At 37.9% G+C, this 138,741-nt stretch overlaps 1 protein-coding gene across 2 annotated transcripts; it reads left to right on the top strand.

Moving 5' to 3' along the window:
* Nucleotides 1-19,218: 19,218 nt before the first annotated feature.
* LOC134792971 (cell adhesion molecule DSCAM-like) lies at nucleotides 19,219-116,385 on the top strand. 2 transcript variants are annotated; one of them, XM_063764462.1, is made up of 9 exons: nucleotides 19,219-19,339; nucleotides 95,881-95,960; nucleotides 100,873-101,299; nucleotides 101,847-101,955; nucleotides 102,482-102,564; nucleotides 103,140-103,276; nucleotides 106,981-107,161; nucleotides 108,396-108,547; nucleotides 116,255-116,385. In XM_063764462.1, exons 2-9 carry the CDS (start codon nucleotides 95,900-95,902, stop codon nucleotides 116,350-116,352), a joined length of 1,248 nt encoding a protein of 415 aa, XP_063620532.1. In that variant the 5' UTR covers nucleotides 19,219-19,339; nucleotides 95,881-95,899; the 3' UTR covers nucleotides 116,353-116,385. The 2 variants fall into 2 exon arrangements, with proteins under 2 accessions (XP_063620532.1, XP_063620531.1); XM_063764461.1 differs by having other exon boundaries at nucleotides 101,844-101,955.
* Nucleotides 116,386-138,741: the final 22,356 nt, after the last annotated feature.

Here is a 138,741-nt window from a genome sequence, read left to right as displayed (position 1 = left end):
TTCAAAAGAAGATCAAAACCGTAACGAATTGGTAAATCAGAATCGGGCTCATGGCGCTTAGTATTGAGAAGTGATCTGAAAATTATACTAAAAAGTTGCTAATCGTTTTTGACAGTTTTAATTTGAGTCTTATGAAAGTAACCACTGAGTTGAATTTTCAAGGAATTTGTGCTGCAGATATTACTTTTTAATCGTCAGTAATAATAAAAAACCGGCCAAGTGCGACTCGGACTCGCACACAAAGGGTTCCGTACCATTACGCAAAAAACGGTAGGGTTGGAGCCATAGTCGTTCGGCCGCCGTCACCCCTGTTTCTCTTCAGCGCTGACGAGTGTCACCCACCTGCGGCGGACCCTCGACCAGCCAGGGCAGTACCGGATCTCGGGTGCAAATTTAGACGGGCCTTGACCACCCACGACCTTATTCAAAATTTAGGTTTTTCCAAAAAATAGTTTATTTTGTTAACGAGTTGGTAGTAGTTTTTATTTTCCCTACCAACATATGGACGTAGGTACTCTCCTCATAACGTTACATTGGCGCCCAACGTGGGGCCCCACTTAAATATTTATTATATTCTGTTTTTAGTATTTGTTGTTATTGCGGCAACAGAAATACATCATCTGTGAAAATTTCAACTGCTAGGCATAGGCTAGGGTTCATGAGATACAGCCTGGTGACAGACAGACAGACGGATGGACAGACAGACGGACAGACGGACGGACAGCGGAGTCTTAGTAATAGGGTCCCGTTTTTACCCTTTGGGTACGGAACCCTAAAAATATGAATTGGATTGAACTAATTGCTTTGTTTTTCAGAAAAACTTTTCGCCAAACATCTGTTATGTTTTGCGTTCCAACAAGTTGGCTAATTTCGTTTCCGTTTTCGAGTTTAGTTGCTAAACATCACAACAGCAGGATTTTTTGACTACTATAATTATAAACTTTATATTTCTAATTGTCTAACAACTCATGAGTTGAAAAAAAAACCTGTGTAAGGTGCAGCGGGGCCATTTCGACTGCGGGCTAATTTCAACTAATTGAAATATCTTCCATGTTTTATATTATTAACTAAAGTCACACACCACTTTTTCGCTATCTGGACATTTATGGCACTTTAGTTAATAATGTAAAACATGGAAGATATTTCGATTAGTTGAAATTATCCCGCAGTCGAAATCGCTGCACCTTACGTCCGTAGGACGTTAATTCTAACATCCTATAATGGGAATGGTCGCTCACTCTAGGTTTTCAGTACCGCTTGCAGCACATTTATCGTATCTAATAATGGGAAAAACATGTTGTTGTGCTGTTATTGACGTTAAGTTTAGGTCATTAGCAGTACCCCTAGTGTCAACGTTTGCGCTAAGGGTCATTTTGTATAGGCTTTTGAATTTCCAAAACATCCCGCTTAGCGCGCTATTCAAAAACCCATACAAAATGAGATTTCACTCAAACGCGTATGTCTGTCACGCTATCGAATGAATATTACGCTAGGAGTTCAGGTGTATTTTCTTTAAGTACCTATGAGTTTCCAACTGATGTTTTTGTTACGGAGGCTCTTCAAAAAAAGGAAGTTATGTGACACGATTTGAGTTCCAAGAGTACCGGTAGTACCGCGTATCATTAGATGGGCTTGCTTGCGTCGGACCTAGAATAATTTGGAATCATATCACAATTACTTAATCAAAATTTTTGCAACTTGACATTTCGGACTACAAAAAAAGCGACACCGATTCAAAATTCCTAGTTAGTATAATCTAATACCAACCTTACTAAATCATACCCTTCGTAAATTATGATTCTAAAATACCATTTCTAATATTATGACTTATAATGTTAGAAATGGTATTCTAGACTCAAGGAACACGCTCCATCGATATTTCTCTAACGGACTTTGAATACAAACAGCTGAAACTCCTTTATATTCAACGCAAATATTGCTTTATTGCTCCATCATTTATAAAGTTTAGCATTTTATGAACATTTTATATTCACAGCGCATAATTAAATTTCATCAAGACGTAATCATTATATCTCTTAGCGCCACTTACACCATCCCATTAACCCGGGGTTAACTAGTTAAACCTGGAGTTACCATGGTTACCAGTACAATTTCACACTGGGTTAGGTTTAACCGCTTAACCCCGGGTTAGTGGAATGGTGCAAGTGGCGCTTAAGGTACTCCTACACAGTATAATATATAAAATATTGTAACAAATAACTACAACATATTGTATAACTAGCATAACATTTTCAAACATCAAACATCAAACATCAACATTTATTCAGCAAATAGGCCACAAGGGCACTTTTACACGTCATCATTGAATTTACATACAAGCAAAAATAATAACATCAACAATTTTATAAAATAAAACTAACAATTCAATCTAACGTATTACAATTACTAAGAGATGTGTATGGTCTCTTAATGTCGAATTACATAAAAAATACAGATACAAAACACAAAAAAAAATCTATAATATTTAGAGGTGTAAATGCCTCTGGGTGTCAGAACTATAAGATTATATAGTTTATCAAGTTATCCTTAGAGATGTATAGGATCTCCAAGAGTCAATATCCTGTATAATTAATACATTCATTAAGAGAAAAGAAACATACGAGAGCAGAATGAGGCGTCTCACTGTAATTAATTAATAAAAATAAAGTTACTAAGTATAATAGCTTGTGTAGCTTAAACAGACCAGTCTCCACAAACAGCACCCGTTCACGAGTATGACGCGTATCTCAGTTTTAATATAAGGATCCATTTTTATTTTGTTTTTAGTTTTAACCCCCACGAAAAAAGAGGGATGTTATATGTTTGACGCCAATGTCTGTGGCATCGTAGCTCTCCAACGGATGGACCGATTTCAATGTAGTTTATTTTACGTGAAATGTTTTAAAAGTATCACCTCTTTACCAAAATGAGGTCTTTAAGGACTTTAGATTACGAATGCAATAATTAAAAAAACATTTTAATGAATCAGTAATCAGGCATAAATCCACCTAGTAGTCCAACAGTAAGCACAATTAGGCTTGTGTTGTGGGCTTGTGGGTACTAGACGAAAGTATATCCCTTCGAGTGGCATTGTCCTCCTCGAGGTCTCTACGGTAAGTGGCGGTGGCCGCGAGACGGACAGACATAACAAGCCGGTTGAGCGGCGCAGCCATTTTGGAAAAATATACGTCAAGTGGCGGGGCCTCAACGGGTGATCATCGCGAATTTGGCGCGTGTTAGAAATATGACAGTTTCCCAAAAAAAATCTATGAATGATATATACAAACTATATATCACTGAATTCAGCATAAAATGGGTTATTTGATTGTATACCAATGAATTCTATTCTATTTATGTGAAGTATGCTAGACTTGTTCTAATCTCATATTACCAATTTTTTTCTACTTTCATGTAAAAATACGTATAGTTACGAAATAAAACAATTGATTGTAGAAAAAGCAGTCTTTATGACAAAACAATACATTTAACACGATTCACACAGTTTATTCCACTTTTTATCAGTGCGTATTCCGTTTGAATGTTCGCGGCTCGACGACGGTCGGCGCGTAATGGGCTAGGTGGGGCAGGAACATCACGTCATTTCTAACAAACTTTGTTTTACGCGGGAATTCGACCGTTAGGGAATACCATCCTTGTTTATTGACGAATGCATCTTGCAAGAGTGAGCAAGCAAGGCATAGTTTTAACGGTTTTATTTTAGGCGCGAAATGCAGCGTCGCACAGAGGCCGCGAGACGGTCTCTGCCAATTACGGGCTTGTTATGACCGAACCTTCTCGCGGCCTCTGCCACGCCGAGCCATATTTAAAAAAATGGCCGCGCCATTTGTCCTACCGTTCAACCGGAGGTGCTGCCACCCGAAGGGTTATACAGGGTGTCCCTAGCCATTGGACAAAGCCGAAATGTACATATGCAATAGGGTATTTAGAACTAGTATACAAAGTATCATAACAATCGGTGTAGCGGTTACGAATAAATTAACAAATTACGATTTTTTTACTTTGGAGCAACCTGTATGTGTTAGTAGCTCCTGAGGTAATAAATAGTATGAAACCTTCTTCGACCGTTTTGATTATCATTTTTATTTATGACATTAATAAGATTCTGACTTTTGACACATGTCATCATTGCCGCACATTTTCAAACAAATTGTCAAAAGCACTTCCAATGATTAATACAGTATGTTTCTTTTTGTCGTCGATTATTGGAAATAACTTTTGTATGATAATTTATTTTTTTATCTTTTGTTCTAATTAAAAAAATATTACCGTTAGAGCATTTCTTAGAAGTAACCCTACGTGGGATTTCAGGGTTTGTCCAATGGCTAAGGCCACCCTGTATAATAGATAGTTGTATATAAATACTTCATTACATAGAAAACATCCATATCTTAGGAATATTCGTGATGAACACACAACAAGCAATATAAATTTTCAATAGTATTAAAAAGGCAAGATTAAATTTAATAATATCTAATGATCTGATTAGAGTAATTAGCGTATTCAATTCTCTTTGCAGCTTAGATTTTATATTATATTTGAATCGTAGGAGACTAATCTAATCTCAACTAATCTTATAAATGTATGTTAATGATTTCATGAAAATTTACTATTCCGCGAAATCATAAGGATGTGGTGTTAGTTTAATCTAAATTATTTATTGTAATCGGATTGTGTAAATCGACGAATCCAATAATTTTATCCAATAATTTGATTTGAATTTAAGTAGTTATATACGTAACTTATACACTGAAATAGATATCATTATCAAAAAAAGTGATATCAACATATTCAATAAAAATGTATTGATTTATTAACAGTGATAGTTTATAATAGCTTAATGATATTAATGAAGTATGTGAAGCTATACTGTCTATTATGTAACATACGAGCACAAAATGCGGTGTATTAATGAACATCTCTAGTAGTAGCACGTAGCATGCCTATGCCTAGCATGAGTCGCCGGGTCCATATTGGCTCATATACAATTTATTATTCGAATATTTCTAATAATACCGCTTTGTAGTCATAATCATCATTTCTCCGAAAATTGTTTCTCATATATTTTTTAATAGTTTTTTGTACTACTACCTACATTATTCATAACGATACATAGGTATTCCGTGTTTTTTTACTCATAATGTTGTCACTGAGAATGTATCTGTGCCCATAATGTTATTTGTAAGAATTTCTCGAATACTAAGGCGGGAGCATTTGCTCTCGCTACGCTCGCTCACTGTGAGGGTCACAGGATTTCGGTTCTGTGAGGTTCGCAGTTCTAACCTAACCTAACCCACCTTTCTGGCAGCATTTCGGTTCTGTGAGGGTCGCAGTTCTAACCTAACCTAACCCACCATTATGGCAGCATTTCGGTTCTGTGAGGGTCGCAGTTCTAACCTAACCTAACCATCCTGTCTGGCAGCATTTCAGTCCTGTGAGGGTCACAGTTCTAACCTAACCTAGCCCACCTTTCTGGCAGCATTTCGGTTCTGTGAGGGTCGCAGTTCTAACCTATCCTAACCCACCTTTCTGGCAGCATCTCGGTTCTGTGAGGGTCGCAATTCTAACCTAACCTAACCCACCTTTCTGGCAGGATTTTAACCTGATTTGACCTACTTTTCTGTTTATTTTTGTCTTTTTTTCTTATTTAGAATTTACTATTGCAGGTGCATGCTGCTATAAATAAAATCAAATATGTCAAAATCGATATGTCGAGTAATAATATATGCATAAATTTTAGTAATAGAGATATTTATGTAGAATGACATTATGAATATAATAAATTCGAAGTTCCAATGAGTATTGTTTAAAATGAAAATGTATTACTATAATGATCATTAGGATGTAAAATTGTATGAGATACATTTTCGGAGTTTCAATAATCGAATTTGCAATTTTATATGAACTTTGGCGCACCCTGAGTCGCCACGACACTTTTCTAATTTATCAATAAGAAAGACGATGTCCGAATAAAGTCACTATATGAAAAAAAAAGACGAGTCTATCACGCGCAATACTCACTGTTGCACAATATAATATATTATATTATAAGTTCCTTTGACAATAAATCGTGTCTATAATACTTACACAATTCTTGTAAGTACTGTAATTGTTCGTATTCTTAGAGTAATCTTTCATCTATATTAAGACACAAAATTTATAAAAGTACTGTCATATTTGCTAGGGGGATTTGACAATGTAGCTTAAAGGGAAATCTTGAAAATCCCGCAATATTTACATGTAAGTGTCCATAAAACGTACGTGGGTAATGGCTGGGACCGTAAAAAAACCGTAGTGTGCTGCGTCCATTACTGCGGCTATGTATCTCCGTTGTTGTCATTTTGTTGCAAAAACGCATATTTTACTTTCTTACTTAAACATACATGTATAATTTACACTTCACACGAATTCACACTTTATGGCCCGCAAGATAAGACTCAATTTGGAATGCCTAAACTGGGTGAGATACGAGTTTGCGACGGCAATGTCGTTTACGCTCTCGACATAGGGAGTATGCATACTGAATGTTAATGTGACATTTTTGTCGAATAAAATAAAAGAAAGTTGTAATGGTTTTGGTTTGTGATATGTTTGTGATTAAAAGGGTGTTAAAGCATATGAAGGTACTGAAATATATGATGATATGGTGGAAATATTCGCGTGATCGGGTAAGTCTCGGTAGCTTAGTTGGCAGAGCGATGGGCTAGTGATTCAAAGTCAGAAGTTCGAGTCTTGCCTTAGACAGTGAATTTTACCACTTTTCCTTTCCTTCCTTTTTTTCTGGTGTTAAAGCGGTAGCATTTTTTTAGTGGAGGTTCTAATTTCTGGGAGACCGCGCTCGGAAAACATATAAAAACTCAAAAATGCACGTTTTCCCGGAGACAAGACCTAGCTAAATCGATTTATCGCCCCCGAAAACTCCCATATAGCAAATTTCATCGAAATCGTTAGAGCCGTTTCCGACATCCCCGAAATATATATATAAATAATCAAGAATTGCTCGTATAAAGGTATTATAGATAGAGTAAGACCAAGAAAAGTCTGCAGCGACTTTGATAGCACACGCAATGCAAGTGAAATATGTGTCATAATTTCATAGAAGTTTGACGTTTAAAATGACACTTGCACTGCGTGGGCTATCAAAATCACTGCAGACTTTTCTCGGTCTGACTGTAGATAGATTATACATAAGGACTAGGGCGACAAATCAAGCTTCAATGTGACTGCAGCTTTACCAGCTTTTTGCTAAATGGGAGTCTTGAAGTAGGTAGTGTTTTACCGGTTGCGGTGACCGAGTAAACTAGACTGTATCGCCGACGTAAGGAATGGGACAAGTGCTGTTTCCGTGCTGCGGAAGATCGCTGCACGCATGCGAGTACGTTATTTATGTGACTTGTCCGACCCTTGTCCTAGGTGACCTAATTGCTATTTTAAATACAAATCTCCACACATGGCCCAGATTGAGAAAATTTAGTGACAATTTTTTGAAAAATCTGCCTGATGTCTTTTAAAATTACGTTACATTAGAGCAATTCTCATAAAGTTTGTACATTTCGATCATGCGTGCATGAAGCTGAACAACTTCCACCACATTTCCCAAAATGTCCCAGAATGATTTTAAGAAACATTCCTTTTTTTTTGTTACCAGATTTCCTTACACATTTGGTACCAATTTTTATAAAAATCTAAGATGTGATCGAAATGTACAAACTTTTTTAGAATTGCTCATTAATGACATGGCCACCTATCAATCAGTAACAATACAGGGTGATCAAATGTACGTTAATAAAGAATTATTAGGAACATGCATCTTACTTACACGTTTTTAACAAAAAGTCAAGAAAAACCTAAACACCAATCGTTTGACTAAAACGAAACAAACACAAAAGTTTATTCAAATTATGAACAATAGGGTATTTGACTGTATTTAAAATAAATTATTTTACACCATGCATGAAATAAAGCACCAGAAGATTAATAGAGAAACGTAGACAGCTTATATTTAGGCAAAATTTCTATTTAAAAATTCGTATAAAACTATAAAGAGTAGGTTTTTGATTGTGACGTCACATGCTAGTGTTTCATATAAATTCCATAGTCGCAAAACCGTTTTGACAGTTCGAAAAAAGAAACTGATTTGACTAGTAGTCAAATACCCTATACTGCACTATATAGTCCGACAAGAAATTGTACAACATTATAGAGGGCGCCACTTCCTAACTGTCACTTTTTTAGTTCAATAATATTTAATTTCTACTATTTTATGTCGCACTATAAAAATGTTGTGTGTTTTTAGGCTAACATGTATAATTGTTACGGTAGCTATTTCACTTTCTGTGACTGTTCCGAGTCAACCTACACCTGTATAATAGATTGAAATATATAGACTGTCATTATCACCGTGTCACATAGACAGCACGATCAACACATCCGCACAGATATAACAAATAGGTACCGCGGCAAGTGTTGAGTTCCGTAAATCGCTGTCGCAGTGGCATTGTCACGTATCAGTGAACGCGCGGAATACCTAGTATAGGAATCATATATCTGATGGCCTACCGCGAACCGCGAACCATGTTCGACGTGTTGCCTCTCTGTCGCACTTGTAAATTCGTACGTAAGTGTGACAGGGGGGCAACACGTCGAACCAGCGGTAAGCCCTCTGAGTCAACTTGTGTGCAGACAACCGCATGTTGTCTGTGGTGACTCTGATTGATTAGAGTCCGCTTGTGTGTTTTTGACACGACTAAGTCAACTACTGCCACTAAAGAGTTATGAAGGGAATTTATTTACATAATAGCAAAGACATATGTAACTCCGTATAAGATGAATAAAGTCTAAGAAAAAAACGTGCCTCGGAAATCAAGAAAAAGTCATTCTCGGATAGATGGCGCACATACCTTTGGCCTATGGTCGGCTAGATGGCGTTGACGACACCATTTCATATTTAACAATTTTAACACATAGGTATCAGTGAATGAACATGGGTCAAAATGATATAAAAATAATAAAATAATTTATCCATATATGTAAATATTTTCGATAGTTTTACGTTTTCATTTTGAGTTTTAGTCGTGTGTCGATAGATGGCAGTACATTTATTGTGACTACAAAATGTACTATGACAGGACCCCTCTATACTATCTATTCTCTTTGATAATAGATATATACAAAAGTATTACAGTAACTGTACAAATACTAAACTAAATTAGTAACTAGCTTAAATCTAAGGGGTCATCCATTAATTACGTCACACGAATTTCTAGGTTTTTTGACCCCTCCCCCCCCCTTGTCACATTTGGTCACATTTGGCAAACCCCTCCCCCCTAGTATGACGTCACATTTTTTCTACGAAATCGCCAAATCGAATTAAGTAAGTACCTAAGTATTATTAATATTTTATCAAAATATTCTTGAGGATATAAATATTAGTAATTTTATAACCGAAAACTGCTTAGGAAAGAAAATTAAAAGAATAAAAACGATTATCGTTTTAAAAACGTGTTATTTAAATGTACAGCGAATAAAATAATTAAAAAAAAAAAATTCGGTTACTGATGAAGTTAAAGTGACGTCACAAAGTTTGTGTCTCCCCCCTCCCCCATGTCACAATATGTCACATTTTCTTGACCCCCTGCCTCCCTCTAAACGTGTGACGTAATTAATGGATGACCCCTAAAGGGGTGTACAGATTGCCAGTTCGCCGGACGATATCAGCCTGTCAGTTAAATGCAAAAGATGGCAGTTCCGAACAACTGACAGGCTGAAATCGTCCGGCGGACTGGTAATCAGTAATATGAATGATGAACAGTAGCATGAACATGAATCAGTGGGCCCCTTAACCTTTTGGACGCCAATGACCGATATACCGGCAACGCCAAAAACTGATTAATTGGTCACAGACCACAGAGCAACGTAGACCTACGTGCATATGCATAAAATTCAACTTCAGTTTTGACACTTCGGTGACGTGGCGTCCGCGTGACAGCTTTTGTGTTTGACACGGCGTCGAAAAGGTTAAAATAGGCCCTTGAGGCTTTGTAACAAGGATGCTGGTTCTGACGGCATTAGTTAGGTCAAATGGTCTTTTTTGGCATCCAAGAACATTTTCTTAGTAAATAAGTTACTAAGAAAATATTCTTTATTACACCAATTTTTACATACATGTAAAACTACAAAGAAATTTTAAAGGAAAAATAGAACCAGGTAACAACAGGCGGTCTTATCGCAAAAAAGCGATCTCTTCGCAACCTTTGGGTAGCAGGAAGTGTAAATAATAACTATTCTGGGGCCTATTGCATAATAAAATACAAGCTAATCCTATTAGTGATTTTGTATGTATAATCATTAATCACTAAATAATAGTATTAGCTTGTATTTTATTATGCAATAGGTCCCTGGTATCTAAAGGGTTTATAGTATACTTAATACGTCACTTTGCATCGGATTGCATCCCGTTTCCCACTGGGCTTGCCACATAAAATACATACAATACGAGTATAAAAATGCAAATTTTCCAATCTACCCCGCTGGGGATAGGTGGCTAATTTTATATTTTTTCAATCTGTGCTCGCTTTGAACCGGGGCCGCACAGAACAAGCAACAGATAGATAGGCAATCTTGCATACGAATTCATTTGATGTAAAGGAGTTTCAGATATTTGAAATAGTGTTTGCATGTATTCGCACAAAAGTGCAGTAGGACGCACAGTCGCACAATAAACCAAGTTAGATTCGGATTAGATTGGATATTTTTAACTTTGAACATCATCCAAGTTTTCAGCAAGTGTAGTTTCTGCGACATAATAAAACCGGCCAAGTGGGAGTCGGACTCGCGCACAAAGGGTTCAGTACCATTACGCAAAAAACGGCAAAAAAATCACGTTTGTTGTATGGGAGCTCAACTTAAATATTAATTTTATTCTGTTTTTAGTATTTGTTGTTATACTCATACCTAGCGGTAACAGAAATACATCATCTGTGAAAATTTCAACTGTCTAGCTATCACGGTTCTTGAGATAGAGCCTGGTGACAGACAGACAGATGGACAGACGGACCCTCGGACAGCGGAGTCTTAGTAATAGGGTCCCGTTTTCACCCTTTGGGTACGGAACCCTAAAATCTACATTGATAGATTTAAAACTGCCATAGAATTACCATTACTCATTATTTACTGAAAATGTTCCTGTAACTAGTTAGATTACTATATATTCATATTCACCTACTGTAAAAAATCTCGCATAAAAATATATTATGGCTTAAAAACTAGAATTTTAAAGTCGCCCCTGCATTTGAAAGTCACTCCGTTCTACCGTATCCTTTCGAAACAGTCCATTAACACATTCAATACCACTAAGTGCTACGGGTTACGCTCGTAGCGCGTAGCCACGGTTTCGTCGTATGTAGCGCGTAGTCGCTACGAACAGTGTACCCGACAGTCGGGTTCTTGGTGTTGAATGTGTTAATATACTTAATGTTGGACTAGCAATCTTGTCATGCTCAATACCTAGGCAAGGATGACTTTAGGAGGGTATTGAATGGCAGTATTAATTAGTGTTCGATGCCGAGTAGGATTCCTAGATAATTAGCCTTGATGGCAAATAGGTCAATTTGGTGAGAGGTGATTGTATATTGTCTAGAATCTAGATAAAGTACATGCTAATAGTAGTTATAGTACATTATGATCAGAGATGGGCTTTATTCGAATAATTTTCTATCGGAATAATCATTCGCATAAACAATAATTCACGATTATTTTATTCATGAATGATTTATTCGCGGGTGATTTATTCGCGAATAATTTATCCGCGAATAAGTCATACGACCTCTTTTCAAATGACGAATGAATTTATTCGTTATTTCATTCAAATAAATCCACGAAAAATATTTAAGGTTATTATTATAAATAGGATTTTTTTTTGTTGTGGGAAGTACCACATTAGTCACGTTACAATCTATAAATTGTATATACAGATGTCAATCACAATGGAAAAATTAACTATGATCAACTCTGGTCAACTTGGGATTTGAACCCACATCTTTGGACCGGCAATCCAAAGAGCCGCCGCCTACCGTTAAGAAAAAAATAAAACCGGGCAAGTGCGAGTCGGACTCGCGCACGAAGGGTTCCGTACCATAATGCAAAAAAAATCGGAAAAAAAGCAAAAAAAAACGGTCACCCATCCAAGTACTGACCACGCCCGACGTTGCTTAACTTTGGTCAAAAATCACGTTTGTTGTATGGGAGCCCCATTTAAATCTTTATTTTATTCTGTTTTTAGTATTTGTTGTTATAGCGGCAACAGAAATACATCATCTGTGAAAATTTCAACTGTCTAGCTATCACGGTTCGTGAGATACAGCCTGGTGACAGACAGACGGCCGGACCGTTTTACCCTTTGGGTACGGAACCCTAAAAACTAAGAATAAAAGTTTTATGCTAAACTTAAATATGCACAGTGCGCATCAATATCAATATTTTGAATTGCTACTTTTTTAATTAATATAATATTTATTTAAACCAATCACGGGTAAAGAAACATAAAATATTAAATTAGCTTAAAAATAATTGTTCGCGAGCCTAACGCCATCTAGCGGGCATCCCAAGAAGAGGCGGAGTTTCCAAGCACGGCCGCGCGGGGGCGCGGCGACAGCCTCTACCACTTTACCATCTTACACGGCAAGGCACACAAGCCGCTCTCGCGATTTTTGCCAATTTTTATATAAAGTCGCCATACTATCAAAGTTGTATAATATTCATTTAATTTAATATACAATAAAACAATTTTGTAAAATCAAAAATAAGAAGAACTCATTGAAGAGCCCCGTCTGCTGCTCCTGAGACCTCCTGAATCGCTAACCTCCCAAACATTGGTCCTTCGAGCCGGATGCTATCAACCAGCGCCAGGATCAGCAAGAAACGGTCAGGCCATCCATTCTTCACCTTCTTCCCTTCAATCGGCATTGTGCTAATACCGTGTCTATTTTGTAACCTTCCAGTGTCGAGCACGTGTCGCGTGGTGCACACGGCCGCCATTACGTGCCAACAACGAGTTTCGGGAATAAACTGTAAGTGCTTTACATTCTCTCACACAAACCATGGCTACTCCTAAAACAGCAGTGACTCCAATTTCTTTAACTGTCGATTTAAACGATCCGCGTGTCTTGACGCAAAGACGAGGCACACTCAAGGGTAAACTCACGTTATTCGCTAAATATGTCGCTACGCTTAATAAGGCTAATTTAACGAATATTCAAAAAGTCGAGTTACAATTACGCATAAATAATGCCGCGAGTTATTATCGAGATTTCGATGTCGTTCAAACTAGGATCGAGGAGTTAGCAGAGTCGAGTGACCTCCCTAAACATTTAGAATACCGCGAAGAGTTCGAGGGGCAATATTATCAGACAGTGGCCGCAGCGTCCGAATTAGCTGACGTCGGCAACAGCCCCGCTGTTGCTAACGGCAGCGCCGCTGCCCCTGCCAGCACAGATTCCGTGGGCTATAAGGTTAAATTACCTACAATATCACTCCCCACCTTCGACGGTTCGTACGAGCATTGGTTAGGGTTTAGGGACACGTATACTTCTCTGATACACGATTCTAAGGACCTGGGTGCCATACAAAAGTTTCATTACCTACGCGCAGCCTTAACCGGCACCGCTTTGCAAGTAATCAAGTCCTTGGAATTTTCAGCAGAGAACTATACAACCGCGTGGGAGCTTCTCGAAAACCGTTTCAATAATCATAGGTTACTAACACACAATTATGTAAAGTCACTTTTCAACACGCAATCAATAAACAAAGAATCGGCTACACAGATTAGAAAGCTGATTGACTCCGTGTTACGTTCCCTTCGTGCCCTGAAGACCCTAGGAGAACCTACGGACTCCTGGGACACGTTAGTCATCTATTTAATAGTCACAAAATTAGACGCGGCTACGGAGCGCGAGTGGGAGGAACACAAGGGCTCAGTCAACTCTAATCGGCAGGATTCTACCTCTCGCATTAAGCTAGCTGATCTGATTACTTTTTTACAAAATCGTGCAGATATGTTGGAATCTATTGCGGCAAATCATTCCAAAAATACGCACTTAAATTCTCATGAAAACAAAAAGCCATCAAATCAGTCGCAATCACACAATGTACACGCAACGCATAGTTATGCTTCTAGCTCCACGGTTTCACAGTCACACACAAACAAATCCAGTTCCAAACGCACGTCGCCTCGCAATTGTCAAATGTGCAGCGCTAATCATCCGCTTTATTCGTGTAATAGTTTCCTAGATTTAACTGTACCCGACAGAGTTAAATTGATTGAGGATAAGAAACTATGTCACAATTGTCTTCGCGTTGGTCACACAGTTGACAACTGCTTTTTTGGCCCGTGTAGGATCTGCCAGAAGAAACATAATAGCTTGATTCATAGCCTGAGCAGTGACAGTGACGGTGCATCAGCTTCGGCTGGCAGTGTAAACAACAAGCCACCGGCGAGCGCCGTCCCCGCCACCTCGGCTCATCACACTATTACACTTAATTCGCACACACTCTCAGCGCCGTTAACACCGGTATTATTATCTACTGTAATAGCAGATGTTGCCGATAGCAACAATAAATTACATAGGGCTAGAGTTTTTCTCGATAATGGCTCAGAACACAGTTATGTCACACAATCTTTCGTAGACAAATTAAATACGCCTTTGATACAGTCCACTTACAATATTTCAGGGTTAGGTAAATTAGTCACGCAAACCACACACTCGTGTCAGCTTAACCTACAGGCTATTACAGGTGACTATCATGCACGCATCAATTGCATGGTAGTCGCTGTCTTAACGGAACCGCTGCCGTCAGCAGTGATAAGCGCGCATTCCATTCGCATTCCAGACAATATTCAACTCTCGGACCCTACTTATTTCAAATCATCAGATATTGATATATTGATAGGCGGTGATTATTTCTGGGGCTTGTTAAATAAGGATCGATTTCCTCTCGCAGAAGGGCCTTATTTACAAGATACTAAATTTGGTTGGATGGTCGTGGGTCCGATCAATAATAAACGCATTAAAACAAATAAGACTACTTGTCATTTCACGCAAACTTTAGACACACAATTAAGACAGTTTTGGGAGCTCGAGGAGGTGCCTAAGATAGGAGACGGACTGACTGACGACGAACGCGCCTGTGAACAGCTGTTCGCTTCAACTACGCAACGCGATAAAGATGGTCGTTTTTTAGTGCGTTTACCCCTTAAGGAATCAGCTGATGCGCTCGGCGATACCTTCGAGGTAGCTAGGAGTAGGTTCTTATCATTAGAACGCAAACTCGAGCGGCTCCCGGACTACAAAAATATGTACTGCGATTTTATGCGTGAGTACATTGAGCTAGGGCACATGTCACTTATACACACATACACAAAGCCTTACTGCTTCCTTGTACACCACGCTGTATTAAAAGATAGTCTCACTACACGCTTAAGAGTCGTTTTCAATGGATCAATGCCCACTAGTTCAGGGAAATCTTTGAACGATTTGCAATTAGTCGGGCCGACCATACAAAACGATATTTTTTCCATATTGTTACGTTTCCGCGAGCACAGATACGTCGCCTGCGCAGACGTGGCAAAAATGTACAGGCAAGTCCTTATTCAACCCGACCAACGGAACCTTCAACTAATTTTGTGGCGAGAGAACCCTTCGCAGCCGCTAAATATTTACCAACTTAATACGGTAACTTTTGGTACTTCGTCTGGGGCCTTTTTAGCCATCCGCTGTCTCAATCAGCTGGCAAAGGAATGTGCTGACGAAGAGGTCTCTCGCACCATATTAGAAGACTGCTACGTAGATGACCTAATTACAGGAAATAATGATAAACACGCTTTAATTGACATCTGTGAAAAGGTCACCGACGTACTTCAGTCAGGTTGTTTCCCGCTCCGAAAATGGGTGTTTAACTTTGACGTTTCGCAATTTTCCTCGTCCAAAATTACGTCACGCGAATTGTGTTTAGGCGATAACTGTCAAAGTAAAACACTCGGCTTAGGATGGATTAACAACACTGACGAATTTCATTACACGGCAAAAATACAACAGGATAATAACGAACCGATAACAAAGCGCAAAATATTATCGGTAATTTCACAAATGTATGACCCTCTCGGGTTACTTTCGCCGGCCATAATTATTGCCAAAATTTTACTCCAAAAACTATGGCTGTGCCGCTTAGATTGGGACTCGGAAGTACCTGAGGAGGTCGCATCTGCCTGGCGTAGATACATACTCACACATACACAACACATACATAGCCTCCGCATACCTCGTTATGTAATGGATGCGTCTGCGCATTGCACACAGTTGCACTTTTTTTGTGATGCTAGTCAATCGGCCTATGGAGCCTGTGCATATGTGCGTTCGCTTTCGGGACATAATAATGAGGTCATAACAGTGCATCTGTTGTGTTCTAAGAGTAAAGTCGCTCCTTTGAAGTCCGTCAGTATCGCGAAACTTGAGTTGCTAGGCGCGCTGTTAGCTGCTAGGTTGTACTCAAAAGTAATTAAATCGCTCAAAGTGAAGTTCGATTCTGTGTATTTTTGGTGTGATAGCACAATCGTTCTAGGGTGGGTCCGAATGTCACCCCACACCCTTAAAACCTTTGTTCAAAACAGAGTGTCGGAGATAAACGAGTTAACCGGGAGCGCGCAGTGGTTACATGTAAGTAGAAAAAATAACGCAGCTGATTTAGTTAGCCGCGGCCTTGAACTTGACGCGCTTATCAATAATTCGTTCTGGTTCAATGGACCGCCCTTTTTGCATGAACCAGAATCTGACTGGTTACCTAGTACTTTATCGCGCACTTCCGAAATTATACCGGCCGATTTACCTGAAATAAAAACAAATACAATTAGTATGACAAGCCAAATTAACACCGATGTATTCGAATTCGACAGGTTTTCGTCTTTTAACCGCTTACGGCGCGCGGGTGCTTATGTTTTACGATTTATAAATAACACACGCATTAAAATCAAAATAAATCGTAAAACTGGCCCGCTGACTGTTGACGAATTAAATGCATCGATGCAACATCTGGCGCGTCTTTCGCAAATGAAATCTTTTCCTGTTGAGTATGATAAGATGATAAATAACTTACCTGTTAAACACACGCGCGGGATTAATAAATTAAATGTCTTTTTAGACACAGATAAACTGATAAGGGTCGGCGGTCGTATTAGTAATGCGACTAGTTTTTCATACGACAAAAAACATCCGATTTTGCTTTGTTCGAAACATCGTTTCACACAGCTTTTGTTTCAGAGTGAACACATACGATTACTGCATGCGCCTCCTAGTCTCCTGCTTGCTACTATCAAAGGCTGCTGGTGGCCTCTCGGAGGCACTAATTTAGCAAAGCGAGTGGTACGCACCTGTGTAACCTGCATTCGCATGAAGGCGAAGACGTTCGCGCCTATTATGGGTAACTTACCTTCGCTACGTTTGGAACCCGGGTTCGCCTTTATGAGCTGCGGGGTAGACTACGCAGGGCCAGTATACGTACTTAACCGTAGGGGAAGGGGAGCTAAGCCTCAAAAGGCATACATCTGTCTGATAGTTTGCTTCACGACGCGCGCGGTTTATCTTGATTTGGTCACAAGTCTTAGTACCGAAGGATACCTACTCGCACTTAAACGCTTTATTTCGCGCCGTGGTAAACCTAACGTCATATATTCCGATAATGGCCGTTGCTTTGTAGGGGCGATGAAAGAACTTTCGTCATTCCTACAAGACAATGCGAGTAGTATCATTGAGTGTGCCGCTAATGATAACATTAATTTGCATTTTAACCCCCCTTACGCTCCACATATGTCAGGTTTGTGTGAGAGAGCTGTACAGTCTTGCAAATATCACCTGAAGCGCGTTATTGGCAACGCGAATTTAACTTATGAAGAATTTAGCACGGTTTTGGCACAGTCCGAAGCCCTACTGAATTCCAGACCCATGCATCCTCTTTCCACAGACCCAAACGACCTTTCCGCATTAACTCCAGCTCATTTCCTTATTGGCCGACCGCTGACAGCGCCGCCCTGCAGGGACTTGACGGCAGAGACGGGCCGGCTCCCACGCTACGAGATGCTGGAGAAAATGAGACAACACTTTTGGCAGCGGTGGTCGAAACAATATATTTCTGAGCTGCAGACCAGAACGAAGTGGCAGACGCATGGCCAGGATATCGTTCAGAACTCCTTAGTTCTGGTCAAGGAAGATAACCTACCACCCCTCAAATGGCGTTTGGGACGGGTGGTAGCTCTGTTCACAGGACACGACGGAGTCTCTCGCGTCGCTGACGTGAAAACAGCGAGCGGGATCATACGCAGGGCTTTCACCAAGCTTTGCCCTCTCTTGATGACGCCAGAGAGTGAAGCTGCGCCAGCCCCATCCACATCACCACAACCACATTGAAAGCGGGTGCTTTCAAGGCCGGGGGCATGTTCGCGAGCCTAACGCCATCTAGCGGGCATCCCAAGAAGAGGCGGAGTTTCCAAGCACGGCCGCGCGGGGGCGCGGCGACAGCCTCTACCACTTTACCATCTTACACGGCAAGGCACACAAGCCGCTCTCGCGATTTTTGCCAATTTTTATATAAAGTCGCCATACTATCAAAGTTGTATAATATTCATTTAATTTAATATACAATAAAACAATTTTGTAAAATCAAAAATAAGAAGAACTCATTGAAGAGCCCCGTCTGCTGCTCCTGAGACCTCCTGAATCGCTAACCTCCCAAACAATAATAATGAAGACTATCTATAATTAAACTTAAAATAAAGGGCCTATAAATAAAGAACGTCCTCCATTTGCTACATTAGTTACTTACTGTAGATTGCGGCCTAAACATTCCATCTAAAATAAAAATATGAAAATAAAATCGCCGCTATACTTACTCAACCTCGTATCTACAACACTCATTTGATGACAAAAACACCCGTATTCCGAATGAAAGAAAAGCGACATTTCCATCAAATGATTGTTGCAGATATGAGGTTGAGTAAGTATAGCGACGAAATACTATCACTCTTTTGTTACTCGACTTTATTCATGATACGGCGCCAACTTGAGAAAAACCCAAGTATAATGAATGAACCGTCATATTAAACACGTACTAATGACCGTTACGTAGCGAGCCGACCGGCCAGTCGACTACGAACCGCGTAGCGGGCTACATGTCTCGTAGCGCATAGCGACCGCGTAGCAGTCTACGAAGTTCACGACTACTGTCATTTTGTGTTCGAAACTGTGTGTAGTGGAAAAGTGTGTGATTATTTTATGTGGTAAGTACCTAGATTTTGTAATTAAGTAAAAAAATAATTTGTTGTAAAATTTTAATTCGTATGTATTTTATGTAAGTAGGTAGCCACTTTTATAAAAAAAACTATTTTTATTAATAATTATCTACTTTAAAATATTATAAAAAGGACTAAAATTTGTAATTATTTTTGAGACTGCGGACAAAATTTTACATATATACATAAATGTAGGTTTAAAATAAGATAAATTTAAGGTATAGAGTTACTTCTCCAGTGATTGATAATGACAATTTTAATATATTGAAATATGAACATGCATTGAAATATGAATTAATTACACATCATTCTATATGTAGTTAATCTACATATGTCCATTAAATTAGTAAAAATTGCTTGTAATATGCAATCAAAGCCAACAAAAATCTCACTGGTTTAAAACTTAGAATACTAGTTAAATACGTATACTTAATTAATTATTAATTATCATTTACGATTTTAAATACTTAAATTTATTAAAAAATATTGAAAATAATAAATTTACTTAGTAATAGTATATAAAAATACATACTAGGTACGTACTTAAAAAATAAAACAACTAAAATTAAATGTAGCTAAAAATAAAATTTCCGTCTATACCATGGCCCCTCGGCAAGGTGCCCATCACGCAGGCAGCGTTCCCGCGCTGTATCGCGCTAGCAATCCTGACGAATGTATTATTCTCTTTATTTATTTGTCTTTTTAGGTTAGGTATTTATAAATGTGTTATTATTTTAATATTAACTCACATCGCAAGTACCTTTACCTATCACATAGCTACATCTTCTTTATTAGTAACAAGAGGTCGATTTTTTAATTTCGAGCGCTCGATTTCGTCACTGGAAAATCTGTGAAAAACAGCGAATTGATATTTATGAAATATGAGCAATAGGAATTGGGAATCTAGTGGTATCGACCCCTCGATTTCAATTATAATTATTAAAATTTAAACGCCAGTAGTAGAAATATATTGAAGAGATGAGCTACACGAAATCGAGCGCTCGAAATTCAAAAATACATCCCACGCCGTATCTAGTATACCTACAATCACGAATGTATTATATTTTTCATGCGGTTTTCACTTACCAATAGAGTGATTTTTGAGAAAGGTTTAAGTGTATTTGTTAACCCTTTACCAGGCTAAGGGATATATATATCCCACATACGGCACTTCAAACATGTGTTCTATTTTCGATGAGTAAGACTGACATTCGATTGTCATTTTTGAAATGTCAGCCTGGTAAGTTTACCCGGGCGAATCCGGGGCGGGTTGCTAGTTTACCACTAAACGCGAGTAGCAAAACTTACTCTTACTGACCTTACCAACACCAGGCGTGGCTCACTCCGCGATTTCGTCGCTTTGCTACAGGTAGCTAAAAGTAGGTACATCCGTTCCACACCAATTTTGGGGAAAACCATAAACCGCGCGTGGCGCTGTCGCCACCTAGCGGCTATATCTGTGCTGATAGTAACAGACGCGTTTTGTTAGAGAATAAGTCTTCTGTACTATTATTTATTCTGTGCCAACACATACCTGGAAACAATGTATCCAGGAAAGCCTAAAACAGACTGGACTCATTTATTTTTCTTCCTACTCCTAGCACCCATTTTGCAAAGCAATAAATCCAGGAAGATTTGTAACGGAATCCCACCTGAAAAAGCTCTCGAATTACTCCATTTCACGGAAAATCGTGAGATTCACCTTATAATTATGTATGAGATTCATTTAAATTTAAATTTTACGGATTGACACAATTCCTTTTTTTATTGAACGACAGGAGACTAAAAACAACGTAATATTGAACTTTATTTGGAATAATGAGGTCGCTTACAGTTCTTAATGTAGCTTAATTTCCGTTATGTAGGTATTTATATTACGGAAACCATATCATAGGTATGTAATGTCCCTTACATTGGGTACATACCTCTAATATGGTTTTACAAAAAAAATTGTTATTCGACTTATATATTATACTTATACATATTAATTTTACCCTATCATTTAAGGGGCCCACTGATTAACAGTCCACCGGACGGTATCGGCCTGTCAGTTACAACAAAATTTTGACAGTTCCGAACAACTGATAGGCCGATACCGTCCGGCGGACTGTTAATCAGTGGGCCCCTTTAGAAACCATGAAACAAACTTAACTTGTTAGACTGAATCGATTTGAGAAGCTATATATTTACAGGCTTTATTCGAATTTTAGTTATTCAATTTGTTTCAGATATGAGACTGCTCTGTTAGTGTCAAAAGTAACGTTTCTGGGTGAAGAAATGTCACTTTTGACACTGACAAATCAGTATCATAGAGTCTGTGCGGAAAGAGAAGAGTCGTAGAATGTATTGAGTCCCATACATTTCATGACTCTTCTCTTTCCGCACATTCTATCAGAAACAGATCGAATAATTAAAATCCGAATACGCCTGTCAATCATACAAATTTAATTTTGAAAATTGGAAACTAATGGATCAGCAATGGAAACGGCGATTATTAACCTTTTCGACGCCGTGTCAAACACAAAAGCTGTCACGCGGACGCCACGTCACCGAAGTATCAAAACTGAAATTGAACTTTATGCATATGCACGTAGGTCTAGGTTGCTCTGTGGTCTGCGACCGATTAATCAGTCTTTGGCGTTGAACCTGCGATGCGGATATATCGGTCATTGGCGTCCAAAAGGTTAAACAATTATTGGATTTCTGCATGAGCTAGGTAATCTAACTATCCTGTATAACTAAACTGTTTGCCTGAGACGATTCTGATTTCAATAATCAACAAATCACCGTGCATTGGAACTCGATTCAAGACCATGGGCAACTTTGTATGGAGTTTGGTCCAAAAACCAACAGAAATGAGAGTTAGGTCATTAGCAAACATCGGATTCTAGATGTTTGGTCATTAGATTGAAAACGTCACAAATTGTTAAAGGACTATGCGTCAAAATGGTTCAAAAACCAACAGCGTTGAGAATTAAGTCATTAGATAATTATAGTGCGACATGAAATAGTAGAAATTAAATGAGGGTGCCTCTTTCTACGTAACTGTCAAATTTTTTTACGTAAGATGCTTAAACATGGCAACATTTCAGTATGGAATTTTTTTGGTTCCATTTTATTTAATTTCTACTATTTCATGTCGCACTATACCTAGGTATTTCTATGTACTTCATTTCGTTATATGGGTGTCGCAGTCGGATCATATAATCCGCCGTATTACATTACGGCTAGCCGTTTTCAAAAACAGGGGCGTTTTGAAATGCGGCGGTTTAACGATTAGCCGGATTGAATGCGGCTGAATGAGAATCCGCCGGATAGTATTCGGCGCCATACGTTCTTCAACACGGCTAGCCGTAATGTAATACAGCGAGTCATTAGCCGCCGCTTTGACAGTTTTTAGTTCCCATTTTTATCACTCGTGGCGCTGCCTGACAAACGCTGGGGTGTCCATCAAATCTAGAGTTCGTCGGACTGTTTCTTTTCAAAAAACATTTCCTTCGCAGCTTAACTAGACGGAGCCCCGCCTCGCGGGGCTCCTATTTCTGAGCGATTTGCCCTTCGGGCATCTGAAGCTACCTAACGAACCTAACCTACCTACCTATTGATTTAGTGAGACGTCCGTGAAAACATTACAGTTTGGGGAAAAAAGCGTAGGTAGGTAAGTAGGTTAGGTTCGTTAGGTAACTTCAGATGCCCGAAGGGCAAACCGCCCAGAAATAGGAGCCCCGCTTGCGGGGCTCCGTCTATTTAAGTTGTAAAGGAAATGTTTTGGAAAAGAAACACATGTAGTGCGGTGGGACCATGGTAAAAATAAATTACATTGCAAACATTGTCAAACTCCGGTTACGTAGGCGACCGAAAGAACTGGTCACTCTACAATCTAAAATAGTAGTACGATGCGGATAAACGTTGGCCGCCTTATTGAAGAACGTATCACAATGACAATCCGGCTAATCGTCGAACCGCCGCATTTCAAAACGCCCCTGTTTTTGAAAACGGCTAGCCGTAATGTAATACGGCGGATTATACGATCTGACTACGACATGGGCACCAAGCGGCATTCAATTGCAGAACTGAGATATTAGCATGTTAGTCAAAATGTCGCTACTCTTATTACCTAGGCAATAGAGTTCCAAGTAAGTAAATAAATGGCTGCACGGTAGATTATCGCGCACCGGTGGACTCTATTGCCTCGCTAAAATACCGATATCTCAGTTCTGCAATGGAATTCCGCTTAGTGCCGATAGAACGAAATGAAGTTCATAAAAATACCTATCTAATAACCTAATTCTCAACTCTGTTGGTTTTTGAACCATTTTGACGCATAGTCCTTTAACAATTTGTGACGTTTTCAATCAAAAGGTACCACATTGTCGGTTGTCAATATGGTTGATTTCAAATCGAAGCTTTATGGAAATAGCGCCTTATTGACCGTCAATAAGTGCCCTTTTGATTGAGAATGGCACATTTGTTACAGTTTTAATTGACCGAAGCGAAGCGAAGGTCTACGTTTTGACTTGGGCATTTTGCTTTCGTATGTCCGGATGTTCTCCTCTACAGGTCGCAATTCTTAACCGATTCTCGTGAAATTTTGTGACCGAATTTTATGACTAAATAAAATTTTTTTGTCAATCCGGTTTTTGGAAATTTTTAAAAATGGCGGAGTCGTGATACCTGGCGCCTAAACAAATAGTCGTATCGATATCATAAGACTTTTTTCTTTTTGAAACATGTTTACAGAGTTAATAGCAAAAAATGCAGCAAAAAATTATCGCTGGTTTAGGCGGTATTTAGATATTTAATTTTAACTAATTTTAATTTGAGAAAGAGTAGCTAAATTTCGTCAACCCATCTAAGAACTACCTGGCTCAGTTTGTAAACGTTCGCTTTTTCTGTTTGCACAGAGGGTCTGGGTTCGATCCCCAGTAATTGTATGCTGGGATATTATAACTTTTTGTATTTTTTTACACATAAATTTCGTATTGTTTTTCTTTAATTTACTATACACCGTGTTTTTATTGAATTCCGTTAACTTCGGGGTATAGTTAAGTACGTTTATAAGAACTAAATGGCATAGTTAATTTTCAAAAAAAATTTTTTTTTTTGTTTTCTTTTTTGTTTTTTTTTTTTGTTTAAAAAGTAATTAAATGTAGCATATAGCGTTGTTGTAACACGGGCATTACATTTAACTCAACCAAACAATTGAAATCTGTGACATATCAATGTCATTTCGTACATCAATCGACCGAGATTGTACTTAAGTTTAGTAGCAAATGTATGAACTCATTCTAAACACTAATCAATATGTAAGCCGGCCCTAAGGCAAGTGTACACGCTTGTAGAGGCCTTATAGTAAAAAAATAAATTATGGATTATCTCCGAAATGGACTTAATTAGAACATCGGCGTCTTTGAGAAAGTTACTTGATTTAAGCTCAGGAATGCACCCTTGAAATTAACGGAAATCAAAAAAAACACGGTGTATTTAAAGCTCTTAGCACCATGTTATTTCAAGCTCTGCTCGCGAGGTCTACAGCTCACAGAGCCACTAGTGTTATTTTGATACAACCTTGAAAATAGCTCTCGCTGATTATTGCCTGAAAATGAAGTGAAACTCGTGCGTGAGGTTGGTACCTTGGTCCAAGTTGCATTGCGTCTCACTCTCTCACTAAGCAAAATGTGAAATGCAAATACACATTGGACAAAGGAACAAGTGGAATACCAATTCCACTTTTGCACGCATCTGAGGGTGGTCCCTGAGATGCGTCAGATGCGTACTTGATCAGCCAGACGATCGTTAAAGTCATATCCAAACCAGTTTAACACATTAACGAGTTATTAAAATTGAATCGGACTTTAAGATAATTTATTTACCCGGGGCGATTCTGATTTCAGGAATCAACAAATGAATCTGAGCAGACGTCAATGGTTCCATTTGCAGGCTTGAATGCATTTCATGAAACAGAAAATGGAAATGCATTTATATATGTTTATGAAGTTTCAGCTCAATAGAATAATGGAAAGTGGGTCTAATTTAACTTGCAAGATTTGACCCGAACAAACGTACTTTATAAAAGTTTCTTCTAAAATAATTATGGCACAAAATTTTGATAGGGGTTTTTAATCTTTAGCTTTAGTTATTTTAATTGTAGTTAGTTTTAGTTTTATATTCATGTTATAACACTTATTATTATAATAAATATTTTTGGCGTAAGTATTATAGGTCCGCGTCATTATGGGGAATTGAAGTGTGGTATATGTCGAGGTTGAAGTGGGACGAGTGTCACTCAAATGGCAAAACACAGAAGGGGAATGGCCTGCTTTTGACAGCGCTGAAATTCACGTGTCAACGCCATCAGCGTTAACACTATGAGAATACACGACGTGTGTACCTGTGTCCCTTTGTTTGACATAAAAATTTAAGTCATAATGTATTGTTTGTCATATTATCATTAGTCATAATTCTGAAACCGTTAACTTTTCAGGATTTTCGTAAGGTTGTCCTATAGGTAGGTTAAGTTTGTTTTATGGCATTCCTGAAAAGTTACGCGTTTATGAGAAAAACAAATTATGACTAACGAAAATGCGGACAAACAACATTATGACTTAAAACTTTTTGGGAAACAATAGAGACCTACCTGCTTGTAAATACAGAGCGTATAAAAAAACTCTCTCATTAGTTTTTGAACAATCAATAGGTCCTTTACTGGTGTGGTGAACATAAATTATATAGAGCCTTTAAATTTAATTACATTAAACCTTCACATAAAATACGAAATTCTTGTCTTATTTTAAGCTTGCTCCCAAAGGCAATATTTCCTCATTATTATACTGTTTCAGTCCATGTGTATCTAATAAGCCATTTTCTCTGTATTTTATTGTCTCAAAAATTTGCTATAAAATTTTCATTACCTACTTATTTCATAATGGTGGTGTGTTTCTGCTTTAACTGAAACGAGTTCTACATTTTATTACACCGATTTAATTTAAAGATACAAATTTTATACGCGTATTAAAATGAGAATAGTACTAATAGAGAATTCATAGACTTTTTATCACATTTGAACGGTTGTAGGCATTCCCCGTTTATGTGAATCGTAAAAGAAACTGAATGGTCCTTTTTTAGGCCGCGTTGTGAAATAACTTGATAGTACTCCTGTTATATAAAAATGTTATGATTTTTCTTCAATATAATTAAATGACAAATGTCATGCAAGTGAGTAATTAAATATATCAATGAAACAAAGACAACACTTCCTTGTAGGTACGTAGAACGAAAAATACGGTATTTTCCTACTATCTAAACACATTTCTTTATTAGCCTTTTGTTTTAGTTTCCCTCTACCGGGTAAAGGCCTGAGTCTCGTTTTCTCCACTCGACACTAGAATGGGTCTAAATGGTCCTTTTGCCTCTTGTTCGGTCTGCCTGCACCATCTATGGTATTCCGTAGGTCCCACTCAGTAACCATTTTGGCCCACCTTTCCGGATCCATGTAGGAAAGATGTCCAGCCTAGTCCCACAAGCCCAGGGGTCTTGAAACCTACATCTACCTACAGTTCTGGAGGGTAGTTCTATGATTCTAATTCGATCAGTTTTGCAAACACCTAGTGTAGTGCGCTCCGTCGCTTGCTGGCAAACCTTGCCGCGTAGCCAACATGCCAATTGCTTACGCTCCCTAGCGATCGGAAGGCAACTGTCACTGTCGTACTAATATAGAAGAATGATAAAGAGACACAAAGCGTTTCGTTGTCGTAGCGATAGGTAGCGATTGACACGTTGGCTAGGCCGGCTTGAGCATCGACTTTATAGAATCTCAGTTAATGACCAAGTTTTAGCACCGTAGATTAAGATAGGCAAAGTGCACATCTCGAGGATTATGCTGCCGTGGGTTCAGTCAGTACAGGTTTTGAAAAATCTTTGTGCTTTTTTAGATCATATTATGATTGCCAAAATATGAATAGATACACTATTAACCTCATGAATTAAAAAACTGATTAAACAACTTTTGTTCGATGGAAAAAAATTATAAACTAAGTCTAAAATGTCTACATATTGTATATCTTGCCCATCTATAGTTCGATTTTTTAACTTAGAAAGAAGGTAAGCGATCTTGACATGTCTTTTAATTGGAAAACGCAAACCAGTAACTATTACTTATGAAAGCAAAAGAATATAAATAAATGATCGTATTAGATTCATAGTTGTTACATATTTGCCGTGACTTATTTTTAAAACGTGTTTTTCAATAAAAAGACACATCAAGATTGTTTACCTTATTTCTAATGCTAAATAAATGAACTACCACTACCCTACGTTTAGCTTGATAGGTCATCAACTGAGTTTTTCCTCTAAGTATTCATTGTCACTCAAAATATCTTCAAATTCATCTCAAACTCCAAATGCTCGCCGTGCTGAAATCTTGCAGCAACACGAAAGGACACAATGAAAAAGTTTTACAAAAAATGTGTCGTATTTTCAAACAATTCACATGCGTCTTCTATTCACTAGCCCTGGACAGAGACAAGTTAGTGATAAAGAATGGTACATCATGCAACGCAATTTTAGCGCACACTTAGATACGTAACTATTAGGGATACTCGAAATTTGGAATGCGCTTGGAGTTATGATTTCAGTTAATATAGTTACACTTACTATATAGCATTACAGTATTGAGCAGAGATTTAGACGCAACTTGCAGTGCAAAAATATAAACATTAGGTTTAAGATTATTTATTCTCATTAAGAATTTGACAATTCGCTTATATGAGAACTTAAAACTATACAAATACATTTATTTTGCATGAAATTAGCGGAAGAACTAATAACATGGAGGGTATTTAAATATATAGTAAAATAAAATCAAGGTAAAAAAACAAGGTGATTAGTGGTGCATTGTACGGTTAACATTCCGTCTAATTACTTGAGATGTACACAAAACGATTTGTAGTAGACAGTAAGATAAGGCCCAGTTTAACTTGTTTTCGAGATTCGTAATAACCATGCGTCAGCGGGGATCATCCCTGTACTGGTCGGTATAATGCATAAGTAGACCGTAGGTGTCACGAATATGTGTCAACAACCTCGCTAATCGTTTCCAATTACAGTCTACGCACGAGCTTTAAATAATTGTAAGAGGGCTTCACCTCTATGCGCCCGCGCAATGTGCACAACAATTTTTCCACTTATTCAGCCCAAAAATATTATCCGTATGATCTGTGCAGTCTGTACAGTAAATGTACTCCCAAATTGGCTGTTAAAATGTTACGAGTATATAACATCGTGTGATAGAGACAACATGATATTATTGATAGCGTTTTATTAACCTTCTGAGTCCCTGAGACCTTTATAAAGGATGAAATCCAAATGGAATTTTGAATTAAAATGGAAAATAAGAAGGTTCCAAATTCAAAACTGCAATAATGACAAGGGGGACTCAGGAGGATAAGTATGTTATCCCTGTCACATAGTGGTATATAACAGTCAATGTAGTGTGGAATTCGTATGATTGGCAGTCTATTTTATACTGGTCTTTGCTTTAGTATTGTGTTTTATCTGTGCAGACGTTCGTCGCTCGCCTTAACGGCATACTTAGTGGAAACTATCCAGAACAGCTTTAGGGAACATGGCTCCAACTCGAAACAACTCCACGTCTTCCGGCAATTATTTCAATTACACGTACATTCGGCAGCAGAAGTTTCTAAGCGGAAGAGGTGTTCAAAATGATCTCGATGCGACTTTATTGTTAAGAGAATAAGCGCGTGTCAGGGTAATTTTGAACACCTCGCCCGCTTAGCGACTTCTGCTGCTGACTGGACATTTAGCAACGTAATATAGGCAGAGACAAGTCAAACTAGAGAATTCAATCTCATTTTGATTTCGGAATTAAAAAGTAGTGGTTTTTTATTTAATCGTATGGGATAAATAATCACAAAAAAATCAGAGATATTATATTAATCCAGATACTTTGTCGAATTTTGTAACCTGGCTCTTTTGCGTCAAATCCGGTAGTTCTGATTTTTTGCAGACTTGTTTATGATGTTGGCCCAATGAATAATCCAAGTTTGTGACTTCGAGCGCCGAACGCAACTTTGTCAAAAATCGAATTACCGCAATTTTTTTTTAATTTGGGCCATTATAACCCTAAAGTACTAGTTTTTGATAGTAACTTCCTAGGGCGTACGCAAAATGTACAATTTTACTGTATTATATCAGGTATTTCACAAGTTTATATCCAAGGTACTCAGCCATTGAGCTGCGTCAGAAGTAAGTGAGAACAGGTCATCGTGGCTTCCAGGCTCTCAGGGGGCACTCCTGTACTTAGTGTAAGACAGTTTGCGATTCGGCGCCACTGTCGCATCTGGGCGGCAAGATAGCTTTGGGGCTGTCCATAAATTACGTCATCGATTTTTGACGATTTTGGATTTAATCCCCCCTATAATCATCCAAAAATCATGCTTCAAATGACCCCATTTCCTCCTACTTCATGCTACCGTCATCCGATGTCCAGACCCCCCCCCCCCCCCTCTAATTTGAAATGACGTAATTTATGAATAGCCCCTTAGTGGATGACTGGATGACCGCTCCTCTTTACAAACGTAGCCTACATTTTCTTCTCTAGATATCTAAAGTTTTTAAAGAACAAAGAGAGCCTTGACGAGCTGGTGTGGTGAAGATATATTTTCTACTATGTTGATATCCAGAGAGCAATACGTTTGTATGGAGAACGGAGAAGTGTTCACATGATACCGTTCAGGGTTCCCCTATCTTTGGCATATTTTTTTTTGTAATAATTCTATTGTGCATAATAACTTTAGGCATAATATACTGTTAGCATAAACTCGGTACTGGATTGTTGCGCATACATACTCTACGCATAATTTTTATTGATCGAAGTATCTTTTGGCATAAATTTAATGTCCGAATCGAGACCTGGTATCTGTTTCATTTCGCATAATTTTATTTGTAATAATTTATTTTTGCATAATTCGCCATTAAGCATAAAGTAATACAAGCATAAAATCTTATGGCATAGAAATGTTTTGCATACTTGCAAAAATCATATATTTATGTTGTAGGCCGAATATTTTTTGGCGGAAATTAATTCGCCGAATTTTTCCCAATTCGCAACTATTATTTTCTCATAATTTCATTTCTGGCAACAATTTGTTTTCGTGAACCTAACCTAACCCACTTTTCAGGCAACAGTTTGTTTTCGTGGGGTCGCAGTTCTAGCCTAACCTAACCCACTTTTGTGGCAACAGTTCGTTTTCGTGGGGTCGCAGTTCTAACCTAACCTCACCCACTTTTCTGGCAACAGTTTGTTTTCGTGGGGTCGCAGTTCTAACCTAACCCACTTTTCAGGCAACAGTTTGTTTTCGTGAGGTCGCAGTTCTAACCTAACCTAACCCACTTTTCAGGCAACAGTCCGTTTTCGTGAGGTTCCAGTTCTAACCTAACCTAACCCACTTTTCAGGCAACAGTTTGTTTTTGTGGGGTCACAGTTCTACCCTAACCTAACCCACTTTTCTGGCAACAGTTCGCTTTCTTGGGGGTCGCAGTTCTAACCTAACCTAACCCACTTTTCAGACAACAGTTCGTTTTCTTGCTGGACGCAGTTCTAACCTAACCCACTTTTCTGGCAACAGTTTGTTTTCGTTTGTTTTGTGAGCTAAAAATCTGTATACATCGAAAATGCCAATAATATGTTCCCACCCAAAGTTTCAAAAATACAATAATAATGTTTTTTTTTTACGAATTATAAACGTAGGCAGAGCTTTTAGTTAAGTACGGCTCTGCGTTAATGAGTCAGTCAGCCTCATATTTAAGTGTTTAATGCATTGTTAAATATAAATTAGACTTGGATTTTATACAATCTGACGCTTTCTTTAATTTTAACATTCGTCGAAAAACATTCTGCCAAATGTAGCTTATGACAGATGCGTTTTAGGTCATACAAGTTATACCAAATAGAAAGAATCTAAATACGTTTTCTTCGATGTAAATATTCGCCTAAATCCTATTATGGTAAACAGATTATGCAAATCACATTTCGGACATTTAAACAAACGCAAAATAAAATTATTCGTATCAAAATTCGGCCATGATAGTAGTAGTCTATTTAAGATTCGGACTTTCGGGCTATTGCATATTATACAAACTGAAGCTTTCTGCAAATATAACATTCGTCGAAAAACATTTCTGCCAAATAGGTTATGCCAGATGCGTTTCGGGTCACAAAAATTATGCCAAATAGACGGAACCCACCGTTCAGTGATGCATCCTTACGTACCTAAGTATTTATGAAAAATCCACGACGCGGCGCGCTAATTCTTTCTTCCGTGGAAAAATCCATTTCAAATAAGTCTGGCAACCAGACTATAAAATGCAGTTTGTCAGTAAATAAGAACAAAATAAAACTATACTCATCTCTTTCTTTTGGCTGCTAGTACTAGCGTTAAACAAAACTAGTATGATTCTTTCTGTCTATATTTGAAATGGGACAGTTCCTGGCCAAACAATATACATGTATAACCCACGCAAAAAGTTTAATATCAGAACTGGTAAGGTTTAGAAACGTCAGAAAGGTTATCTGACATTAAGATAGTATTTACTTTACTGTAAATCGCAAAGAGCCCTTTCGTATTTGCCTTTGAAACCGCTATTTGAACAATCCTCGTAGTTTTCAATACCGAGATTTGTTTTAGCTTCGCGTATGTTGATGTTATCCGCCACAGTTGGTTTATAAACGGGTGCACAATTCTAAATGGAGATTTGTTCTGCGTAGATAAAAGTGTGTACAGCAGGCGTATTGTGGATGGTTTTATCCACGTGATAAAACAATTGTCACTTTTTAACACCGCTGGATGGAAAGTGACAGGCACCGTTTTATCACGCTGTCACGTAGATAAAGACGACCATCATATCCGTGAATGAACAAAGTTTGTAAATCAAAAGTTTTTGATAGCATGTTACAGACTTAAGGTGGGTTAATAATAATAACTGTGTACTGGTGTACCCCTTACATTTCATTAAAGTGTCTCCCAAAGGTCCGGAACACCATTGTTCCGTGATGAGAAAGACATACATATAATAATAATAACTTATTATTAACAACGATGGGACTTAATCCCGTAAAACTTAATTTTAAGTCCCGATGTTGTGAATAATAATGAGTAAAAATCGTGAAAGTTTAAATCAGTGTTTTAGGTAGGTTGTTGCGTTTGTATGAAGAAGCGGGTCATCCACTAACTTAATCAGAAACAGTCATCGTGAAAATTACACTATTTATTCGTCAAAACCCGTTTACCTCCCTCGCATGTCTGAGTTTATTTTGAATACTACATTAAGTGCAATTTAATTCAGTAAACCCAACATTTTCATTTCACCACACAGTCCAGTTACTCGGAAATAAGTAGGTAACTAGGTCGGTAAGTAGCTCAAATGTCCCGAAAGTCGCAATCTCCCGGTCATTAAGGCAAGAACTTGAAAACTAATGGCACATAGTTTATTCAAAGTAATTGTGTTTTAATTATGATAGTGGGTACGTTTCCATTTATTACTATAGCACGGGTTTTCGGGGGCAGGGCCGTAAATATTACTGCCAGTGATCAATTAAAATACTAGTACCACAATAAGGTACTAAATGGTTATCAATACCGATAGTTAGAAAACAATCTCCAAATCAAAATAACAAATGTGACTCACTCTTGAAAACGTTATCCATGAAAAAGAAAACGTTATTATTTAAAAGCGTTAGTCATTTTCATATCATTATCTATTTTCACCTAATCTAATTAAGTAAAAAAAAATTACACTTCATTGTAAAAATAATTAATTTTATTGTAAATATAATTATAATATTTAAAAATTACATATTAAAGGTTAAAACTACCTAATTGCTTCATAAGTAAAAGACGTGTCAAAATAACACTTGGATATCCAAGCAGCATACAAAATAATATAATATATCGTGCAGAATCAGCCGGTAAAGGAATGGCCCGGATACCAGTCTAATATGTCATTTCTATTTCACTCGCTTTGCTTAAGCCCCGCAGCACACGCCACGACTTACACTTAGCGCTACTTGCACCATCCCGTGAACCCGGGGTTAACCCGTTAAACCGTTAACCCAGCGTCAAATTGTACTGGTAACCATGGTAACTCCAGGTTTAACCTGTTAACCCCGGGTTAGTGGGATGGTGCAAGTGGCGCTTAGTCGAGGAACTTTCTAGCAGAATGTCAGGAAGCTCAATCCATATATGTAATAACATCTTATTATGTCAAATTAGAGTCAAATCAAATTTTCTTAAATAGCTCAGAGTTTTGCTTGTGAATCATATATTAGGTCGATAAAAAGTGGTCAATAATTTTCATTTCCTTTATTTTAGTATCGCACGGTCTTAATTAAGTGTTACTTTACTTATTTAAAAAAAACATTAAAAAACAAGAGTTGCATTAACAACAAAATATTCAATCCTATTTTCTAACACTTTTGATTCAAATTTCACTTTTCAATAATTAAAATGCCGCAGACAGCTCTGTTTTAAAACTTTAAATATTACTGAGGTAGTTGTTTGAATTTGGCTTCAAAGCTTATCATTGTCAAACCAAAACTTTGCTTCATTCCTAATCTAATTTGAGAAATCAAAACACTAGTTGACTGTAAAGTGTAAGAGATTTTCTTACTAGCGATTCTCTATTGAAATGCTTCTAAATGGATAGGGGCCATTTACTTTTTTAACGTGGAAAATTGTATGTTATTTATACTCGATTAAATCACGTGTTCTTAGAAAAAAAAGTGTTCCTAGCTTTATTATTTCCATTCAGTTACCATGGACTTTGTACAACGGTAACAAAAAGGAAGAAACGAAAAAAATGTAAGGTTTTTTCTCGTATTAGGATCGAAAGACCTCGTGATTCTTAGTAAAAATAACAAAAAATATGAAATTTGAAAAAAAAGACACAAATTTAAATAATATTGCCCACGTTTGTAATAGTGACGTAGGTATAGTGCGACATAAAATTGTAGAAATTAAAACATTAAAGTGAAGGAAGCGAAAGAGGTATGTCAGGATCATAGCAAGTGGAAATCCGTGGTCTCCGCCTACCCCTCCGGGAAATAGGCGTGATTATATGTATGTATGTAAAACATTTCCATCCTAAATTGTTGCCACGTTTAAGAATTTTACGTCAAAAATATGACAGTCACGTAGGAAGTGGCGCCCTCAATATTTTTTTACAATTTCTTGTCGGACTGTATGCTGCGAGCCTAACGTATCCGCCGTTGTCACGCGTCCAAATAAGCCATTTGTTTCCCGTATCTCGCGCGCGAATGACGGATGGTCCTAGAATAAACCTAAGGGCGTAATAAGACCTTTTTTTAAGGCGTCGGTTCGTGAGCTCGTGTAACCTTGTATAAGCATGTAATGTATTCCCATGGGCATATAAAAATACGCAACAGGGATAGCACGGAAAAGGATTTCGTGAACGTAAAAACATTTTAAAACCAGCAAATATTTGCTTTTTCCTCGTTTCGAATCCTATTTTCTTAGTTAAGTATGTTCTCATGTTTTGAGCTGAAAAAGTTATGTAGATTATATGTTATTTGGATTTATAAAAGGAAAAAACATTAAGAACCATTTTTTTTAAATCTTGTTAAGCACTTATTTGGATTATCTCAGTATAAGTGACATTATGTCTATTAAGTATAAGGTCAAAATATAAACGTGATATTTTTGTGCTTGTTTGTCTTAACTGCTGTTAACCACCTGCACCTGCTGGTGGCTGTATAATGATTAATGGGCGGACGACGGATGCAATATACGTCAAAATCATGTCAAACGGTATATTACGTAATTAAAATTGGTTTAAATAAGACAACATGAATTTGACGTATATTGCATCCGTCGTCCGCCCATTAATAATGATTCCAATTATACTCTGTATCTTTAGGTATTTAAATAAAAGTAAACAGGGTAGTTATAAAATTTATTGGTTAACCAACCAAATAGAAAACCACCAGGATCTGTCACTGAACGACCTGACTTTAACCTACATTATTTGATCATGTAATGTTTTTATCTACCCTCAACTGGCTTAAGGAGTCATTTGAGGGTATATTTTGTTTACTATTATTTAAATTTAAAAAAGATACAGACTATAGGTATCCTAATCGATATATACTCGTATGTTATGGACCAAGTGATTATCAAATGAGGGTGCTGGTGCACAAATGTGCTAAGATATTTTTTTTTCCTTCAATTGTCAAAAACATTGCATGCATTCATATGGTGCAGTGTCCTCTTACTACAGACGGGCCGTGGGTCCAACACATCCAATGAATTAGGGGGCATTCCACAAAAAGGCCTACTTTATCAAGGACGTGACGCGTATGGCAGCTACCGTCATTACCTGCAGAAATTTGTATTATATACCGTTAAATTTAAAGCTAAGTTATCAAAATATATACAGTAGCTAAGTTATGAAAATACAAACAGTGGTACTAGGTACTAAACAGAATTAATAACTAGCTAAAATCTAAAATAGGCCCCTGAGGCATTGTACCAAGTGGTAACCGATTATGTGGTTTGCTCGAACGCAGCCCTACGGTAGGTGTCAATGGTGACACTAGGACTGGCGCGACCCGGGCTGTCAGAAGAGGTTCGCCCGCCTTTACTGCGTCGGAGTGTGATTTACTTGAAGCTACGCCTGTTTTCCGAGTTTTATGTATTAAATCCTTTATTTAATGATGTATGGTGTTTTCTCTCTTAACACAAGGATGCTGGCGGCATTTCCTCGCTGTATCGCAATGCTGATACGTTGTGTGAGGTAGCCGCCAGCTCTTCGGTCACCAGTTACGTCAACCGTTATCAAACGTAATCATGCCAAATATCGACTACCAGCATCACGTACTTCACACTTTTCTGGAACGCCTCTAGATATATTGATGTGTTTGTTGACTTTCGACATCACCAAAATAAAGGATGGAAATAGAGGTAAGAGGATTTTACGACTGTTTAAACTGTAATTTATACGGCTTTTTGAGGAAGAGATCGATTTCGAAAAGAAAAATTTAAAACTCTAGGGGCTTACTTATTTAAGTCTTATAACTAAAGGATCAAATTAAACTACATTAAAAGTATTAAAACATATCAAACTCTCCATTCTACCATTCTCCATTATTTACCATTATCTTTTGTTAGGCTCTTCTCTCTCGTTAATTAGAATACTGCAAAGCCTTCTATAGATTCATGTTGTAATCCTATTAACACGATATGACCGGATCTTATTATTCGACAAACAGTCCAATAAAATACAGCGGCGTCTCAAAGTAATTATGACTAATTGTTTCGGAACAAAAGGAAAAATAAATTGAATCGGAACCCAAGCGGCCGACGGAAAGATTTACATTTTTATTCAACATTACGAAGAATCTTTAATGGGAGTCTCCGAGGAATTTCCGAAAAACAACTTTATGCTAGATGTAATTGTTTGAGAAAAATATACGAAGTGTGCGCCAATTCGATATCGGCATTTCAAATCCTGTCTTATCAATGATTTTTTTCTGATCGCTTAGAGTAGCGGTCGGCAACCTTTTTTTGCGTAGTTTTAGTAGCGTAGTTAACGATGAGTAAGTTGACTCGGGCCGCACTTTGTTAATATTTATGACTTTATCAGACATTGTCGTTTCTCAATATTACATAGCCAGAGAGGCTCGCAGGCCGCAAGTGACAGTTTCACGAGCCGCATGCGGCCCGCGGGCCGCAGGTTGCCGACCGCCGTCTTAGAGGGTTGTTACAGTAAATGTGAGGTGAAATTTTAAGATGATTTTTAAACCTGGACCAGATCTTGGATAGCGGGATAATGTAGTTAAAGATCAGATCAGATAAGAAAAAAAGAGATTTTGAGAATTTTAAGAGAAACAGGGTTGTTTAAATGTTATACAATGTAATTTGATGTTTTTTTTTGTTTAACCCGTGGAGCGCCCTAAACAGACACGTGTGCTGGTAACTAATATAGGAGTTCCATACTACGGTAATTCTGGGGCGCTCCAGGGGTTAAAGAAACTCTTATTTAATTAAATATCCTCCTCCTCTTTCCTTCCCGGCCGATTTCGGCCACAGCGACTGCATTATAATTGTGCCTATGAACTGAGCTGGTCCGCTCGCTCGTGCGCTCTCATGTGACTGATTCGGATTTTGAAATAGACATCTTTTAGACATCACCAAGATACGATAACGATATATTTAAGATCTAACCCGTCAAATTTGACATTTGCGCGATTCTGGAGATATTGTTGAACGATTTCCACAGGATATGACTTAGAGATCCAATTCACATCTAATAGATATCTCTCTATCTAACGTAAAAGTGACATTGGTTGCCCGAATTGCGCTGCAAAAGAGAACTAGTTGATATCTAAACTGTAACGTATCTAGAATTGATCTAGTACGTGTCGTCTCTTGTGAATATCTTGAAGTTCGAATACGGCAGTTCGTCTGCAGTGCTCGTCCACACCGAGGGCATGTCAGGGCTCCGTCAACGCAGTGATAGGTGAAGGCTGTAGGTGGTCGGGGCTTTAGATGCTCTAATTAAATATAGGTATGACATAAAACCTGAATATACACCGTGTTTTTTTTTATTTCCGTTAATTTCAGGGGTGCATTCCTGAGCTTAAATCAAGTAACTTTCTCAGAGACACCGATATTCTAATAAACTCCATTTCGGACATAATCAATAATTTATTTTTTTCCTATAAGGCCTCTACAAGCGTGTACACTACCCTTAGGGCCGGTTTACATATTCATTAGTGTTTAGAATGAGTTCATACATTTGCTACTAAACTTAAGTACAATCTCGGTCGATCGATGTTCGAAATGAGATTGATACGTCACAGATTTCAATTGTTTAGTTGAGTTAAATGTAATGCCCGTGTTACAACAACGCTATTGCTACATTTAATTACTTTTTAAACTTAATTATTTTTATTAACAAAAGCAAAAAAAAATTTTTTTTTTGAAAATTAACTATGTTATTTAGTTCTCTTAAACGTACTTAACCATACCCCGAAGTTAACGGAATTCAATAAAAACACGGTGATACATACATATACATCCAGGATAACTATTATTTGATAAGTAAATAATAGATTTGTTTCTGATTTGATTTTTTATCTGTGTTATTTCATATCATCATGTAAATAGCCCAATCTCTCTTGTGTGTGTTTTCAAATGTCATTGCTTAAATTAATTACTGTTGTACCTAACAATAATTATATTCCAAGACACAACCACCCAAAAATATTTATCCCCTGGATACAGCTTTTCATATTTTCCAGTCCGCTAACCTTATGTTTGGTACTTGGTACATTCAAGCGGCCATTAGCGGCCGTTATGAAGCTCAAAAGTGGTCACGTTTTTTCATTTGTAGACTACCTGCCTAATCTTGAAGTACTTATTCATATGACGTGATGGCTTAACTTTTATTTTCTTTAAGCGTAAATGTCATTCTAGACCTGTACCCGTACCATACCTGTACGTAGAGATGGGTAGTGAGTAAATACTCACGGGTAAATACCGAGTAAATACTCAGTATTTACTCAATATACCCGTATTTACTCGTTTTTACCCAAATTGGTGGGTATAAACTATTTAGAGTGCTGAAAGGGGCATATTAATTTCAAATATAGGTGTATTTTTTAAGCCGCTACTGGATTAAGTACTCAAAATTGTAAGAAATGTATTTTTAAGAGGGGCACTCCATACATGTAACTAATTGTCACAAAAAAAAATTTCAGAAACCACCAACGTATTGCACATCACTAAATGGGTCTTTAAAAATAACGGCAATGTTTCTAAGAACATATTTGGATTAATTGAATATTTTTGGAAAAAAACCGTTTCGAAAGGCCAAAATAATGTTTATCTCTCTATAACTTTAGAACCAACGTTCAGAAAAAATATGAAAACATATCGGGAGATTAGCCGTATAATAGAGTACAAAAAACAATATTTTGAACACCATCGGTCGAGCCATTTTTGAGTTTTCTTTAAAAAACCCTTAATAAAAGGTCGTAAGTGCCGCGTAAACACGCACTTTTGCGCGACATGCAGTTATCTAGAACATCGATAGAATTTAAGTACCATATTTTTAAAGTAAATACCTTCTTATTTAAAACAAAATTGTTAACTATGCATTATCACAATTGGCCTCTCACTAATAATTACATTTTTTTCCTAAATTAAGCGTCCTATATGCTTTTTATTATATAGATATTGTTAATACACGTTAGCACTCCTCAATAAAAGACAATTTTGTTCTTAAATCTCACTTTTTGAATATTTTATAAGCAATCGTTTTTACCCACCTAAATGAGTAAATACGGGTATTTATCGGGTGCTTTGAGTAAATACCGAGTAAATACTCAGTATTTACTCACCCCTACCCATCTCTACCTGTACGTCAACACTGACATTATACACCAACTTCGTAATTTACTTTCTATACATCTCGCTCGTACTGACATATTAGTGTGAAAGGAAGTTACGTTCACGCTAGCGTTTATGTCAGTGCCAAACTGTACGGTTACCATCAGTTTGTCACTGACATAAACGCCGTCGAGAACGTAATTTACTTTCTATACATCCCGTTTGCACTAATATGCGAGTGCGAGCGAGATGTATAGAAAGTAAATTACGTTCTCGACGGCGTTTATGTCAGTGACAAACTGATGGTAACCGTACTGGTGGTAGCCACACTGTAGTTCTAGTTTATAAGTCAATGAAGGGGAAAGTTCCAGAAATCCCAAATTGAAAATTCGACAAGTTTAATAACGAGCGTACTGCTTGTTTGCGCAAGAACTTTGCATTTATTACGATCTAGACTTCGCCGACGAAGTTTTCCATTCGTTAAAGGTCGTAAACACCCTCTTTAGTACTATGTAATTGGATAAACATTGTTACCTTACGACTCTTACGAGTACATAAGGGGTTTGCCACTTTAAAAGTCACTCAAACCTAGCCTGCAATAATAATTATGTTACACAACGAAGGCCGTAAAAATATCTGACACCAACAAGCCTATTCGGATTTCGAGATAATCACAAGATCTTGAGACGATTTAGAGATCAATTAGATCTACATTAGATATCGACTAGATGTGACTTGGATATCTAAGTCATAACTTGTCGAAATCGTTCAATAGGACCTCCAGAATCGCGGAAACGTCAAATTTGACATATCTATCTTACAAATATCTTTAAATTATCCGTATCGTAACTTGTTGAAGTCTAGTAGAAATCTAATTCATTTTCCGAATCGAGCCGGATCTTATTTGTAAAGCCACAAGAGTGTGTCACATATTTTTGCGGCCTTCGAAGAGGAACATACTATTGCAGGTGACTGTACTAGTTTCCGTTGCCATAAATTATAATAAAAAGAAGTTACAGTAGAAATTGTACAGTCACCTGCAATAATATGTTACACAACGAAGGCAGCAAAGATATCTGACACGATCTTATTTGTAGAGCCATAAGAGCGTGTCACATATTTTTGCGGCCTTCGAAGTGTAACATATTATTGCAGGTGACTGTACATACAAAATTTCTAGCCGCTCAAATTTTTTTTATAACAAATTTTAACAACTAAAACTACTACCTAACATAGATATAACTATGTTTGTAAATGTTTATGCCAAGTTTCATGTAATTTAAGCACGTCGTTTTAAGGCCTGTCCAGACGGGGACAATTTTTCGCCAATCTGATTAAATTGTCCGATCAAATCAGGCCGTGCGGACACAGACGCCAATTTGGCCACTTTCACCAATATATTTAATTGCACAAACGGGTCTACCGCGATATAATTTCATTGTTTTTACCTTTAATTCCGACGTTTCAGCTGAGTTGCACCAGCTGTGGTCACGGAAAGACGTTTGTGCAATTAAATATGTGTACAAAACGCGAGAGTTTAAAGCACTTTCACCAATTTTAAATTTATGGTGATACTTGAGAGCTTTAAATTAAAAAAATGTCCCCAAACGCAAGTACTAGCGCCACAAATTGGTATTCTTGCGTCCGCACCCCATTTTATGGGTAATATCTAGAGATGTCACGAATATTCGGCGATTATTCGGTATTCGGCCTATTCGGCCACTTTGCCGAATATTCGGTATTCGGCCGAATGTTGCCTACTATTCGGCCGAATACCGAATTTCTGTTGCACCTCCCTAAAAACAAAAATTTCACAAAAAAATAACCAAAAACTAGGTATATTTAATATTTAAAATGTATTCTTGGAAAGTAATTAAATACGAAGGCACATTTTTGAGCATTAGTTGATTGGAAAATATTTTATTTTTATCATGGTTCTGATTTGATTGACTCTAACTACATTCATTAATTCTGTTCAACATAAAAATATATGTTTACAAACGTTGTGCTTTGTTGGCGAACCGTTTTCGTAATAATTGTGACTCTAAATGTTCGCATGTCATGCCGAATATTCGATCGCCGAATATTCGGTATTCGGCCGAGAGGGGGGCAGAATATTCGGTATTCGGTATTCGGCCAAATTCACTATTCGGGGCATCTCTAGAATATCGGTCATAATCGGCGGTCGAATTCGGCGAGCCAAATTGGAGTTTGAATCCGCACGGTCTGATTTGATCGGACAATTTAATCAGATTGCCGAGAAATTGTCCCCGTCTGGACAGGCCTTTAAAATGAAAGCGTAACTTAGATTGTATAGGAGCGGCGTTTTGGTGGAGGGTTCGTGAGACTCTTAAGTTTCAATTAGGTACCTACATGACAGTTAATGTTGACCTCAGCTGCTTTTCACTCGACTGCCGAAAGAAGGTTACGGTTTTCAAACTCTGAGGGCCTACCACGAACCACGTTCAATGTGTCGCCTCTCTGTCGCACTTGTAAATCCGTACGTAAGTGTGACAGGGAGGCAACACGACGAACGTTGTTCGCGCACGGCCTACAGCAAAAAGTCACAAGTCACATAGCCTATACTAGTGGCTCTGTGAGATGAAGACCTCACGAGTATTAAAAAAATAAAAAATACTTCGTTGAATCATTATCACAGCGAACTCACAATAGTGCCATAGACCTTATTGGCGCTTAACTCTTAAATTTTCCAAAAAAAAGCGGCTAAGTGCGAGTCGGACTCGTCCAGGAAGGGTTCCGTAGCAGGAAGTAACATAATAAAGAAACTCACATACAAACATGAACCCTGAAAACAAGACACTCTTTTTGTTTGGGCAGTCGTGTAATAAAATTGCGGTTTACGATTTATGACAGACAGACAGACAGACATGACGAATCCATAAGGGTTCCGTTTTTTGCCATTTGGCTACGGAACTCTAAATACGAAACGACAGAAAAAATAATTCACGAGAACATCCAGACATACGAAACGACATTTTTGCCCAACCTCATAGGATACCTCTTCTCTAAAGGGCCCCACTGATTAACAGTCCGCCGGACGGTATCGGCCTGTCAGTTGTTCGGAAATGTCAAAATTTTGTTCTAACTAACAGGCCGATACCGTCCGGCGGACTGTTAATCAGTGGGCCCCTTAACGGTCGGTCAATTACAATTGCATCATTTAAAATACAAATTGTACAACAAAATACTTTAATCTGCCTAATACATTGGCAACAGTTGAATCCGCCATCCATCAGTATGCTGTGTTTTACCCAATGCGGCTACTAGAATGGCCTGATTCCAATTTTTTATTCCCGCATCGTAAGCCTGCAGCGTACAAAATACGGCACAATTTTGCCAAACCACGTACATATTTTTACACTTTAGTTATAACGGTTTTTCACGTTAGTAACAGAGTTTCCGAATTTTCGCAGTGGCAATCGACATGATTTAACTCCATTAAGTTTTAAATGAAATATTAAGTAGGTACCTATGCTTGTATCGAATCATGTTTTTTTTTATTTCTATTAATAAAATGTGGTGTTATATCGTTATGTGGTGTTAAGGCGTTGAATGGAGTTCAATTTAAACGCAAGTTGAGAGATTGGCTGCTGTATAAATGTTAAATTGTTTATACGACAACGGTTTCACTCACTTGAATTTTTAGTCGCTATTGGCGACATGTTTCGGGCCCGTCGGGGGTCCTTCCTCAGGCTCGAGTGCTCGCCACATGTCAAACATGTCGCCAATAGTTTAATATCGATTGGTGTATAAATGTTATTATGATTTAAATGAGTATTTTTTGTAATTTAGACCAATTTTATTTAAGTTTTTCTTAGACATGGAATTTAGTTACATGTACGAGGGGCGTTCAAAATATTTTCGGTATTGATATCTTACAACCTCTTCTAAAATTTCTTTTGTTACTGGCCGCTAAGGTTTATTCATTGACATTAAAAAAAAGTATAATTCGAACCGAGATGTTCTTTTGTTTTTCTGCAATTGCTGAACAAACATGAACATCATGTGCGAATTGACAATGTTAACTAAATCAGAACATCAATGCGTCATAAGATTCTCGACAAAACAGGGTAAAAATAAAAAAACCATAAAAGAGGAAATGGATTGTGTTTACCGTGAGTCTGCTCCTTCTTTATCTACCATTCAAAAGTGGTCAAGCGAATTTAAGGGTGGAAGGGAGAGTATTGAAGATGACCCTAGACCTGGTCGGCCTGTAGTAGCTACTTCACAAGAAAATATTGATAAAGTGGAAAAACTTATATTGGAAGATGGTCGAGTGAAGGTAAAATCTATAGCTCAAGTAACCAATCTTTCTATTGGTATCGTACATGATATTATCCATGACCATCTTAATATGTCAAAAGTAAGTGCAAGATGGGTTCCGCGAATGCTGACTCGGCTTCAAAAAGACATGCGTGTAGCGTGTAGTTCCGATGTTATTGACCTGTGCGGTGAAAATCCTGATGAGGTGCTGCAAAGAATAGTTACTGGAGATTAAACCTGGGTTCATCATTATGACCCAGAGAGTAAACAAGAGTCCATGCAGTGGCACATTAAGGGTTCAGCTCATCCCAAGATGTTCAAGGTCGTCCCTTCAGCTGGCAAGGTCATGGCCACGATATTTTGGGATTCTGAAGGAATATTACTAATCGATTATAAAGAAAAAGGTGTAAATATCACAGGACAGTACTACGCTAACATTCAACGTCAATTAAAGGATGCTATCAAAGAAAAGAGGCGAGCAAAGATAACCAAAGGTGTTCTGCTTCTGCGTGACAACGCCCCCGTCCATACTGCTCATATTGCCAAGGCAGCTATTGTTGAATGTGGGTTTGAAACTGTTACTCACCCACCGTATAGTCCGGTCTTAGCCCCCAGCGTCTTCTTTTTGTTCCCCAATCTTAAAAAGGATCTGCGTGGAATTTTTTTTTTCTGATGATGAAGCATTGAAGGCGGCAGTGGAGGAGCATTTTTACACCAAAGACAAAAAAAAAATTTTATCGGGGATTTAAAAAAAATTGATCGATCTTTTAAGTGGATGAACATAGGGAGGGAGTATATTGAAAAATAAAAATATCAAACTTTTCGTACTTGTTTGTTTTCATTTTCATACCGAGAATATTTTGAACACCCCTCGTATGTATAAGATTTATTGTACGCTCGAAATGGGCAAAATTGTTGATACCTTTATAATTTATAACATGTTATACTAAAAAAAAAAAAAAAAAAAAACGCCTAGCAACGGAAAAACACGCTCTTTGCTGAATTTAATTTTAAATAAGTCTCCTAGCCCCCTTTTCATCAGTTTTTTTTTATCTCAACCAATCTACATGGGTTTATAGTCGACATACCGCTTGCGAATTTTCTTTGTGGAGACCGCAGCCCGAGTAAATGGGCCCTAAGCTCTGGCGGCCGGCTTGACAGACGTTACGTCAATCTAAGAAGATATGAAACCATAACAGAAAAATGTTTACAAGGAATATGTATTCCAAAAAACATTATATGTGGCCATGATAATGCTACAACTACAATAAATTTCACATAAAAGTGTAAAATAAGTGCATGTGTGCAAGTGACTAAAGTTCCTGTCCGCAGAATTCGACTTATACTTAGTGATTGTTTATGCATGTTTTTATATTAATTTTAGTTTCTATTATACTCATAAGTTTTTATTTTCTTTGTGATAAGTTTTCTATGTCGCTACAACCAAGTGCAAATAATGTCGTCCCCACCACGTCATCCCTGGAATCCACTGAAACACAATGCCCACTCTGTCCTGAAGTCCGCTTTTTCAAAGGGCAACGTGGTCTCAATATTCACATCGGTCGTGTCCACGGTAACCCAACTCCCAGAAACACGCCGCCCGTTAATTCTAGTGTAGTCTCTGACCCTACAAGCTCACCTCTTAATAATTATCCGCCAATTTCAGAAACTTTAAGCAAACTCAAACAATCAATTCCAGTCATTAAAAGAATCCCACAAGGCGCCCGAATTTCAGTTGCCCAGAAACTTGCAGATGATTTGAGAGCCACGGTGAATCGGAATTCGAAGGAAAGCTGGGAAAATCTACTTACCTTCCCCTACAGAGTTCTCTACGCCAAACAAGCTGCGCAAAGAGGTGTTTCCCTAACGTCTCGGATCAAGCAAAACTGTTCCAATCCCCATGATGTCTCCGAGTTGTCAAGATCCGCCTTTAAGCACAATTATTCACTTGCGCGAAACGTAGAAAATAAAATAGGGGAAGGTAACATTAAAGGAGCTGCTCACCTTCTATTCTCTAGCGACGCTATAGCCCCTGATACATCTGATACCTTGAATGCCCTACTAAGTAAGCACCCTAATCCGGATGACAATCTCTTGCTACCAGATCCTCCCGGCCCAACAGATCCGTGCCTTCAGGTAACATCCGATGAGGTTTTTAGGTCTATTTGCGCCTTCCCAAACGGTTCAGCTGGAGGTCTAGACGGTCTAACTCCACAGCACCTTAAAGACCTGCTTGGCCACTCCTGCGGTGAAGCAGGTGTAAGACGGCGAGCTTCAAGAAGGAAAAGACTCAGGAACTTTAACGACTTTATTCACTGTAATCACCAACAATTACGAAAACTAATTATTATGTTATCAGATCATAATCTTCCAGTGACAATTTTTGTAACCAACCAAACGTAGCGTCTATCTCTGCCAACGTATGCTCTCTCTCCCTCTAACTTCCCGCCGGCCGGCGTTAGCGGACGGTGCCTAAAACTATGGCGCCACTGTCAGTACGCGTTGGCAGAGATTAGATTCTTTAAAACAATTTAGATACTAATTTAAATATTATGGACATTATTACATTACCAAATTAATCATAAATTGATATATAAATAAAACGGTAATTCTAACAATTCGGCCATCCGCAACATGTACGCGTCCCGTGTACAAAAGATAAGTAGAAATCATTACTAACGGCCCTAACGGGCCACTACAATCTATATAAAAATAGTTAAGTACTTTTACTTGGTTAAAATCACTTCTATTCCGAAATACATTTTTTTTTTTTATATATAATTAATTTATTATATAAACTTAGATATGCGGTACAAGTCACGTCTACCTTGAAACCGTCACCAACTTAATTAACCACGAAATTAGTGGTACAAGTCGCTACTACCTTGAAACCACGTCAATCGTGGCGCAGTTCAAGTCGCTTCTACCTTGAGCCTGCCTCTATTGAAACTATATAAAACTTATAAATGCAGTGCAAGTCGCTTCTACCTTGAAACCGCAATAAACAATCAACCATGAAATTAGTGGTACAAGTCGCTACTACCTTGAAACCACTGAATTACCTTACAACTAATGACAGTTCAAGTCGCTTCTACCTTGAGTCTGTCGTACTCTTTATTAGCAGCCTAGGAGGATATAACCATTGGCAGCATATTTATTCATCTCATCATATTAAAGAAAACTACTGGAAAGTTACTCACGACACAGTCTCTCCTTCATCACTACTACTAGGGGAGGAATCAAGATTTGCTCTGTCAAAACTGAGCCACGCCTTCATTTTATCCACAGACACTACAGCACAATATTTTCGGTTCGACTTCTTTGTTAAGGGCGTATCTTCTACCTGATACCGATCGTTATCTAGGACCGCGGTGACACGATATGGACCTTGATACTTAGGTACAAGTTTTCGACTTTGACCAGTCGACGGAACTTCCCGTTTAATACTTACTAGATCGCTAATTTTGAACTTTAACGGTGTACTAGCTTTTTTGTCATATGCTTGTTTTTGTTTTTCCTGATATTCTGTAATATGCTTGTTAATATTTTCCCTTATCTCGTCAACCGTACTGCTACAAACTAAATGTTCATTATCTAAATAGGTCTTGATTCTACCTTCTGAACTACCTGTCAAAGATGTACCAAATAAAGCTTGTGCGGGAGTTGTACCTATTCCTTTGTTCAATGTGTTATTTAGACCCCATTGTACGTCAGGCACACTGAAATCCCATTTACGCTCGTCCTGACCTAGGCATTTAGCTGTGAGTGCATCAAGTAACGTACGATTGTATCTCTCAACCTGTCCGTTTGCTCTTGGTGTAGCCACAGCATTGAGAATATGTTTGGTCCCCAACTCATCAATGAACGCCTGAAACTTGCTACTAGTGAAACACGACCCGCGATCTGAAATTATCCGCTTTGGTACTCCAAAGATACTAAAATAATCGCGTAACCGATCTATGACAATTGACGTTTTTGTACTTTTAACAGGCCTTAAAACAATGAATTTTGTGTACGCGTCAATTATGACTAAAATATGTGTGTTCCCCTTTGAGCTCTTCACGAAGGGGCCGACATGATCAAGATGGATGGTTCCAAACGGAGTATCTATTTTTGGAATTGGGTGCAATAATGGTTTTTTTCTCCCAGAAGCCTTGGAATAAGCACACTCTAGACAAGAGTCAACATATTTTCGGACAAACTTTTTCATTTTACCAAACCAATAGGCTTCTTTTACTTTAGCATAAGTTTTATCAAATGCAAAATGGCCAATATCATCGTGACACTGTTTTAGGATCTGCCATCTAACTCCCTTTGGTACTACCCATCTCTCACCCTCATTTGTTTTCCTGTATAACTTTTTATTGCGAACCACATAATTTTCTATCACCTCTACTACTTCCGCTGATTTTGGGTCTGTTAACATGCTAATCTTACTTTGAATTTCCGAATCAGAGCTTTGTACTGTGCTTAACCAGTCAGGCTCTGTTACAACCGTATTTATTAGCCTTACTGGAACGCCGCTAGGTGGTGGATTTCTGCTGAGGGCATCAACATACGTCATTGACTTTCCCGGTCGGTATTCAATAGTGTAATCAAACTCCTGCATGGAGATCCACCACCTAGCGACCCTCGGTATTAAATCGCGTTTAAGGAAGGTCGCCCTAAGAGAGTTGCAGTCTGTGAATATTCTAAATGTGATCCCAATAAGATATACTCGAAACCTCTGTAACGACGCTACAACCGCTAACGTTTCGAGTTCATATGACGTCATGTGTTGTTCTTCGGGAGTAGTTTGGCGGCTAAAGTAAGCCACAGGTTTGAGAATTCCATCGTTATTTCTCTGCATCAATATGCCTGCAATTCCGATCTTACATGCGTCAGTATGAACTTCAGTAACCGCCTTCGGATCATACAGCGATAGGGTGGGTTTTCTGACTAGTTCGTTTTTCAGAGTTGTGAATGCGTGCATCTGGGATTCACCCCAAACCCACGGTGTATCTTTCTTAAGCAAAACAGTAAGTGGTTTTGCAATAACTGCAAAGTTTCTCACAAAACGTCGAAAGAAACTACATAAGCCTATAAACTGTCTAACTCCGTGTTGATCTCGAGGCTGAGGAAAATCCTGCACCGCCTGTACTTTACGGGCGCCTGGTTTTATACCCTCTGAGCTTAATTCAAATCCAAGATAGTCTACATTCCTACTAAAAAAACAACATTTAGATAGTTTGAGTGTCAGTCCCGCTTTTTCTAACAATTGTAAAACCGATTCTAATTTAGTGATACCTTCGTCGATAGTTTTGGAGGGTATTATAATATCATCCATATAAGCGGATGCTATTTTACTAGTCCTATCTGACGAGTCATTATCTCTGTCAACACGATTGTTAACTGTACCTAATACTGAGTGAACCATACGCATGAATGTCGATGGCGCGTTGACGAGGCCGAAAGGCATTCTTTTAAATTCAAACTGGCCATCAGGCGTCACGAAACTTGTTTTCGGCCTGTCGCCTTCTTTTACTCCAATCTGATAATACCCAGATGCTAGGTCAAGAGTAGTATAAAAGTTGAACCCTGATAACTCATCCAACTGATCATCGATCCTAGGTAGTGGAAAATTTTCTTTTATAGTTTTTCTGTTGAGGGCCCTATAATCCACACAAAGCCTAATATCACCGGTCTTCTTCTTAACGAGGACTATAGGGCTCGCATAGGGGGATGTTGACGGTTGAACTATGTCACAGTCAATAAGTTCTTGTACCATTTCTCTTACCTTTTCTCTTTCAATAAAAGGTAACCTATACGGACGATATACCACCGGTTCATCATCTTTTAACTGAATTGACATTTCAATTAAATCTGTCTTACCTAATTCTTGTAAATTAAATGCAAAAGTCTTACGATATCTATTAAGTAAGTCTAGTAACTTTATCGTAGTTTCATTGTCAAGCGTGTTAGACCCTAAATCTTCTGCTACGATAGTTTGCGTTGGTTGAACTACATTGACGCGCATAACCTTATTAAGAATATCGCCGGGTTGAGCCTCTTCTGCGCGCTTACATCTGGCTAACAATGATCCTTTATCGAGGGTAAATGGTCTGGGTGATATGCCTTTAACTAATGCTACCCCATTACCTTCAGTCACTGTGAACAGTCCCTGTACTATATAATGCTCACGCCCTGATTGGTAGCGCGTACTACCATCGATGTAAACTTCTCCCGTATACTTGGGTTCTGTTATGAAATCAACAGCCGTCAACCCATCGATTGTGGTGTCGGATGCGCAAATTAATTTAACCCTATAATCTAAAGCATCTAAACTATGTTCTGAACTACTTATTTGCAAACATGTACTATCTTTGTACACTACGATATGAGGTAGTTCGGTAAAAGTTTGCCCAACAAGTAAAGGTTTTTCTAAAAAATTATCTGGGACAATCAAACATTCTACGTATGCCTTTGCTGCATCTACTTCTATTTCTAGTGTGCATTTACCTAACGGTCTAACAATGCCATCACCGAACCCTTTCAAGGGATCTAACGTGGTATCATCTTCCCATAATAAGGATAATTCTCGCGCAAACGTTGCCATGATCATTGTTTCTGCGCTACCAAAATCAACAAAACACTCGCAAACAATTTTATTAACTAAAGCTCGCTTAAAGTACTTAGCCGATTTTGTGTCAGATACTTCTAATACACGCATAACTGGTTTTGAAGTTTTGGTAGCGTTTTCGGCGTCCTTATTATTGGTTCGACAATTTTCAGACAAATGACCAAAACGCATGCACTTACCGCATTTTATAACGGGTTTAGGACACTGAGATTTATAATGTCCGTCTTGTAGACAGTTAAAGCACTTTATAGGCCTATCATTACTAGCCGTGTTCTTATTGCCTAATTCTAATTTAGTAACTTTTGCTTTTCGGTCACCGTACGTACTATTCTTGGCGCTCTTCAAAAAAGGCAATAGTTGATCCGGATTATCGAAACGAGCTGCTTCAGCCCCCAAGCGGACACTACGGTCGTCTATCCCAAACACTAAACAATCAACGGCCCTCTTGCCAGTAATCCCGCAACGGTTTAATAACATTATCTTATCATAGAAATATTCTTCTAAGGAATCGTTAAACCTAGCACGTTTGGCAAGCATTGTCGTAAGTAACTGTCCATAATTATCATCACTAGGGAATGCTAGTTTCAACTTTTCCTGCCACTCTTGCCAGGAAAACATAACTGTCGAGAGGCCAGCGTACCATTTTTGAGCCAGACCCTTAAGTTTTGGTAACGCAAAGTGAACTGTTTGACGATCGTCCCAGTTATATATAACTGCGCACTCGTTCACTTTGTGTATCCACATCGCGATTGTTTGTTCCTTACCGGCTGGATCAAATTCAGGTACTGTATTTTGATTTGACAATTTTTCATTAGATCCTTTTCCACCAATGGTACGCAAAGCCTCTACCAGTTGTAAAATGGTAACATTATTACTGGGAACAGGCAGAGTACTCGGAGACTCGCGTACAGGTCCGCTCTCCCGTCGGCCCCCTTGTAGCGAGGATGACACCGCCGCAGCCCTGCTGTGAGCCGTTTGTCTCTCGATACGCTGCCGCTGGCCGCGCGAGCGAGACCTGCTTGGACGACCGCGTCCCCGGTGACTGCTACGGCTGCGTGTCCGACGCCTGTCGCAGCCATCGCTGCGGGACCGGCGTCTGCTGGCACGCTCCCGTGTCCGCTGACTGCTCCGGCTGCGCTGCCGCCGCGTGCCGCCACGTCGACTGCGCGAACGGTAGTTACTGGCTCGGTCGCGTGTCCGACGGTAGCTTCGACTACGCGAGTGACGACCTCCTCGTCTTTCTGCATGCCTGGTCCTGCTGCGTGACTGGTGCTCACCAGAAGGTGGCGTCGTCAGTACACGCGACCTTCTCTGCTCAGGCCCCATTTCCTGAAATATACATTTCTAGCACAAATCTCTGTCTTTGAACCAACATAAAAACGACGGTAGCATGAAGCAACAAGCATTATAAGAGATACACCACAAAACCGAACATACACGGCACAGAGTTACAGTTTTATTTAGTACTATGTATGTAGTCATATGTAAAATACAAGAAACCCATACCCAGAAACATGATTTCGTAGTACAAAACAATTCCATAGTGTAAATAATATAGTTAATGTATTAATATTAGCAAGAAATATCATATATATCAGATTTAATTGAATAAATAACCTTTTGTAAAAAAATAAAACGTGAATAAACTACCCCTGTTTAACAACCTCGCTTTTTATTTCGTAATCAAACACAAAACTTCAATTGTTGTATTGTAAAACAAAATAAGAATAATAAAGCAAAAAGTGCGCAGAGAGAGAAACAAAAACGGCTCATTTTTACACCTAATATACTATCAAATACCATAATAAATACACCATGTATAGTATACAATGTATATGGTATACAAAAGAAAAACAATGGTATAGTATAACTATAAAATATCGTATTGATTTGTATTTTCTTTTATTTATCTTATTAAAAGTACTTATAAACAAGTCCGCCATTTTTACTATCATATATTGTGCAATAAAGATTACAACATAAATAGATAAATACACAATAAGCACCAAACTCGTAAAAACGTACACTGTTTTGTTAGCCTATTGATGCATTTAACACCGCTGAACACAATTTATTAAACCAAGCTAAGTATTATCATAGAATCACACCAATACTTACGTTTTATTAATTGTTCAAACCACTGGTTCGACTCAAGGAGTTTATACAACTTACAACTCCTTTATATCCCTTACTTCTGAAATTGTAAGACGGCGAGCTTCAAGAAGGAAAAGACTCAGGAACTTTAACGACTTTATTCACTGTAATCACCAACAATTACGAAAACGAATTATTATGTTATCAGATCATAATCTTCCAGTGACAATTTTTGTAACCAACCAAACGTAGCGTCTATCTCTGCCAACGTATGCTCTCTCTCCCTCTAACTTCCCGCCGGCCGGCGTTAGCGGACGGTGCCTAAAACTATGGCGCCACTGTCAGTACGCGTTGGCAGAGATTAGATTCTTTAAAACAATTTAGATACTAATTTAAATATTATGGACATTATTACATTACCAAATTAATCATAAATTGATATATAAATAAAACGGTAATTCTAACACAGGTGATACCCTTCCTAAAGATTTAACCGTTTTAGTGAACTTCATGCTACAGGGTAAGGTTAACACGGAAGTTACCAACATCTTGTACGGAGCCAACTTATGTGCGTTGATTAAAAAGGACGGCGGGATCAGGCCTATTGCAGTTGGCACCACCTATCGCCGTTTAGCAGCCAAATCATGCTGCAAGGCGGTTTCAGATAAATTGAGTGCTTACTTTCAACCGGTTCAATTAGGCTTCGGTTCCAGGTGCGGGTGCGAGGCAGCGGTACACGCACTACGTTCTTTTGTTACCAAGAAAGAAGGCGAGGTTGTATTGAAAGTTGACGTACGAAACGCATTCAACTCTGTCGACCGAGGCGCTTTACTTACCCAAGTCAAAGAAAAGACCCCTGAGTTGTATAATTTTGTGTGGCAATGCTACGGCACAAACTCTAAATTACTTTTTAAAAATAACCTTTTATATTCATCAGTGGGCTGTCAGCAAGGCGACCCTTTGGGCCCTGCACTTTTCAGCCTTGCCATACACCCTATCCTGGAAAGCCTAAATTCTAAATTTAATGCTTGGTACCTCGACGATGGTACCCTGGGAGGCACCGTCGACGAGGTATTTGAAGATATGCGAATTCTCATAGAAAAGTTTTCTGAAATTGGCCTGTGTTTAAATTTTTCAAAGTGCGAAGTATTTTTTTCCGACCGATGCATGCATAAAGATGCAGCGCTTTCAAAATTCAACACCTTAGCTCCTGGCATCAAAGTTTTGGATGAAAGTTCACTTTACCTCCTAGGTTCACCGATCCTGGACGAAGCCTTCCCGAATTACATTAATAATCAGCTTCAAAATTTTAAAAACTATTCGGACCGTTTGCTCACAATTAACCCTCATATGGCCTACACAATAATTAAATTTTGTTTGTTTGTCCCCAAATTTACCTATGTCCTGCGTTGTAGTCATTTTTGGAAATATCCCAACCTTTTGGAAATACTAGACCAAGAAATAAAATTTACAGTATCGTCCATTTTTAACATTACTTTTGACAACTCTCAGTGGTCCCAAGCCTCCCTGCCCATTAGGCACGGTGGTATTGGGATACGACAAACTTCTGCTGTTGCTCTTCCGGCTTTTCTTTCTTCAGCGCATAACATTGTAAAACTGTTCCGAAAAATCCTTAAAACTGACCCCCTAATAAATTTGGACGTCCCTTTCCTGCCGGAGGCCATCGACAGCTGGAAAGCGGCCTGCCCTAACACGGACTTGCCCATTACTCGCCATTCGCAACACCAATGGGACGAGCCGCTCTGTCTGCTGGTACGGGATAATCTGTACGAAACGTCTACCAGCACCACAGAGCGCGCTCGTCTCCTTGCTGCGACGAGATGGGAATCCGGCGCATGGTTGCAGGCCCTGCCATCAAAGAACCTAGGCACACTTCTCTCTACGAACACCTTTAGGATTTCTTTGTGTTTGCGCTTGGGGGTGGCTTGTGTGGCTCCTCATCTGTGCCAGTGCGGTGCAAACGTCACGCGTTTTGGTTTCCACGGCCTATCCTGTGCGAGGAGTGTCGGCCGTCTCTCACGACACGCGAGCCTAAATGACATCCTCCGCCGAGCTCTTGTCACTGCTAGGGTGCCGGCGGTTCTGGAACCGTCTGGTTTGGCCCGCGATGATGGGAAAAGACCGGACGGCATGACCCTCGTTCCCTGGAAGATTGGACGGCCTTTAGTTTGGGATGCCACATGCGTGGACACCCTTGCGCCGTCCCATCTTTCAGGAACATCAAACAGAGCCGGTGCGGCCGCCAACGCGGCTGAACACCTCAAGCGGCGCAAATATGCAGCCATTGATTCTGGCTGCATGTTTGAGCCGTTTGGGGTGGAAACCCTTGGGCCGTGGGGACCTGGCGCCCACGGCATATTCTCCGAGCTGGCGAAGCGCCTCGTGGAGGCGACGGGTGACAAGAGGGCTGGCTCCTACCTTGCGCAACGCATTGGTATTGCCGTCCAGCGCGGCAATGCCGCCAGCCTTCTTGGCACCCTGCCCACAGGCACAGAGCTGGAGCCAGTTTTTTATTTATAATTTTAGTTTATGTTTGTAGTTAGTTGTAGCTTTATGTAGTTTTTAATTTTATTTTATATTGATTGATTTATTAAATTTAATTGTTATACTTTTTATACTTACAATTTTGACAATAAAATATTATCTTATCTTATCTTATCTTATAGGGGCCGTGCGCATTGGAGGTTCTGGGTCTGGGTTGGTTACAATACCTAATCGTGTTAGTTTAAATCAACCTTTTTGTTATTTTTTATTGGTATTATATTTTTGTTATTTTTAAGCCGACCACTGACTAACAGTCCGCCGGACGATATCGGCCGGTCAGTTGTTCGGAACTGTCAAATTTTTGTTCTAACTGACAGGCCGATATCTTCCGGCGGCCTGTTAGTCAGTGGTCGGCTTTATTGATACTAACCGACAGTGATGTGGGATTTTCAGAAGTACCATCTATTAAATAAATAGTATTAGTTAAGTGACATCGGTGGAGGCTTCAACGATGGACTTAAAAAAACGTACTTATTGGCATCGTAAAGTAGACATATCGTATGTAGTTACGGTTCCTAAAACCCTTAATAACCTAATAACCTCGTCTACAGGAAACTATATACGTGCCGAAAGTTCGTGCCCTGTAATTTGGCAGAAAATTTGTATTTCTAACACATTTCGTCCTCCGCTTTGTTATTATCCATAGGGTATAATTTTATTCTCGTGGTAATTAAAATTAGTGTTGCGTCTTAATATACATCATAAGTACGAGTATAACAACAAATTACTTATTACTTACCTAATTTTTTGAGTCAGTTCCTAATACTGAAATTTCCATTTGGAAGTAGGGGAGACCGAGGTGAGTTTTGACAGAGGAGAGTTGTGACATAGTCGATCTTTTGGAATCTATTAACTAATAAAAACTAGGTCGCAATAGCGCGCGTTTGTTAGTTCAAGTTACGAGCTAACAAACGCACACTGTTGCGACCTCGCTAACAGTTATTAGATTCCAAAAAATCGACAATATCACAACTCTCCTGTGTCAAAACTGACCTCGGTCTCCCCTACATATTAATAGTAGCGAATGAAACAACACTCCAAAATTATCTGTTAAGGTGACAGTCCATTTCCAACGACAGCTGCACTACTGTTGCGACGTTACTGTCATTCATTTTACTATGGAAATTTACAATAACATCAACGTGTCGGAGCAGTAGTGCAGCTGCGGTCAGAAATGGAATGTTACCTTTAGAGAACGGTAGATACTTTTGACGTGTGGTTTGATCCATTACTTTTGATGCTGACTGTAACCTCTCTCTTATCGCAAAAGACATGACATCACTACCACCAGTTTAACACTGACACGACGCAATACCTGGGTCAAACAGATCACTGTGTTATGTCTTTCCTGTAGACATACACAAGAGTTAAGGGCTATAAAGGTTAATTTTCTTATTTAACCCTTATCCACGTGAAAAGGTCCTCCTTTTATTTAGAGAACTATGATAAAATCATTGCTTACATGCCCACAAGCTGTTAACTATTGCCCACAGGAGAGAAAAATGTGCTGTTTCGCGATAACACACTAGTTTTCTCTCCTGTGGGCAATAGTTAACAGCTTGTGGGCATGTAAGCAATGATTTTATCATAGTTCTCTAAATAAAAGGAGGACCTTTTCACGTGGATAAGGGTTAAATAAGAAAATTAACCTTTATAGCCCTTAACTCTTGTGTATGTCTACAGGAAAGACATAACACACTGATCTGTTTGACCCACCTAAAGTCATGACAATGCACGATTGCGCTTGATTTATTGAATTATAATGTGAATATTCAATAGTCAAAATGAATATTTTACTTTTAAATTGATTTTGCTCTCGACAATTATTTTTGTTCTCATGTTAATTTATGAACGTTTAAATATCGGTGTTATGAACTTTCAGAAATTTAAATGGAAACATAAAGGCTCAGTGACCTGAAACTTTTGTGTAGTTGGTGGCTCGAAATAAGTGGAAATGCCTTTTTGCAATAAATCCGCGGCTTTTGGGATTCACATTCAATATTAAAACAGCGAATGCAAATAAAATAAAAAACAAAAAATGCGACCATTTTAAAAAGAGCTCGTGGCATTTAAAATTGCCGAAATACACACTTGCTTTTCGGGGAAATTCATCCTTAATACATATTATAAATACCAAATTAACTCTGTCTGTCAGTGTTACCTCTTCAAGTTTAGGAAAGCATGCAACATCCTATAAGTACTGCATCGGTAGGTACTTACCATCAGGTGAAATTTTGTCGATTACCTTTTTCTAATTAAACAAAACGAATCGAGATGAAATTGGCTATAGAGTAAGTTGAAGCCCAAGGAAGGAATTTAAACTGTCGTGAGACATACAGACCGACCGCTTAAATGAGTCCTCGCCTGCGCGGTACCCCCGTAGGACGACTAACAGGCCTATTCGGATTTCGAGATAATCACAAGATCTTGAGACGATTTAGAGATCAACTAGATCTACATTAGATATCATCTAGATGTGACTTGGATATCTAAGTCATAACTTGTCGAAATCGTTCAAGAGGACCTCCGGAATCGCGGAAACGTCAAATTTGACATATCTATCTTACAAATATCTTTATATTATCCGTATCGTAACTTGTTGAAGTCTAGTAGAAATCTAATTCATTTTCCGAATCGAGCCGTATGGGCGACGGGGAAGGTGCGGGCGCCGTACGCCTGCCGCCTGCACCTTCCCCGCCACCCTTAGTCGTCCTACCCCGTCGCCCCCGTACCGGCCGTACCGCGCAGGCGAGGACTCATTTAAACTGTCGTGAGACATCTAATATTACTAATTCTACGGTTTAAACTCACGTTGTCGTGAACGCACGCACTGTTAGTGTTTGAGAAAGGAGACCTAGGCTCTCCAAAACATGCCGCGCGAGTCACTAAAAACACGTCAGTTTAAACCGTAAAATTAGTTTAAGGACACAGGATAGTTTTTATCAAAAGCTAGTTCTTCATTGAACACTTTGCATACTCCTCAATCGTTCCTAACTACAGACTTAATGATGAATAAAGGTGACATTCGGATGGCAACTGCAGCTGCGTTACTGTAGCGGCATTATTACTACGGCCTTGATGCATGCTCTGTCTCTGTCAATTTCCTTAATAAAATGAGTGAAGTAATTGGACTTCCGGTTCGAGCGCCATCTTGATAGTCACGCCTTGTGATTAATTCCTTTGTTGTTTTCTCATTAATATTGTTGTTCTACTCGTCGAATGTAATTCTTGAATTAAGATTTCGTATACGAAACTGCAATTGGGTACTTTTAATGTATGGGCTCCCAACTCGGCTATAATATTAATTTCGATACGTTTTAGTCAACTATAATGAAATTGACCAATCACAGCTCGCCGCGATCATGAACCATGGCTCAAATTAGTTATTTGTTTTAGGTGGTATAGTAGAAACATTGCTTCATAAGCCAGAAACGCGCATGTGACACGCGAAACGCGCGAGTGATGTTGGTTTTGCAATATTCAACATTTTCAATAACCAGAAAACATTTCTTCTTAATATTTTTTTATGCTGTCTAACTAAAACAACGGCCATTTTCATTCAATCTTTACTTTGTTTCCTAAATTGACCTTTCCTAAATTAGATGAGCCTAGGAATATCTAAAATCAACATTTACCTTTCCAGGAGGGTTTAAAATTTTCCAAGACTAGAATTTATTTATGGGTTCTTCCAAATTTAAAATTAATTAAGATTTGTACAATTTTTCGATCATTCTATCTTCAATATGCTCATTTTTTTCTTTTTATTTCATTGACAAATCAAAAAGCTTGTTTGTATGAAGCCTGTTTCTATAAACAAGCGCCTAAGGCGTGTAAACCTAAAATAATTAATAGGAATATTCACACGCTCTTGATAAGCTCGGTAGCTCAGTTGATTTGGCGACAGGTGTCACGTATGCCGCGAGATTTTTTTTCAAATAGGTTCCTCCCCGCACGCTTCTCATTTTTCCTATAATATAAAAATAAATATACTGCGCTAGGACAATTATCAAGACAGACAATTAGACAATTGGAATCATTTTTATTTAATACTATACGTAGTGCAGTAAAACAATATAATTCGCTGAACACGTATAATTTATAAACTTTTTATCCACTTTTTACAAAAAAATGAGTTAGCGGTCACACGGTGTATAAATTTTAAAAATTATAAAATTCACCAAAAACACTATTTTGATTGTTTAAACTTATTTAAAAACACAGAATTTATTGTCCGTCTTCCGCATAAGGGGTAAACAAGAAATAAAAAAAAGGAACCGGCCGAAAATTTAGCTGAAAGAAAATAATGTATTAATGTGGCGAATAGAATGGACGATGATGGTTGAAACGTTGGGTGATTGATACCTAAATTTTAAACCGATTATTTATACCGCCCGTCAAATGAGGCAATTTGAATTTTGAGGATTTGTATTATGCGGATAACAGATATTCAACAAAAGATAAAGGCAAAACAAAAATACGGCACAAAACACACAACAAATAATTAGCAGGCTATAAAAAAATTGGGATTGTAAAAACTATCGCTAAATTTTAAGATATTGCGGTCTTGAATTTCAGTTAGGAAAGGGGATAAAGGGTAAAGGGGACAAACGTGGAAGCACACGCAAGGGTGCCGGCAGCTGGATCCAAATCCACCTGCATGTAGCATGGATGGCGCACAAGTTGGTGTCCTCAAACAGGCCTGACGAGGCGAACCTCACTCGCCTCCTGGAGAGCGCTGATGGCCGGCAGTAGACGGGACGGTAACGATGGGGCCACCTCACTTCATCAGTGCCCGGCGCCGATCCACGCACGGCTTTAGTGGCCAACTGTCTACGAGGAGCGTCTCCTCCCTGACGCCGATTCACGCACGGCTTGGGTGGCCAACTGTCTACGAGGAGCGTCTCCTCCCTGACGCCGATTCACGCACGGCTTGGGTGGCCAACTGTCTACGAGGAGCGTCTCCTCCCTGACGCCGATTCACGCACGGCTTGGGTGGCCAACTGTCTACGAGGAGCGTCTCCTCCCTGACGCCGATTCACGCACGGCTTGGGTGGCCAACTGTCTACGAGGAGCGTCTCCTCCCTGACGCCGATTCACGCACGGCTTGGGTGGCCAACTGTCTACGAGGAGCGTCTCCTCCCTGACGCCGATCCACGCACGGCTTGGGTGGCCAACTGTCTACGAGGAGCGTCTCCTCCCTGACGCCGATCCACGCACGGCTTGGGTGGCCAACTGTCTACGAGGAGCGTCTCCTCCCTGACACCGATTCACGCACGGCTTGGGTGGCCAACTGTTTACGAGGAGCGTCTCCTCCCTGACGCCGATTCACGCACGGCTTTAGTGGCCAACTGTCTACGAGGAGCGTCTCCTCCCTGACGCCGATCCACGCACGGCTTGGGTGGCCAACTGTCTACGAGGAGCGTCTCCTCCCTGACGCCGATTCACGCACGGCTTGGGTGGCCAACTGTTTACGAGGAGCGTCTCCTCCCTGACGCCGATTCACGCACGGCTTTAGTGGCCAACTGTCTACGAGGAGCGTCTCCTCCCTGACGCCGATTCACGCACGGCTTGGGTGGCCAACTGTCTACGAGGAGCGTCTCCTCCCTGACGCCGATTCACGCACGGCTTGGGTGGCCAACTGTCTACGAGGAGCGTCTCCTCCCTGACGCCGATTCACGCACGGCTTGGGTGGCCAACTGTTTACGAGGAGCCTTTCCGCCCGTGGATATACGCGCACTTTAAAAAATTCTGGTTAGATATCAAACTGGTTATATATCAAAGCTGGTTAAAAACAACCCGGGAGCACAAACCACTTTTCCACACAAAATTCACAAGCGATCTGCCAATAAACAAATTCAACCTTTTCTTTCTCGAACATTCCATCAAAATTTAAATTCAAAATAATTGCAAATATGCATTTTATTTTTTTACAAACGGCCAGTAGCGTTTCACTACAGTAGGTATTATTTTATAACTAATCAATGTGTCAAAAACTTATTTAAATCAGTTTTTGTGTCCACGGCACGGACAACAAGTTCGCCGTATTTTAATTAATAATGTTACAATCGCTATAAAAAAATCTGTTAATTACTATAAAATAATAAATAATTGTCAAGTGTACCTAAAATATATTATATTTTATACGGAATCCTAGTTGTTAGAATAATCTTAATAGGTACAAAGTTTGCTAGATTTTACACTCCATTTGTTTTCAATTGAGCGAAAATTTAGCTTTTGCTCTTGTTCAAATTTCGTTTTATTACATTTTTTCGCATCGATAGTCGGTGTTCATTTGAATAAAAAATATTTATTGTTATTAATATTATATTATCTTGAAATGGAGCATGATACGGACTGATATTTAGATACTTTGTTGAATAAACACAAACTCCCAATTTGGGACAAAACAGTATGTAAATTTCCGTTGTGTTACGAAAGTTCTTTATATTTATTATCACTAATTGATAATATTCCTACATTACTGAGATATATATCTCAGCGATCTTAAAAATATAGGGTAAAATTAATTCAAATATCTAAATAAAAAAAATTGTTCGTCATTACAGTGGAGTAAGTACAGTGGAACCTCGATAGCACCAATCTCAAGGGAAACTCCAAAAACTACGTGTTAATGAGGTTTCGTCTTATGGAGGGCATCGACTTAAGGAGGTTTTTGTTGGTCTTAAAGAGGTTTCTTAAACATACTCCACCGACAAGAGCCATGCTCTTAAATTTTGATGATGATGAAAGAGGTTTCGAGTTACAGAGGTAAAGCGCATGAAAAATTCGTGTTAGAGTGGTAATTATAGAAACGCATAAAATACAGTCTTATTATCTTTTTCGAGTTACAGAGGTTTGTTAGTAAATAACTTCGAGTTATAGTGGTGGTAAAACTAAAGGGACTATTTTTTCGTGTTGTAGAGGTAAAATTAATTTTTTCGAGTTAATGAGGTAAAAAATGTACTCAATAGTCGTGAAGGGAATCGTTGGTTACTTCGTCTTAATGAGGTTAAATAATTCGAGTTATGGAGGTTTTGGGTTCTGAAGAGAAGGGAATAGCATTTTATTTCGTGTTAACGAGGATTTCGTCTTATCGAGGTTAGAGTTAGCGAGATTCCACTGTATTAAGAAATATTATACCGTAAAATGGGGTGAGTAGGGTCGAAACTGAAATTCAAACCTCGATAACATTTTATTTTTACATATGAAAACTGAATGGTGTATATAATAAGTGTTCCGGACGTTTGTATTTTAGTTTTTATTTTATTTTGGGTAGTTCCATTTCATAACTTTGACGATAAAGAGGAAAACCCACCTCACCCCGTAGTGCCTCGTATTTGGGGTGAGAGGGGTTTTCACACAAAGGTGATTTTGGAAGATTGTTGGATCGATTTTTTCTTTATTATGCGTATTACTATAGCTCCATTTTAAATTGGAGTACATTGTTTTTGTAGCAGTAGCCTTAAAATCCCTTCTCACCCTCTCTCAAACCTTCTCTCCCCATTCATAACCCACCTCTCCCCGCGAAACCTACTCACCCCGTTTTACGGTATGTTCTATTGTTTGACTTGATTATATATCGAGCACGAAGAAAGGTATTCTCCCACGTGGTAGTAATGCGGTAATAACGTTATATTGCTTAGTGATGTTCCTTTCTGCAGCGCTTAAATACTTCCGGGAAGGAACTGGGAACATTTTTGGGAAGAATCCTTTGCAATTTTCCAAGGTTTATTCGCAGTAATATGGTTACAATGGTCTTAAAATACAAAGTAGTTTTACATATAACACGTTTTCTGGCATGTGACTGTTAAAATCAAGAACTTAAAATTCTTGCTAAAACTAAATCTATCATGCAACTAACTATTTATGAAAAAAATGTCTTTTTTGTAATGCAAATATGGCTGAACTGGCTCAGTAACGTAGCGTACACTGTTTGGCAATGGCAAAAATATTTCAGGTATTAGCAAATTATTAATTACATATTCTATAAACTTTTTCTTGACTTCATTATTTTATGTAGCCGTAATATAAAGTACCCTTTTAGAAATGGTAAATTTCATTCCCCTTACAAAATCGTAAAATATTTCCATAATTTTCGCAATTTTGGAACTTTCCAATGACATGTCAGTAAGTATTTAACTCTTAGCTAATTATACGGTTTAAATCACGTACGCGACATGTTTCGAAGAACCTAGGTCGCCATTTTCAAACACTAACAGTGCATAAAAATACGCGAGTTACACCATATAATTAGCCTGGTGTTGGTATGACTCACGACAGTTTAAATTTTAATGGTGCTCACACATTGGCTGTTTTAAAATGTTATGTAACATCGTGTGACAGGGACAACATAAGAAAACACTATTAGTACAATCACGTTGTCCCTGCACAAGATGTTATACCGGGTGCTGCCTGTACTATGAGCAAAAATTAAACTGTAGGCTGTACTCCTCATACTGACCAACATTTGTTCAGCTACTTTTAAAAATAACTTGTGGTTTGATTTTAAATACACTTTAAAGTTTATTCTAAGACGCAATGTATTGCGAATTTTGTTATGTTTAAGGCATGACAAGCAACGTCAATCACAATGATATGGCGTGGCGATGGCGTCCATTGAAGATAATATTTATTTTGTATGAAAAATAGCGAGTCTAAATACTTCATAATTTTTAAAAGTTGTTGAACAAAAGTGTCCCCGTTTGAGGAGTACAATCTATGTTTTAATTATTTGCTCGTGTTACAGGCCACACCCGGTATAACATTTTATAACAGCCAATGTGCGAGCACCATAAACTGCCTATCGAGGACCTCCCTAAATATAAACTACACTAGGCACGTAAGATCTCCGCTGTCGCAAATCTCCATGCTATAAACTTATATTTCCTACGTAAACAAAATATTACTCGTAAATGTCCTTCAGCGCCGGTTTATATTCACTGTTTCTTTATATTCCCCACGTATCCAAACGAAGGATAAGGCTGCAAAAGCATCCATTCGCTTGTTTTCATATCTTTATGAGATACTAGAATAAGAGAATACCTATTCATTGATTTATGGTTGTGTTTTTTTTTTAAATATTATAGGACATTTTTTACACAAATTGACTAAGCCCCACGGTAAGCTCAAGAAAGCTTGTGTTGTGGGTACTCAGACAACGATATATATAACATATAAATACTTAAATACATAGAAAACAACCATGACTCAGGAAGAAATATCTGTATCATCATACAAATAAATGCCCTTACCAAGATTCGAACCCGGGACCATCGGCTTCATAGGCAGGGTCACTACCCACTAGGCCAGACCAGTCGTCATAATAATATAGCCTACATTGCTATATCTCCTACATTTCTGTATTACTCAAGGCTACTTCATAATATATAGTATATATGAATGGAGTTTAAAAAAAATCATCACTTGTACTTAACACAAATTGAAGACATCGTTACCGTTTTAAGAAATTTAAAATAATTTATTTATTACATAATACTTTACATTCATCTTATTGCAATAAAAAGCAGGTAATTTAAATTAGGAAGTTTAAAATGTTTTAAGGTAGATGTCGCTACGAGTGCCTCCCGATAGTGTACAATAGTAGTTTATGTGACTGTTACATAATTATGTCTGTTGGGATATTACCAATAGATTAATGATTATAAAAACAACCCACTCTCGTATTTTAATGCTGTTTTTATAATAATTAATCTATTATAACACTTTAAACTCTCGCGTTTTGTACACATATTTAATTACACAAACGGGTCTACCGCGATATAATTTCATTGTTTTTACCTTTAATTCTTTCGTCAGTCTTTCCGTGACCACAGCTGGTGCAACTCAGCTGAAACGTCGGAATTAAAGGTAAAAACAATGAAATTATATCGCGGTAGACCCGTTTGTGTAATTAAATTAATCTATTGGTAATATCCCAACAGATTTAATATAAAATTGCCACTAGAAACAGAGGGTATACCGCGAACCACGTTCGACGTGTTGCCTCCCTATCACACTTACGTACTAATTTATAAGTGCGACACAGACGTCTGCGTCAGGCGTGTGGTAACGTCTCCAAATTCATCCCGTATATTCTGTATTTTTTTATCAATCAACTGGAAATAGCCTTGTCAATGAATACTTGAGTGAAAAGTTTTGGCTGCGGCCGGAGTTTTACTCTGAAATAACAACGTTTGTTCGTGACAGACAGACAGCCTGAAGTATAAACTAGTGGCGGCCTATTGACGTTTATAGACGTCCAATATCAATTTGAATATAAATTTCATGAAAATATCTCTCCCGACGAATAAAGGATGACTCTCGCTAGTACGATCCGTGTCCGGGCCGTAGCCTCAGACACTACGTTTTCTATGACGCGTGGTAGGTGATCACGTGATGCTTTCTATAAAAAAACGAAGTGTCGGACGCCCCGGCCCTGACCCGGACCAGTCTAGCGTGAGTCATCCTTTACGTTTCCTATGACAGTTATTTCAAGTCTTTTTCTTATTCGTGTCACTCATTTAAAATTTCCTTGGAGCGTTATTACATTCAAGCATAAAGTATGACTCACGTTAAACCGGACCGTGTCCGAGCCGGAGCTTCAGGCGCATCGTTATCTATGGAAAGCATCACGTGATCGCCTGTCATGTCGTAGAAAAGTAAGCGCCGGAAGCTCCGGCCCGGACACGGCCCTGTCTAACGTGAGTCATCCTTAACATAGAAAAACATATACCTAATAAGGTAACTACAATATTAAAAGTACTTCCCGAGTTTCCTTCATAGTTTTATTGTCATGGAATGTCGATCCAAAAATGACAATGGCTCGTATTTTGCCTATTGTTAAAAATCAGCGCAACCAACGCCTAAACCGGAACCGAAAAGGTAAATGTATTCTTCCACCTCAATATAATTATGAGAAATAGAAAAAGAATTCGTGGTACAGTCATTATCGATGAAATTTGACGCGTACCCCCCCGGCCTTAGTAATAAGAAAGGGGGGAAAAGGTCCACGTCTGGGTAATTCTCAACGAGTATGATAGAGGAAATGTTTCTTTACTTTTAACTAGCGACCCGCCCGAGCTTCGCACGGGTTAACAAATTATACACCTGAACCTTACTCAAGAATCATTATATTGATAGGTGAAAACCGCATGAAAATCCGTTCAGTAGTTTTTGAGTTTATCGCGAACAAACACACAAACAGACAGACGCGGCTGGGGACTTTGTTTTATAGGGTAGTGATACTGCGATAGTGGCTAACAAGCGTGCCTCCTGTTTTGTGGTAAGGGGTCATCCATTAATTACATCACACGTTTTTGGGTTCAAAAAATTTTACATGTTGTGACAGGGGGTCTTTGTGACGTCACTTTAAATTTTTAATTCGCTGTACAATAAAATAACAAATTTCGAGAACGATATTTTTATTCGTTTGATTTTCTTTCCTAATCATTTTTGGGTTAATAAATTACTAATATTTCTAGTACAACCTACATAATTCTATTTGCCGATTTCGTTAAAAAAAATGTGACGTCACACCAGGGGGGAGGGGTTTGCCTTAAGAGACTATAACGAATATATGACGTATTATTTTTAGAGCTCAGTCAGTACAAAGCTTATGGCATCACTTCGGTTTTGCAAATCGGTTACAGGCGTTTTTCTTACACCTAAAATTTGGAACAATTATAGCATCTATCACCACTAATACTAGGAAAAAGTCAAATACACTTATTTCTTATTTTTATTATTCTCTTTATTTATTTTTCGTCTTACGTTAGGGTTTTTATAATATGAATATAAAAGTAAAATATAAAAACACTTACAAAACGATAAAAAATACATATAAACACATTATAAAAAACCTAACCTAGGGTGCCGCCAGCAGCGGGGCAAGGCCCAAGCTACCGGTGGTCAGGGCTGCAGAGAGAGGAACCGGCGGACTATCCGCGCCGTGTCCAAGATCACCGCCTTCTGCATCTGACCCTTGATCCAACCACCTAGCGAGAGTCTCTCAAGATGTTGGTCGAGACTCTTCGCTATTAGACCGTTCACTGAAACGACTATCGGGACAATGATCGTCGAATCAACATCCCACATGGCGGTTATCTCGTGAGCCAAGTCTAGGTACTTACTGGACTTGTCCTTCTCGGCCTTCACGAGATTCTCATCATGGGGGATGGTGATGTCAACGAGCACGGCCCGACGTTGCGATCGATCTATTATCACAATGTCAGGCTTATTGGCTACAATAGTCCTGTCTGTGATGATAGATCGATCCCAATAGAGCGTGGCACGACCATTCTCGAGAACAGGCGCAGGTAAGTACTTGTAGTACGGTACTTCGCGGTCCACAAGGCCATATAGAAGAGCAAGTTGCTGGTGAATAATTCTGGCTACGAGATTATGTCTGTGCAAGTACTCGCCGTTTTTATTATTATTATTATTATTTGTATCTCCGTTACAAACTCTCGGGTTTTTAAGCCCGGTCATTTATAAGGCGTGCGTGGGGATATAGATCCAACACGTAGAGGCCGTTTGGAGAGCTTTGATGTCATGTAGAACGCCTGCTGGAACCCATTCACGGGTACATAAATAAATACCCGTAAACCGGTTTCAGCAGGCATTGGGAGCTATTATAGAAAAATGGAAAGAGTCCTGGTCTATGGTTTAAATTTGGGTGGAAAATAAATCTGGGCTATTGCTAAGAGTTCCGGACACCTGCCATAACATTGTGTTATACAGTGTTATCGAGGCAGGTGGTGACTCGCCACTCGTTAGATGGGCACCTGATGCGCCATCGTGAAGACGGCCAGGTGCAACACCGGCATGAGCGGCTCAGGGGTGTCGAGAGGTGGTGCTGCGCTTTCTCCGAAGTTACTCGCGGCGTTATGCCCTTTAACACTTCCACCCCTGGAGCATATAGCTCTAGCGACTCCTCTCTGGACGGCCAATGAAGGCAAGCCAGAGCTGAGAGTCCTGCGGGTCCCCTTGGGGTCCACTCCGACCGACGAAGACACGCCGGAGACGGAGACCCTGACCGACTCTCGGGAGCACTCGGGTCCGTGGGGTCGTTACTCCCCAACAGCTCGCCACAAGCTGCCCTGCGGGCTTATTATTATTATTATTATTTATTTATTCCTTAAATTAACATTTACAGTCAAGCTACACATGTTAAAAGGAGTGACATTATATAAACACTGAGAGTAAGATTTTACTTAAGTGCTAACTATACATTAATTGAGCTCGGCGTCGCTATTGACTCCAGGTATCGGCTACTAACTGACAAAAAACTAGGTTCCGTGCATTGGAATATGTCAGGTTCGCTGTCGCTGTCCAATATATCGTTCAGGAGAGACAATGCGTGGTGCAGCGGTGAGTGGGATAATGCCCGGGTCCGCGCCGCCGGGACTGCAAACAGCGCGCGGCGACGAGGGCGCAGCTGAATACTGCTGTGGACAGGTACTCGAAACGGTACAAGTGCTAGCAACTGAGGGTTATGTATTTGGCCACGGATTAGGAGATAAAAATATCTTACGAGTGCCACATTTCTTCTGGCCTCGAGGGTGGTGTAGTTAACCATTCCGAGAATATATAGACTAGGGTACATGTATGGATAGTAACCATAAGTTTTATTATATAGATGACGAATGAACGATTTCTGGACCCTCTCCAACATAAGTGTGTAGTGTTGTTCATGGGGACTCCAAATTATCGCATTCGTCTCAAGTCGGCTTCGTACATACGCGTTGTACAGTATTCTAAGTGCATTCTGTGTACTGAAAGATTTTGATTGGCGGATTACGAAACCTAGGCATTTTCTTGCAACCTTACAGGCGCTGACAATGTGGTCATTGAATGTGAGCTGTTGATCGAATATTGTGCCAAGATCACGAACTGATGCAACTTGCTGCAGAGAATTATTTCCGATCCTGTAATAACATTTTTGAGGATGTCGAGCACGGGTGTATGACATGACCGAACATTTCCCTACGTTTAGAGACAATTTGTTTTGGACACTCCAAGCACAGACACTGTCAATGTCTTGCTGCAACTTTAGACAATCGTCGTGGTCTCCAACCGGTTTGACTAATTTTAGGTCATCAGCAAACATTAAGCAAGTGGAATGCCTAATATTTGCTGGCAGGTCATTAACTAAGACCAGAAAAAGGAGAGGACCCAGGTTACTACCTTTCTGCTGAGACAGTGAGTTTTTTTTTTCACTTTTCTAAGCATTGTGATATCGTGGTGGTATCGTTTGCAGACGAATCTGCTATTATATTAATTCAATAATTTTATTGGAACCTTAATTACAGTAGGTAACGAGGTACCTACTTACTTATATTTTGTGAAGGTATTTACATTCTCTTTATTTATTTTTCGTCTTAAGTTAGGTTTGTTATAATATGAATATAAAAGTAAAATATAAAAACACTTACAAAACAATAAAAAATACATATAAACACATTATAAAAAACCTAACCTATTTACATTATTTTTACATTGTATTAATACCTTCGAGCAACACCGGCTTCCGACACATCGGAAGGGAGGGGCCCAAGCGATATCTCACCGTACAAATCTTTCTGCCATTTTTCGCGGGGGGAAAGGTGCACACAGTCGCACTTCTCACACACTTACATACAAAATCCAATATGTAATGACGACACAAATACATAGAAAATGACACACGTCAAAGACAAATCTCGTTTTATTACCCGCGCTAGATTAGATTGACGCGCTAATCTTGTACCTCGGCAGAGGGGAAATAGTGCGAATGCCGCCTCCCTTCCGTGTTGCTCGAAGATTAATACCTACTGAAATTCTTGTTTTTAAAGTTCATTGTTTTCTTATTTCTATATCGAGATTTTTTTTAGTGTATCAGCGACTTAAATAGGTAGGTACCTACTTAAAATTTATTGAACAAAAACTAAACCGCTTTTTTTATTTAATTGTAATAAGAGAAAAGACATATTTTAGCACAAACTAAATAGATATAAAATAAATATCCTTGTACGTTGTTTATGAGAATCGCCCAGCTACATAATGAGGCAAAAAGAGCGAACACAATGGCAAAAAACATTGGACACATGTAGAAAGTTACAGAAGTGCGTGTTACGTTTCTTCCTTTGTTTATTTCTACTCGTATTACATGTGTAGTCGTGTGTATCTTTTTACACGTGTATATCTGAGTGACATACCTTAATTTATAACACACGTTCATGAATTAGGCATGTTATGTTCACAGAGTTCATAATAGACATTCTGATGTAGGAACGCTATATTATAACAAAACTTTCGGCCCGATACGAACATTGCTTATAAGAAGTCACAGCGGTACGATACCGATTAGTCATTGTCTGACGTTTCTCCAACCATAAACTGTCACTTTTGACACTGACAGATCGATGTGGTATGGTACGAAATGAAGTAGGCCGCGCGTGAGATGCGAACCAATCACCAAGACTATCATCAATGTCGAAGTAAAAATCGGTTCAAAACCATAACAACAAATGTTAAATTGGAGTTGACCTCAGGGAAAGCTTTTTCTTAAGTATATGAACAGATATGACCAGCTAGCGAAAAACATCTTTTTCGCTCACTGACAGTCGAAATAATAATTTTGAACATGGAATATATTTCGAATAGTTGCAAGTTCCCGCAGGCGAAATTGCCCGTCTGCACCTTAATTACGGCTACGATATTCAAGTAAGGAGGACCAAAGCTAGATTCAAAACAGCCAGTTTCCTATATACATGGAATCTTTGAAAAGAGCCTCTAGATACTAGCGGTGTGCTTGCACTATATTCCGTAGCTACAAAAGCTTTGAAACTCGTTAGTAGGTACAATACAAGCCAGGATTATTGTCTCAGGCAAACAATGCATACTGTATAGACTGTCTTTGCGCGCGTGACCAGTTACAAGCCGTATTTCGATTCGGAAAAGCAAATATTTGGTGTAAATCCACATTTCAGATGGACAACTTGCAGTAGGTAGCTTGTTTGTAAGAGTTCCTGCTTGCACTGCTTATCTGCGCCGCTTGTAGCCCTTTGTTTCCATTTCTTAAGACGAGACTGGTTCTAAGGGATTTTGGAAAAATCGTAACATTAATAAGCGAAGTAACCTCACTACGTTTTTGAGTAAACTGAATAGATCACATAGGGGACAAAAGACAAAGAAGCCTAAAGAAGAATTGAATAGCCTTTTGTTTTTCTACACTGATAGTGATAGTCTATAGCGATAACACGCGCAGCTTCAAAAGCGGACCGGACATCATAGGTTGAAAGCCCCGCTTGTAATTGGCTATCGGCCTGATTCTAATTTTACGAAATATCAAAAATTAAATCTCGATACGATATGAATCGGGTCTGTCAGTGTCAAAAGTGACGTTTCTTAAAACAAAAATTAGAATCCGGCCGTATGAAAATTAGATTTATACGAAATCTCATTGGAGATTTAACGAGTTTTCGGAGAAAGAAAGATGAAAGCTTTTTTCGGTATGGAAGGCGTACTGTTTACCGCTCTAGTTCCGAAATCACTAGTAGGAAACGTTCGCCTAATAAGGTTGGTACCTAGTCAGCATCAATACAAAGCAGATGAAAAAACCTTAGAGGAAAAAACGCATAGCTATATTATAGCTATTAAAATTAATTTTTATTTGTAGAACCAAAAATTAATTTAAAGTAAGTAAATAGAGAAGTTCAGAGTTCAGCACTTAATGTTTGAGCAATATTCGTGTGGAAAAACTTGAACAACTAACTGTACAATGTACATTTTGCAATTTAAATTTGTATTTTGGTTTTATTTTGCAAATTGATTTCATTTCATGAACTAAGTTTCCCAAATGAACTAGTGAAACGGATCAAATCCCTAATGAACTGACTCAACATTTTAATAAAAACGTTTCTTTTCGCAAAAAGTGCACTGCAACCGCGAAAAGTGCGAAGTTGTGTCGTTTATTGCCTTTTCTATTATTGCGTTATCTGACATAAATATATGACTATTATGGCTGTGATTAATGATTACTCTGAATTATACAAGCGTCAATGCGTATTGACAGCTTGTTGGCGTACGTACACGTTGCTTCGTCTGGTACGTAAATATGTGATCCTTAGGCTCGATTCGCCAGTTATTCGAATCCCTTGTGCCTTTCAACACCGCGTAGGCCTAGACATGTTTGCGTGGGATGCTGAGATGTTACGTACTTGTCTGTGATGTCTCCCTTAAATATTCGATTGGGTCAATGACACTAATAAGGTGCAGTAGGTTCAGAGAACTGAGTTTTTAAACAGTCGTAGCGCTTTTTTGGATCAAAATACGGCTGCCATAAATTTAATTAGCAATCTTTAGGCCTTTCCCGAGGGACTTAATCAATACGAATCCTGAGCTTATAATTTTTGCTCGATAGAAAATAATCACGAACATAGGTATAAAGCGCACTTTAAAAATATGTAACAAATTTTGCACAAAAGCTAAAAATATGGAAATTGCTTCTAAAAATCGGCAATATTATGTTTGAGGACACTTATCTATTACTTTTTTTTTAAAACGTACAAAAAAGTTTTCTTTTGTGAATACGTGGGTCCCTAATGGGGGCATTTTTATTTTGATGTAATTTTTTTCTTACTTTTCCATAAGCACGATTTCACCGTATATCCTAAAACATCTTGCATTGAGCTATGAAAACGTCTTGCTATTTTCGTGACTCAACAGAAAATTACTTACTTACAATTTCTTTGTTCCTTATTGGGATTTCGTATTTCTTCCACTCAGAATGAGGAGCTCTTTAAACCAGCCAAATAATATCGAGTCTAATACCGAGCTAATACCTGTTAGTTTGATAATATTTGAAATATATTGATAAATGTATCTGCTAATAGTACCTAATTATGCAGTTTGGTTTGTTAGTTGAATAATAATTAAATGTATGTATTTAGTATTATTTACTTATCATTTTAAATAATTTATTGAATCAGGGGAGTTTATTTTCTCGGCATTTAAATGGCTACTAAAGTCTGCGGGATCACAATTTTCTTTTATATTCGAGGCTGAAGCTATTTGCGAGGGTTTCACAAATAAATGTAATACAAATAGAAACCCATTAACTGTGGTCCATGAAAATATTTGCATTCTTTATTGTTTCGCAGTCATATCGATAAAATATACATTATACACATATCTCATGAGGTTCATGAGCGTCTCTTTTATTTTTTGCCATTTTTATATATTGTGACATTTTTTGCCACTTTTGTGTTATTTCTTGTTTGTTGTGTGTTGGTCAGGATCGCGAGCCCTTTTCATCCTTATAGGAGAAAAAAGTGTCCTAAAATTTCTATACATTTTTAAAACTTTCCTTTTAGTTACCGCCATACAAAGTATATGGGGAAATGGTAAATGGTAAATGGCAAAATGGCATTTTCCCCTCTAGAATCGGATCCGATGTCTGTTGATCACATATCACATATGTAAATTTCTCCTCCTAAAGCGAGTGCTCTATTACCAGTGGGAATTACAATCTATATTACCCAAAAAAGGTTGCATTTTTCTATAAAAAAACATGGTCTCATGTGCTTTTTTGCTTTTAAACATCTGATGCGTGGTACAAGTACTTATCCGTGACGTATCGATGTTAGTTTTGTGCAAAATGGCTTTTTCCTTGTATTTCAGAGTAAATACTAATAAACTTGTCGGTGAAATGAGGGTTTGGTCCTTTTCCTTTTATGGAAACACATGAGTTTTATCTTTATTTACTCAGTTTTTGTTTTTTCTGGCCTTGACCCTTTTCGCTCTCTTTTAAATTTTCTTTCGCATTAGTAAAGAAAATGTTACAAATTAACCGATATCTGCTATTTGCTCTGCACATATCGGTTTTCGGTATACATATTTAATTTTCATAATATAATCAAAACATCATATCTTCGATGATATTAAACGTACACGCCCGTGTTTAATTTTATCAGAATGATTGAATCATGTTATTGATTTATCGTGCGTCTCGCTCGCGCTAATATATGTACGGACAAGTACGAGTGAAATGCACGATACCCGAATGACATCAGTTAGATTTCATTCTGATATCAGTATTAGTTAGAATTGGCATGTAAGTGTGTATATGTTTAAAATATAACGTTCAATATAAACCATTCGTTTAATAATTACCGACGTACGTATATACATATACATTCGTCTTTCATAAAATTTAATTACAGACCTGAGGAACTTAACATCAAGGTAATTGCTTGAGAAAACTTCAAATGGAATGGAATCGTATATAATTTACGTCAAGTAAAGTTTGTCATACCTATATACGAAGAAACTCAGGGAAAATTAAACAATTTAATATTAAAACATAGAAGCAAATTATGATTAACTAATAAGTACTTTAAATAATCAAGTGCAACTCCAAATTATTTGAAATAGAAGTAGAAGCGTCTTTCCTTCTTACTTTAGTTGTTATAGTTTTCTTTTAATGATATCTCTTATTTATTAAGTATGTATTTTTTTTCTCTGTTTTGTTTTTTAATGTGTACATAATTACTTTGTTTTGCTGTCCTAATTATTTTCTCTTTATCTTATTTCTTTCATCTTATTGTCCTTTGTATGTGTGCTTTATGGAATTAATTCCTTTCTTCTTCTTCTTTCTTCTTCTTCTATTTTATTTTATGTTAGAAGTTAGTATCTTAATCCATACCTACGTTATTTTCTTCTTTTTATTTAAATAGTTATTGTTTTATTTAGTTGTCGATAGCAGCTACCCCATGTCCTTCCCCGGGCTTCAAACTATCTCCATACCAAAATTCAACTCTTACTTTCACATTAATTATACTATATACCTAGTAAGGATAACGTTGTGTGTTTCAGTTAGTTTTAATAAAATTATTACGGTTGGAAAATATTTTTCATTTCAATTTTGTTCAATTATTAACGACGGTTATTTTTATTGAATTATTCGCATTGTTGAAATAAAACTCAATACAGAGTTATTGGCAATTGATTAAAATTGAAATATTAAATTGATATACGAATTTTATTTCTCAGAATATGCAATCAATTTATATTACCGATTTTGACGACTGTAATAAAAATATTTAATTATAATTGTATTACAGTGGGAAACACATTGAAAAAAACCTGATTTAAACTTTCACGATTATTAAACATTATCAAACTGCACAACGGGACTTAATCGCATATTTAAGTTTTAAGATTTACCTCCGCCGTTTCGAGGACGGCGTTGTCCCCGTGGTCTCGGAGAAGACTGGCTCAAGTTGACATCAACATCTAAAACTAACTTAAACTAAAACTGACTTAAATACGCGATTAAGTCCCGTTGTGCAGTTTGATAACATTGAAAAATGTTTTTCACTAAACATAGTTCTTACGTTACAGAAGAAAAAAAACCGGGCAAGTGCGAGTCGGACTCGCGCACGAAGGGTTCCGTACCATAATGCTAAAAACGGCAAAAAAAACGGTCACCCATCCAAGTACTGTCCCCGCCCGACGTAGCTTAACTTCGGTCAAAAATCACGTTTGTTGTATGGGAGCCGCACTTAAATCTTTATTTTATTCTGTTTTTAGTATTTGTTGTTATAGCGGCAACAGAAACACATCATCTGTGAAAATTTCAACTGTCTAGCTATCACGGTTCGTGAGATACAGTCTGGTGACAGACGGACGGACGGACGGACGGACGAACGGACGGACAGCGGAGTCTTAGTAATAGGGTCCCGTTTTACCCTTTGGGTACGGAACCCTATAAACTACATTGGCTGCCAATTACTAAAAACTGTTTTCATCTAGTTTAGGGTGGTATTCCATCTGTCCAATATCTTTGTCCAATGTCATTGCGTCTCACTCTCTCATTAAGCAAAATGTGAGACATAATACACACTGGACAGGTGAAATACCACCCTTAGATATAATTCTGAGCCGTGTCCTTAAAAATTTCACGCGCACCAGTAATTGCGATCGAGACGCCTAACTGCCGTATTCGAACTTCAAGATATTCACAAGAGACGACACGTTCTAGATCCATTTTGCAGCGCAATTCGGGCAACCAATGTCACTTTTACATTAGATAGCGTAAGATATCTATTAGATGTGAATTGGATCTCGAAGTCATATCCTGAGGAAATCGTTCAAGAGTATCTCCAGAATCGCGCAAATGTCATATTTGACAGGTTAGATCTTAAACATATCATTATCGTATCTTGGTGATGTCTAAAAGATATCTAATAGATGTCTATTACAAAATCCGAATTGGGCCCCGGGACGCCTAATGAGACGACTTCTAATTTTGACATTTGCGGAAGCAATGGAGTCGGCAAAAATGTCGTGCTGTAATACTGCCGCAGTAATGAAACTAATACAACGTTTTACAGTACAATATCACAGATTAATAAATAGTTACTACGTAACAGATACTTCATTCCCAAACAAAAGCGAAAATACCTACGCTATAATAGCCTACAAAACCTTAATAATAATACCTGCTGCTCAGGACAAGAAGAAATGTACCATAAGTACGCGCACAAAGAGTCGAGACTGTGTTGCCCGCCGTGCGAGTCACGTGCTAACGCGTCATCGTAAGAATGCGCTAGGGTTGTAGGCATCTACCTATGATGATTATTGTAATAAAACGAATGTTGCGGATCAACCATATTTTTTATTAGTCAATCAAATATGTTTTAGTTTTATATAATGATTTATATTTTTTTCCCTTCTCGGAATTCTCTGTTATTAAATTTTATAGTTGTAAATATCCTAAATTGCGTAAATAATTTTAATATATACTCAGGAGCAAAGCAACGGAAAATCAACGGTTTTTAAAGTTGTAATACGGTGCTACTAGGCCGATTAATTATTACGTCGTCAAAATTATTTAAAAATACTTTTTCTAACCCTTCAATATAATTCTTAAACGTTTCAGGTGGGACCTTTAGCCCGCCATAAAAAGATGAATCTTTATTATAGGCTTTTTCCTTTGTTTTTTGACTTTTACACCCATTTACTGCACAATAATTACGTGGTTTCGGCATTTCGAAGCGTAAGCGCGGGAAACGTGCGGTGCGAGCGTTCAGGCGGGCGTTCGGCGGCCCTCTGTCGATTGTATCGTCGACGATACGCCGAGCGGTAGGCATATAGCGCGTGGCCTTGAGCGTGTGACGGAGGCCTGACAATATGGCTCTTTAAACTTTTGACATACGCACGAAAAGTGCTATTTTAATTAAAATACCACCGAAGGGAGTGTTTTAAATCGACACCAGTTGCGAATTACCTTTTCGCACGTGTATCGTACAACGTTTTACAGTACATATGGCCCTTTAAACTTTTACGCACTAGTGCGGGAAAATAGGACCATATGTACTGTAATAGTACATTTCGATGCTAGTGCGGAAGGTATGTCATTACTTGACATACCTTCCGCACTAGCATCGAAATGTACATTAATGACATTTCCGCACGTGTATCGAACGACATTTTTTAATACAGTTGCGAAAAAATAAGTAAAATATTGTTAATCGTACACTAAACCAAAGTGGTAACAGTGACAGCTCGCTTAGACGTCGTCTTTAAGTATATTATATCTATGGGCGTTTGGCAGCTATTCCGTTCCATTCAGACAACTTATTAAGAACGGAATTTTCAATATTCAATATTAAAAAATAAACGTGTTATAATGATGAAGAGGTAAGTATTAAAATATGAAATATGTATATTTTTCACATTCTTACATTAACAGTAGGTTTTTCTGCTGATTACGACGTTTAAAGGAAACTAATATTAACACTCATCAATAAGTAGTCGTGAATTGGAACAAGTATAAATTTAAAAAAATTGGAAAAGTAAAAAGCACTAGTTCGAGATAACCAACTTTCCGCACGCTAAACAGCTACGTAAAGTAGCACTTTTTGAGCAACTGTATTAAAAAATATTTTTTTTCAGTAATGCTGGTGTAGCCTAATTCCAAACGGTAGGTACCTTTGAAAGACATTGGCACTTCACGACAAATAGCAAGTTCTACCAGTTCTCGTATGTTCCCTATAGGTAATTGTCGGTTAATAACATCCATTCTCCTTTTGAAGTTGAACCGACTCTGTTGAACATACGAATACATACTCCATCAACAACACCTGCTTTACTTTGATCCACTCTCCTCAGAAACAATGGGGTGTAAATTAATTATACGAACAATGCCTCGTATGAACGGCATTCGAAATGTCGAGAGGCAGGCAAATATTTGATTCGTTTGGCAAAACGGATCATGGCTTGTTCCTTTCAAAAGATGTAAATTGATTCTCGACGGCACTTAGGCTATTTTTAGACGCGCTTATGTGTTTCATTTCTAGGAAGCTTGGCGTTTGATTTATTGAAAGCTAAGGGCTTATTGACACCCGACCCGGCTTCGCACGGGTTTACAAATTATACACTTAAACCTTCCTCAAGAATCACTCTATTGATAGGTGGAAACCGCATGAAAATCTGTTCAATTTATTGTAAATAACAACAGACAGACGCGGCGAGGGACTCTGTTTTATAAGGTGTAGTTATTGGTAGGTACTTACTTAGATATTAGCTTAGTTCTTTATAAGCATTACGCTTCATGTCATGATCATCATTATTTTAATTTAAGTAATAATCATTCCATGGCTAAAGCGACACATGCATAAATTAAATTTGATTTAAAATCTCCGAACATTCTGTAATTACCATAATGGTGTTTTCGTAACCGGAATGGCACGGTTTCGCGTTTAAAATTTGGCTATTAAGCCAACAATATCGTTTTTAAACTGATATTAAAATAAACACAAAACATACACATAGAACGGGAACTGGCCCGACGTCCATTAAAAAAGAACTTTAAATGTTATGCTTTCTCCACTATTTCGTGCTTTTAACCTAACTAAATAACAAGGTTTGTTAACGGGAGTTTAAAAAAAATATACTTATTGAGGTCAACGATTCATTTTAACAGCGAAGTACCCTCGTTAGATTGGCTGAGGTGAAAAAATAATTCAATTGGTTTAGAGGAGGAAACTCCAGCGTGGAACCAAGAAATCGATGTTTTCCAGCCACCTCTCGTTTTCCTCTCAACGCACGTTATATTATTCTAATCCGACCGTTGTTACGTTAACCTAATAAACTGATTACAGTGATTACATTCGAGCCCTACCGACGCTGTAATTGTGTTTGCCGACGAGTTATGAAATGTAGATCGCTATCCCGGCTTCAAACTTACATTTTGACATCAATATGATATGTAAATCTTGATTTTGTTATCCCGTGCGTCTCGCTGACGTCAATACATGTACGGACAAGTACGAACAAAATGCACGCACGAATGATAAAAAATGGCATCATTTAGTTATCAAAATGTAAGTTCGAATTGTCGAGTGAGATTTAACCTCGTAGGCTCGTATATGAGGGGTTAAAAAATATTAATCTCTATCCATGCAAAAAACGTTCTTTTTTAGACGTCTCCTGTACCTATATAAAATACTTACTATCTATATAGTTTTAAATCAACTTGCTTTAAAGCCAGTAGATACCTAGGTTTTTGTGGTTTGTTTCTCAATTCAAAACACAGACATAAAAACTTCGCAAACCATTTCCTTTCCGCTATCGAGTTGCGAGTCAGTAACAGATTTGTTCTACAGGTTATAAAGATATCGGAGGTAGAAATACCTAAGTCACAAAAAGAAATAAACCCGACGGTCCATGTACTAATACAAATTTAGATCTTATTCCGTTGAGATACAGTTAAATATTGTTTATATTATTATGCCGTCGACACTATATTATGCTAGCATTTTTCACAGAGCGCCGTGAACTCTCGTTTCACGTATAAGGATCGATGTGCCCCTGGACGATTTAAATATGAATCGGTATCTGATTCGGTCAAGTTATGTTCTAATGTATGGGGATTGGGGAAAACAAACAAATTATGGCCAGCATGAAATGAACGTAGATGATACCTTTGGGTATGGTGCTTCACGCACACTAGCGTTCCCCTCCTCACCCCTGACGCAAGCCCCCTTTTAGCATGAAACACTTATGTCCCGGTATAATTGTTTTTTCTATTGTTTTATAGACTAAACACTAAAAAATGTTTTCAATATTTGAAACTCTGTCTTCTAGAAGTACCTTAGATTATAGTATATTATTAATGATCGAGAAACAAAGAGTGTATTAGTGACAACTTTTTCTGCGATCACGGGACACTGATGTGCCCAAGATCTTGACTTCCTTCTTCCTTCTTCCTCGCGTTATCTCGGCATTTTGCCACGGCTCATGGAAGCCTGGGGTCCTCTTGACAAACTAATCCCATGATTTGACGTACCTAGGCACTAGTTTTAACGAAAGCGACTGCCATCTGACCTTCCAACTCAGAGGGAAAACTAGACCTTATTGGGATTAGTCCGGTTTCCTCACGATGTTTTCCTTCAGCGAAAAGCGACTGGCAAATATCAAATGATATTTCGTATATAAGTTCCGAAGAACTCATTGGTACGAACCAGGGTTTGAACCCGCGACCTCCGTATTGAAAGTCGCACGCTCTTATCGCTAGGCCACCAGCGCTCTTGCCCAAGATCTTGACTAAAATCAGAATACGATCGTGTCCGCATTGAATTCAAGGGAACATTCTAATGCTAACCTTCGGACGTGAGCCTATTATCACGCCTAGTGTTGTACCCTGATAATACTGGTAACTCACTTGAATACCTCGTTTTTTAGCATTAGAAAAAGGGTAAACAATTTAGATGTATTTATTTATTGACTTTTGAGAAATAAAGTCACAGCAAATATGTAACAATTATGTAGCAAGGAGATCTGTGAGAAGCACAGACAAGACATCCTCCACACAGCATAGTAGCTCTACCCCCTCTGCCACAAATACGGTAGTTTTACTCCATTTTCGAGTCGAAAGTGTCTTTGTGTGACGTCCGTGTCTTTGAACAGACCAATCACGGCACGGGACCTCGCTCACCTCGTCCCCCGCACCCCCGTATTTTTGGCAGCATCGGTTTCATGAAATAATTGCTCTAAACTCCGTCAAGAGGATTCCTAGTCTATGGTGACAAGTAATACCCGCAGTATCATTCTAAGTAGCGAAACGGTAGAGTTTTTTATTAATAAAAAAAACCCTTAAGAGATTATCCTTAATTGGTCTTCCTTAATGGTCAAGCATAAATATAAAAATAATGTTTTTCCGTTCTAAGTCTTAATCTAATTTCTTGTTCATAAGATTTTTCAATTTATTTTCTAAAGAATCGTAGTAAAAAAAACACGCTGCAACTTTCAATAAATTTAAACCAAAATCATGAATTGGTTGGTCATCCTACAAAAAATAATTTCTAAAGTTAGTGATATACATGGTACCTATTTTACGAAATGTTTTTTTTTCACTAGATTACAGCACATCTCTAATCATTTCCAAATCCCCTCGCTATCGAACCGCCATAAATAAGTCAATGCACAATGTACAAGAAAAGTTTTCTATTCGCCAAGTTACTAATGTTATAAATCACTATAACAATATAGTAGGACCTCGATAAAACGAAACGCGAAAAACAAAAATCGTTAATGCGAAATTGAATACCGTTCCCTTAGCTCGAAGTCACATAATATCTAGATTAGTCGACACATAGTTTACGAGTAAAATGGCTGTGACTTACGAACAGACGGACGGAAGGACAGACGGAAATGACGAAACTATAAGGGTTCCTTTTTTGCCGTTATGACAACAGAACCCTAACAACCTATTAATCAATAGTATATTACTACATAATTAGGGCAGAACAGTAAGAATTGTCTTCGCTTCGGCCGACAATTCCATATGAATTTCTTATTACATACTTATACTTAGTATTTCTCTGTTCGACGGAGTTGGAAAGCGGCAACTTTGTTTAGCGCAGCGCAGCGCAAATTTTTGCCTTTTAAAAACACTTTACAAGACATAAATTTGTGAACCATTTTCGGAGTCTCTGTTATCAATGGTCTACTGCACAATAAAAGCGCCATTGCGCTTCGGTCGTAGTTTAGATATTTAAAAAGTTAGCCATTGGAATGAAATCCGTACCGAAACGGTAATTGAGTTGCAGCGAACTCCACTAAACTAGTTTCAGGTTTTGTTACGAGTATTTGCTTTCTTTAGCCTATGGACTAACGGATCAAGTCATTATTAAACTTTTTAATGCTAGTGTTGCTCTCCTGTTTACATACTTATGTACATTTTTAGGAATATTTATAATTTTTACAACTTAATTTAAGTTTTTTTTTGCAAATGGAAAATTTCGATTCCCATAGGTACAAAAACATAAGAACTCTTTCAACGGCACACCGGTAACTGCAGATGTAGGTACAGTTTTCATACGCGCATTTTTCTATAAAACACGTAAGTATGTAATGATAAACTGAAATAGATGTCTAATAAAAGTGTACAGGAATCAAATTCAAATTAAATAAAATCGTAAAGTAATAAGAATATTATTTTATGAATCACTTTTTAGTTTTTCGTATTGGAATTGATTGACGAATTCTTGAAAGAACAAAAAAAAGTATCTCAGTTCCAGAAAAAAATAAGATTAAGATACTCATGTAGGTATTCGTAATGGAAACAGGATGCCAGCTGTTTTATAAAATTTTCAAATGTAACCTAAAAAATAAGTAAAATAATAAAATCAACACGTATTTAATTTCAAAACCCCCGTGTTGTTCAAATGTTCATTTCTTTACCCAATGCGCCTCTATACATTCTATTCTCTTTGCCCAATGTATGCCTACTCTGGTTCAATTGGGCTAGAGCTAAAAGACCTTACGCTGTATTTAAATGTTCTCAAAATTAAATGTAAATGTAATATTTTACCGCTGAATAATGCATTGTAGTTTTGTGTGCTCGTTTTAAGCTGCAAGCCGCCACTTACGCTTGAGATCATTTTTAATAATTTTGAGGTTTGTTGGTATAAAACCTAGTTTCAAATAGTTTTTTTTGTTTATTGTTTGATTCCTCTTTCCTTGTTATAAAACGATCTATTGGAAATATCTGTTTAATTAAATAATAACATTACAGAGTATTTTCCATGGTTACGGCATAAATTTATGTGGGATTTTCTTGTCAAACTTTCAAGTTATATATGCGTTCGAAAATAAATTTAGGTACTTAAATAAGTTGTTCTATTTAATGCGGTATAAATTTATCTTGTTTTTATAGGACTATAAAATGTTATATTATATCAATTAATGTTGTAAAAATTAATAAAGTAAAGAAACAAATGCCAACAGATACCGCGAATAGGTACTTTTAGTAGTTTGTGCTACCTTCTATTGAATTTTGTGCCTGCATTTTCAATATTTATTTATTAACGCATCACCGAAAAATGCAATAAAATCCCACCAGTTTGTCAAAGGTAAACTCGATTCCAATATTTCGTTTTGGTTCGGTCGTGATGAAACGCACGTTGGGTTGGATCTGACGAAAAACAACCGCTTTCATCGTAAAATAATCCACGACAGTGAACAAAGCCGGTCACGTATTCATATAAACAGGGAGAAAATATGTAAAAAGTTAAAAACGGGAGTCCATGACTCGCGATGAGGGTTCCCTTAGGCCTGAGATACACTTTGTAAGTTTTACTTACGTAAGTAGGGACAAAGCTATTTATTAGAATGAGATAACGATATTCATCTCTCATTCTGTAGTATGGCTGTGTCTCTACTTACGTAAGTAAAACTTACAAGTGTATCTTGGGTCTTATTTTCAATTTATTTAACTAACTTTGATAGCAGAACAGCAAAAAGGAATACGGTCAACACCCCTGCCTCTATCAATATACAAAAACATGCACACTGAGATACTATTTACATTACTTTTGAACACTTTAAACTCTCGCGTTTTGTACACATAATTACTAAGACACACACACACGCGTCACTAAGACCCACTTGCGCCACCCAGGGCTAGCCACTAGCTCGGGGCTAACCGGTTAAACCCGGAGTTACCAGTACAATTTAACCCTGTGGTTAACGGTTAGCGAGTTAGTAGCTAACCCATGGTTGATGCAAGTGGCCCTAAGAATTAATTTTGACGTTTATGTAATATATTTAGTAATGTACCTACTGTCTAAAACATACACCTATAACTATACGTCTACCATCAGTTTTAACATTGACATATACGCTCACGTTTACGTAACTTACTTTCTATGCATCTCGCTCGTACTCGCATATTAGTGCAAGCGAGATGTACAGAAAGTAAATTACGTAGACGTGAGCGTTATGTCAATGTCAAAACTGATGGTAGAGGCTCTATTCCAATAATATCTTAGCCTCGTTAAGGTAGGATAGACAGATATATGGACGATTTAGGGCATTAGCTTAATAATAAGATCATTTTAGAAGCTGGCAGTATTGTCAAGACGATTGTCTAATTAAGAGAAATAAAATATCATTTTAACACAGTTGAGTTCCGGAACCCTAAAAAATCGTAACAAAAACAAACCGTCAAGTTTACGTGCCCTATTAAAAATGTACCAAATTTAACTTTCCTCAGCAATAACTCAAAATAACTGCTCAAGTTGAGTTCGCGCCATCACGCCGCGACAAACTCGGTTAATATTTTATTCAAAACATTCTTATCCTTTGAGACTGCTGAAGCATTAGCTTTATCCTTAGACCGTCGACCATAAGCTACCTCCTCTAGACTCCGCACGAAGCGTTTATGAAAATTTTCTGTCATTACAATAGGCGATTAAATACATACACATGTACATATTGTGGGTATGTAGGTACAGTCAGCATCAAACGTAGGTAGCGGATCAGACGTACGCATCGAAAGTATTTACCATTCTCTAACAGCTTAACAAAAATAAAGCTCGTGATTCCGTGTAAAAATAACATAAAACTTCTCATGTTAACATTTATAGAAATAGAAAATATTTATTTGGCTTAAAAACGTACATGAGGTACAACATCGAGTTAAATAAAGAAACGTACACCAAATAGGATGCCGCTCAGCATAAGCAATTTCTGTAAGACACTGCGCTGGTTTTTAGGGCACTATCCTGTTTTTTTATCTTTTGTTCTTCTCGTTCACTGTTTAATCCCATTCTCCCTGTTAAGCAAGATAAGCAAAATATAATTATAAGTAAAATAAGTATTATTAGATTTGTAATTTCACACGCCATGTGCTTTACGCAGTTTCTACCTGTGGAAACTTGTAATTGGCTCACTGTTTCTATGTTTTAACTGACCAGTTACTCTAAACTTTAAGTTTTTCAAACAAAAAAAATAGAAATTAAAATTCCCAAATGTAACATAAATTTAGTACCTATTCAAATTTAAATAAAATGGTCCATCTGAAGGGAATGATCTATGCCTCCGACGAAGTAAAGCGAATTACAGAAGGCCGGCCGATTAGCAAGGGTCGGCGAATCCGTGCAGATGGGTGAAGGGCTAATTCCCCGCTTATCGCAACACACCATTACCCGACCGCGACACTGTAGGTACCTACTGGGCAGGCAGAGATATAGTATTTACATTTTATTTCTCAATTAACGGTAATGTTGTCAAGGTAAATATCTTAAGAGTCACACAAATCTAGTCGCCATAACACAATCGAAGTAACGCTCACATAATATACATAGCAAGATTAGCAAGTAGTGATGTACCGGGGGTCCCTTTGTTTCCCATAAAGTTTTAAGTCATAATGTATTGTTTGTCATATTATCGTTAGTCATGAAACTGAAACCGTTAACTTTTCAGGATTTTCGTAAGGTTATTCTATAGATAGGTTAGGTTAGGTTTGTTTTATGGCAATCCTGAAAAGTTACGCGTTTCTGAGAAAAACCAATTATGACTAACGAAAATTCGGACAAACAATACATTATGACTAAAAACTATTTGGGAAACAATAGAGACCCGATGTACCGACTATTGGTTTGGCCGACTAGCCGACTATCGGTGCTCGGATAGCCGATTAGTCGGCCGACTAGTCGGCTAGTCGGCCAGATCATTAGTTTTGTCTAAGTTCGGTTCAGATGCACTTAAAAAACAATTGTTTTACCCCTTTCGTCGCGCTATTATAGTAACGCTAATATTTAGGAAGGGTCGGTGAATCCGTGCAGATGGGTGAAGGGCTAATTCTACGCTTATCGCAACACACTATTACACGACCGCGACACTGTACTGGGCAGAGAGAGATGGATATAGTATTTACGTTTTTTTTCTCAATTATCGGTAATATTGTCAAGATAAATAACTTAAGAGTCACACAAATCTAGCCGCCATAACACAATTGAAGTAGCACTCACATAATATACATAGCAAGTAGTGATGTACCGACTATTGATTTGGCCGACTAGCCGACTATCGGCGCTCGGATGTCCGATTAGTCGGCTAGTCGGCCAGATCATTAGTTTTGTCTAAGTTCGGTTCAGATGCACTTAAAATAATTGTTTGACCCCTTTCGTCGCACTATTCATAATATAGTAACGCTAACATTTAGGAAGGGTCGGTGAATCCGTGCAGATGGGTGAAGGGCTAATTCCCCGCTTATCGCAACACACCATTACCCGACCGCGACACTGTACCTACTGGGCAGAAAGAGATGGATAAAGTATTTACATTTTATTTCGGAATTCAACGGTAATGTTTTCAAGGCAAATAACTTAAGAGTCACAAGGTTCACTCTATTGATAGATGAAAACCGCATGAAAATCCGTTCCTAGTAGTTTTTGAGTTTATCGCGAACATACATAGGTACATACCTACAGAGAGACGCGGCAGGGGACTTTGTTTTATAAATAAGATGTACTAACCTAGAGATTCTCCTATTCCAAAATGCTGGGGCAACTATTTACACATGAAAACACCGCTCTCTCTTACTTATTGTTTTCTTTAAAACGTGAACAACAACAGTCTAAACTGACCATAAGTGAACTCTATATCTTTGCAATTAGGGTTAGGTTCGCCTAACATTTTGAATTCGCCATTAATTTTGCTGCAACCGTAATGTTTTTATCAGTCCAGAAAACAGCAGTGCATTTAAGTAAGCCACTCCAGTCCCAGACCGTTTTAAAGGAAATAAATTGAACGTTGCCGGGTTTGACTGTGGAGTTAACAGTTTCAAGAACTTTAGGTATACCATTATGCAGGATTTAGATAACATATTTAATTACACAAACGGGTCCACCGCGATATAATTTCATTGTTTTTACCTTTAATTCCGACGTTTCAGCTGAGTTGCACCAGCCGTGGTCACGGAAAGACTGACGTCCCAACAAATGTCAACGGAGATATTAATAAAACACCAGTAAACTACACGAAATTAGTTTATAAAAATGTTCGGAGTAGACAAAGAAATTGCAGCTACCCGTTAAAGTTTAATGTTTATTGTCCACGACAACGAAATTATATCGCGGTAGACCCGTTTGTGTAATTAAATATGTGTACAAAACGCGAGAGTTTAAAGTGTTATTTTACATAACATAATAAGAGTCATGAACCCGCAACTAAAATGCCGCCCCCATACAATCGAAGTTACGTCGCATTAACGACAAGCTTAGGTATATTACATGAAACTTGGCATGAACATTTACGTAACTCATTTATGTCTGATATTAGTTTTCACTGCTAAAATTTGCTGTACGGTCACCACACGGGATTGTTATGCCATTTAGGGTTCATGATTAATTGGAAATTCTATAGCGTAAGTATTGAACAACCAATTTAGCTAGGACCCTAAATCGCGCAACAATCGCGGAGCGTGATGGTCTGATGGTACAATGACAAATATCTGGGAGACCGAGCTTTTCTCGAAAAACATATAAAAACTCAAAAATGTGCGTTATCCCAGAGATAAAACCTAGCTAGATCGAGTTTTTACCCCCTAAAACCCCCATATAGCAAATTTCATTGAAATCGTTAGAGCAGTTTCCGAGATCCCCGAAATATATAAATATACAAGAATTGCTCGTTTAAAGGCAGGTATTAGATAGATTAGAGAGAGCGAGTAGAAATATAGAAGTGATTTTTGGCGGGGTTTTATGTGACTCTTAAGCTCGGACTAAGGAACTTGCTTCAAGATTTGTTCGTAAATTAAGTAGGTAGTAAAGTTAACGATATACGTGTTTCATTTAGCTTCTTGATTACTGGCAAAGTTCGGATGCTAAGTTAACCATAGCTATAAACTACTACTAACATACAGTACTCATTTACGGGCGGGTATTTTTTAATAAGATTAGCTACCTACCTATACTAAAATGTGCGGAGCGATTTTTAGGGTTCCGTACCCAAAGGGTAAAACGGGACCCTATTACTAAGACTTCGCTGTCCGTCCGTCCGTCCGTCCGTCCGTCCGTCTGTCACCAGGCTGTATCTCACGAACCGTGATAGCTAGACAGTTGAAATTTTCACACATGATGTATTTCTGTTGCCGCTATAACAACAAATACTAAAAACAGAATAAAATAAAGATTTAAATGGGGCTCCCATACAACAAACGTGATTTTTGACCAAAGTTAAGCAACGTCGGGAGTGGTCAGTACTTGGATGGGTGACCGTTTTTTTTTTTGCTTTTTTTTCGTTTTTTTTTTGCATTATGGTACGGAACCCTTCGTGCGCGAGTCCGACTCGCACTTGCCCGGTTTTTTAAGACAGTATAGCTTTTATTCAGACGGTACGAGTACAGATGTAGTGCATAATGTATTCCATTGTATTATCTCGGAAACGCTCGTATTTGTCATGCTACTTCAGTCAACCTCAGTACTTTTTGTACCGAGACTGACTAAAATAGTACGACATGTTCGTACGTTCCCGTGAAAATACGATTGAAAATAATTACGCGCTACATCTGTAAAACTCGTATTATTACGTACTTATAACTTTATAATTGTATGTAAAAATGATCGAACAGTACATTTGTTTTAATTGCTGTCAAATTGATATACTTAAGTTATTCTAAATACCTATACCAATTAAAATTAGTTTAAAGTCCCTAACAGTATATAAAATGTAAGGTTCATGTTATGGCGGTGAGATTTCAAAGTAGTATTTTGTAGGTAACTAGCAACCCGCTACGGATTCGCACGGGTTACACAAAGCCGTAACAAATTATACCTTCCTTAAGATTCACTTAATTGATAGGTGAAAACCGCCTGAAAATCCGTTCAGAAGTTTTTGAGTTTATCGCGAACATACAGTATACACATAAACAGACATACGCGGCGGGGGACTTAATTTTGTAAGATGTAGTGATGCTATTGAAGTCAATGGCAAAACTCGCAGCCTAATAAATAGAGATTTCGGTTATTTTACTATACAGTTTTGTCGTTACTCGAAATCGTGAACCATTTTCTAGGGCGCGCTCCCTGTCTATAAGTATATATTGCATATAACGCTAATTTGTAAGTACAATTTCATAAACTACGATACATATTGTCTCTGAAACCAGCCAACTTAAATCCTTATTCTAAAAACGCATTTGAATACAACGAAGTAAACACAAACTCGTAGAACTACGAATAGGATACATGGCATTAATAACGTTTAAATCTAGGTCAGGATGATAGATCTACCTACAAGCTTACTAGTCTGAGCAAGATAAATGCGCTGGAATAGTATCCGGTTATTTCGCGGCAACGAATTTCCAAAATCCGATATTGCCAGTCCACTGGTTTGGAATATAAGCGTGGTCAGTTTGGTATTACCAGAAACAATAATTAGCCACGAGCCCCGATGCATTTATACAATCTGTGCAGCCATCCACAGATACATACAATCCAATAGGTAGCCTGAGCTGCCCCAATCATTTTAGAGGTGCGCAATGTTGGGACCTCTGGCTGCCAGAATCATGTAAGTGGCTATCTGGAACTCAACTCAACTCAACTTTAAACCGACATTTTGTATAAACGAGAGAACCTCATAAAATGGTCTGACCAGACGAGAACATAATGGTGTTTAGCAAAAATGTGTCAACCTACATTCATTTTGCAATAAAATATCAACTTTAAGCATCAATTTTTTGAGTTGACACGTTATTGCAGAATGAATGTGGGTTGACACATTTTTGCTAAACACCATTATGTTCTCGTCTGGTCAGACCATTTTATGAGGTTCTCTCGTTTATACAAAAATGTCGGTTCAAAGTTAGCTTTGATAGACTCTAGGTATCTACCCCTCGTCCATCGTCTTGATGGCACAAGAAAAACACGTTTTGTTTTTCGATCCATTCCATAATTGTGCAAATATGTGCCATGAATGACACACGAGGAAGATATCAACATGATAATTTATTGTTTCTGTATAAAAACCTTCCTGATATTATGTTTCCTTTACGAGTTTATCGTACAAATAGCAACACTTATGACTGTACATGGATGGACCTTATTACAAAATGTATAAGGTCCACCGATGTACAGTTTGGGCGATGGTACCCGTATTTTCTGCTAAATTAAAAGGGGTTTTTGTTACAAAAAATATAGCTAATATACGAAACATTACTCGCGAATAATAGGGGTTTGTGAAGGACAAATAACAAACATTACAAATTATGTGTACATAGGTATTTGTCGAGGGAAGGCCGCATCAAGGACCTTATATTTTAGTTTAGGTCCTAGCTTAGTTGGTAGCGACCGTGGCTAGGCAGGATGCGGTCCTGTACCTACTCGTATTCGAGGTCCGGTGCACGGTGAGGGCATTTGAGTCAAAAATAAAACTGTGTTCGCGTCTTTCCTGTAGACATACACAAGAGTTAAGGACTATTAAGGTTAATTTTCTTATTTAACCCTTATCCACGTGAAAAGGTCCTCCTTTTATTTAGAGAACTATGATAAAATCATTACTTACATGCCCACAAGCTGTTAACTATTGCCCACAGGAGAGAAAACTAGTGTGTTCGCGCGAACTGTACATTTTTCTCTCCTGTGGGCAATAGTTAACAGCTTGTGGGCATGTAAGTAATGATTTTATCACAGTTCTCTGAATAAAAGGAGGACCTTTTCACGTGGATAAGGGTTAAATAAGAAAATTAACCTTTATAGCCCTTAACTCTTGTGTATTTCTACAGGAAAGACGCGAACACAGTTTTGTTTTTGACCCATTTACTTGTTCGTTTATCTCTTCCAGGGCATTTCTTGAGGGCATTTATTTCTTTCTGAGTTATGGACGTTTTCAATGAATGTAAGAATTTATTATATGTATCGTCTTTTAGAACCCGCAACACAGATCTTGCTAAGCAAACTGTGGGAGGTTGATTTGTGTAAGACTTTTGTATAATAAAATAATTATAATATTTGATTTCACGCCTGCGACAGCGACATTTAGGCCATCCTAAACTCATCGTCTAGTATAAGTATAAAAAAAGTATTTGAACAACACACAAACACAATCGTACCGTAAGTAAGAGATGGCACGGTCGCCGCCAGTTTAAGTAAATACAGAAATCTCCCCAGACTACTTTTACACGCGTGTATCATTTCGTTCATTCTTATATTTGTTTGGCGACCGCGAACCGGAAAACGCAGCTGGAAAAGACCCCCAACAAGATGGTGCGACGATCTGGTTAAGGTCGCGGGGAGCCGATGGATGAGAGCGGCGCATCGTGGAGATCCCTGGGGGAGGCCTATGTCCAGCAGTGGACGTCTTTCGGCTGATATGATGATGATGATGATATGATATTTTCTTCGTAACTACCTAAGTATTTTTTTATTGTTTTGAATTGCGTTTGAAACACCATCATTTATTTTTCATACAAACGTCTCATCTTGATATCTAAACGTTTAAGACTCTTTTCTTTTAGGTACTTATATATTTTTCAGGGCACTTTACATAGCTTCATAAGAATATATTCCTACGTAGACAGACTTATAATTTGTTACCTGCTTATGAAAAAAGATTACTTTTCATGTTTGCCGACGTGTTTAATTCTCTATCAGAGACTAGTAAATAAATAAGATTATAAATAATAAAATGTATTACATTATTATACAAATATTATCGAGTCTTGCTATTATTCTACAATACATTGGCACCACATACTGGGCTTTATTCGATATGCTAAATAGTCAACCGTCACGCCCACATCAAATCATCGCAACTGATTCACTCGTGTGTTGATTCTCTCTTGAGTTGATACGAGTACTATCATATTCATAATATGTTAATAGTATCATGTATGGTGGATTGTTAATGTCAGATTTAGATGGATGTGGATTCGAACACTATAACTCTTTGTCTATGGGTTTGGGCACCTGTTAAGCGTTGGCCTTGGTGGCTCCTCTACACCAGCGGTCGGCAACCTTTTAGCAGCCAAGGGCCATATAGTAGTTAAGGAAGTTGACGCGGGCCGCACTTGGGTAATATTTGTGACTTTAGCAGACATTGTCGTTTGTCAATATTACATAAAAAATAAACAGGGAGGCTCGCGGGCCGCAACCGAGAGGTTCGCGTGCCGCATGCGGCCCGCGGGCCGCTTGTTGCCGACCACTGCTCTACACGATGGGCCAGCGCCAGCCACTCCAAGGGACGCATTTATGCGTTAGAGGGAGTAAGTGAAATTGCTATCCCATTCTACCGCATGGCTGCGTACCTTGGAGTGGCCGGCGCTGGCCCATCGTGTAGAGGAGCCATGGGATCAAGTCTAGAACTAATAGCGTCAACTCTTTCTATTAAATCTGGAGATTATCAGTCTTTCCTATTTACCAGTCTTTGTTCCCCATTCAAACATTTGTTTATTCATTCTACGATTTCTAAGACCGTCTGAGTAGCTTTCAGCCATTAAGCTCTAAATAAAGCATAGGCAAAGCCTGAAAAAGAAGTCTGAGCCGTGCTTAATATTTAAATATTTCGCTGGCCCAATATTACAGGGTTCTATGTGTCACTTTTATCGAACTGAAATTTGAACATTGTCATAGTGACATTAAGTCGAATTTCAACAACAACAATCTTGAAAATGTAACATAGAACCCTGTAATATTGGGCCAGCGATTTGGCTCTCAATCTCCGACTTTCCTTTTTATGGGTTGTTAGTACGAGTATAAGTATTCAGATTTTTTGTACTGATTTATAAATACATTTGGATTACATTTTGAATAATAGGTACTTAACAAAGGTTTTAGTTTATACTGTCTATATTTTTATACTTCTTAATTTAAGTTGAAGCTAGATCATCTGAAAAGGCGGCTGCACATTGAATGTGCCACATTCATTGTAAAAAGTACATAAAAACACATTTCATACCGGGTGTGGCCTATAACACGAGCAATAAATTAAACTGTATGCTGTACTCCTCAAACTGACCAACATATGTTCAGCAACTTTTAAAAATTACTTGTGTTTTGATTTTCAGTACACTTTAAAGTTTATTCTAAGACTTTGTATTGCGAATTTTGTTATACTGTCTCAAGCGTGACAAAGCAATGTCAATTACAATGATGTTAGGGTACATTGAAGGCAATATTTATTTTGTATATGAAAAATAAGAATGTCTAAAGAATTCATGATTTTTAAAAGTTGGTAAACAAAAGTTTTATCGTTTGAGGAGTACAATTTATGTTTAAATAATTTGCTCGTGTTACGGGCCACATCCGGTATATTTTACTTCTATCCGATAGCCGATGTCGTATCGGACAATGTGAAAATACTCTGATAACCGCCTCACACATGGATTGGTTAATTAGTTACGGGCAGTTTCCACAAGTTAACATCCAGTGTGCCTAATTTGAGTGTATATAAGAGGTAGCGCTACCCTATCCATCCCAGTTCCTCGAAGCCTAGCAATGCTATGAGATTGCTTACTGCTTTGTAGGCACAGGATGTTTGAACACCTGAGGTGCTTTACCCTGTATACAACTACATACTTACATTTGAACTGTGTAAGGTATGTTATGTACATATATATAGCACCTCAAAAACAAACTCTTGAGAAGGGATAAGCATAAAAAATGGTTTTTCATATAATATATGTATTTTAATATAACCCGAAAAATTTCACCATTTTGTGTTTAGATGAGGTATAGTCGGATGGTTTTAAAATGTCGGTATCCACTTGAGAGCCTACCTGACGATGAATGTCATTGTTAACTTTTGTTAAACCAAACCGCTAATTACCCGTGCAAAATGAAATGCAATAACAACAAAAGATTCTAAACAGATAACATCTTTACCGCTTGAAGGATAGAGTTAAATTACCATAGCAAGTATAGTGTGTAGCTTTCAAATAGAGCTTGACGGCTAATCCTATTGTCTATTGTTAAGTAAAACCGCACGTGCTACTTACCTGCAAAAAAGGGCTTTAGTTATTCTATTTGGCACCTGAGCGCGGGCTAGTCCAACGCTCAAAAAACCAGTGTAGGTGCGCTCTCCGATTACGCGCCTTTGTTACGCATCTCGATGACACATTTTAGACTGGTTCTGTAGCGTTCGACTTGCCGGCACTCAGCAACCAAAGTACGTATTTTTTATGCAGGTGGTTGTGGCACGTGGCACGAGCGGTTTTACTTAACAATAGACAATAGGATTAGCCGTCGAGCTCTATTTGAAAGCTACACACTATACTCTATAAAGAACCTTTTCGAAATTAAACATGAAACAAACAAACACCGTGGGCGACCACGGCTCTGAAATCCAAAAGGTCCTGCTATTGTAATTCTTTAAGCAGTAAAGTTGTTATCTGTATGGAATCTTTTGTTGTTATTGCTTTTTATTTTGCACACGTAATTAATTTAGCGGTTTGGTTTAAGAAAAGAAAACAATGCCATTCATCGGCAGGTAATCTCGCAAGTAAGGACTATACCTACCGCCAAAAATAATTCATCAATATTAGTAACATTATATAGGTATTAATTAGAGCTATAGCGAGTCACGGACTGACAGGACGGAAAGAAATGGTGAACCCGTTACCCGCAGGAGTCATTATTATAAATATGTATGTAGAACGTCACGTATTTTAAATATTTATTAGTTATCATACAATTTTACGCTCTGTTTTTAAGGAATAAAGTGAGTAATTCGAGGCACTTAATACTTGACATAAAATTCGTGTCAACCAGAAAAACTCACGAAAGTTCATAACTAAGAACCGTATTTTTTCACCTTTTTTTCTCTTTCATAATGCTTATTCGATTTCTTAAATGTATTAAAACGGGCGAGTCACGTTTTTTAAGTCAAAGATTGCTCAATTAGTCTCCCAACGTGTGCTCCCGTTGAAGCACCTCGTTATGGAACGAAACATGTCGAGTGATCTTCGACTTAAAAGTACGTGAGTGGCCCATTTTAAGACATTTGAGATGCCTAACTATGTGCAGGCGTGGCTCACTCCTCGATTTCGTCAAGTCGCTACAAGTCGGCCATATGCGGCCCACACCAATATTGGTGTCTAGCAGTAGTAGTTGCCGCGCACCGCTACGGAACGGACGCCTGCTCAGGCTTGCGCTTGTATCTCTCGAAATAGACGCGTTTTGTTAGAGACTGAACCTTCTGTAGCTAGTACTATTATAATTTATGTGCACAGAAGTTATTATAATATATTCACGTGTAAATATGTGTTGTCGCAGGGTATGAGGATGTAGCAGCATGAACGCGCCGGCAGCCGCGGCGCTTGTTCTGGCCGCGCTAGCCGCTCTGCCTTGCCGAGGTAATCTTCTTCTTTTGAAAATGGCTTTTTAAAATTTATGATGATTGCGCCAATGTCAAATGTGTGCTCGTCAAGCATTAAGTTAAGGAGTATTTTGCGACAAAAGCAGAGTGTTTCAAATTGTTTTGAGCACTTTAGCCTTCGAGCAACACCGGGAAGGGACAGACAGCATTCGGACTATTTCCCCTCTGCCGAAGCATAGGCACAACTGTACCTATTGCGGTGCGTGTTGTGAGGTTGTGACTCGTCCGTACACAAAAAGAGATCGAGTTGTGCAAGATTTGTCTTCGACGTGTGTCATTTTCTATATATTTGATTTTGTACGTAGTGAGCTATTGAGTGAAAAGTGTGACTGTGTGCACGTTTCTCCCGTAAAAAATGGCAGAATGATTTGAACGTTTCTCCCTTCCGACATGTCGGTACGGTAAACAGTATCGGCAGTTATATGTACAAGTAAAATAATATATTTAGGTAGGTATCCCAAGTAGCAAGGAAGTGTCGGCAACATCAATATAGCAGCCAATTAAGAACTTAGAGTGGTTTAAGGGACGTATAAGAGTGTCAGAAAAGATTTAAGCTGTATAAAAGGTACTTTACAGACATTATACAGCTCAAGCTGCATAAAATTAAACAATTTACTTATTATCCATACATGTACCCGACGCGTTTCCTGCTAGGCATGCTAGGGTACGAATCACTAGAAATCAGACGACACCTAGCAGTAGCGAAGCTCGCCCTAGGCGTCATCCATAATAGGGTGGATTGTGTAGAGCTGGTGTGTGAGGTAGTAAGACTGTATGCACCTGATGCGCGCGGGCGACTGCGCAGCGCGCGGCTGCTGGCAGCGCCGCCCGCGCGCAGCGGCCTGCTGCGCCAAGCGCCGCTACACACCGCACTCACGCTGCTCAACTCTGTGCTTAATATGGCACCACACATTGATGTGTTCGCATCCAAGTGGTCACAGCTTGTAAAAGAATGTAAACGAATATTTGAATCGCTGTATTAATTAAGTAGTATAGTGTAGTGAATTTAAAAATTAGGTTAAGTAATGTTGGTTAGTATTTAAGATTGTAATGTATTGGCGAACGCTGTAATTACAATTTTTTTGAGTAATAAACAATAAACAATAAACGAAATCATTATAAAGGATTCTGCGGAAGCATGGGGTGCTTTATCAGAATATAAAAAATCTACTATAAAACTAAAAGTGTTGTGAGAGACTACAAGCTAATTCTATCATAAAAGCTGTATACAGGCTGTATTGTAGTAACACTTGGCACTTTTAGCTGTACAAAAGTATCTGTCAACTCCGTTTTAAAACATTAAGTGTTGTGAAACACTACAAGCTAATTTTATCGTAAAAGCTGTATACAGGCTGTATTGTAGTATCACTTGGCACTTGTAGCTGTACAAATGTAACTGTCAACCCCGTTTTAAAGCTATTTCTTATGGCGTAATCTTACTCTCCTATAAGAATAGTGGTTGTATAACTTCTGTCTGTAAGGTTATTATAAAACCAAATGAATAAATGGCAGCTATAGTACAGCTTTTTTCTGTATTACTGATAGAGTCACTTATAACAATCTTTTGGCGTAATTTTACACTCGTATAAGTATAGTAGTGTAATGATTTCTGAAAATAAGTGTATTATAAAATTAAAGGAATATATGACAGTTACAGTACAGGTTTTTTATTTGTTATACGGATCTCTAAAGAGAATTATAACTTATGAACGGAGAACCGAAATACAGCCAAACGAATACAAATATTCTATTATAAAGCTGTTTTAATTACAAAAGCTGTAAAAGACACTCCATTTATTACACAGCACAGCTACTAAGATTATAATGCTCTCCAACTATCCTGTAGGCTGTTTAAAAATTGTCGCCATTTTACAATAAAAAAAAACCTATTTGTAAATATAATTAAAGAAATACTTGCAAATATTTAGCAGACTAACGCCGTGTTATGATTACCAGCTAAAATAAATTGTTTAGCCTTAGAATTAATATTTATAAATATTTTTGATACTCTAACCTTAAAAACAAATAGTAACTTTACCGATTTTTGATATTTTCCTTATGGTTTCTCTTTGTTATTTTGCAGGCGCGTAAATATTTTGCCAGAAAAGATACACAGGTTCACAATAAATAATAATCCGCACTTACCAATAATGTAATATTCCATTCAAGACCTGTATAATATTTACTTTTACTTTTACCATCCACTATAACACTTTATTGTCGCCATTACTATATTACGAATGAACAAGATTAAGACATTTTAGTTTCTTAAATGATTATTATTCTCTTGTAATTCTTTCTTATAACTCATTTAAAACTTATATTCTTATATCGTACTTATAAGAGATTATCTGTAGTGTTAAGGTTTCCTGTTAGACCGAAACATAGCTGTAATGCAGCTATTATGCAGCTTATGTATAGCTTATACAGCTACTCTACAGCTCTAATAACGCCAAAGGCTGTATAATTTGGGCCCTTTTTTTACTTATAAGGGCTGTATAAGCGCTTATACAGCCTTTGTACAGCCTAACTGTACAGCTTATAGTATACAAATAAACTTTAATACAGCTTATATACAGCTGGCAATGCTACTTGGGATGTATTTAAATTATCCATTTCCATATCACAAATGCGAATGTAACTATTCCTGTCTGTCTGTCACCTCTTCACGCTTAATCCGTTGAACCGATATGGAGATAGTTAAGGGCTGGAGAAGAGACTAGGGTAGTTTTTAGGGTTCCGTACCCGAAGGGTAAAACGGGACCATAATACTCTGAGTCCGCTGTCCCTCTGTCCGTCTGTCCGTCCGTCTGTTTGTGACCAGGCTGTAACTCATGAACCGTGATAGCTAGACGGTTGAAATTTTCACAGATGATGTGTTTCTGTTACCGCTATAACAAGAATGTCACGGAACCCTTCATGCGCGAGGCCGACTCGCATTTGGCCGATTTTTCGTTAATTATAATCATCATTCCACGCAGAAAAACTGACGGGTAGAAGCTAGCGAAATATAATTTTATACCCGAAATCTGAACCGAATAATCTTCAACGAATTCCCTTCAACCTTCAAACTCTAAAACACAAAAGGCTGCAAATGACTGGCCATTATTAAATATTTTCCTTTATAACGGGAAAAGACTCTCAAAAATAAATTTGATAACCGGAGAGCCTTCAGTCTGGTGTTTCTTAAGTGTCTTTTTCATCTAAATTAATTCAGCGGGAGATTTTATACAAAATGTCCGCAAGGAAGAAAGATGCCTTGATGGGAAATTAATCTCTAGGTTTGTTTCGATGATATTTAATCAGAGGGTTGGAATACAACTTCAGCACGGCCCAAAGTATTCCTTAATTACATGTACATTTTACATTTGAGTCTGATCCTTTACATTTGTTCTAAATTGCTTTGATTACATTTGTTAGCTTTTAATTTCCACTTGAATGTTTAACTTTCAATTAATCGTGTTTTAAGCCTGTATGATGTACCTACCTATTAGGATGTATCTAATGTACTTACTTGTACATTTAAGTAGGTATGTTTATTTTAAAATGTTTGAGCGCATTCATAAAGATTGGTCCATATAAGAAACCTTATATATTTGGTTATTTACGCAACCGATAAATTTTACCATACAAAGCATACTACGAAGAATAAACTTTACAGCTATTTAACAAATTGGAACTTATACATCATTGTTAAAAAAAATTCCGATTGAAATTAGTGGACCAAGGAGAATTACCTCGACGACATACCTACTTTGAACTTTGGACCCTGTGAAGTATGAGTTCCAATTTTTCTTTTAAATCTTTGTAACGTGCTCACTAATATTGATCAACTAAGAGAGTGACTTAATCCAGTTTTATTCCAATATGACCTGTGTTGTGTACAGTCGCCTGCAATAATATGTTACTCTTCGAAGGCCGCAAAAATATGTGACACGCTCTTATCCCTTCAAGTGGCGCCACCGAAAACAAGAAAAGTAGTCAAGTGGCGGGGCCCCGGTGGGTGGTCAGCGCAGATTTAAGAAAATTTTACAAAATCGTCGATTTAAGCTTTTCTATGTTTGAAAGTATATTAAATCACATATTGTTAGAATCAGCGTTATATAGGCTATTTGAATATATCAATTAAATTATTCTAATGTTTATACATTTGGCCAGACGTAATCAAACTCCGGAAGAATGACAGTTTTCCAGCTTCCTTGTTAAAAATGACTACCACCATAAAACTAATTGATTATTGGAGTTAATTGCTATTTAATTATCAAAGGAAGACTTTTATCTTTAAGATTAAATCAATAAATATACCTCTTAAAAAACGAGACTGACCTCGGACTAGGCGGTCGCTCCCGAATCAACAAATTTTATACCAAGTGTTTTTGTGTTTCTTATGGTATGCTATCCTTCTCTAACTCGCTACCTAATTTTGGGCGCTAGAAGAGCGTAACTATACTTAAATGCGTTCAATTTCACCTCTAAATACGTCAACACCTCATTAACCACTCACTGGTGGATGACAGTTTACTGGTTTTCGCATCGACTATACACGGGTTGACCGTCACTTGAAGGGTCATGGCTCTACGAATAAGATTGTGTCAGATATTTTTTGCAGCCTTCATTGTGTAACAGTTAATTGCAGGTGACTTTACAATAAAGTGATTACTACTACTTCTACAATATGAGACCTAAATCTAGTAGTTGTGTGATCAACCACAAAAAGAAAATATTTATTTGAGCTTGATTGGTTTGTAAAAATAAATTACACTGTAATATTAATGACATAGTATGCCCGTTTACCAGTTTTACTGAATGTACCTAATCAACTCTCACTGAAATTACAGAACACATATCCCGGCCTTGTTAAACACTGAATTCCATATTTTTATTTACAGGCACCGACGCAGACTCTTCTTCAAATAGCTCGAACACTCAGAACCGCACAGAAAGTTCGCCACCTACTATCAACAAAGTTTACCAAATGCTTCACACGCCAGACGTACTCAACCAGGCGATATCCAAGACAAACCCTTCCAACTTACCTAGTCTTAAAGACAGTATAAATCGTACATGTTGCCGTGAAGGCGAAAGTAATAATTTTAAAGGTGCTCATTTTGTACATAATGCGTTAGATAAAAGGAATAAAAAGAGAGCTGTGAGTGTGATAAATGCCGATCTAGAGACGACGACGATTGTCATACCGAGTCCACCTCTAATGACGGAGCGACGTCATAGGAAACATGGCGAGACAGGTTCAAGCGCACCGCTTTTAAACTACATCTTCGATACATACTCCAACACGCATCACCACAAAAACGATAGGTAAGTGCTCAATCAATCAATCCTGACAGTGATATATGCGAAAATTTATGTCGATGAGCATACCGCATATTCAATTTAAATTTCTGCCAGCTTTGGCAAATCTCTGTTTGCGGATCCTTTGATTATTTTGCAAATAGTAACAGTAATTTAATTGGAATATTGCTTGAGTTTGGGGATTTTGTGTACGAATGATATTAACTAAATTGAAATTAATGGAATTGCAAAAAATAATTTACTTAATGTGTGTGTTCAATTTAGTTTTAGAAATGTAATTTGTATACTTTTCATTTGGGAATACACAGTAGAATTGATACTTTGCAATTGAGTAGCACTAATTATAAGCATACATACATATTGGAAAATGTAGGTAGGTATCTACACTAGCTGGTAACATCAAAAGTGGTTTGAAAAAAAAAACATATTTATTTATTTATTTATCGTATGGCATTACAGTTACTGGATTCAATTTAATTATTAATCTAGAGTTGAGGTTTGCACTCTTCAGATACCCATATTGATCAACATTATTTTTAATCATGCTTAGCAGACCTGGGAACGGGAACGGCATCTACACGGCCGCCGCACCTGAAATAGAGGCCCTTGTGGGGTCGACTGCCAACCTGGATTGCAAAGTCGACGCTTTGCACGACAAAGTGGTAAATATTTATATCGAATTTTGTCTATCGTGAGTCACTACGCATAAGAGTACTTACTATACGCATACGCATACTAACTTTATACGGTTTAACTCATGACTTCTTCTTCTTTTCTTTGCTTTTTCTTTTTCTTTTGGGTTTCGGATGAAAGAAGCGCCTGGCGTCCGTTGGCTCGTTGGGTGGATGACATTCGGAAAATTGCGGGCCACTTTTGGATGAGACACTAGCCAAGGACCGGGATAAGTGGCGTACACGAAGAGAGGCCTATGCTCAGCAGTGGGCGACTGAAGGCTAGAATTATGATGATGATGATGAACTCATGACTCACTCGCGCAAAAATTTGCGGTGTGCGGGCAACGTTAACCCAATACTCTTAGCGCCACTTGCACCATCCCTCTAACCCGAGGTTAACCAGTTAAACAGTTAACCCAGTGTCAAATTGTAACCATGTTTAACCGGTTAACCCCGGGTATGTGGGTGGCGCTTAGTGTTTCAAATTGAAGACTGACTATAACTTATTTCTTAGGTGTCCTGGGTACGCAGAAAAAACGACCAAGAACCAATGGAACTACTAACCACGGGCACACAACAATACACAGCTGACGACAGGTAATACAACTATAACTAAATCATTAACAATTCTACTTCTAAAAAAAGTTCCGGATGTTTTCTTTTTTAATTTTTTATTAAAAAACAGGGATAATATTTAATTTACAGTTACTTACTTGGGATCCCCTGAGAAATCCAGTCTAGACAGGAAAATACAGCATTTACTAAAATCAAAATCAGCCATAATCTACGAACATATACCTAAATTCCATGTAATTTGAGAATGTCGTTTTAAAAAAATACTCGGTCTGATTCTGATAAAAATTTGATCTTGATACGATATGCATTGGATCTGTTAGAATCGAAAGTGACGTTTCTTCAAACAAATACGATCCATATCGTATCGAGATCAAATTTTTGACATTTATTAAAATTATAATCAAGCCGACCTTAACAGGCAGGCAGGTTAACCTCGATTGTATGGAAGCGGCTTTTCGGTGGCGGGTTCATGTGGTTCTTAACAATCTACGATATTAATGACAGGCAGCATGATGCAACCTTTGGTAATTAGGTAGGTCCCAATGCTTATCTAAGCTACCTACCATCATCTGTTCACAAGTAGCACTTTTCCTCAGGTACTCAGCCCGTTTCATCCCTCCAGACATATGGAGGCTACAAGTGAAGGAGGTACGGCCGACTGACGCAGCCTATTACGACTGCCAATTATCGGCGCACCCACCTCGAACCGCACGTGTCACTCTGCGGGTACCGGGTGAGTATAATTATTGCTACACTAATTGAGGCTATATGTGACGTGCCATAGGTAAAGGTACCTTAAGAGGCCCACAGATTACCAGTTCGCCGGACAATATCAACCTGTCAGTTAAACGCAAAAGGTGACAGTTCCGAACAATTGACAGGCTGATATCGTCCGGCGAACTGGTAATCTGTGGGCCCCTTCAAGGCGGTCGGCGCTTACGCTGTCATTGACGACGCTCCAACACTAATGCGGTGCTACCTTTATCCGTGGAACGTCACATATGTAAAGGTTCGTCCTACTGACGCAGCCTTTTACGACCGTCGGTTGTCAGGCTATCCTAGGCCACTATAGAACCTTGTCGCTTTAATTACTGGATACATGACATATGTACATCACCCAGTAATAAGAACTGTAGTAGAAGATAAACAAATTAATTCATTATGATATAGTTCTAAATATAGTGGCCTAGGAATCAAATTGGTTGACTGTACGTCCAATACTGCCAGAAATCTGTACGCTAAAGGTGAATTTTTGACATATTGACGCTACAGCTGCGAACTGTTAGATAGTCCGGTTTGCTTAGCTAGAGTCACCTCAAGTGGGTTTCTCATTTCTAGACATTGGATCAGGTACCTATACATACATAGGTTGTTTATTGTACCACCCCAGGACACTGTTTTTAATTTTCAAAGGATTTACTAAAGTGTATTGTGCCGTCCACAGATCCGACAGTAATTTGTTTCTTTAGTGTCAAGACAATCCCATATTACTTCACTTACAGAGAACTTAGAAATGCTTTCTAAATTTAGTTTGAATTTAAAATAAACGTAGGTAACTATCTTAAGCTATGTTTTTATTTCTGTTTTCTGAACCACGCGGAAAAATAAAGCCATAGAAATGCATAAGTATACCGACGCTACCTATTCTTGGATCCCGCTCAGATCCAAATTTCCCTCCGGGTTCCGATATCACCGGATAAACGTAGCCTATCGCCGTCGCGGGATCTTAGTAACAAACAAATTTAAAATTTGTTTTTAGGTTTAAAGTTACTCGATTAAACTTGTTCCTGAAACGTACATCCACAGATTGTAATATTTTAGAGGCGGTTTTGGGCACCGCGGGGACTTTACAATTTAACTAGAAATAGGTACATGAAGTAAACTTATCAAAAAAAAAACAATTCTACTCCTTTGATACGAGGCCGTAATACTTCTTTAACACGTGTGCGGTGTTCTGGTATTAATTTATCTTCTTTATCAAAATGCTGTTATTCAATATATTTTGGTAAATATCTACCTAGGCACTGAAGTGCCGTCGGAAATTCGAAAACTATTAATTTATGTTGTCATTTAAGTATTGAATAATTACATTATATGTATAATAAAAATCAGCTAGATTTAGACCAAGAAAAGTCTGCAGCGATTTTGATAGCCCAAGCAGTGCAAGTGTTATTGATACGTCATAATTTCATAGAAGATTGACGTTTATAAAAACACTTGCACTGCGTGGGCTATCTCAAATCACTGCAGACTTTTCTTGGTCTAACTCTACACACATAACACACAGCCAGCCTTTCGGTATCCATAAAAAAAGTTCCTACCAATTGCCTCAGTTAAGTGATACATAAAGAATATGACACATTTAAAATAAGTACCTACTCGAAATATCTTCAACCGGGTGTTATTACTTTTTTGGCGTGATGCGAACTCTGTCCCGATATAGCTCCTTAATAACGGAGCGAGATGACTTTTTTCATTCTGCTATAAAGTAAAAAAAGATCAAACGAAAACTGTCAAATCGTTGTCGCATTTTTATTAAAGGTTTGTTTTTGTCAACGAGCAAAAACTGGGGCACTGAAGTACTCTTGAATCGTTCTATTTTTCTTACCACAAAATAGGAATAAAAAAGTGACAATTTTACGAATTATCGGAAAATGATAGAGCGTTTTCTTTAACACTGTAATAAATTATGTAAAAACGGGACCCTATTACTAAGACTCCACTGTCCATCTGTCCATCTGTCCGTCTGTCTGTCACCAGGCTGTATCTCATGAACCGTGACAGCTAGACAGTTGAAATTTTCACAGATGATGTGTATCTGTTGCCGCTATAACGACAAATACTAAAAAGTACGGAACCCTCGGTGGGCGAGTCCGAATCGCGCTCGACCGGTTTTTTAATCATGAATACAATTTACTTTTTTTTTTCATTAAAATACTGGCTCCACAGCCTTCACGTTCCTTAACACTTTCGGTGCCGGGCGCCCCGTTTCCAGTACAAAATGAACACACATACGTGTTATTGGCAGTGAATGTGTTAAGCTTTAAAATTACCTCCGACGTTTCGAGGACGGCATTGTCCCATTGGTCTCGGCGAAAGCTAAAGTTGGCATCGTCATTAGCTGCGCAAGTTTATCGAACTACACGCACTTGGTCTTAACACATTCAATACCACTAAGTGCTACGGGTTACGCCCGTAGCGCGTAGCCACGGTTTCGTCGTATGTAGCGCGTAGTCGCTACGAACAGTGTACCCGACAGTCGGGTTCTTGGTGTTGAATGTGTTAAAATAATGTCCATAAAAATTTCCACCACACAGAATAGGTGTTTTTTCCTGTCCCAATACAGTTAGCATCAGAAGTAGCTAAGCGATCGAGGTATATAAAATGATCTAAGCAGAACTGTTTTGTTCAACTAATTAAAGTCTGTGCAGCTCATTATGAACACCTGGTCCGCATAGCCACTTTTGCTACTGACTGTAAATTCAAATTAGCCTCAGGATAAAACTAATTAGTTTAGTCCTAACCGGCACGGCTTGATCTACTCGTATGTTAATTATAATCACTACAGCTAAATCAAGCATATTGCTTCAATTAATCCCGAGGACAGATTGCAGCCATAATGTCAATCGCTCCTGGCAACTAAGGAGGCGTCATCGAATATCACAGGGCTATTGGCTATTACATTCCGTAAATCAATCGTAAGCCAGCCCCACCGTATTGGAAAACTCATTCAATTCTTTACCGTATTTTTGCGCAATGAATTCTGAAAATAACGGTTTTTTTTAATGGCTGTTACGACTATTATCGGCCCTATTCGAACTTTAAGATACGTCCATATCGTTTCTAGATCGATTAATTGACGTATCTTAAAGTTAATTCGAATTGGGCAGTTAATCTGGTAGGGTAAGCATACATACAGCATGGTTTAGAATAGTCAACTTAAAATATAAAATGTTGTCATTATAAATTAAAACTGACTCTAATTAGTTATTTGTTTTACAAGGGGGCAAAATTGTACTTTAACCGCTCGTGCCCGATATTGATACCCGAGCAAGCTAAAGATTCCAAAACCACGAGGGTAGCGAGACCTTAAATTATGTAAAAATTATGATGGTAGTCTTATCACTGTCAGGAGTTTATAAGTTACCTACCTACCTCGCTTTAAGAAAACTTGTAGGTGTTGATCATTTTAATCCTTAGAGGATATAACCAAACGGAGACGCCATGTCTATAATTTTCGGTACAAAATAGTGTGCCGTTTTTTTGCGGGGGAGGGGCACATCAAATGTATACGTAACGTCAAAATAGCCATGTCAGATAAACGTCAGTCCATACATATATGTGGTTGACCATTGGCCGCCTATTTTCGACAGAGGGGAACGCCTGTTAATGACCACTCCGTTTGGTTATATTCTCTAAGTTTTAATCAATCCACAGAAGTGTCGGTGCGCATAGTGGATGGTGCAGGCGCGAAGGTCTCCGAACAAGTCTGTGAACTGGGCAGCACGGTGGCGCTGCGGTGTGAGGTGCGGGGGCTGAAAATGGAGGGGGGACCCTCGCTGCTGTGGTTCCGGAGAGACACCCTGCTGAATGATGACACCACGAGGGGAGGAATCAGGTGATGTTCTTCATATGTATGAAGTGGGTAGCCCTGTGGCGATTCGGTTTGGTTAGGAAAGTGGGCATGAATGATGATACTACGAAGGGATGAATCAGGTAAAGTGTCATTCTATGGAACTTGCTAACTATGTAAACAAACCGCCATACTGAAATCATCATTCAGTGACAGTTTCAATATGGCGGTTTGTTTACATAGTTAGCAAGTTCTATAGTTAGGTTTGAGCAAGTGTGCAAACTGGGCAACACTGTGGCATTGCGGGAGGTTGGTGGTAAAGGGAGGACCCTCTCTATGATGGTTCCGGAGAGATGCACTGCTTAATGATGATACTTACCACAAAAGGTGGAATCAGGTAGGTGATGGTGGGTATATGTATATGTATAGTAGTATACAGGATGATTCATGAGACGTGAGCAGGACTTATCCTGCACACTCAGTAACTGATAATTGATCGATCACCGTCGTATTTAGGAGAAACAACAACACTTTTTCCTATTTTTTAACTTTTTGGTAAGGGCAAATTTAATTCTCAGCAATCATGGTCACCCTACAGGACCTAATTAAAAAACATAAAACCTCTTTAACCGTAATGGCATTTTGATTACGAAGAAAATAAACTGTCAAACTTGAGTGAGATACGAGTTTTCAAAAGTAACCAGACCGTGATGATGACAGTAATGGCATTCAATTTGACACAGAATATCGGTAGTTTAGTATTCTAATTTTAGGGTGACCATGCATGTCGTAAAAAAAATAATAACTTTTTTTTTCAACACGACTAGAAATTTAACGTTAAGCTCACTAATACTGATACGAAACAGTTGCTTATAATTAACGATATACGCAGTGTTAGTCCTGCTCACGTCTCCTGAATCACCCTGTATAGGTAAGTAGTTTAATTATAATGAAAGGTATCCGCATGTCACAAACATGAACATACTGTCGTGTCCAGTCCACAGCTCCGTCCAAATGGAATTCGGTCTGTGTTATTTAACACACTCTAAGGGATTTTTTCGATTAAAAATTTTATGTCTAGGCACAGTCAGCAGCAGAATTTGCTAAGCGGGCCAGGTGTTCAAAATTATCTTAACGCGACCGTGTCAAGGTAATTTTGAACACCTCGCCCGCTTAGCAACTTCTGCTGCTGACTGTACATCCTTACGGAAATACTCTGACCATGGCTAGACTTTATGTCGTTAATTATATTTAGACATTTATTTTTTCTTTAACACAGTGTTCGCACCGAATTCGGGCTGAACGGCGCGAACTCCGTGCTGCGCGTGGCGCGCGTGCGCGGCAACGATGCCGGTCGCTACACGTGCAGCGTTGCGCGCGCGCCGCCCCCCGCGCCTCCCCCCGCGCAGGTCATACTGCACGTCATCAAAGGTACCTACAATATTCCTTTTACTATTATACCTACTAATATTTTGTGACAAAAAAGAGTAATTGACAAAATGAAACCAACTTGAAAAGTATAAGGTCTCTTCACGCATTGGAGAAGGTAACTGTAAAAATTACATTCCCAGTGATGATTTCCAAAAGAAGTTTAGTTCTCTCTCTTTCTCGTCGCATGGAATCGTAGAACTCCACAATTAGCTCTTATCGAAATTCCTCTTGAAACGATAGGTTGTTTTTTTTTATTGATTGGGACCGAACGGTGCCAAATGAAACTCTATTTCTGAAATGAGCTTTAGCAGGTAGGTTCAACGCCAAAGACCGATTAATCGGTCACATACCACAGAGCAACATAGACCTACGTGCATATGCAAAAAGTTCAATTTCAGTTTTGACACTTCGGTGACGTGGCGTCCGAGTGACAGCTTTTGTGTTTGACACGGCGTCGAAAAGGTTAAATTATACGCATTCCTATTCAATTAATATGCACCTGTAACGGGACTCCCTCTGGTCGCATAACAACTTTTGTCATATTTTTAATTGTCATAACACTTTATGCATAAAATTGTAAGTCATAAAAATCTTTAGTCAGAATTATTCCTGAGCATAACTGGGGTTTTGTCATAAATGAGTTGTCATAATTTTTATAGTCATTAATTTAATTCGCATAAAATTTTAAGTCATCTGCTTGAAATCCATAATTATTTTTCGTTCGAAGTATTGCAGTGCATAGTATTAATATAGACATAAAAAATTAAGTCATATATTTAGTGGTCATAATATGTTTTTTTCATAAATGTTAGAAAGCTTGAATAATAAATATATATGGTTGTGAGCAACCTATGAAGCAAATATTACTTTAGTCATAATCATAACCACACAAAGACCGTATAAAAGAGGAGATCGAAGAAGAGGAGCCCCCTCTAGTAGGACCGTTTCTCCTGAAACGGTTTTATAAAAAAAACTAATCAGTAATCATAGTAGGTAGGTTAGGTTCGTTAGGTTTCTTTAGATGCCCGAAGGGCAAACTACGCAGAAATAGGAGCCCCGCGTGAGCGGGGCTCCGTCGAATTATGTGTTTGGACACTTTGGACGGAGATTAGGGAAAAGGTTTTTTCAAGAAGTTGTCGAGAGGCTAAAATTAGTTTCTTAAATTATTTACGTAAACCATTATGGTTGAAAATTATTATGCTACAAAAAGTTATACGTAAAAACATTATAAATATCGATAAATATGCTTTTAGCTGGTATGACATTTGATTCATTATAATCAAAACCTATATGCACAAAAAATATATGATAACTGCTGAGTATGTCATCAAATATTATGGCTAAAAATGTATGACACAATATAATATGACTTTTCATTTGTATGCGCAATGATGATTATGACACAAGTTGTTATGCGCATCAAAGATATGACTTAAACTTGTATGCAACCCAATATGGACCCACCTGTAACATAAACCTGTAACATAAATTACTATTTAATATACCACGTAGGTAAGTTAAGTACGTATATTAAATAGTGCCCACTGGGCACGAACATTTATTAAACTAAAACAGCATAGGTAATTAATTCTAAATTCTGCTCAAATGCTGCCTACTAATTTCCAATCAATCTGAATTCTCCAATTTAGGACTATCGATATTAAACAACTACCATTCATTGCATAAAATACCGACCTAAATATATTAGACTTACATGAGCATTTATCAAAATTAATTCATCAGTGTTTCTGCGTGTATAGAATATAAATTATAAATTAATCTCTCACGAGATACGTTCCCTAATGAGATCTAGATCTAATAAAGCTAATAAAATGAACGACAAATTCTAATTATATTAAAAACAAAACTCTTAAACTGACTCACGATATTAGTAATGTAAGGGCGGTATTACGAATGAATCTTTTTCTCACCCCATAATATTTGTCTGCCCGTTCACGTATTTTTAAGCAACTTTAGTCATTTCATAAATTCGATCCGTAACGACGTCCTAAGGGCGTGCGGAGAATTTTGAATTATAAAATGATTCTTGGACACAGGCGAGTCGGTATCTGAGGCAAGCTAGTATAGGCAGGAGAGTTGAGGTGAATGATTACACACACCACACACTGCTGTGTGTGTGTGTGTGTGTGTGTGTGTGTGTGTGTGTGTGTGCGTGCGTGCGCGCGTGTGTGTGTGTGTGTGTGTGTGTGTGTGTGTGTGTGTGCGTGCGTGTGTGCGTGCATGCGTGCGTGCGCGTGTGTGTGTGTGTGTGTGTGTGTGTGTTTGTGTGTGTGTGTGTGTGTGTGTGTGTTTGTGTGTGTGTGTGTGTGTGTGTGTGTGTGTGTGTTTGTGTGTGTGTGTGTGTGTGTGTGTGTGTGTGTGTAGCATAAGTACTTTAGTTTTGACCCATCTTGCAGTTGCCTGTTCAACTTGCTGTGATGACAATCGGTCGCAAAGAAACGAAACGAAACGCTGATCTTTCGCACTAATATGAATGAATGATAGAGAGGCAATAGCGTGTCGATTCGTTTTCTGCAAACAATTGTCATCCCAGGGTGCGTAGCCAACGTGCAATCGTTAACGCTCCGTAGCGAACGAAACGCAACTGTCACTGTCGCACTATTGGGGTGGAGTGATAGAGAGAGATGACCACAATACGCTACGGAGCGTTAACGATTCGCACGTTGGCTACGCGCCTTTCGTCAGCGCAAATCGACGTAAGCGGTTAAAGAACGCTTATTGGTGCTCACAGGGTCGTATCAATCATATATATAAAATCGAAAAACCAGAACGGGATAAAAAAACGAGGGAAGAAGCGAGATGGCGCCTTACAAATTTCTAAAAAAGTTTTTGACACGTTTCTCAAATACGACGCACGTATGATAAGAAAAAACTGTTTCAATCTATTATCTAACAATGGGAATAGACTCGAGAATAAAAACTATCGCTTTCGATACGTATTTAATTTACAATAAGCAAAAGAAATTTTCATAACAATCTTAATTTTACTTAATTTACGACGATCGGCCGTTTCTCGGCAACTGTCGGTTAGTTTCGTTTCGGTAGTGCTACAGACTAGACCAAATTATTCGTAAGTTAAAGTAACCTAAATTATGTTTGTCATGTTGGTATACAGTTATATCGGCGTTTTTTTACACGAAGTAAAATAAAAAGTGCTGTCAACCTCAACCTTAGTCTATAGCCTAATATACGCGTGACTTATACCATATATGACTTATCATTATCAATCAAAATAATATTATCATATTATTAATAATTTGTATTTTGTTGTTTAAAATTTCTTTTTAAGTTATATTATTCAGATTGACTTTCACGGCTTCGGCAAACATTGCTTTTCGTCCGGGGAACGGGCTGCCGAGATGGGCCAAAAATACAAAGTTGATAGTAAGTTATAATGTAGGTAGGTAAAGTGCATGTTCAGATATTTTTGAGGGCTTCCCTTTATCTTGCATAATATCGATTGTCCGAAATACACTTCACATAGCAGGTTTCGCAGAAACATTTTTAACCGAATGATACATTTGCATAATTGTATAATTAGCATAACTGTCATGTCGCATAACATTCATTTGGCCGAATTTTCAATAGCAGAATACTAATATCGTCGATTTTACATACGTAGAATTGTATGTAGCATAAATTACGTTTCACCGAATTTCTTATGGCATATTGCTCATATTGCAGACTTGAATTTCGCAGAATGTTATGCAGCAGAATAAAAGTTCTGCTGAAATTGTTACCGCATAATACTCATGTCGCTGACTGAACCTACACAAAAGGAATTGCTGCCAGAACTACAGGTTAGGTTAGGTTAGAACTGCGACCCCTACATAAAAGGAATTGCTGCCAGAACTATAGGTTAGGTTAGGTTAGAACTGCGACCCCTACACAAAAGAAATTGTTTCCAGAACTGTAGGTTAGGTTAGAACTGCGACCCCTACATAAAAGGAATTGCTGCCAGAACTATAGGTTAGGTTAGAACTGCAACCCCTACACAAAAGAAATTGTTTCCAGAACTGTAGGTTAGGTTAGAACTGCGACCCCTACTCAATAGGAACTGTTGGAGAAGGTGTTCATTGGTGGAGTAGGATACGGAAATATTATTCTCATCAACACTATGCCAATGAATTATTCTGCCTAAGGAAATTGTGCGAAAAGACAGTATGCCAAGTAAATATTATGCGACGCAATTTTTGGCAAAACAATTATTCGATTATAGGATTATTCTTTAAATTGACATTATGCCATTGTATTATTCAGCTTTACAAAATTGTGCGAAACAACAGTATGCCATGAAACTTATGCAAAATATAATTCTGCGAAATGATGATTCTGCCAAGGGTTGCTATGCGAAAGTAATATATGACAATACATTTTATGCAACATATTAGTAATCCATTTTTGAGCGACCTGATGAAAATAAGCAAATGTACGCAGTAAGCAGTCAGCCAAATATCTTAATATAACTTTGTTGCCATAGAAATAAGGATGTGTTCATATATAGTGGCGAAATATTGAGCGACCAAAGCTAGCCGCTTTAGTGGCTCGGACACTAAACTTAGAGAGAATGGGAGAGGATCGTACCGTGAAGAGAGCGTACTTGGGACAACAAAATGGGACACGCCCGAGTGGATGTCCTAGGTACCGCTGAAACGACGTAGTTGCTCAAGACCTGCTGCCTGAGAGGGGATCCCTTTGTTTCCCATAAACTTATTGTTTCGAATTTCGATAGTCAGAAATTGATATCCATATAATTTATGGACATAAACATCAAAAGTCATAATTTTTGTTAAGTATAACGTTTCATAGTTCTAATGTTAGACATCTATAATATTAAACGCTATAATCACAAAAGTTATAAAATTGATGAGTATAACATTCAAAGGTATATCAATAATTATTCAGAAATATTTTAAGGCATATATTTTATCGAACTAATGGTCGTTAATCATATCGTTTTAATGTCATCCCTTTGTTTCCCATAAACTTACTGTTTCGAATTCGATAGTCAGAAAATGATATCCTCTAATATTCTAATATTTAGGAGCTATAATATTAAACATTATGACTTTCAATAATTATGTCAAACAAAGAGACCCCCATTTTTAATGACTAAAGTGAATTACGTCTAAGAAACCAAATCAATAACATACTTCATATAAAGAAAAAAGAAATCTGTTTCCTCAGGTAGGTTTGTTAGTTACCTTGTGTCCCTCAGAGCGGAAAAAGGAGCCCCGCGAAGCGGGGCTCCATCGACTCGTTGGCGGGACGAAATGGCTTAATAAGCTACATGAAAAATAAGAAATGGCTGGGAAATCAGTAAGCCAAACAATAAAAAATCTGTTTCCTCAGGTAAGTTCGTTAGTTACCTTGTGTCCCTCAGAGCGGAAATAGGACCCCGCGAAGCGGAGCTCCATCGAATCGTTGGCGGGACAAATTAGCTTAATAAGCTACATGAAAAATAAGAAATGACGGGGAAATCAGTAAGCCAAACAATAAAAAATCTGTTTCCTCAGGTAGGTTCGTTAGTTACCTTGTGTCCCTCAGGGCGGAAATAGAAGCCCCGCGAAGCGGAGCTCCATCGACTCGTTGGCGGGACAAATTAGATTAATAAGCTACATGAAAAATAAGAAATGACGGGGAAATCAGTAAGCCAAACATAAGAAATCTGTTTCCTCAGGTAGGTTCGTTAGTTACCTTGTGTCCCTCAGAGCGGAAATAGGAGCCCCGCGAAGCGGGGCTCCGTCGACTCGTTGGCGGGGCGAAATGGCTTAATAAACTACATGAAAAATAAGAAATGGAGGGGAAATCAGTCAGCCAAATTTAAAATAATCCCCAGGTAGGTAGGCAAGCATGCAATTTGTATTGTTTAATTTTATAACTATTGACAATATGACTAATAAAAATTATGATGGAAAACGTTATGGTCTAAAAAAATCGGAACTTGAAATTTAGGGAATGCAATAGAGCCCCTACTTATCATTATAACGTAGTAAGGTAGATGAAAAAATACAATCTTGCCTTTTATCAAATCACATAATTTTTTGAGAAATTTGCGAATTAAGTTATCCAAATAACGGCTACAAATAAGAAATCCCTATCACAGTTATACTTAAACCCTGGCAGGGTTGAATACATAATAATGTCGGTATTTAACTAAACATAAGACAAACTTTTTATTTCATTTACGCGAGCGGAGCTGCGGGCCCGTCTAGTATAAGATGAAAACCATATCAAATTGTAAAACAGAGGCTTCCTTCTTCCAACATTCCAACCACCAAGTTCCAACATTGGCAATTACCGTCTATATCCGTGGGTAAAAAGCAAAACATTAACCATTTTTACTAATACGCATATTAAGTTTTATGTACGTATAAAAAAGGGGAAAATTCACGCATCCTCAAAGCCTTCAAGGGCGGTAGACGAGAACTCGTAACGTCTGATTCCTTATGAAATTGCTGTACCTACATATAATTTTTTATACGAAATTGCTTCGGCACAAGCACGTTGACAGAGTGTCGGCACACGGATGAGTTATGTGTTATTAGAATATAAAAAGCGTGGCTTGGCATACCTTGAAGTTTGTCGGCGCGGCGTATTAGTTACTCTTTTTAGGGTTCCGTACCCAAAGGTAGTCGGGACCCTATTACTAAGACTCCGCTGTCCGTCTGTCCGTCTGTCTATCACTAGGCTGTATCTCATGAACCGTGATAGCTAGACAGTTGAAATTTTCACAGATGATGTATTTCTGTTGCCGCTATAACAACAAAAACAAATACTAAAAAGTACGGAACCCTCGGTTAGCGAGTCCGACTCGCACTTATCTGGTTTTTATATTTTAAGGGAATCGATAATAGGTACATACGTACAGTCAGTTTTCCCGAAAATCGCATTGATTTTAATATGCGTCCGTCTAAACAGATACAGAATATTTTCGGAAATAATCAATTAGTTATAGTAAATTTTTCATACTGCTTAGACTGTATATGGAATCTTTGATGATCTTTGACGGCATCTATACACCCAGCCGCAAAACTGCATATCCACTTAACCTATACTTTCACAATTAGTCCATGTAATGTAGCAGCTCGCTTCATACTGCGCACACCGTTCAAATAATATTTTACCTCCGTATTCATAAAACTTAACAAACCTATGTTAAATTTTGTCCCTTTTGAGGCAATCACAAATGTCAAAATTACTAGACTTAGGCTGCGTTTTCACCAGAGATGTGCAAGAATTTTAGAGCATTTAATAACTGGAGTGGCCATTAAGAGCTTACCCCTCTGCCGAAAAACTTGCACAATTGTACAAACTTTTGTATGGACTGACATGGCTATTTGTACGTTACGTACAAATCATGTAGAAATAGCAATACATTTGACGTCCCCTCCCGCGCAAAAATGGGCAGACTGTTTCGTAAAGAAAATGACAGCGATGACATCTCCAGTTACTAAATGCTCTAAGGCGAGAATGCGTAGCGAGGGAACGTGTTTGTTATGAACCAATAGAATCAGTTACACGCTGAGCGAGGAAATCAAATGAAGTGATTCTATAGGTTCTTAACAAACACATGCATCCCTCGCTACGCATCCTCGCACATCTCTGGTGGAAACGCAGCCTCAACAGGCGTTTATAATTGTTTCCATTAATATTCAAAACTAAAGTAAGTATCTTTTGTTCCAGGTGAAAGCCTAGCAGAGCTACACCAGGGTGGCAGAGCAACGAGAACATTCGCGTATGCCACTCTCATGGTATCGGCGCTTGTCGTCTTACTTGTCTAATTGTAATTTATTTACTAATAAAATGTTCAATTACATGTTTTCGTTTTTTTTCTAGTTTCCGAATTTATATTTGGTTGAATAAAATCCAGCGAAAAAAAAGCCGGTCAAACAACTTTATCAGTACAAAAAGGCGCGAATTTCAAATTTTCTATGGGACGATTACCCGTCACGCCTACATTTATTTAAATTTGGTATTTTTTTCTACTAACAGAAATGACTTGACATACTATAGGTACCTACTAATATTATAAAATAAATTGAAATGAATTAATTATAAATGTGAAACTAAGCATAACTCTGTCTGTTCTCTTCAAGCTTAAACTGCTGATGCGATTGAGATGAAATCGGATAGTTTGAGTCCCGGAGAATGACAACGACTAGAATAACGTAGAATATCTCAGGAGGGCTAGCCAATAACATAAATCGTTTGGAGATAACGAAACAAAACGCTACCTGTCTCTATCACTGTTCAATATTAGTGCAATAGGGATACATATAGCGATTCGTTTCATTTTCTGTAAACGATTGTCAGCTTGGCTAGGCCCCCAAAAATAATCCTTTAAGATGGCTAAAGGGGGAATTTGCTATGGAAGTGATATGGAAATACTAATTCTACTCATACAAAGACGCGGGGAGACTAAAAACATAATTAAAAAAAACATAATTTAAGCCAGTATGTCTGTAATTCAATACATCAGTCTGTTCACAATAACTATCTAAACATACATGACACGTCAGACAACTTTGTATTGTAAACATTATAATGCATGCGACATTATGACGTTTAATTCAAAGTCGCTCAGCGAGCTATGGAAAGGGCTATGCTCGGAGTCTCTCTGAGGGATCGTATTCGAAATGAAGTCATCCGTCAGAGAACTAAAGTTGTCGACATAGCCCACCGGATTAGCAAGCTGAAGTGGCAGTGGGCCGGTCATATTAGCCGTAGAACCGATAACCGTTGGGGTAGGCGAGTTCTGGAGTGGAGACCGCGCATCGGCAAACGTAGTGTAGGACGCCCTCAGACTAGATGGAGCGATGACCTTCGCAAGGCGGCTGGCAAGAGCTGGATCAGAGTTGCCGCAAATCGTGCTCAATGGCGTGCAATAGGAGAGGCCTATGTCCAGCAGTGGACGAGAGTAGGCTGATGATGATTATGACGTATCAATCCAAGCTCATAACAACACTGATAAGTTCCTTATACTATACAAAATTATATTGACCAATAGAAATACCAAAGGCAATTTGAAATACTTAGAGGAATATTGTCAAAGTAAATTAATGTAGTCAGTAGGGCTTCCAAATACCGGACTTCTTTCAATACCGGTATTAATACCGAAACTGTCTTCATCAATACCGGGATTCCGGGATCCCGGTATTGACTATGAATCGCCTAAAATTTTTGAATTTTATTTAAAAAAGGCTCACTGTAACACCAGATATGTATGTTCTTAGCTTAGGCACAGAATAAATAATAGTACTAGGTACAGAAGACTCACTCTCTAACAAAATGCGTCTGTTATGATCAGGACAGATATGGCCGCTAGGTGGCGACAGCGCCACGCGCGGCTTAAGGGTAGCCACCAAAATTGGTGTGGTACGGATGTATTTCTAGCTACCTGTTGCAAAGCGACGAAATCGCGGAGTGGGCCACGCCTGGCTTAGGATATTAAACAATAATCGCCATCTGCAATAATTATCATTTCATTCTCCAGGTTGGCAATCATTTTAACCGCCTTGTTGGCTTCACCAGTCACATTTTTAGTTCAACCTATAAACCAGCCAATAAATATTCGAAATTGACACCAAAAATTCGTGTGCCATACTACAGTTCATTTCTTTCTATTGTTTGATAAAATTTTAAGAACTAATTATATTAATATAATATCCTGAACATCAGAATTCATCACCAAATATTTATCGAACGCATATCCACAGATCTTGTTTCAATTAAATGATCTACTTTAATTAAATGGGCAAGTAATCTTCTTAATACAGCCGAATTTGATCATTTTAGTTGATTTTAACGTTATAATCGGCACATTTTCCTTGTTTTTGAAAATACCGGGATCCCGGTATTGCATTAAAAAATACCGGTATTGAAAAATGCGTTTAAACAGACGGGATCCCGGTATTTCGGGATCCCGGGATCCCGGTATTGGAAGCCCTAGTAGTCAGTACATTTACTGCCATCTTTCGACACAAATGATTAAAACTTTTAGAACGCCATTTGAATTTGGTCCTTATTCTTTCACTAATATGTGTTAAATTTGTTAAATGTCAAAAAGTATCGCCATCTACTCGAGGATAGCCCAAAGGTATGGTGCCATCGAACGATGTAAATGTACTACTGACTATATAATTAACTTTGACAATATTCCTGTAGTCTAAATTCTCTTTGGGAATACCTAATAAAATAATTCTAGAAATGACCTACTAAAGTTGAAATTCGGAATTTCACACGAGAACGATGGCGGGTATAATGGATTTCCATATTTATGAGACGACGGAGGTACTAAATGTTATTCGATAGTCGGCCAGCCCATGAATATTGAAGTCTATTCACAACTAAATTCTGTACCTACATTATTATGGAAATTACAATTAAATAATAATATTATATTCGTAGGTACGATAGCGCCGGTCTTCGGCTTCACTTAATCGCATTTATACAGGGTGTTTTTCAAATCTTAGCCATAAACTGCAAAGAGAATATTTTACTAAACAACTTTCACTTTGGGATAACCAAACCCAATCAACCCATAACAAACAATTAACCCCAAAATAATAGAAATGCTGTATTATTAAGTGATATTCAAAATTAGAAAGAATTAGGCAATAATAGCAGTTGGAAAAATATACACCGTGTTTTTTTTGATTTCCGTTAATTTCAGGGGTGCATTCCTGAGCTTAAATCAAGTAACTTTCTCAAAGACACCGATATTCTAATTAACTCCATTTCGGAGATAATCAATAATTTATTTTTTTCCTATAAGGCCTTTACAAGCGTGTACACTTGCCTTAGGGCCGGTTTACATATTGATTAGTGTTTAGAATGAGTTGTAGTGCATTTGCAGTACAATCTCGGTCGATCGATGTTCGAAATGACATTGATATGTCACAGATTTCAATTGTTTGGTTGTTGTCCTACGTTTGCTTGAGTTAAATGTAATGCCCGTGTTACAACAACGCTATATACTACATTTAATTACTTTTTAAACTATTTGTTTTTAAAGCAAAAAAAAAATTTTTTTTTTAATTAACTATGCCATTTAGTTCTCTTAAACGTACTTAACCATACCCCGAAGTTAACGGAATTCAATAAAAACACGGTTGGCAAGTTTTCTTAAAATATAGAAGTTAATTATTAGGAGTATGATCATGATTTTAATAATTACTTTAACTCATAACAAGTCTTAGATCGATATCTTTCTGACTGAATCGGCCTGTCAGTTAGAACAAAAAGTTGACAGTTCCGAACAACTGACAGGCAGATACCATCCGGCGGACTGTTAATCAGTGGGCCCCTTAATACACGCCCATGAACCGTAAATGTCCTATTTGATCCTATAGTGAAAGTTATTGAGATGTTGTTAAAGAAGCATCCTGTATTTATAGTTACGAAAGTATAGGTACCTATTAAGGTTCATAAAATTATTTAGATTTTCTTTATTGAATACCGTACAGACAAAAATAGCTGTAAGTAGTAAAATTAACTGCGCGCCTGGGACAAAAAGTAATTAGTAGGTAATGTGCAAGAAAGATATTATTGCGTGCGACTTGACGTACGTGCGGATATGATGGTCGTTCTTGTCTACGTGACAACGTGATAAAACGGTGTCCGTCACTTTCTATCCCACGGTGTTACACGCCATCCATAACACGCTGGAAGCCTTTAATAACAAGTCGTGTTAAAAGTGACGTATGCTGTATCACGTCATGTTATGCACGAAGCATTAACTGTAATTAATTTAAGGCGTACCTATATTTACGAGTAGATATAAATATAAGAAAGTCTTAACTGGTAAAATGAAATATAACAATAAAGCGCATTTGGGTCAGATGCAGAAGGCGGTAATTTTGGACACGGCGCGTATAGTGACGTCGGTTCCTCACTCTGCGGCCCTGACCACCGCCGGCAGCTTGGGCCTTGCCCCGATGCCGGCGGCACCCTAGGTAAGGTTTTTCTATAGTGTTTATATGTATTTTTTATTGTTTGTTTTGTGTTTTTGTATTTTACTTTTATATTCATATTATAAATGACCCAGCCTAAGAAGAAAAATAAATAAATGAATAAAGCCCATTTTATTTCCCATATATCTTAGCTACAAAAGAGAAAATTTAAATTCTAAACTATCTTCTATCATTTCCACCTGAACTGGAACTACGAGTATACTAGTGGAGTTTTTAAATGGAATAATTGAAAACTTTAATGTCTCTATAGCCTAGGAATCGGGCTAGGAATCCTATTCAGGTCTCCAGTCCGCAAACTAATCTAACTTTTGTTAGACGCTGCATCGGTTAAAAGGAATTCAATTAAAATGTATACGTTAGTGCAGAGGATAGATCGATTGGAGGTGACTAGGAGGAATTGGAAAGTTAGTTTTGTTAGTAAAATAAATTAGATCTACTAAATTTAGAGGTTTGCCAGAAAACGCCGTGAGCAAGTAAAGTAAGAACGCTATTAAGCACGAAAAATTTTGTAAGTACATTGACTAGCCTGTTCCTATCTCTACCGCACGCGCATAATCATATCGCTGTCCTGCTCGCACAGTGACATTGACCGCTGGCATTATATAACAAACAATTTTTAATAAATAAATTACAATCTTTTTTCTGTAAGGAATATAACAGACGTAAAAAGCAAAGCAACATGGCTCTGCCAATGTACCTACATAGTCACAATAATATGTTACACAACGAAGGCCGCAAAAAATTCTGACACAATCTTATTTGTAGAGCCATAAAGAGCGTGTCACATATTTTTGCGGCCTTCGAAGAGTAACATTTTTATGCAGGTGACTGTACTGACAATTTTGTTAATAGCCCATGGATGCAGAAGTGGTGTAGGAGAAGATAACATGATTTGGACAAAATGGACAATTTTTTTTTAATTTCATTTTTTAACAATAAAGGTCTCATGCAATTTTATTATACGATCAAAATAACCGAAATTATATGTTACTATTATGGTTCCCAGTACTGAGTCGTTTGATCTGTATATATTGTGTAAAATTACGACCTTCACTGCATCGGGGCTCATACAATTCAGGCCTCCGGCGCAAGGTGCAGCCACGCTTGACGTTGACAGTAGCAGAATAATTCGTGTTCCTCCTAGGTGTATGTAAATGCGCGCTAGCAGATTGGCGGACGCTATGCGTAGCGCGCATGCCCAGAAGCGATTTAGCGCAGCAACCATAGGCGATTCAAATCCGTAAGCTATATACATTATTGATATTGACAATTGGTCAGTGGTCACTCATAACTCACGGTTCCGTTGCTTGTCGTGTATTAATATAATCACAAATCTGTAGCACTGTTTGCTGATTACCTCATTTCAGGTGTCTTAAAGCATCACAGAGCTGATTTATCCATATATTTTAACTATAGTTACCCGCCCCGGCTTCGCACGGGTATTAGGTACTTAACAAGTTATACATTTAAACCTTCCTCAAGACTCACTCTATTGATAAGTGAAAACCGCATGAAAATCCGTTAAGTATTTTTTGAGTTTATCGCGAACATACACACAAACAGATAGACGCCGCGGGGGACTTTGTTTTATAAGATGTAGTGATTAATTTCCGCGGAATAACAAATACACGTTTTCTTCTTGTCAGTCATCTGTAAAGGGAACCGACGTTACAATATCTTACAATCATAGGTACACCAAATAGGACGTAACTCTGCATAAGCCATTATGCAACCTTACTATTACTACCTAAATACAGCCAGCAGCAGAAGTTTATAAGCGTGCGAGGTGTTCAATATCACCTTGAGACGCTCTTATTCTTCAATAAAGTCGCTTCAAAATAATTTTGATCACCTGGCCCGCTTAGCAACTTCCACTGCTGACTGTACCTTTACCATAGCACTGACTGGCCTCGACTATTCAGACAATTTTATGCGTCCGTAATGTCCAAAGACAAAGACGAAGACAAAGACAAAGTATGCTAAAAGGCGGTGTCTGTGATTAAATTCCTGTGGTAAGTACTTACCGTTGAATAAGGAGCCAACATGGCGACTACCCGGTGAAGTATTTAGCTCAAACGATCCCTTGTCAAGACGTGACTCTTACACCCCTCTTACCTGTCAATGCCAGAAATGTTTAATTATATCGGAGATACTTCCCATGATTATTATGAACGCGCCTCGTAGAAACGATGTTGTTTTTTTTCTCAATATCAATGATATCGTTTATAGGTAAGATATCTAATATAGAATTTCATAATATCGGTGAAATCAGTTTTCAATAAGTTATTGCAATAAGTTTATCGCAAATATGACTGGTCTTGGACTTGAAATATTATTATCTATCAATTCTCTCTCATGAAACAGGCCCCAGGTACTTGCACAGGTATATAGGATTTACACATACATATTGTGGGATTATATTTATTACTAGCTAAGGCCCAGGACTTTGTTCGCGTGGACTCCCGAGCTTAAAATAAAATTAGTTACAAATACAAAATTTCATCCCCCTTATAAACCACCTTTGGGGTTGATATTTTTAAAAACCTCTTCTAATTTCTTATACACATGATAACCTGATGTGCAAATTCGCAATTTCTAGCCTTTGTACTTTCGGCTCTGTATTTAATTGATGAGTTAGTCAGTCAGGTCAGGACATACGCATTTATAATACACTTATCATTCATTGAAAAAAAGCTAAGTTTGTGGAAATACTGACCTCACTTGAAGAACCATTCGTATAAACTATACTCGTCGAGATATCCCCTTGCCCGACCTGTACGTAAGTATAGTATTTTACTAATGATCCCAACCAAAACAAACATTCCTAATGAACATGCCTGAAAATACCGCGATACATGATACGGCCAACTGCTAATAGGAGGAAAACACTATACCCATAACATACTGGTGGATAATATTACGAGTGTACGTCTTACGAAAAACAGACAACGTTCGCACAGTTGCACAAAAAGCGATTCGGAAATAATTATCCTCGACCCGCCCAATGTTCTCAATGAAGAACACTTTGTTGTTGTATTTAGTTGCTGTCCAGTACGGATATGATGGCCGTTCTTATCTACGTGACAGCGTGATAAAACGGTGTCCGTCACTTTCCATCCCACGCGGATCCCACGGTGTTAAAAAGTGACAGTTATTTTATCACGTGGATAAAGATGGATAAAGCCATCCATAATACGCCGGCAGGAAATCGGAACAAAAGTGACCTAGATTGAGAATATGATAAACAAAATAATTTTCATCTCACCAGCTTGTAAAGGTTCTCTTTATTCTTCAAAACATGATAAAAAGGCAAAGTAATTAAGAGAATAAGAATAATTTATTAAGAAAACCTTATTGCTAATGTAGTGGGTTTGCACGACGGATCTAAAATGTATGGGAAGATCCGCGGATCTGGATCCAGATACGAATAATTTCATACATTTCCGATCCGGATTGCAAACCCTACGTAATATGCGTACACAGGTAGACGTAGTAGGTACGCATTATGCGTCCACTTTTACATATTACGTACATTGTTACGTTTGCCTGAACTAGGAATATAATCCTGTATCTCAGGCAAAGAGATAATATACTAATAGGGTATTTCATATAAATTCCATAGTAGCAAATTCCTTTTGACAGTTTGAAAAAGAAACTGATTTGACTAGTAGTCACATACCTATCCTATTTAAAGAACAATAAAACAAATTAAAATCATGAACATAGAGACATAAACAGGTATTGAATTATCTTACACTTAATTAAATTTCGAGTTATTTCCTCGTAAAATTGACTTTTAAATGGTACACTTATTGGTACGCGTGAGATAGATAGTGTTAGGGTATCTATCTCAAAAATTATGATTATGACATGGTCGTATCAGAGTAACATCAAAACTATAACAAATTAATAAATTAGAATTGTCCTCAAATTTATGTCGAGTGCTAAATAACCACTATAACCGAATATGCGCCAGCTTGGATCTTAAAATTGGGCCCCAATGGATTTACGTATAAAACTGATATTAAAATTTTACAGCTGCGTAAGTCTTCGCGCTACCCCAATGCAAATGGGGAACTTCACATATAATAACCTTTGAATTTTTCGCAGGTGTAAGCAGGTTTGGCAGAACTACTGGTATTAATTTTAAAAATTAAAGTTTTTGTACAATCATTTATGAGAAACGCTGGCTGGACGTCGTGACAGGCGGATATGGAAGAGAACAATCTCACACCTGAGGATGCCGAAGACCGGGCAAAGTGGAGAAGATTGAGCAGGAAAGCGGACCCTGGCGCAAGGCCGGGAAAACGCTAGGTTGAAGAAGAAAAATAATCATTTATATTAGTCGAGGGTGGAAGCCCTAAACGACGGCGTTGCATGAACAAGAGATTTCCTTTGGCAGGATTGGTCCTTAAGACCCAAGGATGGATTTAAGAAGTAGAGCCACCGAGATTTTTGATGTAAATTTTTAGGGGGGGGGGGCTCTCAATTTTATCTTGATATCTATATCATTTTAGTTACTCGGCCAAGTTTGGTATCGTTTTCGTATAAATCGGGGATGCCGAAATCATTTGTGATATCATTCCGGCACCATTCCGAAGTAAAAACACATAAAATATGAAAAAAATACTTTTATTTTTATTCCTCTTCACGCTTAAACTGCTGAACCAATTTAGTTGAAATTTGGTATAGAGATGGTTTGAGTCCCAGGGAAGAACATAGGATACTTTTAATGTCAAAAATAATCCCTAAAGGGTGTCAAAAGAAAGGTGGACATTTGTATGGGGATTCAATAACCACTGAACCGATTTAGATAAAATTTTGTATAGAGATAGTTTGAGTCCCGGGGAAGAACATAGGATAGTTTTTATTCCAAAAAAAATCCCTTAAAAATGAAGGGTAAGGTGTAGGATTGTATGGGAAATCAATATACGCTGAACCGATTTGGATGAAATCTACATATGTCTACATCTTTGATTTAGTTGAAAATGATACTAAACTTGACTTAGAACCTAAACTTAAAGAATTATTAACCTCAGACGTCGCAGACGCTTAAAACCCCCCCCACCCCCCACCTGCATCAAAAATCTGGGTGGCTCCACTTCTTAAATCCATCCTTGGGTCCTAAGGACCAATCCTGCCAAAGAAAATCTTTTGTTCATGCAACGCCGTGGTTGACCTTTTTATGCTCTGAGCACACTCAACTATATAGGTCCATTAAAGTGATAATTCACCGCTTCAGAAGACTATTTGCAATTAGAATTTGCAACCTTTCGGAACACTAGTCCGATCGCTCTTAACCAACTGAGCTACCAAAGAGCTACGGTAGATGTCGCTTTGTGCCTCCTTGAAGCGAGTAAACAAAGATGAAGAAATGGTAGGTACGATTCGCTCGCCTCTGGTAAGCTTCGGTAGCTCAGTAGGTTAACAGCAATTGGATGGATCTTACGAAAAGTAAGTAGTAAGTTCATAACTTGCCCGAAGCGGTGAATATTTCCATTTTGTCCCATTAAAATACAAAAATTTGTAGTATCGCTCGCAGACGTACCTGCTTGATAACATTTATTATGTACAATTGTGAAGACTACCTTTGATTTGGAAGCCTCAAGCAACCTCGGATCTAGTGGAACGTAATATTTTCACAAATATATGTATATTTAGTATTAAAGAAGAGCCCCAGCTCAGCCGCATGCGGTGTTGTATTTCGGATTTCCCGTGGGGCGGCGACAAATTCCAATAAAAAATGACGCCGCTGCGCTCTGGCTTAAAATCTTCGTTGTTATGTAAATATTTCTACGTGAAATGTATTTTAAGTATTAAGTAGCAGTTCCGTTTCAGAGCTTACGTTGCGTCCATGGTAAATTGGAATTGAGTGGATACAGTCAGATAAAAAAATTATATATCTTATGCCTTTAAACGAGCAAATCTTGTTTACTTGTGCTCGGAAACGGCTCTAACGATTTCGATTAAATTTGCTATATGGAGGTTTTCGGGGGCGATAAATCGATCTAGCTAGGTCTTATCTCTGGGAAAACGCGCATTTTTTAGTCTTTATTATGTTTTCCGAGCAAAGCTCGGTCTCCCAGATATTGTGTATTATTCTACATATGTTTATGTCATAATTTTGATAAAGCTTTTATCCTGTTTTCCGTACCCTCCCAACTATAGTCCCAAAGCTCCCAACGATGATCGAAAGGACCTCGCAGCAAACATAGGCAAAAAGTGGTTTCAGTCAAAACTCACGAAATTTTTAGTATGGTATAGATTTAAGTCTCCTGATTATTATTTTTATAAGGGCACTATTTAAGGTTCGATTGGCGTGTTCTAATCAACGATTGTACATCTTGGATAGCCCCACAAAAGGGTATTTGACTGTATTTAAAATGAATTATTTTACACCATGCATTCTACATTTTCACACATAAAGGAAACCTTTTTTGAAATTTCACAATGGCTACAAGACCATAACTTGACTATAAATACAGATAAAACAAAGACTATACAATTTAGACCACACCAGAAACGACCGACTGACTTGACACCACTACTGCAAGATTTAAACATAAAAGAAGAGACTGAATGTACTCTACTAGGACTAACTATTGATACCCACTTAGACTGGAAAAAACATATAGCCAAAGTAAAATCAAAACTATCTTCCTTCCTTTACGCGTTCAGCATTTTAAAATCCAACACGCATATCCAGTGCGCCCTGTCAGCTTACTACGCATATGCACAGTCGTGGCTTAGTTATGGTTTGCTGTTGTGGGGTCATAGCAGTGACGCCCACGGCCTCTTTATAATTCAAAAAAAATGCATCCGTATATTGGCAAATATTCCACAGACCGACAGTTGCAAACCTCACTTTCAAAAACTTCAAATATTGACTCTCCCCTCTCTGTATATCCTGGAAATAACTTCATTTGTCAAAAATAATCTTCACCTATTTGAATTCAATAAGAGTGCGCGTCGCAAAACTAATCTCATTCTTCCAGAACCAATCTTAGATATTTATAAAAAAGGACCTTACTACCGAGCAATAAAAATATATAATAAGTTACCTACTGAAATAAAAAATGCAGAAAAAAATCATTTATTTACAAATAAACTCAAGTCCATTCTATTAAAAAAATCATACTATACCATCGAAGAATTTATGCAGGATGATCTATGATTGAAAACAAAGTTCCTATACTTAGATAGTAATAAATATGTAGTAATAATATAAGTTAACTTTAAGTAAGACTATTTTTCTGTACTAAATATTATATTTAGTTAATGTATTTAGTTATAAGGATAATTGCCATACCCTACCAGGGTGCCATGCGACCCATTTCCATTGTGACATCTATTGTATTATACCATGGTTTGCAATAAATGATACTATACTATACTATACTATAAATAAATAAAGCAATCTACTGGATTAATAGAGAAACGTAGACAGCAGTTATTTTTAGACACAATTTCTATTTTTAAACCCGTATAAAACTATAAAGAGTAGGTAATTTGATAATGACGTCACATGCTAGTGTTTCATATAAATTCCATAGTTAGCAAAATCGTTTCGACAGTTCGAAAAAAGAAACTGATTTGACTAGTAGTCAAATACCCTATTAGTCAACTGTGCGTATTGTAATAGCAATAACTAACACATTCATGGACCATAATATATGTTGACTTTAATAAAGAAATTTTAATTTAATTTAATTGCCCTTGGTTGTAATATTCCGAGATCTAATATCTACTTACCGTGACTAGCAATGTACAAATTGCAGAACATTCCCAAAAAGCGGAAACGTTCTCGAAAATGTTCTCAGAACATTCTGCAACATGGAAATTTATTGTTCCGCCATCTTGGATTTCTTCCAAAAAAATTTTTTTATCATAGGAATCTAGAGGCCTCTATCTCCCGCCATGCCAAATCTCAGCGCGCTCGGACCAACTTGAAAATTAAAAAAAAAAGTCGGCCATTTTTTTTTAATGCAGTTTGTTTTGTCTCGGGGCCCTTTATGACATTTGGTCGAGCAACCCCCACCTATCGCGCACCGATTAAAAGTTGCCATACAAAATAGAAGTGTGGCCAGTTTTCCCGCAATTGTAGCAATTTCCAAAAAAAAAAATTTATAGGTATCTAGGGGACTCCGAGATTCCGTGACCAAAATTTCAGCGCGCTAGGACAAACTTGAAAAAATTAAAAAAAAGTCGGCCATATTGAAAAAAACATGGCCGCGTCAAAAACTGCCAGGGTCCCTCTATGACATTTGGTCGAGCACCCCCCACCTAGGTCTGACCATTTGGCCGGGCCGTCATACATTTTTCTGACCGGAAGCGGTAGACCAAAAGTCGGAATTTTCTGGGGGTAAGGATACTACACCTAAACTATCGTGAATATTCATGGTATAAACTACGGTAAATAAATAAATTCTCGTTCTCGAGAACATTCTCAGAAGTTACCGAGAAATTCTCATGTGAAAAGTTTCGCAACTTTGGAAAGTTCTCGTGCGTGCATTGCTAACCGTGACCAAATTACCCCTCAAGCTCCAATTCTCCCATTGTTCGTTAAATAAAAACAAAGGTATATGAAATTTCTAACTCCATTATTATTCGGGAACAATTTATCTATGTCTCAAACCGTTTGTTCGGAGTAAATGGTATTCACAATCTTAACGAGACAACTTGTCACTCGGCACTTTGTTTCACAAATAACTTCATAAAATTGGTGTACGTACTTTGTTTAAAAGTTAAATACTGATTCAATTATTTGAAACTTAATCTTCCTTGCAAATTAAAGTTTAATTAGAAGAAATTAGATTTCTCCTAACAAAGACGAAATTTAACTCACGAATTAACCCTTTATCAGGCCGCAATAATGTAGAAGGTTTACTAAAAAGATCGAAATATATTACAAATTAATAAGATTTAAGACAAGTGATTTTTTGTGCAAGTGCAATCTAATTTGAACCATTGATTTATTAGTGCATACAAACTTAATATAATACATACCTAGAAACAAAAACCATTTGAACCATTTACTTAAGAATGCTAAGGTTGAAATTTTATTGACACGGAAATACAATGGAATGAAAAGGAAATGACAAAAAATCTACTGATAGTTATGCCGTAGGAAAGTTACCAAAATTGCAAAATTTCCACAATTTATTTTTAAACTTCTCATGTTTTTGTATAAAAACCTAAATTTTCCATTTCCAAAATGAATTTTATCCAGTGAGTCCCTGTGAAATTTTCTTGAAATTTTCGAGAATTTTTCCGCAAAATGCACAGATTTAATCCCAAGCGGGCGAAAATGCAGACAGCTAAAAATAAACATAAACGAAATATTACGACGGTGACACAATATTGGCGGAGAAAAATGAGAAAGTTAATCCTTATCGAAGAAAACTACTACACTAGCAACCCAGCGCACTGTACCCGTACCTCGCTTACACAACGCTCAGTCGGATTAAAGTGCTGCGTAATAAGCAATTCCTTTTTTATTCTGAAAAATTCGTCGAGAATTGTAGAATATTGCGAGAATTTCATCAGGCGACGCAATTACGCTGGAGCAGGTTGACGAACAAAAGAATAACGCGAAGTTACGCGTCACGTGGAATTACTTATACGGTGATATTTCCCCGTTTGTATTTAAACGAGGAAAAGGAAAGGAATGAGAAAAATAGTTTTTTCTCTTTTGTTCAATAGGAACCGGATATTCGTTCAAATAAATTGAGATGCTACGCGTGATTGAGAAATAATTGGATTCGGTTGATGCCTTTTTTTTATTAGACGCGTTTGTTTGACGTGCAGTACTGTTTGGACTGTTTGTTTAGGTGACATTATAAGGTTACCTTCGTACGTTCAGTGCATAATTGAGTTTGACTCAGTGCAGTCAGCAGCAGAAGTACCTACGCGGGCCTAGTGCTCATAATTATCTAAACACGGAATCTAATGTCAAGAGAATAAGGTCCTGTGTAGATCATTCTGAACGTGTTATTCTGCTCACTGTACAGTGTACATAAAGCGAGGTTTAAACTAGCAAGAACTTGCATGTCATTTTTATTACATTGCGGTATCTCATCAAACTTTCGAATGCATAGTTTACCTTAGTGGTCGGCAATGTAACGTAAATTGCATGCAAGTGCTAGTCTACGCCTCGCTTAAAACAACTTTTTCCTTATACTCTGTATCTTTAGGTATTTAAATAAAAGTAAACAAAATCTACTGGCTTAAGAAGCCATTTGAGGGTAGATGAAAACATTACATGATCAAATGCATGGTATAATAATATACTCCGCCTGGTACTCCATTCCGAGATTCGCGTATGACCTAACTGACACGCGCCTACGTCATCATGCTGTTTACAGGTTCTCAAACTTTGAAATGTGGGAGAATTTTAACCAACGGTGAAAATTATTTTAACGGCATTAATTTTAAGTTATTCATGTAGAAACATAGTAAAATAAAACAAATCTAATGTATTAAATTAAACTTTATTTATCTATACAAGACAAACGTTTGAAAAACTAATTCACAGTTACACATTAATTACCAAGCTTACGGGCGTGAAAAGTTTGGAAAACACTGCGACTGCTGACACTGAGCGAGAAGGAAATAACAATTAACACGCGTTCGACAAGGATGACAGTCAGGGCATGAAGTTATCTAGATCCGAATTGTCAAATGTGCACAGCGCTATCCTGTGTTGCCAGTAGTATAAACAGAATTACCCGAAAGTCTGAAATTTCTTTCGTGAATCGGAAGATATTGCTAACGAGTAATTAAAAATGACGTGTTATTGTAAAATTTAAGCTAAAATACATATAAATGAAAATTATAAAATTATAAAGAAATATTTTAACTTATTAACCATAGGTATAATGTACCTACCCATGTAACATGTTATGTTGAAATAAAGTGGCAATGTTATTGTGACGTAGGCCCGTGTCACTCTGGGAATGGAAGACCATGTTTTATTAGACCATGATCAAATGTAGGTTAAAGTCAGGTCGTTCAGTGACTGATCCAGGGGGTTTTGTATTTGGTTGGTTAACCAATAAATGTTATAACTACCCGAAAATGTACAAATTGTTTGTTTACTTTTATTTAAATACCTAAAGAGACTTTTTATAGTAAAATAATTATAAAAGATCGAAGGGCACTTTAATCTATGCGAATATGAACGTGCATATCGGGTGTTCCTGAAACCAACGCCAATTATACTATTTCCCTGGAATAAGATAGAAGAGAATAAACACAATAACAAAACTTATAAATTATTATTAATATTAAGTATACACTAAAGAAATTCAAACTAAAAATGAATAAATAAAACTTACCCACCTATCTTAAGTCCCCTAGATCTGTTCCCTGCGGAAGGGTGCCCATAAGGCTGGCTACATTCCCACGCTGAATAACTCGTCCCCTGCATGCTATAGGGCCATATCTCAAAATGTATGATTATTGGAAACTTAACTTTATTATTTTTAATTAAGATTGAATCTCCAATGGTCATACATTTTGAGATGTGGCAGCAGGCAGGGGCCGAACTATGCACATTCTTTGACCTATGAATGAGCCAGCCCTAGGGTAAGCCGTAGTTTCAATCAGTCTTTTTTTTAGGCCCTGAAAAAGATTATGAGCGTCACAGCCACGGGAGATAAAATAACTTAGAAACAAACCTACTAAAAATAATTAATAATATTAAACTCATAACTTTTTAAGTATATTTCAGAGAATCATAAAGACATTTCATAGCTTCCAAGCCTCGTTTTACGCTTAGCTATTAATTATCTTTAATAATCCGCTGAACCATTAAAGTCCATTAGAACCGACGTTAATGAGCAAGTTATTATGGTTTCATCGTTTATTACTGTTTCTTTTATTTAAATTTACCGCTTTTCACTTAATACGGTAACAACAAAAATATTTGTGATACCTACTATGTAATTACTGTAGTACGAGTAGGTACTTAACTTACTAGTAGCTCTGTGAACTGTAGATCTCAATATGATTAATAAATTAAAAAAAAAAAAATTAAAATTTATAATAATAGTTTCTGGCCAGTTATTTTCGTTATTTTATTTATATTTTTTTGTTATTTGATACCTAGTTGCTATCAATGGACCGCATGTATGTCCTATCATCGGACCGGTCCAATCATGGCAACTTAAGACTTAGTTTCTTTATGATGACTTAGTTTCTTAGTGCACAGATGGTAATATTCTGTTATTGATTTATATAAAAACGTTTAAATACTCTTAATAAAAAGTATATTAAAAGAAATAAAAATGTCAATTTCTATAAGTCTCCTTGATTGGACCATCAGCAAAAAAATCCTAAGTCCATTGATGGTGACTCCGTGGTCCAATCAAGGTGACCCTGGTCCAAACAAGGCAACAGTGCGAAAAATCCTTTTCACGTTTTTTCTCCTAGATTATTAAACTGTATTCATTTGTCTGTAAGTTAACGAATAAATCTGTGTCTCTAGTGAATAAGGGTACAAGTCTCAGGCAGCGTAGATGTATAAGGGTGTAAGTTCTACGTAACACTTATGCCCTTTTACACCTAAGCTGCGCGAGACTTGTACCCTTTTTCACTAGGTCTACAGAAATATATTTCAATGGTTCAAAATTATCAAATTTGTTTTAATTTCTTACATGAATTGTGTAAATTATAAGGCAGCGAAATTAAGTGGTCCAATGATAGCAACCTTCCCCTAGCTACTTTGTTTTGTTCGGCATTTTTTTTTACTTATTTTTATTTAAGTACATATATGTAGGTACTTGTTTTAAGCGCACGGATGAAATACATTCACTTTTATTCATTTAGAAAATCAAAGCCATTACGGTGCAGGAAATTACATAAATACAGTTTTTGTTGAATTTTACAATAAATGTTAAAATTTTCTTTTGCGAGAGTATTATTTACTCTTGGGAAAATATTAATGTTTTCCTTTGTGCTTTTCAACAGAAGAGAATTGATTGAATATTTAATGGCGTAAAATGTACAAACAACGAAGTGAAAGACCAACGAAGTTTTTAATGTGGCAATAACATAATATATTCATGACAATTGATACAAGTCGTTTTATTCAGAACGCCTATCATATTTTATTGAATTAATGTTATGAGTGTTATGAACAGACATTTTGTGGCAAAAACGAGTGTTTGAGAAAATGAAACATAGATAAATTTGTTATCGATAAGTCATAGGTAGATTAGGTAGATTAATATTTAAAATGTGTAACTTCTACTTACTGTAGGTAACTTACCGAGAAATTTCAATAATGCAAATCAATTACAAAGCGGTAGGTACATAATTTCTTTATTACATATATTTAGTGCTTAAAAATTAAAATATAAACTGTAGTTTACAGTGCCAAAATAATAGAAAACTACGAATATATCAAAAGAGAAGAAGATATTGAACGTGCTGTGTATTTCGCGGTAGCTATCTTCTTATGAAATGTAATAAATATCTAAGTAAGTAAGTATAACGTTAAGGAAACATCGATAACAGACATGTCGATATTTCGTTTTGTCAATCTCTTTATTTTGCCACAAAAACTTCGTCTGGTTATGACCGTCTGTGACGTAATCTGTGTTTCCGTGAGCTGCATTTAAAATTATTATTTGTTAAACACTACAACATATTATTGTTACAACATGTTATTTGTCGTTAACGGGTCTGTAAATTAATTACCTATGAAAATAATGTTTGTGATTTCACAAATAAAAACAACTCCAAGAGAAAAAAAGAAATCAACGAAAAAGGAATGCTAATTGACCACGAAAATTACTTAAGCAAACTTCCTCTTTGTTAAACCTTAATCAAACGGTACACTTTTTATGAGATTCTTGAAAACTAAGAATGGTTTTTAGGTAATTTGTGTGCGTAGATTACGAAAGTTTACGTAGATTACGAGTAGTGGGGGGGAAAGGGGGGTTTTGCGGTGGGGAATAATTTCCCGTTATCCGTTACGGAATAGCAAAATTTTGAATGAAGTGGGAAATAGTTTCCCACTGCCCGATACGGTTACGAACGTTTTACTAGTTAGTAGCTCCCCGGCTTTGCTTGGAATTCAAGTATGAGTTTTTAACGTTATTTTCAAAAATCAAAGAAATAAATAAAAGAAAAAAGAAAACAAAAAGAAGGCCCATTTTTTTTGTGTAACAGACAAACGGGCATATATTTTTATTTATGGAAACAAATTAAAATTTAGGTGGAGAACAAACACTGGGAAATAATTTCCCACTTGATGAAACCTACCAATTTTTTTATAAATCATAAGTTCAGGAACAAACAATGGGAAATAATTTCCCACTTACTAAAACCTTAAAATCTTGGCTAAATCATATCGTTATCACAATTCTTTTCAAGCAAAACACAGGGAAAATAAGTCTAGTTTATGATAGTATTCAGTGTATGCACGTACCAGTTTTTTTTTCTCAAAACACAAAAAAAAATGCCGTTTTTGCAAAAAAAAATCATGGCAACTGATATTGACTTTGACGTATGGTCACAAACGGTGCCCATTACAAATTCAAAATTCAAAATGTTACTAAGATTTTAAATCTGTATGGCTGGTATCGCTGACTGCTGCCATTAAAAAGATAAAAAATATTTGGTAAATTAGAATGAAGTGGGAAATAATTTCCCGTTATTTGATTAAGGGTTAACAAAACATTTACAAGACAGTAAATTTGTACGAGCCCGGTGAGTTTGCTAGAATTATAAATTTACCGTAAGGAAATAAGAAGTAAAATTTGAAACTTTAGGACAAACATTTATTTAGCGAGCGCGTGAAACAAGAAAACTTTCGTTTCTCCCACGGGCAACATTCGATTGAACGAATTATGCAAAAAGTTGGCATTCGCCAAGCCAGGTGCCCGGCCAGTGGTGCAACACTTATTGCCGAAGACTGTCCTATCGCAGCATTAAAAACCTGCCAACAACAAACTAGAATAATAATAGAAGTCTGCATGGGTGTCTAGCTAAGATAGCGCATAGGAACGAAACGAATTATTCATTTTAAAAACCTATCCAACGATACCCGACACTATTGGGACAAAGCGATTTTTTTTTATACTTTTAGTTTACCGTTCTGTCGCAATTCATGATTTATGTATCCATGACAAATTGTAGCTTTCTAGCACTAACGATCAAGGAGCAAAGCCTCGGATAAACAAACAGACGGACATGGCGAAACTATAAGGCTTTCTAGGGGACTACGAAACCCTAAAAATGACCCTACAACTCAAACTCAACTGCGTGCATGTTCACAGCGTCAAATATTGCAAACCCGCGCAATTGAAAGGTCTATTGACCAATCACATTGTATTTAATAGCGGGATATAGTGTATTGAGTGATATTCAAAGCTGCGGGAGGGCCATGTTTAGCGTAGGATGCCATAATTGCCGGTCCGTCACAACAGGCAGAGTTGAAAGAGGCTTTCTGTTCACAACAAAGCAAAAGGGAGCATTATTACAGCACCTAAGTCTTTAATTTAAAATCTTTAGTTAACCTTTATATTTGTGATTGTTTACATATTTTCACATATTAACACACGTATTAAAGTTAGAGAATATTCACATTCACTCACCACTGGAACGGGCTCCAAGTAGATCTATCATCATTACCACAGCTGACAGATGTTCATTGCTGGATTCGACCTACTAACTACAAGCATTTCCGCAATGATTTTATCTGTCACGCCCCGTCTTCATCCGAGAGAAGACTACATCTCGACCAGTTCAACATCATCAACATCATCATCATATCAGCCCTTTTTCGCCCACTTTTGAGAATAGGCCTCTCTTCTAGAACGCGGAGTACGCCACTTGTCCCGGTCAACTTTTCGGTAAGCTAACCTCATTCAGAAGTGACCCTAATATTTCGAATGTCGTCCCACTGCTGCAGGGTATAGCCCCCCTTCACGCCCGCCCCCCTGACGCCCGTCGTGCACGAGCCCAACCGCGCGAGCTCGTGCCGCCACCAGACCCCTAAGTTCCACAAAGCCGCAGATTGGCCAACATGACCACAAAGCCATGATGGCCAACAAGAAGAAAGAAAAAGAAGAAGAAGAGAAGAAAAGGCCGACACCTTAAACGTTGGCCCCAACAGACCGGGCTGTTGTCACAGCCCGCGAAAGAGACTGCCAAAATGGGCGAAGCCCAGATATGGCCACCTCACACCCCTCAACAGGGGAGTGTAAGAAGACAGAGCGCGAATGTCGTCCACCCAAGTAGACAACGGACGCCCGGCACTCCTTTCATCCGAATGCGACCAACAATCCGTTTAAGAGTAGCTGAATAATTTACAATTGAAATACCAAAGAGAAATGCCATCGTACTTTTTACAACGCTCTAGCTGTTCGTAAGAATGCTGTATCTACTATAGCTTACGTTCATCCTATCCTTAAATCTGTTCGGAAACTGAACCTAATGAGATCGTGAAGCCAATTTTATATTCATAACCAAGGAGCTTTTCACCGCAGTTTATTTTACTTTTAATAAATTTCAAAGAAATACTAATAGGTAAGTCAACTTAAAGTCTAATGCGAAGTTGAAAACAGTTTTAAAGAAAATTGTGGAAAATTGCTAAAAGGTTTTCGATACTACTGCATAAACGATTGCTACAACTTGCAATACAAATTAGACATTAAAAATGTAACACTTGCCTAGTAGAAATGCAAGGTTTATTTAGATTTAGATTAGATTTCTTTAATTCAAGATGAAAATTACACTATAAATTTGCTACATTCGTCAAAATTATGTTTATCTTCTCATCATGATCGTCAAAAATTACATTATAAATTTAAAATAATAAGATTAATTGTGTCTCCCAATAAGGATCGTCATGTACAGTCACCTGCAATAATATGTTACACAACGAAGGCCGCAAAAATATCTGACACGATCTTATTTGTAGAGCCATAGGAGCGTGTCACATATTTTTGCGGCCTTCAAAGAGTAACATATTATTGCAGGTGACTGTACAAAGAAAAACATGTCAAAGAATTGAATATATACCAAGTTAACATTAAGTCGAAGTCAACGTAAATAATTTGTAAGTGTCATTAAAATGTCAAATAAGATAAAAATATCACAAAAGAACAAAATGTCATATTTAAAATACAAATCAACAATTTAATAATATATAAAATTTCATATGTCGTTACAAATTCAATTCCATGTACTCATTTACAGATTACAGAGGGTTATCCAACAAAAGGTTTCTCAATTTGCGCTTAAATGTTTCGTCACACGGCTCATTTCTCAAATCGGCAGGTAGGTGCTCGTAGTAAGTCGGGCCGATGACTCGTGGGTTCTTTCTTGAAAGTGCCATGCGACGGGGAACTGTTCTCAGACGCCCTGCAGCTCGAAGCAGTTTGCCCGGAAAGTTAATACGTGCAAATTGGGATATATTCTGTCTAACATATATCAGTACATCGAATAGGTATTGTGAGTAGTGCGGGTAGTGCGTCATTATACGGTGAGAATCAAAGAGCTCTTTATAAGGGTGCCTGTCTTTTACACCGGCAAGTGTACGTATTGCGCGTTTTTGCATTATCAGAACTCTTTTTGCATCTGTTGAATTGCCCCAGAGCAGTGAGCCGTATGCCATGATAGAGTGGAAATGCGCAAAGTACACCTGCTTTAAGGCTTCTGTTGAGATAAGTGGCTTCAGTTTCCTCAACGCAAACGACGCACCACCCAATCGATCGCAAAGGTTGTCTACATGGCACTTCCAATTTAGAGTGTTGTCAATCATAAACCCTAAGAACTTACTCTTTTCGCACATGGGCATTGGAAAGTTAGCCATGCACGGTGGCAGTTGAACCTTTCGACCAGAAAACAACATAACATTTGATTTAGAATAATTAAGTAACAGCCCATTTGCTGAGAACCATGCCTCCAGTTGGATGCAAGCATCATGAATTTTTAAAGCCAGTAGGTCATAAGAGCTTGCACCAACTATTCACACAGCTCCAATATTCGATGGTAGGTCGTTGACAAATAACAAAAATAAGGTATTTCCAAGGGACGAACCTTGGGGAATACCAATATTTATATCTCCTACATCGGACTGGATTGACTTGCCGTCAGTAAGTAATTTCACGACTTGTTTGCGGTCTGACAAGAATGAGGTAAACAGTTCATGGGCAGTGCCTTTGATTCCGTATATTTTCAATTTGT

Source organism: Cydia splendana, chromosome 8 (genome assembly GCF_910591565.1).
Source record: "Cydia splendana chromosome 8, ilCydSple1.2, whole genome shotgun sequence".
NCBI lineage: Eukaryota > Metazoa > Arthropoda > Insecta > Lepidoptera > Tortricidae > Cydia > Cydia splendana.
This window is presented reverse-complemented; position numbering and strand designations above follow the sequence as displayed.

Excerpts from the sequence above, each read along its gene's own strand:
- LOC134792971 (XM_063764461.1), top strand. The coding sequence starts at position 95,900 with ATGAACGCGCCGGCAGCCGCGGCGCTTGTTCTGGCCGCGCTAGCCGCT. Across the intron at positions 103,277-106,980 it reads TGTCACTCTGCGGGTACCGG|AAGTGTCGGTGCGCATAGTG; the intron begins GTGAGTATAATT and ends ATCAATCCACAG. Across the intron at positions 107,162-108,395 it reads ACCACGAGGGGAGGAATCAG|TGTTCGCACCGAATTCGGGC; the intron begins GTGATGTTCTTC and ends TCTTTAACACAG.